General features: G+C 38.1%; 3 long non-coding RNA genes across 3 annotated transcripts; 1 reads left to right on the forward strand and 2 right to left on the reverse strand.

The window, feature by feature from the left end:
• Nucleotides 1–57,157: 57,157 nt before the first annotated feature.
• LOC143657987 (uncharacterized) lies at nt 57,158–72,188 on the reverse strand. The gene is made up of 5 exons (XR_013163049.1): nt 72,118–72,188; nt 62,801–62,849; nt 62,219–62,394; nt 58,663–58,770; nt 57,158–57,413 (listed from the first exon to the last, which is right to left on the reverse strand). It is a non-coding gene; the product is annotated as an uncharacterized LOC143657987 (long non-coding RNA).
• On the reverse strand, nt 65,991–67,429 carry LOC143657986 (uncharacterized). Its single transcript, XR_013163048.1, has 4 exons — nt 67,070–67,429; nt 66,750–66,856; nt 66,245–66,326; nt 65,991–66,137 (listed from the first exon to the last, which is right to left on the reverse strand). It is a non-coding gene; the product is annotated as an uncharacterized LOC143657986 (long non-coding RNA).
• Nucleotides 72,189–92,275: 20,087 nt separating the features above from the next.
• Nucleotides 92,276–92,902, forward strand: LOC143657988 (uncharacterized). The gene is made up of 2 exons (XR_013163050.1): nt 92,276–92,407; nt 92,736–92,902. It is a non-coding gene; the product is annotated as an uncharacterized LOC143657988 (long non-coding RNA).
• The last annotated feature ends 51,277 nt before the right edge of the window (nt 92,903–144,179 follow it).

Genomic DNA, 144,179 nt, shown 5'->3' on the forward strand with positions numbered 1-144,179 from the left:
ATAATCAATTTCCATTAACTGATGAATAATTTAAATTGCAAGAGTATGATCTTTTCAGTTTTTCATTTGTAAAAGGAAGACAATAATGGTCTCTAGCACAGAAAGTGAAATATTCGTTGGCAATTTAACAAGGCAATGCAAAAAAAAACGGACATAGTGTTTCCTCCCCAGAATCAGTTCAGCCTGGTCCACTATGGAACTGCTATGTGATTTAGGTGGGACTGACTCCAGTCCCAGCTCCACTAGTGGTCCAGGATTGGCCTAAGCTAGTCAGATATGGGTAACTACAGAATTGGAAAATATCAATAGTAGACTCAGCTCCACTGTAAGAACAAATACTGACCCTGGCTTGGGCAAATCAAACAAGGTTCACTAATTGAAAAGTACTGAAGGAAGTTAGGGCTGTAAAAACAAATAGCAGAGAGGTCAACAACACTTTCTATATGAGTTACAAGCTTCTAGGTCACAAAAATTTCTTAAGAATAGACCCACATGGGCAGGCCATGGTGGCTCAGCAGACAGAGTTCTCACCTGCCATGCTGGAGACCTGGGTTTGATTCCTGGTGACTGCCCATGCCAAAAAAAAAAAAAAAAGAACAGACCCACAGTTGCAGATAATTAATTTGAGCGAGTAAAAGTCACATCAGACTTTCTAGAACTCAACTACATGCCTCCATAAACAAGAATGGAATTGCTCTGCAGGTAAATTAGCCTGGGTAAGCATTGGGACTACCTCATCTGGATCAATTGCACACCAACACTTTGGGTATTATATAATATATAATACACAATATAGTATATAACTAAATAGCATGGCCCCGCACAATACACTTAGGCACAAAGATAATTCTATTTATTATCCTCAGCCTTCCCAGGATAACACAGCATGATCTAGTGGATCTCTAAAATAGGGCTTAGTTATCCAGGTACCCTAGGAGTCAAGATGCCATTAAACAAGCTTTAGGATCTTTCCTGCAGTGTAATTATAACCATGACCATAGTAATTGATTTCAATACATACGTGTGACCTAACTGGTCTGATCAGAGGAAAGTTCGGGGTTTTGATTTGATGGTTTAGGTAGAGGTATTCTCTCCCAGTGATTGAACAAGCAAGCAGGTAATTATGGTTCCTACTGGTAACCTTCCTGGAGCCTCAAGGAGAACACACCTTAGGACAAAACCAATACTGTGGAAGGGAGAACAGGAAAACAGAAAGAAACTGTATCCTTCTTGATATCATTGAGCTGCTTAATCAATCCTCACCTGACATTAGTAATTCTGGAATTTTAGTTACACACACTAATAAATTCTCTTTTTTGTTTAAGCCATGTTGACTTGGGTTTTTTTTATACAGTGGAGAGCACCTTATTGATATACAAACAAGATAGTTTCCTCAATTCAAGGTGGCCTTAAATGCTTCCAATTTACAAGCAAAATTAATTTGAAGAACACTGTTTGCAGTGTTAGTCCAGTAAGTCCAATCCTAGAGTCATAGATTTAGTTCAATTAGCATGTGGAAATCTATTATGTGACAAAGCCTGTGTTAGGTGGTGGATTAAACAGAATTCCTGCTCTCTAGGCAATAACATCTCACCAAACATTGGCAGTAGCAATGAGGTAAAGGAATCTTCAAATTATTTCAAAAGGACCAAGAGAAAAATTATATATTTAAACAGAATAAGACTGAAATGATTAACTCTGTCTGGAGCTGCGGTTACTTTGAATGTGGTAACACTTGTTATTCCAAGGTCTTGAGAAGCTCTGATTGGAAGTAAAACTAATTAATTGTGTTTAATACCTTTTTTTTATGGTATGCAATCTTCCAATGTAGAGAGATTTTGTTTTTAAAAAAAAGAAGAAAAAACAAGAAATAACTAAATAGAAAGGGGTTGAGAATTCCTATAATTCACTTTCACACTTGCTAAAGTGTCCCAAACTTCGTTCTTCTGAATTACCTCATTTCAATCTCTGGTGACTTCAAGAAAAGCCACCTTTGAAGACACCCAGAAACAAGATGCGTATAAAGATAAATGAATAGCTTCATTTCCCTCTACTTGAAAACTTATCAACAACATCATTCAAAAAAATATATTCGGAGTTTTCAAATGAGCTACAGATAGGTACCAAGTTAGTATGATATTGACACCAATATTTCTGACTTCCTAAGGAAATCACCACCGAGACCAAGACCAGCATCTTAAAAACAGCATAATTGAAACTAAACTCATCCTCATTCTCCCAAACATGTTTCATTTCCTAAGTCTCATTTTATAATTACCCCACATCAAATCAGTTGCTGTGCTGTATTTTACATATAAAATTTTTCTTGCATCCATCTCCTTCTCCATTCTACCACCACTATTTCAAGTGCTTGTACCCCTCCCAAACACCTGCCTCATAGTTAGTCTTCCTCCCCTTGACGTCATCATTCCTACCTCTAACCCATCCTCCTCACTGCTAAGTGTTTGATTTTCCTACAAAAATAATCTGCTTAAAAGACAATAATGACTTTCACCATTTACCTCTTGCCAAACCTCACTTCTATTTCAGAGGCTATATAAGCCAATCAGATGGCAAGAAACTTTCTCTAGTTTCCTCAAGGAGAAGTTTTCTCTTCTCTGGATCCCCATAGTTCCTCTTCTCCACATGATATTATTTTAGCAATTGACAGTTTTTGACAGTAATTGACAGTTCTCTCCATCAAAGTCAGACTCGTCTTTGTATGTCTAGCAATGGTCAGATGATGAGTGACTTAAGAGTCACTTCTTAAATTTTCTCTTCAGCCCTCTTTCTCTGAGAACTAATACTCACTCTTAAGTTGGGGCCTTAGCATGATTCTGCCTTCTCTATTTTCCCCTGCCATAGCCAACTGAACCAGGTGTAGTTCCCTGACAAAGATATGGACAATCAGTTGCTCTTCCACAGACATGAAAACTGAGTCTGAAAGGTTACAGGTCCTTCAGGGACTATTTATTTGAAAAGAAAAGTAATTTCTTTTCATTAATGTTCACACCAGTTTGTTCAATGAAGTGTTTGTTACTGGTCCACCACAAGATAAATATAGAAATTGACAGTAAACATTTAGATATTTTATAGAAATTTGAAAGTAATTTTATGTCTACTGACTCTAATTTAAAATGAAGTGTATTTTGTATGTATTTTATATCAATTTTCAAATAACTTACTTCTTTTGAAATAATTTAAGGTTCACAAAAATTTGCAAGAACACTGAAGAGAGCTCCTGTGTGCCATTCGCTTAGTTTACCCCAACGATAATATCCTGCATAATTATATCGTTCAAACCCAGCAATTGACATAGATTCAATTCTAATAATTCATTTTTATTGTATTTTACAAAAGTATTCATCTGTGACAGTGAAATTTTTAAAAATAGTTCTTCACCACAAATAATTTAGAAAGAGCAAGTTTATATCATCTTATTTCAAAAATAATTGAAAGTAGAAATACAAACTATTAACAGAGTAGAAATGTAGGCCTTCAAGCTTGGCTCACTTGATGGAGCCCCTGCCCACCCCCCAATGTAGTTATGGGCAAATCCCATAACCTAGAAATGGGATTAATAATTATTAACTGGAAAATGGGAACAACAGTTATTCTTTGTCACATAAGTATAAGATGATATGATGTTTGCAAAAGCATTGTGAAAAACGTTTTCAAATATAAACCAGTATTCTTTCTATACCTAATAAAAAGATATTTATGCCCAATTTACATGTGCATCATATTAGTACACACAGTGTCCCAGTGCAGCAAATGTTAAGAACTTATTTTAGATAGCCCTTAATTTACAAGGCTCTTCCACACACAATAATCTATTTAGTGTCATGGTGATGAATACACAAATATATGATGAAATTGTGAGCCACTGATCATATGCCACGTATGGACCATATGTGTGTGAAGATTTGTCAATAAAAATATTTTAAAAAATAAAATAAAATCATCTATTTAGTCTTCACAAGGGTGATTTTCCCAATTTTTTTTTTTTTGGGGGGGTGCCTGGTCCAGGAATCGAACCTGGGTCTCCTGCATGGAAGGCAAGCATTCTACCACTGAACCACCTGTGCACTCCAACTTTCTCAATTTTATCCATAAACTCAGGAAGGTTAAATGGCCTACACAGAGGTAAACAGGATGAGTCAGAGTCAAGATAGGAAGAAAGGTCTTCTTTCTCTGAATACAGCTACATTTCACTTCTCTATAACTGTGCATTTTGCAGAAACCTAATGTTTTCTCAACACTTCAGTAATCCAACAAACTAACGGAAAAAAATATAATTTGTACAGATTCTTTAAGTTACATTAGTAATTTAAGGACCGAGTTGAAAAAAAACTACTTAGTGTTTTATGATGTCATATATGCTTTCCTTTAATTTGTATGTAATTCTGTCCTTCTCTTCCTCCTTTCTCAAAAGTAGAGGTTGCTAAGCAATTGTCCCTGACAAGGTCTCATTGCCTGTCAATAAAATACTGTATTCTCTCATTCTCTGCTCCTTTTTAGGACTGAGGAGGTGTCAAAGTACATCAGTAAACATTGGCTTCTAAGAGAAGGCAGAAAGGTCCTGACAGGCAGGCAATAAAAGATGACTATTTTTAAAGTAACAAGTCCTTTCTTAAAGTAAGGCAAGTTGGGTAAAAGAGAAACAAGTTTTACTACTCTGCTTTTCCAGGAGGGGAAAGGGCTTGTGGTGATTTGAGAGTGTATGAACACCAGAAAAAGCATGTTCCTAAATGTAATTCATTATTGTGGATGTGAACCCATTGTAAGTAGTATGTTTTGATGAGATTAAGGTGTAGCCCACCTCAATCAGGATAGGTCTTAATCCTATTACTGGAGTCCTTTATAAGCAGAATGAAATTCAGACAGAAAAGTGAAAGCCACAGGAAGCAAGAAGCTGAAATTCAATGGAACCCAAAAGACTAGGAGAGGTCTCCCTTTGCACTGCCATGTGAGGAAGGAACATAGGACCAAGGATTGTAGGCAACCCAGCCTCAGAAAGCCACAGTTTTCAGGGAGAAAGCAACAGTTTGTCTTTGTCTTGGCCTCAAAACTGTGAGCCATTACATTCCCATTGTTTAAGCCATCCTTTTGCATGGTATTTGTTTGCGCAAAGTAGGACACTAAAACAGGGACCCTTCCTGTAAAGCCATCATCTTAATTTGAGAGGGATGTCATGTTTGTCCAGAGAGCAGTTTTCAATAGTGCATTACTGCTTTTTGTAAATCAAAGAGAAAAAGTCTAAACAAATCGATATAAGAAAATAACATTTTTCTGATATAGTTTGGGGTTTAAAAGACTCAAATATTTGGTCATCATATTTAACTAAAGCAAAACCTTCAGAGAACAGAGAGTTGATATGCCAGCTGAGTGTGATTAAATGGCATCAGCCTTATCAACCTCTATTTATATTTAATTGTATTGTATTTAAATATGATTCAAATCATTGTGTGTTGACCTCCAGAATGGCTGCCAGTGCTATGGGTGACAGTGGACTATGGAAGGGCAACTACACAGAAATTAAGATAAAGGGACATTTACTTCTTATAATATATACAACTAGCTTAACATAGAACTAACATCTGGAGTAGATACCTCACCACATCTACCAAATGAGGTACTTCATCAAGCCAGAGAAAATCTGTCTTATGTTTAAATTTGAAATAAATAGACGAACCACTATTTCACTCTAACACCTCATAAGAAGTAAATTTTCAAATTGTCTTGACCAAAACTGACCTAGTTCTTCTAAGAATATACTGCCCTATTACGTTAGAATGTTTCAAATTGCTCTTGAGCCAATACCTGAACCATTTTTCTGAATCAACTCATTAACCTTTGCTCAAACATATGCATATGTTCCTAGCAGGTGGCAGCGTTCTTCAATCCCTGGTAATATCAAGATAATTCTAGCACAAACAGAAATGTCAGTGTTGCTAAACTCTTTAATTACACAGCCATATGACTTTCATGTGACATAGGAAATGGCACACTGCAAAGTTCTACATTAAATAGAAAGGAAATGCATGCAAGGAAGATAATATAACACAATGTACTCAATGTAAAAGACCATGAGGATAAAGTGGAAAGACTACTTTGATTTGGGGAGGCCATGAGGATGGAGGTAGTAGAGAAGAGCCATCACAGTGACAAATGAAGACTTTTCCATCAGTGACACATGAGAAGAGCATCTTGTTCCCCACATCTACGCCAAACCAAAAAAAAAGTGTGAGACCAGCCACTGGAGAGAAAAAGGATGAAATATTTCCTACAATCTTTCCCTTAAAAATAGGTGAGAGATCTGCTTGTTTACATAATTTTTTTAGTGAGGAACAATGCTTTTTTTATCACATGAATATTTGGTCATTCGTTTTTAATCTTCCTGGAATCAAGCACCCCAAGGATCTTTGGAGCCATTCCTCAATCCCTATTTCCCATCCAACCCACCTCCGGTCTCCAGACCGAATTTCAAATATTATCAATAATCTTAGAACCTGTGTTTAGATAGCACCTTAACACAGGTACTTCAGTTGGGAACCCTGATGTTGTCTGGTTTCATTTCCAATTTCAGTTTATCACCTGCATACCAAGGAACTGTATTCATGTCTGTTTCCTGAAGTGGTGTGGTAGAGTAAAAGGAATGAGGTCATTGATCCAACTCTGGACTCTAACCCTTCAGTCTAAGCTCAGATATCTCCTCTGTGAAATGGTCTTGATAATGCCCATGGAATCGAGTTGTTAAAAGGAATAAATGAAATGCCTAGCACAAGATTTTCCAAAAAGCAGGTGTTTGATAAATGCTAGTTTACTGCCCTCCAGGTAAATGTTAGATGGGTGATTTATTCATCTTTGTATCTCCAGTAGTAAAGAACTTAATACATTGTAAAGTGCTGTCTATTTTTTAAAAATCTGTTCCCTTTTATTCCCTCCACTACTCAACCCATCCCCCCCACTCTGTCATTTCTGCTTTCAACATGATACACTAAAACTTAGAAAATGCAGTGGAGTGTTGCTAAGCAGCTAAGTGACTTCTGGAAGATAATAATAAAAGAAATACATAGAAACCTTATCCTTGACATTCAAAGATGGTGATAGTGATGGTACAATGACATGTAAGAGAAATATTAAATCTCATGGAATGCTTACACTTTCCAGATTACCCAAACAAAAACTGTTCTAAGATTGTAACTTAGCCATTCTCTGCAATGCTTACTGACCCTATATGAGGATTTATGGCTTTTGAAAAGCTAGTCCATTATCCAGAGTTATTCTTCAAAATTCTACAACTACACTTACAGTGTAGGGGGTAAGGCCATTGAGATGGTATAAAACTGTAGAGTACATAGCCATGCACAAATAACACGTTACTGACCATGTAGAATGTCAAAAGACCTGCCTTGTTTCCCCTAATGTGACTGCATAATTTGAACAATGTAGCTGTCTTAAAGAAAACTAATAACTGTCCTCAGTTGTCTGACAGACACACCTGGACACTGGATATGGGAGAAGGAAGTCAGAATTAGAAACATTAAACTAAAGATCAAGATTAATTCAGGTTAACCATAACTTCTCTCTATTTTTACAATTGCTTATAAATATTTAGATGAAAAAAATGTCTAAAAAATGCACATGCTTCACTTTGCTCCCAAATTATATTTGTGAAAGAGTAGTATTCCCCTCACATTTTTGAGTTGCATAAGACTTATAACCTGAATGCTTACAAAAGTAAAATTTAGAATAAATCAAATTTCACAAATTCCATTTTCAGTGAAACCAGAAGACAACCTGTAGACTCCAAAATTCATATAAATTGACTGCTATTAAACAAACAGGAAACTACAAGGGTTGGAGAGAATATGGAGAAACTGGGGCACTTATTCAGTGCTGGTGGGAATGTAAAATGGTATAACCATTGTGCAGGACAGTTTGGCTGTTCCTCATGAAGTTAAGTATAGCACTGCTTTACAGCCTGGCAATTCCACTATTGGAGATACACCGAGAAGATCTGAAAGTAGCAACACAGACATTTGCACACTGATGTTTACAGCAGCATTATTCACAATTTTCAAAAGATGGAAGCAACCTAAGTGTCCATTAACAGATGAATGGATAAACAAAATGTGGTATGTACATACAATGGAATATTATTCAGCACTAAGAAGGAATGAAGTACTGAAACACATGACAATGTGAATTAACCTTGAGGACATTATGTTAAGTGAATAAGTCAGCCACAAAAGGACAAATATTATATGATCTCACTGATATGAACTAATTATAACATGTAAACTCATAAACATAAAATATAGAATATAGGTTACTAGGATATAGAATAAGGCTAAAGAATGGGATTGCTTAATATATGTAGAATTTTTAACTAGGTTGAACTTAAACTTTTGGCAATGAATAGAGGTTATGGTAGCACATTATTGTGAGAATATTTAATATGGTATGTGATTGTAGTGGAAAGTTTAGAGTCACATATGTCACCAGGAGGAAAGTTAGAGGTTAAAACATGGAAATGTTTAATACAGTGAATCTTGTGGTGGACAATGTATGTGATTAACTGTACAAATATTTTAAAAGTTCTTTCATAAAGTAGGATAAATGTACAACACTATTACAAAGAGTTAATAATAGAGGGGTATATGGGAAAAATGAACTATAGTTAACAGTAAAATTTAAAAATTTTTAATATTCTTTCATTAGTATTAACAAATGTATCACAATATGTATGGGAGTCTCTGATTTTTCTTTTCTATTTTTATTTCTTTTCTGGAGTAATGAAAATGTTCTAAAATTGATCACGGGGTTGTATACACAACTATGTGATGAGACTGTGAGCCAGTTATATGCTTCAGACGGTTTGAATGGCGTGTGAATATATCTCAATAAAATTGCATTTAAATTCACACAAGGGACCACCCAGAGACCAGGTTGAAGCTCTGTAAGAAGTGAAGAGAAACAACATGGAGAATGGTAAAAAAAAAAAAAGCCCAGCAATGGCAGAAGTTACCAGTAAACATATATTTCCTGAAATAAGAAACTCTTCCTAAAGTAAGCTATATTCCAATGAGTGCAGGAACTGGGATAAACCGGGATGGTGGCAAAATCTCTCCAGGTCCAAGTTTGGTTGAAAAAGGCAGAACAAATGGGAATACACAAACAAAAAGATGCATAGATGAGCCATATTTTCAGGAAGCAGTCTATCTCTGTGGCAGCAGAGAAGAAACTTCTGGACTATGGAATCTGGAAGACTAGTCTAAGCATTCTACACCCCCACCAAGGATCAACTTATAAATAGCTCAATTAGGAAGATAAAATTGATTAAATATGAATTAGGAAAAGCTACAGATAAATATTGATATAAATTTACTCTAAAAAACAAATAAAAATAGGAAAAAGTAGCAGAACTCAGCAACAAAGAACCCTTACTAGAAAAAGGTAAAAACAGAAATTGTGGCCAAGTATTTAACCAGGATTTTCATTAACTATTAATAAAATAAATATCTTCTGAATGAGGACCACAACTCAGAAATGTAGAAACTCAAGAGGAAAAAATGGTAAGACAACAGGAATACTGTTCCCATGAATTCATCTTCAGAAAATTGCTAAGATACAAACAAATTATGTAACAGAAGTAAAGACACATTTATCAGTACAAAGGAAACACTTACTTAATTTTATTGACTAATATCAGGTGATATAGGAAAGAAAGAAGAGCTTTTGTTTTGTTTTTAGGAAAAGAGATCATACTATTTCAATTTTGGGGGGAACAAATAGATGACTTTCAAGGATAAAACCATAGAAAATGATAATGATGGAAGCAACCACTAAAACATAAAGTCAAACCTTTCTAAATTTCACAATGACAAACAAGCAAGCAAAAGAAACAAGAAGAAATCGAACAACCAACCATATAATGAAAGACTTCAAAGAAAATTTTAAAAGAAAAAACATAAAATAATAAAACAATAACTCAGACCAAATGTATCTGCCAAATCAAAAATTTGAATATGTTTCACTTATGCATTAAAATAAAAAGATTTTCAGATCGACTCATAAAGTAAATTCCAATACAATGCCAATGTAATAGAGGCACATCTATAAAAAGTGACAGAAAGAAATAGAAAAGAAGACTAAGTAAGGTTATACCATAGGAATGCAAAGAAATAAAACAGGGATCACAGTTAATACAAATGAAGTAGAATTAAGACTCCAAAGCATTAAATGATACAAAGATGGGCATTTAATAATACCAGATTTCCTATTCAAACGGAAAAATTTAGAATTAAGAAGACCTATGCATCAAATAAGTTAGCAGCAATCGTCATAAAGCAATTATCTCAAGAGCTACAAGGAGAAATAAATGGAGATGCCCTAGTAGTAGCAACTAAGTCATTTCTCTCAGTCCTTAACATCAGTCAGGTAGATAAAAAAAAAAAAAAGAGAAGACAACCATGCTGATAACATGGTGCTAGCTGATAAGATGGTGCTAGCAGATATAGGTCAAATTCAGTAGCCTAGAAAGTAAAAAATACATTTTATTTCTGCATCCATGAGACAGTCATGAAAATTATCATGTATTAGGTCACAAATAAAATCTCAGTAGATTCTCAAAAAATAGAACAGACAGCTTTTTCTGATCACAATGCAATAAAACTAGAATTTGATTATAAAATGAGAAGGCAAAAGGACCCTTCTACCTTTAAATACTAAAAAATTTTCTCTCAAACAATCTTGGTCAAAGAGGAGATAAACTGACATTACAGAATTTCTAGAAAGCAAAGATAAGTGAAACTGGTTATCAGAAAATGTGAAAATCTCCTAAAACAGTATTCAAGGAGTAACTAATAACCTTAACCATGAACATCAACTAAAACAAAATGAAATAATTAATTATACATTCCATTAAAAAAAAGAATAGTAAAATAAACCAAAGGAAAGAAAATTAATAAATAAGGTAGCAAAATTTAATGACTTAAAACTGGAAAAACAATCAAAGCAATAAATTCATCCAAAAGATGGTAGGGAGGCAGAGGGCAATAGCAAAATTATATAACTCCCTCCACTATATTTTTTTAAAAAGGAAGTACAAATATGAAGGTAAAAAAAATAAAGTTTATAGAAAATTAAAGAACAGTAAGACTGTACTTTGCTCAATTTCCATACAAATAAATTTGAAAACCTAAGTAAAACAGATAATTTTCTAGGGAAATATAATTTACCAAATTATATTTGACCCCAGCAAAAGTAGAAAATTTGAGCATATTGATTTTCATAGGAGAAACAGAAAAGTCCAAAGGGCTACTGTTTAACAAAGCACCAAATTCTAATGGTTTCGTAGAAGAAATCTATGGAACCTTACATAGAAGCAAAAGGAAACACAAATTATGAGGTTAATGTAACACTGATACCAAAAACCATCAAAAACTGCACACAAAAAGGAAAAGAAAACCATCAAAGATTGCATATAAAAAGGAAAATAAAACAAAGTTAGCATAGCATATTGGTGAGAGAAATAAATAAATGGTAATGGTCCAACCAAACAGCCATATGGGGGGAAAAAAGTAAGCTGGAGGCATAACCTACACCATACCAGTTTAATTGCAAAAAGATCAGACATCTAAATTAAAAACTAAAACAAGAAAATTGCTAAAAGAAAACAGAAGAGAAACCCTATATAATTTCAGAGAGGAAAAGACCTTCCTAACTGTGATAAAAATCCATAAAATAAGACAGATAAATTTGCCTATACAATTTTTTTTCAGCCCTTCTAAAAGAAATCATACATCACACAATTCAAAATAAATGAAAACCTGTAGAAAAACTTCTTTCATGGATATGTACCCTTAATATAATAAGGAGCACCTAGAAATAAATGTGGACAGTATCATAACCTCAGAGAAAAAAATGGGCAAAGAATGTGAAAAAGAATTTTACAAAAATTGAAATATAAATTCTAAGCATCTAAATATGAAATGACTATCTATCTAATTGGAAAAAAACAAATTTAATAATTTAATAACACTTTATTAATGGGTATATAGGGAAACAGAACTTCTGCACGTTGTTCATGGGAACATAACCCCTCTGGAGAACAATATCACAACATATATCAAAAATAAAAATAAACATGCACTTTGCCCCCCTGCATTGATCTCAAAAATTGTATCACAGTTATATCTGCACAATCTATGAAATAAACTGTATATAAGGCTAATTACAAAGGTTTGGGAACAAAAATGTACTTCAATGGGCAGCCAGTTAAGTCAACTATGGTTCATCCTAACAATGGAATATTCCATAATGGTAGAAAAAAGAGATAGCAAAAGCTCTATATGTTGTGATATGGAAATATTACAAACATTTGTTGTTAAATGAAGAAGTAAAATGAACACCAGTATAATTAACACCGTGTAAGTATAAAAGGAGCAAGGGGAATAAGAATACATGTTTTTACTTGCTTGGATATGCAATTAAGTGGACTAGAAGAGAAGAAACAAGTAACAATTATCCTCATTGGGGGAAGGGATGAGGAACTGAGAAGATGGGAATGGAGATTACTAAGTAAGTTTCATTTTTAACTTCTTACACATATTTTTAATATACAAAAATATGTTTTAAAGAAATAAAAATAAAACTGGATTATAAATAAAATATGAATAAATAAAATTGCAGAGAATAAAGTCTCAAATCCCTAAAACAAATCATTGCTATACAAAAATGTTCCCCAGTATTGTATAAATCTGTGTTCTTTACAGCATCACATCATAGACCAATATTTGTTCGAAAAAAAGGGCAATTTTTCCACCAACTTACTAAAGTAAATTATACTTGGGATTTTTTACAGACATTTACACATTTGCATCATTTTATTAAAGTTACTTTTTAAAAATCATAGAAAGTTAAGATTTGGTGCCTTACAACCTTGATGCACACTCACTAAAAAACTTTCATTTTTAAAAGTATTTGCCACTGATAAACTTGTCTATCTTTTTAAAACTCAACTTTGAGTTATTTTCTAACAAAATATTCTCTGCAAAAGAAGTATTTTATGAAATCACATAGAACACTGACTGAATTAGACAGTGGAACTACAAAATCACTGGGACTGGAAATCAAGCTGACACTGTCTACCTCCCAAGGATAAGGATTAAATGAAACAATCCATGCAAATATCTAGAGAGTAGAATACCAGTCTAAAATAACTATCGATAGAGGTACCTGCAACTAATCTTACCCTTATTATTTTTATTTATATTTTCTTCTTAAAACTAGCTTAGAAGTGAGACAATAGTATAAATCTCCTTATCAAATGGAATTGCTATTTGAACAATGGAGTTACTGTGTAAGAAAGCAAATCATAAGCAACAGAGGTCAAACAAATTTACACTGTTAATAATGGCCCTTTAATCAATTCACTAGAAAAGCCTACTTAATTACATGAACATTTTATACATTAAGAGAACTTTGCTTACTTTTGAAAAGTTAAAGTTATGATATTCTTGAGAAGGGAAAGGGATATTTCATATGTTATCTAGTGATCCCATCATCTATTTTAGGAGCATTATACAGTACGAATTTTGTCTTAATCTTCACCTTTAAGATTCCATGAAATCACAACAGAAAAATGACAGTGCTTATCTGTGTTCTGTCTCCTGGAACACTGAAACTAAATAAAATGGATTATACTCTAGTTCATAAAAATTATGATTGCCCAGCATCATGTTAGCACATGGCACACCTTATTTCATTGCATACTCACAAGCTCTCATCCAAGCAAGTACCGATATCCCTATTAAACAGATGGAAATGAAGACTAAGTGACATTAACAGACACATAGTCACATGATTAGTAAAAGGTGGGTCAGCAACTGAACCTAGATCAGACATGCATCTTTCTAAGCAAAATTATGGAAAACAAAATGGTGAAGAAATTAAAGGAGAAGTTTCCACCTACAAAAAGGTTTTAATCAGATTTCACATATTTTTAGGAACTTGAAATCTGACTTCTGATAAAATATGGCACAATAAAGACATTTTATTTTTATTCTATCTGGTACCCACTTAAAACAACAAAATAATTTTTAAAATTAGAAAAGAAAACTATATGTTCAGTAGAACAGGAAAACAATTATAACCTCAAACCAAAAACTAAAAACGATATCTGCCAAATGCAGCAGAATTTGCATCAAATTGAGGGCAGACACAAAGAACTTCTCAGAGATCTTGCAAGGTAAGTGGTAAATTCCCAAAAAGTCCAAATATTGATCATTTTCTTGGAACACTGAAGTGAGTATGTGGGAAAGAACCCAGGATGAATAAATTAAATTCTTATTGAAACCATTTTTGATGCCTGAAAATAGCAAAAGATACAAGACCAGACAGGAACCATTGATTCAACTCATTTTTCCCTATGACCTACCTTCCTAACCCAGAGGAATAAGAATCAATAAAAAAATGCAGCTACTGACCAGCTTCACTGAGTGGGAATAAATAAACCCTATATCAGTCTTCTGGTTCTTGCAGCACATAACAGATTTTGTACTCTAAATAACCTTCCTGATTAAAGCAACTAAAATTCTGAAAAAAATATAGAATATACATTTTTAAATGCATCACTGAGCTGGCACAAAAGTTTTCAAAAATAAAAAGAGATCAGGGACCTCAGGAGTGGCAAACTCTAAAGTGCTTGCATCCTGAGCATTTCTACCAAACCCTACAGACATTGAGCTATTCTGACACTGACAGGGGCAGAAGGACTAGATATAAAGCCCAAGGCCTAGGAAGGTATATTTTCTAATCAGAGGCTCTGACATAAAATTGGGGCCCTAATGATTATACCTCAGTGTATGTATCTTATAGCAAAATCACCACAATAAAAGAGAAATAACCCTGCCATGCAGAAGGAGGCAAGAAGAAGCCTGCTTATTTAAAATATGTGCACAGTGGAGAAAAAAGAAAAAGTTGGAATTTGTAAACATAAATTAGCCCTCCCGTTGCTTTGTGCTCAGAATCTCCATTACCTATGTGGTTCAAAAAACACAAAAAGAGGGTGGGCCGCGGTGGCTCAGCGGGCAAAGTGCTTGCCTGCTATGCCGGAGGACCTCGGTTCGATTCCCGGCCCCAGCCCATGTAACAAAAACAAAAAAACAAAATACAATAAAACAAGAAAATGTTTAAAGATGTTTCCCTTTCTTCCTTCCTTCCTTCCTTCTATCCTTCCTTCCTTCTCTCTGTCTTTCCTTTAAAAAAAAAAAAAAAAAAAAAAAAAACACAAAAAGAGAATTTAATTTAAAGAGCTCCAGACTTCCAGAATAGCAGCTCCATGAACCTGCTCCCCAGTCAAACAATCATAGGAGAAGGAAATTGTAAAAACAACTACTTAAAGTCTCTGAAAATTATCCTAAGGGCATACAGCAAATGAAAAAACATTTATTCCAGAAAACCTAATAAATCTCAACAAGAACAGTGAAAGTCGGTGACACTTGAGCCATGATTCACTCACTCCTTCAACATTCCTCCAGTTAGCAAGAGATGGGTGTGGCCAAAAATGAGGATTCCTCTCCCCTCAAGTTCTAAGGTAAGGGTTCCATAATTTCCCTGAGAAGGGTAGGTTGCTGGATTTTATCATCACACCCCACTCCCCAGCTTGCAAAAGATAAATTCCAGGCAGTCTGGCCTAGAGGTCAAGTGTCCCTTCCTATGCTCATAAGATTGGATTAACATGAAAATATGGCTTTTCTGGAGAATATAATACTTTCAAACTGGCATAGAAGGTAATACAGAAGAATCTATTTATAAACTAGGGGTAGGAGAAATTTTCTTAAACAAAATACAGAAAGGAAAAGCATAAAGCATATGCTTGACACATCTGACTTGTATTGCTATAGAAGCCTCAGGCCCTAGGGTGTTACTACCCTTGCTCAGGAGCCCAAAGAATGCCTTGGGAAGACACAGACAAATCATACAAATGTTTAATGAGGGAAGCTTAAATACAGGAGAGTAGTCCAGAGCAGCAGCTGCACCCCAGGTAGCACTCCGCTTTCAAGTGGGGATATTCAACAGTGTATATAAGAAGAGACAAAGAAGGCGCAATGCTAGGGGCATAATTAATCACAGTACTTGGGAGGTAATCAGTGAAATGTTCATAGCCTTTCTTAACTTTCTTTTCCAAGGTCTTTGCTCAGACACCCTTATCTTTGTAGTCACAAGACTGGGTTTCCACATCTAATTCACAAGGCTATCTTTGCCTTGTACTTGTTTCTTTATGAATCAGCCCTGTGTACTGCCAATGCTCTATACACATGGTACTCTTTGTTTGTAGAAGATTAATAATGGGTTAGGCATAACAAGCAAGGGAGTCAAGGTTTGCACAAATTTAAGAATTTTTATTCAGCAAGATAATCAGACAAAAGGGAAAAAAGGCAAGTCACAAATTGGAAAAAGATACCTGCAACAAAAGGCTAGTATCCAGAATATGAACTCTTCCGTATCAACAGGAACAACAAACAGAAAGGGCAACCAACCCAATAGAGAAGTAGATAAAGTTTATGATTAGGCACTACAGAGAACAAGAAAAGCAATGGTTAATTTAGACAAATGAAAAGATGTCCAACCTCATTAAGTCTTCAGGGAAATGCAAACTAAAACCACAATGAGGTAATATTTCACAGTCCTGAGATTGGCAATAAGCACCAAGTATTTATAAGAATGTAGAACAGTAGGAACTCTTACTCATTGCTAGTGAGATTATAGTTTGGCACAATCATTTTGTAAAACCATTTAGCATTATCTAGTAAAGTTGAAGATGGGCATAGTCTATGACCCAGTAACACTCCCTTTAAGTGATACACAGAGAATCTCTTAGCCAGGTCATCTTACTTTTTTTTTGTCATATGGAGACATGCAAAATATTCAAGGGAGCATTGTTTACATTAGCAAAAAAACTAGAAACATTCTAAATGTCCACTAATAGTAGACTGAATAAATAGAAGTTCATCAATGCAATGTGATTTTAAAATGAATAAACTACGGTAATATGTTTTAATATGGGAGAATCTCACAATAGGTCATATTGAGTGAAAGAAGTATGTCATAGAAGCATATTTTCAGTATATTTCTACTTAAATAAAACTCAAAAACAAATACTAAACAACATATTGTTTAGGAAGATACTTATGCATTTCAAAACTATAAAGAAAAAAAACAAGGATATGATAACTACAAAAGCCAGGAAAGTGGGTTCTCAGAGGGAGGGAAGAAGATATGATTAGCAAAGACACCACAGGGAATTTCTAAAGTTCTACAAAAGGTTGCTTCTCAAACTGGGTAATGGGCATTGTGCTGGTTTGAAACTGTTTTGTACCCCAGAAAAGCTATATTCTTTTAATCCTAATCCAGTCTTGTGGGGACAGATCTATTGTTTGGCTGGTACCTTTTGATTAGGTTGTTTCCATGGAGATGCGATCCACCAAATTATGGGCACGACCTTTTGATTAGGTGGAGGTGTGACCCTGCCATTTAAGGTGGGTCTTAATTAGTTTACTGGAGTCCTTAAAAGAGCCAACCCAGAGAGCAGATGCCTAGAAACAGACACTTGAGATGCTCAGAGAGCCATCTGAAACCAGAAGCCCAGAGTGAAGGACAGCAGATGTTGTCATGTACCTTCCCATGTGGCAGAGAAACCATGGACTTGATGAGCCTTTCTTGAGTGAAGGAATCTTTTTGTTGGTGCCTTAATTTGGACCTTTTCACAGCCTTAGAATTGGAACTTATACTTAATAAATTCCCTTTATAAAAGCTAATCCATTTTGGGTATATAGCATCCCATCAGCATTAGCAATCCAAAACAGGTATTTTATTTTCATTTTATTAATCTTTTAACCATATTCACACAGGTTATTCACATTAAATTCACTAGAGAAGTGGTATAGTTTCATTGAGAACCACACTGAACTTCTGCTCATTTTGAACGCCAGAATGCCAAAAAGTAAAAGGAGATGTGCCAAGGGAACAGATTATGCAATACATTTAATAAGAAAGAGTTCAGAGACTCCAATCTGAAGACACTTTTTGCCCATTTCACTTCTCTCACCCCACCCTATGCTTTAAATGAGCAAACCAAAGACCCAAATAAAATCATGCCCATTGAAAGATGGGTAATAAGAAGAAAACAACATACACCATTGCATAAGTATAAAAAAAAAATCAGAAAAATGCTATGAGATTAAAAAGCTGATGAATAATAAAATTAAGAATTACTACAGAAAACAAACTTTCAGACATATTATTTTTTATTTTCAAATAAAGAGAAAAACCCTGAATAAAAAATTCAAAGAAAAGATCTAAAAGATTAATGAAAATATAAGACAAAACAACACCACTTATGAAGAGTTTGTTGCCATTTCTCTGGAAAGTAAGAAAGAATGGCTTAGTACTTAACAGAATGGAAAAGTAATCACCCTGGAGTGAGACAGATTTGCATTTGACTCTCAGCACTATCATCTACCAACTACCAATTAGTTACCATCTAGTTACCTGTTTCCTCAACTGTAATATCAAGATAACAAGTTCTACTTCATTGGGTTATGAAAATTAAGCAAAAGAACAGCCTAATAGAATAACAGGCTCATAGGATGCACTCAAGGAATGTTTCTTCTTATAATCTGTCTGCTCATCTCTATCTGTCCCTTTCTTTTTTTCCTCTTTCTTCAATTGTCTACCAGTCTCTCTGTCTTAATTTTTCTCTTTAGAAAAAAATTATACCCAACTCTTGGTTATCTGAGATAATGGTAAGCAGGTGAATATAAAGAGACTGAATCCAAAAATTATTCAAAAAGACTTCCTAAAACCATTCATTTCAATCATTTTTCCCTGCCAGAGCTCTTTCCACAGTTCATAACACACATGCTGATATACTAAATTCTGGTATTCTACTAGACAAATAAGGGAAAGAAATTTTTAAAAGCAAAATTTATTTCTGTAACTGAATCCATACACTTGGTCAATGGAAAAATACCTCTCAATATAATTGAGTAAATGTGACCCAGTTGTACCAGCTTCAAACAAAACACTAATAAAGTAATGAGATAAATAAAGCAAGAAAAGGTAGAAAATATCCTGTTTGATACATTGCTCTAGAAAAGTGGATAGCTGACTTCACTGCTTGACTTATCTCCTTGTTACTCTCTAGACCCGTACTGTCAAATATAACTTTCTCCAATGAAGGAAATGTTCTATATCTGTACCATCCAAGACGGTAGCCAAATAGCTACATGTGGTGTATTAGCTAGCATTCTCTAGAGAAACAGAATCAGCAGGAGACATCCATAGATACAACATTTATAACAGTGTCTCACGTAACTGGGAATTCAGAGTCCAGGGTCTATAAGGCACCCTGCAAGCTGGCAACTGAAGAAGGTCCTCAATGAAATCTTAGGAGAGGCTGGCAGGGCAACTGTGGGAACTTAAGGGTCCAAGGTCCGTAGGGCAGGCTGTGAAGCTGGTGACTTCAGTGAAGCATCTGGACAAACTACACAGGAGAAGCTCACCAGCTGAAGTAGGAAGAGTGACTGTCTCTTCTGAATTCTCCATAAAAGACTCCCAGTGATTAGATTAAATATCACTCATTGCAGAAGACATTCCCATAGCTGATTACAAATGCAGTCAGTTGTGGATGCAGTCAATGTAATCATGATTTAAGTCCATGAAATGTCCTCATAGCGACAGACAGGCCAGCGCTTGCCCAACCAGACAACCTGGCACCACCACCTGGCCAAGTTGACACATGAACCTGACCATGACATGTAGCTACCAAGCTCTAGAAATGTGACTAGTGTAGCTGAGGAACTGTATTTTTTTTATTTCATTTTAATTAACTTAAATGTAAATAGCCACATGTGGCTAGCAAATACCATATTGGACAGTGAAGCTCTAGGCTAATTGAATCATATCATCCAGTAAGTACAAATCATTTCATTTGAACTTATTTTCTCTCTTTTTAACAAGTCTCTTCTCATTAATGGTGACTATGGCCACTCTCCTGAGAGTAACCAATGCATAACTGTGATAGAGTTCAGTCTTTATTTCCCCTGTGCTCCTGCTTTTATTACCAGAGAGAAGCAATTAACACTGAAATGGCCAAAAATGGAAATAGTATCAGTCAGTAAGACTTGAGAAGTTTTAATGTATATCTAACATGATACTTAGCTCCCAGCAAAGTGTTCCCTAATGCTATTTCTTATAATGTTCCTCAACATGGGCTCATGATGTACTCCAGAGTACAAATATTTGAGGGTTCATTGCTATTCAGACCCAGTTCACTACTCTCTTGGAGAGCTGGAAGGAAATATGTGCATTTCAAAGGTAAGAATTAACTGCACATCCTTCATGCAACACATCCTAAATGTTGTTTCTCTAGGCCATGATTTTAATAACTACTGGGCAACTGTAAATTGCAGAATGTCCTCCTAGCAAGTATATGATCACAGATAGCTATGTTGCTCTGTAAGTACAGAGGCATGATTCTATACAGGCAGTCAAATGAAAATATGAAAAATAATTTCTTGGGAAAATTGAGGACTCTAGTAAAGACTCATGCCTGAATGGAACATCCTGCCTCTTCTAGGAAGTAAACAGCACTGATTAACTTCTCTAACATGAGCTAATGCTACCTTACTTACATAGCTCCTGATCACCAAGAATTTGTTATCCCTTCCCAACTACTGGACATGCCACCTACTGGCCATAATACATTTATGGCTCTTGGTTATAAATCACTCTTTCTTATATGTACATTTTATCATCAAGTTTAAACAAATGCTCTATAAAAAAAAAATCTTATTTTACTTATTCTGTTATGTGCCTAATAGTCATCTTTCACATAGTAAGTGCTCTTCAGATATCTGTCAATTATATAAAGAAAAACAAGCCAAATTGGAAAAAGCAGAACTCCAACCACACCATAAGACCAGTGGGTGATATGAAAGAAACTTTAATATTATGTTTGAAAATGTGAATGCTCATTACATGGGCTGTTCAGATTACCGTAATCCTTAGTGAAAATGACATATCAGAACCACAGCTTCTCTACCAAGAAATATTTCTTCTAATATTTCTGTTCCCAAAATAAATGCATTGTCCATCCCTTCCTATATACTTCATTTCTTCTTTATATAATTTTCATTGTGATGGTTAAGTTCATGTGTCAACTTGGCCAAGTTATGATGTCTAGTTTTTTGGTCAAGTGAGCAGGAACCTGAATGCTAATCTGAGGTCATTTATTGACTTTAATCATCAATAAATCATCAGTAAATTGATTGCATCTATGATTGGCTATATTTACAATCCACTGAGGAGACTGCATTCAACAAGGAAAGAAATCTCATCCAATCAGTTGAAAGCTTTAAAAGAAGTGATTATTTCAGCAGTCAAAAGGGAGATTTTCCATTTCTACTTCATCCAGTCAACTTCTCCTGGGGAATTTGTCCTAAACCTTCATTGGAGTTTCCACCTTGTAGCCTGCCTACAGAATTTGGACATGCCCATTCCTGCAGTCACACAGCCAATTTCTATTTTTATTAAAAAAAAAAATCTTAAAATTTATATCCTAAATAATAGTATATATAGCCTGCTCTGTTTCCCTAGAGAATCCTGACTAATGAAGATTTTGGTACCAGGAGTGTTTCTCAGTCTTAAAAAGACTGAGATTTCTGAGTTGGTTCTGGGTTTTTTTAATTTATTTCTCTAACTGGATTAGATTCAAAGACACTAATAACTATTTCCAATAATCAAGATGGCACTAACAGTCCATGGCATGAACTGGCAATAGAGATATGCAAAATATCACCACTGAACACAGCTACTCTATTGCTTATGAAAGGCAAGGCTCTAGGTGAGTGTTTTTGACACCTTATCAGAATTCTGTGAAGTTTAAAAGTATAATGTGTTGGATGATCGTTCCTAAATACTCTGGATACAGTTGTTAAAAAAGGATCAGCTCAAGACTTCAAATTCCCAACTTAAGTACCACATGAAATACACAAAAGTTTCTATGTGTGCCTTGAAAGAAAATCTTATATTGTGTAGTCACAGACTTGAGATTTCTGAAAACCAAACATTGAAACTAACTTTCCAACCTTGCAGGTATCTGCTATTTAAGTGAGGGAATTGATTGGAAGGGAATGGTATCCTGAAAATTGGAGTGGGGACATAAGGGTTGATAATAATAATGGTGGGGACACTGAAACCTTAGATTCTGTTGAGTCCACCAGACAAACCTGAAAGTGTCTGACCTGAGGAATCAGCCACCCAATCTCCAATCTTCTCTGAGGAATCAGAAATCTAACCTACACTGAAAGGATTAACTTTACTGTTCCTGATAAGCCTGTAACCACTTTGCCTGAGGATAGAGCCCTCACACCTCCATCTGAAAAGACTAATCCTGTTTCACCAGATGAAACTACAATGCAATGCTCAGAGGTTGATGGCTTGCAAGACACTTCTAATTCTTCTAACGACCCATCCCCATCACCCCTCTTTTTTCCAGACCCATCACTAGACCAAAGTTCCAACAGGCCCCAGAAGGCAAATTAAAAAGTATGATCTATAAGGAGGTAACACTCTCCGAAAGAGCTGCATGATTTTTCCAATTCAGGTAGACAGAAATCAGGAGAATATGTATGGGAATGGATATGAAGGGGTAGGATAATGGTGGAAGGAACATAAAGTTAGATGTCTGAATTTATTGATATGGACCCACTAAGCAGAGATTCTGAATCTAGTATTGTAGCTCAAAGGATTAGGAAGGGCTCTAACACTTCGTTAGGGGGATTGGCCAAAGCATGGACCAAAAGGTGGCCTACACTGCCTGAAATAGAAAGGCCAGAACTGCTCTGTTCCTTCATAACATTCATGAAGGAACCCAAAAGCTTAGAAAGATTAGAATATTAGAGTGGATTTATTATGTAAGATTTGCTCACCTGCCCCAGGAGTGTTCAGAGGACATAGCTTTTTAAACTAGGACTGTGAGGAATAATTTGTGAGACTAATTCCTTCATCTCTGAAGAATTCTGTTGTTGCTTTTCTCTGTAAATCAGATATTACTGTGGGAGCTGCTATCACTGAACTTGGATTCTTAAACACAAAGAGTATGATTAGATCCTGGGATGGCAGATGCCAAGTGGTAGCAATTAATCAACAAAGTAGGCCTGGCTACCATAATGGACAGCAAACTTGGAGCAATAATCAAAACAGTCTGACATGCAGAGACCTATGGCACTGGCTAGTAGATCATGGGGTAACAGAAGTAAAACAGATGGACAGTCTACTATATTTTTACCTAATCTGTATATGCAGAAGAATTCTAAGTCAAGTGAACAAAAGTCTAACTTGAATTACAAAAACTGAGAATCAAAGCCCCTTAATCAATTTCCAGACTTAAAAAAGTTTACAGACCCAGAACCCCTGAATGAAGGGAATATGAGGTCCCCTTGGGGAAGGACCCTGTTACTGTCACAAACTTATACTTTTAATCTTTCTCCAAGCCTTCTCCAAAAGAGACCTTTAGCCTTTTACCAGGGTAACTGTGCATTGGGGAAAAAGAAATGATCAGACATTTAAGAGATTATTAGATTCCGGGCAGAAGTGACATAAATTCCAGAAGACCCAAAATGTCACTGTGGTTCACCATTCAGAGTAGGAGCTTATAAATGTCAGATGATCAGTGGAGTTTTAGCTCAGATAAGTCTCACTGTGGGTCCAGAGTCTCACCACTGTGAAACAGACCTGTGCCAAATAACAACCCATTCTGTTGTTATTTTCCCAGTTCCAGAATGCATAATTCAAATAGACATATTCAGCAACGGACAGAATCCCCACATTGGTTTCCTGACTTGTGAGGATAGGCCAAGTGGAAGTCACTGGAACTGCCTCTACTAACAAAATAATTAATCAAAATCAATTCCATTTTGTTGGAGGGATTGCAGAGATTAGTACAACCATCAAGGACATGAAGGTTATTCCCACCATATCCCCATTCAACTCTTCTATTTGGTCTATGCAGAAAACAGAGGTCTTGGAAGATGACAGTGGATTTTCATAAGTTTAACCAGGTAGTGACTCCAATTGCAGCTGCTGTTCCAGATATGGTATTGTTGCTTGAGCAAATCAACTCAACGCCTGTATCTGGTATGCAACTACTAATCTAGCAAATTCTTTTTTCTCAATTGCTATTGGTAAAGTCGACCAGAAACTGCTTTCACCTCAGGGATATATCAACTTTTCAGCTCTATACCATAATCTAGTCTGCAGGGAACCTGATCATCTCTCATTTCTCCCTCCCACAAGACATCACATTGCTCCATTATACTGATGATATTATGTTGATTGGACCTAGTGAGCAAGAAGTAGCAACTACTCTAGACTTATTGGTACAGCATTTACATGGCAGAGGGTGGGAGATAAAATGTACAAAAACGGTACACTTTATCCAGTGGTATGGGGCATCTCAAGATATCTGTTCAAAGATGAAGGATAAATTGTTGCATTGGGACCTTCCACAGCCAAAAAAATGGACTTAATACCTAGTCAGCTTCTTCGGATTTTAGAGACAACATATTCCACATTTGAGTGTGCTTCTACAGCCCATTTACCAAGTGACCCAAAAAGCTGCTAGTTTTGAGTGGGGACTAGAAAAAGAGGAGGCCCTCCAACAGGTCCAGACTGCTGTGCAAGCTGTTCTGCCACTTGAGCCATATGATCCAGTAGTTTTCATGGTGCTGGAAGTGGCAGGCACAAATAGAGATGCCATCTGGAGCCTTTGGCAGGCCCCAATAGAAGAGGTATAGCTCAGACCCTTAGGGTTTTGACGAAACAACTGGACACCATAAGTGGGCCAAGCTGACACATGAATTTAACCATCACAGTCCACCCCTTGTCAGTAGCAGACATGCACATCTCCTTAAACCACATTCATAATGAAAACCTTTTTCTACAATCCTTTAAGGGGGCACTTGGACTTATTACATGCAATAGTTTATGTTTAGCCAACTAATGCAGAGTCAAGCACAAAGCTTGCTCTCTTTCTTTCCAATAATTACCTTAGTAAAATTGTTAACATTAGAATAGGTTGCAGGTTGTTGAACGAGTTTATATTTAGAATGGATATATATAGTAATGCTTAAAATTCAATACATTTTTAATAGTTCCAAGAGAAGGCTGAAAAATTGTACATCTAGCTGACCTAGGAAACAAAGGATTTAACTACCCATCTATATTTATTACAATATTTCCCCTGTTGGTTGACATTATCTGAAGTGTATTTTCTATCCCTAATTCTAGATGGTCAGTGCCCCCAAGCTTTAGAATTCAACTCTAGTCCTTGATTTACAGACTGTGTCCTTGAATAAAAAAGATTGTAGAGTGTAGAATGCATAATAGAATGCAGACATGCAGATAACTCAAGACCAAGATCTCACAATAAAATGGGTCAGAAAGGAAAGAAATTATATTCTGGACAAGGAAGTACTATTCTTGCATTAATTTTAGATTTCACCAAGCTCTTTCCTATCCCTGCTGCCACTCTTTGTTATTGTTGAGAAAGGCACCAAGATTTGTGGGCAAAGCCATTAAACATTTTACAAGGTAATAAAAATGTTAGTAGGCCAAAGAACTCTTTAACCTATGTGGAAGGCAGAAAAGTGAGACTCAAAGGTTTTATTTTCCAGTCATTCTGCTAAATCAACCTTATTTCAGTATCCAAAAGAGTATACATAGAAACATTAATCACAAACGATGCACAGTCTTAAAGAAACAAGTTAACCCAGAGGTCAATCTGCCTTTCAGAAACTCAGTTAAATCTGTCCTGACCCGCAATTCCATTGTCTGTAAAGTCAAAAGTGTTCCCACAACTTCTGCAAACTCAAAAGTTCATTTCCTCTTGCTTTTCCCTGACTCTGAACTTTCTTTAATTTCATAGTACCCACAGTCTTTTCACAGTTTCCAAAAGAAAGTCATCAATCACATCAAGCATTTCATGATTTGGGGAGGCTTCCTTGAAGGTCTAAGGTAGCATATGGAGAGAGATTACATCACAGAACTCATATTCTTCCAGAATCTCTTGGTTTAACTCTCAGTGTCTCTGGAGCAACGAACAGTATCTCTTCCATTACCACACAAAACAGATTCACACATACCCAGGCCCCTTGGGGATTCATAAGTGCTACCTAAACCCTTATAAAAGTGCTTTCCCTAAAGACATCATTCACTTTCTTAGGAGAATTCCAGTGAATATCATTTTCTCCAATGCCTTACCCTGTGGCATTGAAAATGCTGATCTTAGCTAAATATGGAAATCAACACTTTGAGAGTTTTTAATGTGTCAATCACTTTAGGTCTACCTCCAACACCTCTGACAAAGTAGACCTGTATAATCTGCATCATATGGAATAGGAAATTGAGGTTCAAAGAGATTGAATAACTCACTAGGTCTCAAAGCTAGTAAATGATGACCCTGGGATTCTAACACAACTCAGATTGACAGTAAAACCTTAGTTTAACCCCCAACCTCCAACAGCCTCCTCTGTAACCCTCTTATCAGAGACCAGACACCAGACCAGTTCAGGGTTAATGCCTCAGGCTAAGCAACACACTGAAGAACTAGAAAGGACAGTGGAAGTCTAAGCCATAGAAAGAAGAGAGGTTCTTTCAGTTCTCTTTTATTTCTCCACTGAAAATCCCAAATTCTAAGTGCTTCCTATAAACAATATTGCTACCGTTCTGTGAAAAGTTTTCAGATCGTTCAGGTAAAAACGTCAGAAGAAGCTTATGCTAATTTTGCGGTTTGAAAAAAGCAAGGGACTCCTTTCAGAACTTCTGTTTAGAGGGGAAAAAGTAGGAAGAACTTCATTAATGTAGCTAGTATTTTAAATCTCCATTTTATTTCCTCCATTTTAGAGAACCTACACCAATGACCTAGGCAGGCTATTTTTATCCCACATGTATGGCAACATTTCCCATTTGTACAAACTATAGGAGACATATTTACAAATCCAAGAGAGAAGAAGGAAAAACTTTTCATGTTTGGCCGACCTACTTCCCAGAGTACCTTTAAATACTTCTTTCTTTAGGAGAAGCAGATGTTTCTTGCAACCTGCACAAAGTTGGAGAAGGCAAATGCCTACTGACTTTTGAAAGTATCTAATCTGAAGATTCCATGACTGCCTTCTCTGTAATTGCCATGGTATGTGTGTATGTATGTAAGTGTGTGTATTTGTGTGAGTTGAGAGATTGTAGAGAGGAAGACAGGGAGAAGGGAAAACTTTACCTATTAGAGAAAATGGGTTTCCTTGTGGCAGTGATGTCAAAAGACTTAAGAAATAGCATCTGCCAGAAGCCAGCCAAATCATTTAAGCACTACTTGGAGAGATAATACAGCATGGCTTGTCTAATAAAAATATATGGAAAAGAATAAATATCCATCAACATGGAAAACAATAAAAGTCTGTGAAAGCATGCAATGAATCCTATTTTCAAATAAATAAATTAGGGCTCTATACTCTAGGCACAGAACAATAAAAATAATATTTTGGTTAAAAAATAGTTATAAAAAATTATGGATGGGGGCACCGCAGTGGTGGCTCAGTGGCAGAGTTCTCGCCTGCCATGCTGGAGACCCAGGTTCGATTCCCAGAGCCTGCTCATGCCAAAATATATATATATATACATATATATATATGTGGATGGCATGATTCCATTATGGTAAAATACACATATGATATATATATTTATAAATGTTATAATAATGTTCACACTTTAAATTGCATTATATTATATGCAAATTGATCATGTGATTGATGCTCAATAAAGGAGGTCTGGAAGATGTTAACAGTGCTTGATTCTGTTAAGTGGGTGAAATGATAGATGTGTTCATTTTTCTTTCCTTTTTTCAGCTTGTCTATATTTCCTGTTCAAACTATAATGACTATGCATTGCTCCTTTTTTTTCTTTTTTAAAAAAAGACATTTTAAAGCTATTTTTAAGTTAAAAGAAATGTACATATGCAGGATCCTATGGCTTTCCAGAAGCATCCTGAAACCAAATGAGAGGGTCTTCTTCAAAGGATTTCTGATAAAGTTAAGTGTCTTCAGGCTATAAGTCCCACTCTAGAAAGAAGAATTGTCAGTTTATACAGTCAATTAGGGGCAGTGTTCCCTTGATACCCACAGTTTATGTTCTTGCACAGTCAACAGCAAGCATGTGCTTCCATGTGCAAGAAGCAGTGGGCTGGAATTCAAATAACTTTGGAAAGTCAATCTCAGTTTTGTAACTATTTTTTTCTGAAGCCTTAGGAAAGGATTTTTCAATCTCTGTACCCCTGTGAATGCAGGGGCTGGGTAGTATGGAAACATGAAGAGAAGAAGCCAGGCATACTGAGAATGAAGGCTGTATTAGCTAGGGTTCTCTAGCGAAAGAGAACCTACAGGAGATATTTGTAAATATGAGATTTATAATAGTGTCTCACACAATCGTGGGGATGTAAGAATCCAAGATCTACAGGGCAGGCCACGAGCTGGCAGCTCCAATGAAGGTCCTCAATGAACTCTCAGGAGAGGCTAACTGGCTGAAGCAGAAAGAAGGATTGTCTCTTCTGAATCCTCCTTAAAAGCCTTCCAGTGATTAGATTAAGTATCACTCACTGTGGAAGTCATTTCCCTTAGCTGATTGCAGATGTAATCAGACAGGGATGCAGCCAACATGTTCATGATTTAAGTCCATGAAATGCCCTCACAGCAACAGATAGGCCAGTGATTGCTTGACCAGACAATTGGGCACTATAACTTGGCCAAGTGGACACATGAACTTGACCATCACAAAGCCCAACCTTCTACACAAGGAGTACACATTCCTTCCACATTGTTCCATTTACCTATTGCTGTATAACAAACCACTTCAAATTTAGTGACTTCAAATAGCAACCATTTTATCATGTTCATAAACGCTGTGGGTCAAGAATCTGAATGTAGCTTGTCGTAGTGCTATGAAATTAGACTTTCAGCTGGGAAGACAAAAACAGCTGGGGGCTGACATGATCTGGAAGCTCCTTTGTTCACATGTCTGGTGCCAGGCTAGGATGATTAGAAAGCTGGACTACAATGGAACTGTCAACTGAAGTACCTACATGTGGCCTTTCCATGAGGGATGGGCTCCTCACAGCATGACTAACTGGATTTCAGGAAGGCAGGTCCCAAGAATGAAAGAGAATCAGGCAAAAACTGCATGGCCTCTTATGACATATCCTTAGGACTCTTAGAGTGTCACTTCCACCATAATCTATTGACCTATGGTCAACATAGTCACAAACCTGTCTATATCCAAGGGAAAAGGACATAGATTCTACCTCTCAATGGGAAGAGTGTCAACTAATACATAGATATTTTTCAAAACCACCATACACATTTATGAAGTTTCTGCTGGTGACAGACACTGGAGCTGAAGCTACAAAGAAATAAAAACAGAGCACTGTACCAGGGATCAGAAGACTAGATAGACCTCTGCCCTATTTCTCCAATAATTTACTGTCTTAGTTAGGAATTTCATTTCTGTCTCTGCAAGAAGGAAATAGCAATATTAGGTTGAACCATAATATCCTAATAAAACTGTCCATACTTGACTATTTCTGACCTAAAAAAAATTGCCATTTGTTCAACCCAATACTTACCTTGTATGCCTCAGAAATATAAGGCTAAAAAGTAAAAGAAAAAAATAAAAGATAAATGTTCTTAGTTTGGGGGAGGGGGGTATTTAATGCTTCTTATATTTTTAGTTTTCTTATAGGCTTTTATAATATTTCTACTAAATTTAAAGAAAAGTCATAGTCCCTGACAGCTTTTTTTAATTAAATAATCATTAACTTCTAATCTATTGGCAGGATATATGGACTATCATTATGGTTTTATTCCAGTACATCCTGAAAGATTTCTTTTCTAAAACTTGTCACATTTATGGTACTGTAACAATGCTTATTTTTTATTTACCAAATTCTGAATCCTTGCCAATGTTACATTATATTGGATTCATGTTCTATCAAATGTTATACTACTAGTATGTAGCAACCTTGGTATTTACTGGGTTATTTCCTCTAATTACTAATTAAACCATACTGAGGGTCATTAAACACCATCTGCACTTTCAGTCAACCAACTTTTATATATATATATAGAAAGAGAGAGAGAGAAACAGACAGACAGACATATCACCATTGAAACAAGCTTGTGGTGTAAAAATGCACTAATGCTATACCCTAATTGAGAGAGGTAGAGGTAGATAGAGTTTGGAAGGTTCCATCAATGTTAGAAATTCTTTTCTGGCCAAAAGTAGAAGAGCAAGAGAGATTAAACAAGACACAACTGCAAAAAGGTAATTTTGCCACAAAATAGTAAGACTCTGTCTCTGGAATGTTCCTAAAAGCTGGGTCTGACAAAAAATCCAAGATGTGGAATTTCCAAACATATTTTGAGCAATGATTAAGTATGCAACCACTCAAATGCAATTTTTCAAAATGTGCAAACTGGTATTGTTAATATTTGGTTTGCTTATTCTGGTGTGTAGCTCAAAATCAGCAGCATTGCCCCCTTCGGGGAATGGTGAGAGTGGGGAGAAATTCAACCTCCCCAAGTTGAATTCTTGATATTCTCACAAGCAGTGTGGACAACCAAAGCTATAGGTTGAGCCCCCAGTCTTGGGGTTTGTTCACATGAAACTTAAACCCACAAAAGATAGGTCAAGTCTACTTAAAATTTAGGCCTAAGAGTCACCCCCAAGAGAGCCTCTTTTGTTGCTCAAATGTGGCCTCTCTCTCCAGCCAATATGATGAGCAGTCTTACCACCCTCCCCCTCTCTGCATGGGACATGACTCCCAGGGGTGTGGACCTTCCTGGCAATGTGGGACAAAGATCCTGGAATGAGCTGAGACTCAGCATCAAAGGACTGAGAAAAACCCTAGAATGAGCTGAGAATTAATATCAAGAGACTGAGAGAACCTTCTCCACCAAAAGGGGGAAGAGTAAAATAAGGCAAAGTGTCAATGGCTGAGAGATTCCAAACAGAATCGAGAGGTTATCCTGGAGGTTATTCTTACGCATTAAGTAGATATCACCTTGTTGTTCAAGATATAGTGGAGGGAATTGCCTGAAAATGTAGTGCTGTGTTCCAGTAGCCATGTTCCTTGATGATGATTGAACAATGATATAGCTTTCACAATGAGACTCTGTGAATGTGAAAACCTTATGTCTGGTGCTCCTTTTAGCTACTATATCAACAGAAGAGTAGAACATATGGAATAAAAATAAATAACAGGGGGAACAGATGTTAAAATAAATTCAGTTTGAAATAGGGGTAGGTGAAGGCGAGGGGTAAGGGGTATGGTACGTATAGTTTTTTTTTTCTCTCTATTATCGTTTTATTTCTTTTTCTGTTGTCTTTTTATTTCTTTTTCTAAATCGATGCAAATGTACTAAGAAATGATGAATATGCAACTATGTGACGATATTAAGAATTACTGATTGTATATGTAGAATGGAATGATTTCTAAATGTTTTGTTAGTTAATTTTTTTTAATTAATAAAAAAATCAGCAGCATTACTTCACTGACAAGATAGTATACATATGAAAAATAATAAAAGACTAAATAAAGTCAACATAGAATTTGAAACAATGCACGTTCAATGGGCAGCTGTGAGAAACAAGAAAGAATCTTGCCTTTGGATCTGAAGAGCCAGAACTGAACTCATTAATAAGGATGAACAATTTGACCCATTTTGCTTGTAGCTATCCTGATTTTAAAACAGAAAGTTCTACATCCCAGAGACTCAATCAGTCCCACAAAATTAAAAATAGTTTGTCAGCTTACATGCTAGGCAACCTTGGGTGAATCATTTTTCCTTTAGAAAATTTGTTTTCTCCAACTATAAAATGACCTTTTAAAAAACCTGAATTGTAGGCTTCCTATGAAAACAATGGAAATAACGTTCCAAAGGACATATTCAATGTCTATAAGCCTTCGTTAGTGATTGTGTGGGCTTCCTTATTAACCTTTTGTTATAAAAATTCCACCATAAGTAAGAGAAAGCTGTTGCTGCCCTTCTTTCTTTCAGAAGGTCTTTGAATGCTATCCAAAGTCAGAGGATCCCATAGGACCCAGATCCCAGAAAAGACAACTTGAAAGAGCCCCACATTTTAAGCAGCTTCTCCTCATTTCCAATTAGGACTTGTTCTACACTTCTTCTACCAAATGAGTCTTGTTAACCATCCTTCATTTTAGAACTGAGTTCCCCTTCTCTCCTGCCCACACAAAAAGCAAGAGGAATAGAGGCACCAAGAAAAGGCCTAAAAACTGTTTCCAACAAATTTTGAAAATATTTACATTCTAAGACACATTTCTTTTTCCTAATGCAAATTAGTAATCAGAGAAGGAAAAAAATGCTATCAGACTGTTACACTAATAAAGAAGACATTAAGCCACTACAGTCAGAGAGCTGAGCAATAATAATAATGGAATTTTTCCAGTCTATCATTTAATTAAAAGTTGCCAAAATTAGCATATGCACACTTCTCTGAACTCAATAATAGTTGAGCCCCTCCCTCATTCTTCCCTCTACCTCACATCCTACTCCTACCCTACCCTCCCAATGTGCCCCCTTCCATTTCTTCACTCCAGATACTCTTTCATCCTCTCTCCCTTTGCCTTTCTCACACCTGGAGACAATAATGATATGCAGCTCCAAATGAGCTGAGAAAATGAAAATTACCTTCCTAAAGGAAGAAAAGTACATTTGACATCCCTCTTGTTCTAGGACTTAAGAGACTCTGATATAATTACCTCAGAGAGGCTGCAGGCAGATGGCAAGCTCGGCAGCCCCATGTCCTCAGTCAGCAGGACACTGCAGAGATGCTCTCTGTGACATTTTGTTCAAGATGTTTCCAGCACACAAATCTGAGAGCTGGCAACCAATAAAGAAGTCCACAAATCATTCATTAGCCTGAAATTATGGGCATCTCACACTTCTTCTGCTCTGCATGTCTGTGTTTCCTAACTCTACCCAGCCCCAAAGTCAGAAATTAGAGATATAATCAGTGGTGAAATACCTTATGGGGAGGCTGAATGTGGAAATGGAAATGGGAGGGGAAGAGCATATGGGTGGGATGGAGGCCCAGCAGAAAAATTGGTGGAATGTCCTGTGCCTGACCCTGTCCCTCCTGGAACACCATTCTCCTCCACTGTTCATGTGTGGATGTCCTGTGAGGAAGTCAATGTAAGCTGTTAACCTCTAGCCAGATGCTTGGGATTACCATTAAAAAGAATAATGGAGGACTGAAGACAAAGAGTGCAGAGTGTAGCCAAAAAAAAATCTGGAATTCCTCTGAATCCCCACCTCATCAATATTCCATTTTGATGACTGTCTATAGCAGTCAGGATAATTAACACTAGCAACTGTAACAAACAACCCCCAAATCTCAGTGGCCTAACTTAACAGAGGTTTATTTCTCACTCATGGCACAGTCTTAAGTGATGGTCAATCCTCCTTTGTGCTTCTCCTACAAGAGGATTCAGGATCCTACTATCTTCAATACATGCCCACTGAGGTAACTACTGAAAGGGAAGAGAGAACATAGCCAATTGCCCAGTAGGACAAATAGCCAAGACTGAACGTGTCCTCTGGAAATGACAATATTAGGATGTTGCTAGCTTTAACTGGAGTACCTTCAAAGTGATCAGGGACAGGAGAAGCCAGAATGTAGGATGTTAAGTCTTCATGATTAGTATTTTTAAAGGAGAATTAAGTGTTCGCTAATTTGCTCTCTATTAATGAGTAATTTCCAATAAGTAAGCATAGTTGAGCTTACCTTTTTCATCAACTCTCCTCCCAGACACAAATTAGAGTGAAAACACTGCAGAATAAGGGAACATTAGAATACCTAAGAGGTTCCGCCATTTTTAGCCAACTGCAGGATTCCTCAAACAGGATACCATCAGAGCACAGGTCCAAGTCACAGTCTGTGATGTTAAATCTAGGAAGAATTAAGTTCAAGTATAGGTCTGGGCTCAGGGACAGCCTTGAAGGGGTCAGAAAGTCCCTAAAGGGGAGCAGCAGTTGCAGTAGAGGGAAGGTAGGTCAAACAGCAGAGGCACAGCCCCTCAGGCTGACAGTTGTGATGATGAGCATTCATGGCCCAGCTTCACAAATGTATCCATTTTTTTTTTTGATGCCAGAGCTCAGAGACCTCCTTTTCCTCCACCAAAGCTGCCTCCCTTGGTCCCTGCCCAGTACTGGAGGGAGTTAAGGGAAGTAGAGGAGTAGAGCCCAAGGCAGCAGTTAACTAGGGCAATTAACTAGGGCAAAAGCCCCATCTTCACACATCTCAGAAGCATATATGTATGCAATGGAAAATTAATAAATCAATTTAAAATCTCCTCTACTTATAAATTAAGCAATCTCCCTTAATATCTGTATTCATTCAATCAGCATTCACTAAGCAAAGCCAACCATGTGTCAAGCTCTGTGCCAAGTGCCGGGATGAGTATTCACTAGGTTTCCTCCAAAAACTCATTGCCTAGGACCTTCTTATAAGCAGAACTGAGCTATTTGATTAAATTCAAGGAGAAGTAAAGTGGGAAAAGTTGTGATGCCTCTAATTACGATAGATATATAAAACAGTTTAGTCACTGTGTTCAGAAAGGTGAAGCAAATTCCCCAAGGTCACACAGGTGGGAAAAGGCAAAAGCAAAATTCAAACTGATGAAGAAATGAGCTTTTTAAAATCTATTTCATTTTAAAGTTTGCACTACACCAGACACCTCCCCATAATGTGTCTACCCTTGAGATTTTTCACTGTTTAAAATGCTGAGTTTCATTTTTGGTTTCTGGAGTTTTTTGTTACAGCCCCTTCAGTCCATACTTTTTCCAATACACAGGGCCAAAGTTTGAAACCTTCATTCTGTTTGCCAGAATGTCATGAAAGCTAATCATGTCTTTAAATGCTTTGATCACATAAGAGACAAAACTCAAGCAGCAGTTTATATTGTTATAGTGATTATGATTGTAATTAATATCAGACAACATAATGATGAGAACATGCTGTATTCATAATGCCTAATTAGAGCCATTTTATCATTATTTTCTTCCTAGGCCCAATGATCATGATCATCATTATTAATAATGATCATAACCATAGGAAGACAATGACAACAATGATGACAAATGGCACAGTGCCAGTTTGGTGTTATATAGGGAAGAATGTTCCTCCAATAATCTCTCACTGGTCAGAATGACTTTGCTAGCTGTGGAGTGGCAGTTTAATTATAAATGACACGTGGAAGAGAAAAAAAGGCAGCCAGGCCACCAACACATTCCTGGGATAGCACACTTGAGATGCATATGTGTATACAGTCATCATCACTAGCCCTACCTCCAAGCAGGTACCATCCCTTCATCAAAAAGCTCTGTGGGTAAGAGGGACTGGGTATGAGATGTTTGTTCACCCAATAAGACTGAATCCTAGGGCCACAAATATGCTGTTCTATTTTCATCCATATTTGAAACAAGAGACAGCATATCTGAGATGCCCAAGGGGAGACATGCTTTAAGTTTCAAGCCACATATGGATGAGATGTGTTAAATATGTTATGGTGAGAAAAATACTGGCTAAAGCTTGGATCTCCTGGGGGACAGGAGAATGGTATTATTTTGCTGGCAAATGCTACATAAATTGTCCAATCTGAGCAATATAAGGCCATAATGTTCCAGCTAAAGGACTCCCTAACTCTCATCCCTTATAAAAGAATCAAAAGTGGGCATCCCCTCTACAGCCTCCCCACCCCACAGCTGCCCACTTTGGCTGCTTAGAGTCCTTCCCTCCCCCTTTGCTGAAGAGCCTTGTACCTTCCACCAAAGAGGCAAAGCAAGTGTGAACAATAAAGGAAGTCATTACCAGCCTCTAATTCACCCCAATGACACAGCTACCCAAAGAAGCATGCCACAGAAAAGAACCTGCAAACTATTATTGAGGAGCAAAGGGTGAAGAGAAAGAAAGAAAAAAAAATCAGCATCCCTGCCCCAGTGAGAAGAGGAGCATCAACACAAACACACAGAAGCCCTATTACTATGGACTGGAACATAATGACTATAAACCAGGAATTCTGCAAATACTGGACATACTCAAACACTAAACAATACATACTCATGTACTCCAAGAAGTGTCACTGAAATTCATTCACTTATTCCACAAATATGCATTATCACAGTACCAGGCTCTGTGCTAGATTATGAAGATAAAGCAGTACAGTCCCAGTAACTCACCCAGTCACTGAGAAACAGCCTAGAGAAGACTAGAGGAGAAGAAAATAAATAAACATGTTATAGATTGTAATGAGTTCTTCAAGGAAAGAAATTTGAACCCAGCGCTGGAGAAAAACAAGCAATCTGAGTGGTAGGAATATAACTAGTCCAGGTCCATTGTACATCAGTGACAGACACCTGACCTCAATATCAACACCACCACCCCAAAATTAATCCCAGAGCTTTGTCAGAAATGCATACTGTCACAATCATGGAATCTGGGAGACAGACAAAACATTGTTGCACTTTTCCATCAAATTGAACTTCAACCCATGCATAGTCCACTTTATGTAAGCATCTAAGAGACCCTCCTCTCTCTAATCTCCTTCCCCCTTCCTACTACTATTTCTACCCTTTGGATTTCTGCCCTGCCCCCAGGGTCTTGGGTCCACTCTATCAGGCCACAGGAAAGCACCTCCTGCCATTTGTAAGACAAGGTTCAAAGCTTCCAGAGCATTCGAAGTGAAGCATCCTCAAGCTTTTTCTCATGATAATGTTAACCTCCTTTTTGGTATAAATTAGATACATTACTGTGAGCCTTTGCCTCTTTGTCTTGTTTTCCAAAAGTAAGGCAGAAAAGGAAAGAAGGAGAGGATATAGAAAGAAATCCATACTGCCACATTTGAATTTGCAGAGCTACACAAGATTTTTTTTAAAACTGAATCTAATTAAATCCACAACAAGGAAGTCACAAATGGGTCCTTCCATACCTGAGACCTTGCACTTTATCTATTCCCTGAAGGCTGAGGAAGCTGAAGCCCCATCTACTCTAATTTGCTATTGAAACAGGCCCTGCCTGAGCTAAACTGTGCCACTCTGAAAAGTGTGGACCAGACACATACCATTCTTACTCCCCTGAATGTCAGGGTACAAATTCCAAGAGACTGATGGAGGCTTACAGACTAACACCTATACCCTTCTAAAATCCTAGGAAGTTCTGCCACACTTTAGTATGAAAGAAATAATGCAGTTCCTCAGAGGATAAAAAGGCATATATAATAAAGAAGCAAGTAGGAAGTCATTGTCCTCCATCTCTGGGTCTTTGATCACCAACAGTTCTGCTTGGCATCTTCTCAAGTTTTCCCCTTCAAATACCTAGCATGATAGTTTTAGACTAAATTGAAAGGTTGTTTCCTAAAGGAAGCCTCTCTAATTTATTCCCCTAATAAACAACTGATCTATTCAATAACAATAGCTAACATACATTGACAGTTTACTATATGCCAGGTATTTTGTTAAGTTCTTTGCATATATTTTTACTCATTTAATTCTGAAAATTATCAATAATATTGTTATGATTCTTATTAACCCAATTGTCCATATGAAGAAACTGGAGCTCAGTTAAGTAATTTTCCAAGGTCACACCAATAGAAAATGATAAGCTACCACCCTTTGCTATCTGTTTTAATACTTGGTAATCTTCCCTGTTTAATAGCTACTAGAATAGAAGCCTATTTATCATACAAACTTGTGAGTTTCTCAAAGACAAGAGTTCTATGCCCTTGACTTTGATTCTGCCCTCCACTATACTACCAACAACATCACCAATTCCTGTGCTTACCGGATTGGGAAAGCTGTAATATTGTAAAAGCTGTAAAATTTCATTTCTAATTGAAATGAACTACAGTGGAATAACAAAGGAGCACGAACCAGATGCAGCTCTAATATGAGCTTAGTCACTCTTTTGAGAGTGTGATCTTGGGTGAGCTGCATTGTTTCAGTTGTTCTATTGCAAAACAAGGAAGCTTCCCTATACACACGGTAATTTGGGGATCAGAGAAATCAGCCATCCAGACCTAGGAAAGCATCCTCAAACAGATCAAAAGAGCTCAGACTGGCATCTGACTAGCTACAGAAATGTGACGTGACACCAACACTGTTGATCCTCATTGCCCTGTCCCTGCCACCAGAAAGGATAATGCATATAGCATTGTTCCAATTGTACTTATTTAAGAATAAATGTCTATATTAGTTTTCTACTGCTGTGTAATAAATCACCATACTTAGTGGCTTTAAAGAACACCCATTTATTATATCACAGTTTCTGTGGGCCAGGAGTCTAGGCATGGCTCACCTTGGTTCTCTGCTTAGGGTCTCAGAAGACTGAAATCAAGTTACTGGCCAAGATCCACTTTCAAGTTCTCTTGGTTTGTGGGGAGAAGTGAATTCCTAGTGGCTACAAAACTCATGACAGCTTGCTTCTTCAAAGCCAGCAAGGACAAAGAGAGTCTTTGCTGCTTGGAGCCTCTGACATCAGAGAAGGCCTAGGCCCATTTTTTAAGGGCTTACCTAAGTGAGTCAGGCCCATTCATAATAATCTCCTTTTGATTAACTCAAAGTCAACTGATAAGGAGCCTTAATTATATTTTCTAAATTCCCTCACCTTTGTCATACAATGCAACATAATTATGGGAGAGGCTCTGTTGGTTAGAACAAATCACAGATTCTGCCCATACTCAAAGGGAAATGGTTATATAAGGCAAAACAACAAGGAGATCAAGAGGGTCATCTTAGGATTCTGCTGCCACAACTGCCCTCCGTCTTTCCTCAGAAGAGATTCTATTGCGTCAAAATACGAGAATTCAAACTCAAGTCTGGGTCCGGCTAGCATGACCTTGTCTCCCTCAGGGAACTCAAATTCTGAGTTAAGGTCTCTTCGAAATTATTGACTCTATCACTAAGATACTAATTCATCCCAAACTTAACCATAAAGACACAAAATGTTTATTTAGAGTGTTTATTTTCTTTTCCTTCCTTTGTAGATGTTCACATTATTCTTGATAATCATCAGGGTCATAGCCAGGCTTTCCTTTTCCTCCTGCCTGTTGTTTCTAACACAGTAACAATAACGGCAATGACAGCACTAGTGATGACAGTGTCAGGCAGTTCTGACAGAAGGGAAACCATTCTCCTCCACCCCTTTTAAAGACTTCCACATTTGCAAATCTGGCAGGGACCGATGAGAATGCAAACCAAATTAAGTTTAATGTCAAGTTGTATCACTTCTTATTTGTGAACCCTCTCCATTTCTTTGTCTCAGAATCTGTTTTACGTGATGGACAGCAGCAAACCTCTGATTAGCATATTTCCCACTGCCATTTCAGGTAAATGAATCTTCCCGCACCCGGATTTGAGATTCCAGTTAGATTCTCAATTCCATCTGGCTAGTCATTCTCATTATTATGCAAATGTCAGCTTTACCTGAAGGCAAGAGCTTTCTTCTTAATATTTAAATTTCATCTCATTTTCATTGATCTCTAAACAACAGCCCATCTTTGAACTTTTCTTGGGAAACTTTTTTAGGAATGAGATGTTTCCTAGGATTATTTGCTTCCCTCTTTAAAAATAGATTGGGATGATTTAGAAAGGAACAGTGGAGGCAGCAGGGAGGTCTGTTGCCCCTTCTCTTCTTCCAACATAAGAATTTTGGGTGACTCTGGCTAAAGTGTGATACTGGTTGCTCTGCTGCTAGGAAACTATACTAGGGGGACAAATCAATTGGTAGAGCTAGGACACAGTCAACATGCCAAGTAGGTCTCTGTTTTGGAAAGGGCACAGGAACCAAAAGAAAGTAGCCCAGGAAAAACACCCATATTAGGCAACTGATAGGAACTAAATGGCTAGCAACAAATGGCGTTCAACAGTGAAAAATCTCAATAAGGAAACACACAGACATGCCACCTTCGCAAGAAGCTGTCTGATATGATACATATGGAAGAAAGAGAGATCGAGATTCTCAATTGAAAACATCTCTGCACTGACAATTTGTCTACAGAGAACCAAAATTAAAAAAAAACAAAACATTTACTCTCAGTTGCACACAACAAGGCCCTTCTTCACCCACACCTCCAGGAAAAAAAAAACTAGTCCAGGAAGACCTTGCTTCAAAGATGACCTAATAAAAAGAATCCAGATTTATATAAAGAAACTACATGAAAATAAAAGGAAGACAGAAACAGGAAAACAAATGTAAAGTGAGAACATTCACCAGAAAAAAAAAGAAAAACTTGACAAAGAGCAGAGGAAAAAGATGACTAACATCACCATCTTAGTTTTGCCTGAGCTGCTAACACAAAAAGGACACAATGGGTTGGCTTACACAACAGGAGTTTACTAGTTTACAATTTTGAAGGCTGGAAGACTTATTTCTTCCAGGACTGGTAGGGTTCTGACTGTCCGCTCTTTGGGTTCTCTGACATTCCTATCACATGGTAATGTCCTCTCCTTTCTCTTCCAGGTTCCATGGACTTTCAGCTTTCAGCTCCTCCCCATGGCTTTATCTTTGAATCTCTTCTGTTTATAAAGGCCTCTAGTAATCCAGATTAAGGCCCACCCTCATTCAGTTGGGATACATTGTAACTAAAATAACATCTTTAAGAGGTCCTGTTCAATGGATTTACATCCACAGGGATATGGATTAAGATTTAGAACATGTCTAAATTGGGGTACATAATTCAACCTTCCAGCATCACCAAGCATTTACAAATTAAAAATAAAAAATTGTGAGGAAATAGCAAGGTAAAAGGTGGGAAGAAATGTAAGGATACTATTTTTGCCAGCTAGGATCAAAATATCTTTCTTAAATCTGATCAGTCAACTAGGATTAGAGTAAATATATCTCAAGGAATAAGTTAATACCCTATAAAACTGAAGTAATAGAAAAACAACTAAAATTTGGTGCAGGAGGGGAAAAAGGAAGAGCAAAAAAGGTGGAAAAAAGCTAAAATGATTATAGTACAGCCAATAGGCAGAATCTAAATGAAGAGAATAATAAGTGAAATTATTAAGGTAAACATTAGATTAATTATAACAGGTTACAAACTTTCAAATTATCAGAAACTACACATGCAAGCTATCCTCCCCTACCTCCCCACCCCCCCCCACACACACACACAAAAACACACAAACAAGCAAAGGGACATAATAAAATATCATACAATCAAAAGAAAACAAGAAGGCATAACAAAATATGATGACAGAACTAATATTTAATTTGTTTAACAATAAATGTGAAGTATCTAAACATTTATTAAAAGACCATATATTGAGTCAAGAAACAAAACCAAACTGTTTGCATGTAACAGAAAAATATAACTCAAAAAGGCTGAAAATGAAAGGATGCATGAAAGTATGCTGGAAACACAAGTTGAAATAGAGTGAAGTTTTCATTCTTACCTTCAGGTAGAGTTGAATTCAAGGCAAGATGCACTAAGAATACAGAAAGACACTTTCTAATAACAGGGTGAAGCATTAAAAACTAGGAAAAATAAACAGGAGCACAGTAATAGGAGTCTTTAATATACTTATTTCAACACATGACTTAAAGTTAATGTGGGTAGGGCATAGAAAACCTAAATAAACATGTTAATTAGTTAGGACTAATTGATAAATGAAATATTTTGCAGGCGGGTGTGGTTCAAACTGAAAACTTTGAGAACTGATCTTTGCAGACTTAGATTAGACAAAGGAGTTGGGTCTTCGAAAGATGGTTCAGAGCAGGCATCAGAATCCTACCCCTTCTACATCTCCGGGCAAGATAGAACAAGTGGGGAGATGCAGTTAAAGAGTCACCAGCAGGAGGCATGTACCTGCCGGCATTTAGCCTGCTGCTAGTCTGTCTGGCAGTAGTAATTCTGGTCTTATACTCCATGGACATTACCAGTTCACCTGTAGCCAGGTACTGCCCAATTCTAGTGGGTGCATCTAAAACCCCTGCCTCCCAGAATAGCTCATTCTGCTGCTGACTAACCCCCTCTAGTGCCAATATGGATTCAGGCCAGACAGCATCCGATAGTCCATCTATTATTGTTTTTTGGGGGAGGAAGTTAGGGGAAATAGAACATAGATTTTGGATTCAGACCACAAGTGTTCAAGTTTTGTGAGGTTGAATAAGTTAATAAGTGAGGTTCAATAAGTCTAACCTCTCTGAGCCTTGGTTTCATCAGTATAAGATGAGGATAGCTCACAGAGTTGCTGTCGGAGTTAAAGATAATGAAGTGTCTAGCACAGGGCCTGATAAGTAGCACCTAATCAGTAAACTGTGACTGCCTGCTTAAGGCTCTTACCCCCAAAGCCTCCCCAGGTTGCTCTCTGCTAAATGGAAGATTATAATAACATCAGTTGAACATCAGAGAAGGGAGTAAGGCAATGGGACAGCAGCAAATCTGTTCTTCTATGGGTTATTCCACAGCCCAGACAATACATGTTATTATCAGAGAGGCATCACACACACACACACACACACACACACACACACACACACACACACAAACTTCCCCAGGGCACTTTGCTACAGGATCACCTGGGCCTTTGTTCACCCAATACATATGGCAAGGGGCTTTAACCGACTGTATGGATTCATCTATGCAAAGGCATAAAATGCAGGTAGCTCTCTTCTGGGTCATTCTCATCACTAATCCCTCCCCTTCTGTCTATTCTCACGTTAGCAGCCCACCTCTACCAGTTATCATTATCTCCATCTACATCTTATTTCAAGATACCTCTCTGGTGGTTACTCATGCGGCTTGGATGATGGCCTTGCAATAAACAAGAACGGAAAAAAAATCATCCACAAAAGGGGAGTTTATTCAAATGCTTTCTATCTGAGAAACTCAATTATCTTCTCTGAACTCAGTTTCTTGGTCTGTCTGAAAATGAATCAATACATGGATGAACAATAGCATTGTAATTGGGACTTGGATAATAAAAATAACATTTGATGATCACTTACTCTGAGTTAAGTATTTTATATAATTTACCCCTGTGACTCTTCCCAATAGCCTACAGGAGCATAGGAAATCTCATCCCAACAAATACAGATGGGAAAACTGAGGCTTGGAGAGGCTAAGTACCATGCCCAAGGAATACTCAGACTGCGGGTGGCAGAACATGAATTCTACTGACCACAGAATTCAATCCTTCAATGTTAGACTGCTAATAAACTGATAATTGTCCTGAGCCATTGTCTTTAACCCCCTCCACCTCCCCGCACCAAGGCACAGATGCCTTCTTAAGAGTTTGTCTGAAGATTCTCAGCAACAACAGGAACAGAATACAAGCTGTGTCCCTGGCCAAAGACAAAATTTGGGACAGGTTGTAAACAAATTCTAGGACTAAGGTGGGCATGCTCCTAACTTGCAAGGGTTATTCCAAAACACAGGAAGGTCAAACAAGGCAATTTCCAAGAAAAGAGGAAGTCATCTGTGAAATATCAGAAAAAATTAAAGCAAATGCCAGAGTGAATTGGTGATGTAAGGTACCTACTCCCAACTTCCTTCTGCAGGGGCACTGCTTTTCCTCTTACCTCCACTTACACAAAACCGTATTTTCACATGTAGATCTTTTGATCCTCAATTCCACCACCACCATCTTCTTTTTTAAAAATATGCTTCTCGGGGGGTGAGGGGGTGTTATGTGCAAAGGTAGTTCAGTGTACAATTCTCGCCTGCCATGCAGGAGACCCGGGTTCAATTCCCGGCCCACGCACTTTCCAAACAAACAAATGAACAAGCAAACAAATGAAAAACTAAACAAACAAAAAAATTCAACAAATTGTGCTGTAATAAGGGGGGATACTCACATGGAAAAAGAATGAAATGTGACCCCCGCCATACAGCATACAAAAAAAAATATGCTTTTAGGAGAATCATACTCTCATATTTCTACATTCAGTTCAATGCAGCTATGTAAGGAAGCTGAAAGCTTGACTCCCACCTATGTTCACAGCTTGGGAGGAAGGCAGGCAGCCTGCTGGCACAGCCATCTGCTACATCTGGTCCCTCTGAATTCCCACCTGGACTGTCAGCTGAGGTTTTGGCTCAGTCCAGCCTGGACCACTCCCTCTGACCCTCAAGTCCTTAGATCAAGGTCTCTTCTTGATCCGATGTGCTATGATGTAGACTCTTTTCAAAAACCAAGGTTGTCCAATAGCCTTGATTTTTCCTTTTCTTCTCTACAGGGCTCTCTGGGGATTTCCTCATCTGAAGTGCAGTTCTGAGTACTTCTTACTCTCTCAAGTCTTCATTGCACTTGTAGCTGCAACCCAGGGCATTCTGCCAGCCTATGGTCTGAGGCTCTAAATTCTCCTTCTGAAGTTGAGGTTTCCCCTGTGACCATACCAGCTTATGTTTTCCTGACTTTCTGGAACACCAGGACAACTTTCTATTGTGCTTTCCATTATTTGCATCCCACTGAATAGCCCAACTAGGTTGATCAGACTTGGAATCAAATATCAGTTCCCTAATATTTCAGGGGATAATAATAATAAAAAGAAAAGCAATGGTAGTGAATATTTATTCATTAAGTGCCATACAAGTAGCTAAAACATTACACACATTAACTCGAATCTTCACAGAAAAAATGAGGTTCAGAGAGATTGAGAAACTTAACACAGACCGCAAAACCAGTAAATGAGGGAGCTGGAAACCTAAACCAAGTCTGACTTCAAATTTTCAAATACAAATAATATAGTTATAGAATGTTAAGAAAAAAAAAAACTTTCGGCCCTTCTCTCCACTCTATCCCTCAAAAGAGAATATCACCTACCACCTAAGTTTTGTTTTACTAGTCTTAGAGGGTTCTCTTCACACTAAGCTAATCAGCTTCCCAGAATTTAATTCAACCCAGGAAGCCAACAACAAAACATGTTTCTTACTGTTATCATTTGTGTCAGGCCATACTAAAAGTAACTGCTTCTATATCAGGATTCCAAACAAGATCATACACTACTCAAGAAAAGCCTGCAGGGTGGGCCACGGTGGCTCAGCAGGCAGGAATGCTTGCCTGCGATGCCAGAGGACCCGGATTTGATTCCCGGTGCCTGCCCATGTTTAAAAAGAAAAGCCTTCATACTCACAAGGACTAGCTTAAAAAGGCTCAATAATGGTTTGTTGACCTTGCTACAACTGCAAGCCCAATGCTATGTCATGCTTCTTGGGACTTCAGATACATGGTTCACTTCCTTCTTGAAACCAGGAAAGGGTTAAGGATGTCTTGGATGCCTCTGACAACTGTAAATTATGCCCTTCATCAGAAAAGTCAACTTTACCCTCACCTATAGCCTGGATTCTTCCTATGAGAGACCAATGATCTCCAATTTGAGGGTAGAGGGAAGACTCACATTTGCAGAAGGTCTATCTGATGCCAGGGGTTTTGCTCATCTAGTAATTCACATGGGATTACACCTGAACCACCTGGCTCTATGCAAGAACTCCTGATGTCAAGTAGAAAATGGCCCATGAGTGGAAAAACCATAAAAAGTATTGTAATCTGATGAGTTTGGGAATGAAGTCATTGTTACTGTGAGCCATTCTTGATCCCATTGGCTATTCCCTTCTAGTTAGACATCAGATCCCTGATCAGTAGGGCAGGGGAACAGTAGGTAAGGAAGCCATGTCAATGCACAAACAGGATAGGAGGGGAAAATTTCAACAAGGTCCATAAGAATAGATTGCCTTGGTGAGCCAACTCTACTCAAACTTTATTTGGGTCCTGAAGAGAGGCTTGCAATTTCTCCTCTTGGCCTATGTAGCAAAGGCCCCCTATGGAGTACAGGCTTGAGGGTTCAGTGTAAGGACACCAACATGTTTTTTTTTGCATGGGTAGGCACCGGAAATTGAACCTGTGTCTCCAGCATGGCAGGTGAGATCTCTGCCTGCTGAGCCACTGTAGCTCACCCAACACCAACAGGTTTTAATCCTATATTGCACCATTTAGAAGGGAAGTCAAGTTCCCCATCACTCCTAAAATGGTAATTCTGGGACTTCTCAAGGGCTTACAGGCCGAGATAAAGGTTCACTCACAAGATCAGAGATATCTCTAGGGTAAAAGGATAAAAAGCAGATTCTGCTTCTTGTGAGTCTAGAATCAATGTAAAGGAGGAAAAAAAGGTGGTCATTGAAATGATTGGCATCTTGTTTCTTCTTCAAATATATTTTCCCCTCTTTGAAATCTCCAACCGCTTTATATTGATCAAATCTAACTGTCTTATATTACAAATAAGAGGACTGAATATCTAAGGGATTGAGCCTGCCTATCACATGGCTCAATCACATTCTCAGCGGAGGCTGGAACCAGGCCTTCTGATTCCCAATCCCAAGCTCCTTCCTCTGTGTCATGAGCCTGCTTTCAACATGAATATCAAACTGTTTGGAAGGAAGCAGATAGCAAACTGCAATCTGCTGAAGTAGAAATTAATCAATCATTTGGAGAGAGGGGCTGTGCAGGGTCCCTAAGCAAGGCTTTGCCTCTCAACCCCAGGCCCATATGCCACTTCCCTTAGCCAGGGCAGCTCCTGGACTGCTGGGTATCCTTCTGCTCGAGACATTGAGCAAACTAGGTCAAATACAACCTTTCTTAAGCTTTTGAAGGTCATCTCAATGCTCAGCATTTTTGTATCTTTTCAAACAAATAATGAAAATGGAGATTTCTCAATATGGCCTAGCTGGGCTGATTCCCTGGAAACTACATTCACACCGAGCCACGTATTGCCAGCATATGTTTCTCCTTGTAGAGTAGATGCCAAATTGAGATTACATTAGAGAATAAATTTTCATAAAGAATTAAGGACAACAAGCAATAAGTAATTAGAAAAAAACATGCTAGGGAGAATTTCTGTTCACAACAGCCACACATAATATAGAAGTTTAAGGAGCATAGTGAAATGCTATAGGGTCCTTAAAACTACTAAAGAAAACCAGGCACTCACCCTGAAGATAGAATTACTCATTATTGATGGATAAAAGTAAAATAATGTACAAACATCAATTCTTCCAAGATCATTTAATATATATTTAACAGAATCAAAACCAAAAAATTCTGATTTTATTTGTAGTAGGCAAAATAGTAGTCTCCCCTAAAGATGTCCATGTCTAAATCCCCAGAACCTATGAATATGAAGCCATACATGACAAAGGGACTTTGCAGATATAGTTAAGAGCTCAGATAGAATATAAATAGGGAGATTCTCTTGGATTATTTGGGTGTGCCCAATTTAATAAAATCAGGAACCTTTCCTGCCTGTATGTAGTCAGAGGGAGATGTGACAATGGAAGAATGGTCAGAAAGATTAAACATTACTGGCTTTGAAGATGAAGGAAAGGAGCACAGGCCAAGGAATGCAGGCAGCCTCTAGAAGCTAGAAAAGGCAAAGAAATAGATTCTGTCCTTAGAACTTCCAGAAAGGAGGCAGTAATATTTTCAAACATTACAAAATGTGTCCACAAAAAGCTAAATATGGTTAAATATGTGCAGGAATTAAAACTTTCCAAGCTTTAATTGATGGGGAAAAAATCTCAGATTTAATATTATTAAATATTTATATGTATCTTTTAAAACAACACAAAATTAAGAGGAAAACAAGGGACCAAAATGCTTGTAAAAGAAAGATGAAGTGTTAATATCTACATGATATAAAATGCACAATTTACATATAAAAATATGGTGCTTAATAAATGAATGAACAAGGAATATGATCTGCTCATCTATGCAGGAGGACCTGAAGTTAGTAAACAAGCATGCAAAAACACTCTACCTTGCTGTGATCAAAAAAAAAAAAAAATTAAAATATTCATTAAGTACCATTTTACACAGATTACATTAGCAAAAATAATGATAATACTCAAGGCTAACCAGGTTCTGATAAAGTTGATATATTTATACACTGTTAACTGCAAATTAAATAGATTCCAAATGTAAAGTAATTTAACTATACATATCAAAAGCCATGAAATATTAACTTAACCACTCTCTGTTGGCTAGATATTTAAGTTGTCCTTAGCTTTTTGCTATTATAAATGAGTATCTTTATTCAAAGAATTCTCTCTCTCTTTTGGGTTATTTCCTTAGGATAAATTCCCAATAATGGAATCACTAGATCCAAGAATATTGATATTTTATGGGAAGAATATTAATATTTGTAGCTAATAAAATGCTAAGGAAATAATCCAGAGGACAGGAAAAATTCTTTGTATGAAGATATTCACTTATAATAGTAAAAACTAAGGACAACTTAAATATCCAACAGAGAACGTGCACACTAAAAATTCATTGAAATGACAAATATGAAGGCTACATAACAACATGGAAAATGTTTTACAAAGTGTTGAATTAAAGCTGAGAAATATTACATTGAACCATAAAAAAAATGGTCAAACATTGAAAATGTCATATCGTTGAACCAAATAACTCTGTCAGATACAGGTGGATAAAAATAAAATCTTCCTGTGTACCAGACAGAAAGAGTAAAACAGTTGATGGATGGTAGTATTAAGGATTAATTTTTAACCACTGTTATTTTTCTTGCTGTCATAATTTTATTTGTAAAATAAATTCTAATGTTAAAAAATTAAAGACACGGTTGCTATATGGAAAAAGATATGAAATACACTGAAGGATATAATTACATTATCTCTTCATCCAATTTAAAATTCTCCCTGCAATTCTCCAACTGGAGTAAGAATTTGTTTAGCACAGAACCATTCAAAATGTGAACTACTTAGTAATAAGATAACAAAGCAGAATGGTTAAGAACCAAGTTCTGAAGTCAAACCCCATTTATTACACGTGAGACATCGGGAAAATTACCTAATTCATTTAACCTCGGTTCTCTTATCTGTAAAATGGGGACATTAATGATATTTATGTCAAAACTATCACAAAGACTGATTGAACAATGAATATTAGATACTTAGAGTGTTTGGCAAGATAAATTAGTATTCAATAAATATGAACAAGTATATCATTATCAACGAAACATAAAAAGTACAGATCTCGAAATGGACAATGAACAGTTAGAAAACAATGTTTACAGAAGAGTACTTCCACATAATTCAGGTTGGAAATGGTTCTAATTTATGTAGAAATTTCTTTGATCTTGTCTAAAAAAATACTCTTCATCAAAGCATAACAGTTCACCTGTGGTATGTGTAGTCACATACTTTATGTTTTATGTTGTAGAATATGGATCTTTAGTGACAAGTGTAAATGTAAATTAGAAACAAGGCCTTTTTCCTTATATAATGTATAAAACAAGAAGATCAAGTAGCCTCAGATGTAAAGTACAAAGGAGTGTGAACTTGCATGCAGGGCACAGCCCCCGAACAATCCTTCCATGACCGTGATGAGGTCAGTTTCTTCACAGCTAATATTTACTTCTCTTCCTAGCCTTTCCCAAAGCTCACCAAATAGATTCATCATATATGAAGAGTGAAGACAAGATTTGATCATTAACATCATGGCAATGTATCAGCAACATGGAATTCCCAGAACTAGAAAAGAGTTAAGAGGTCCAGTGATACCTGCCATAGAAATGCCCCTTATGCTTCGATGTTGTGGGGAAAGAATGAAGCAAGTTCTACCCCTCAGAAAAGGGGGATGGTATTTTTGATCCCTGTATGAATACAGCTTTTCAGATCTCAGTATTATATCACAAACAGTTGCAAGCTCTATTGTAAGTACTTTTTACTAACAGTAGTATCATATCTAAATTTGCAAATAATTTACTTTTTCCATAAATATGCATAATCTCCATTCTGATCTCAATATCACTCCCACACATTATAATGCGTCCTACTTCAAAGAACAAGATAACTGATGGAGCAGAAATTGCAGTAGAGGCCTATCTTACACATAATAATGGTCATCATGGGTACCTAAGTGAAGGGAAAATGTGGAGAATGCACCAAAAGTGAGGGAGAAAGAAACCCAAACTCTGAAGTGTCACTATACTTACAGATAATTCTATAATAGCAGATGAAGTCAACCTTGCCTGGATTACAACTTGTATTAGGTACGCTCTATGTACTGAGTACTTCCCCTTTATTTTAAACCTCTACTACACTGTGAGGTAGGCCTTATTATCTTCATGTTTTCAGATGACTAAACTTGGCTTTAGAGTATTGAGTGACTTAACTAAGGCCAGAGAACAAGTAGCAGAAATGGGACCAGAATGAAGTCCATGAGCAAGTAGTAGAAATCAGACCAGAATGAAGTCTATGCCCGCTGTCCTCTCAACTAGCTAATTTATCTCATCAATACCTACTGTAAGTTAAAACCTAGTTATGTCAAAACCCTCATGGCCCATCACATCCTCCAGAGTCCTAAATAAGTTCTGTGTTGCACGTAGGAATTTTACTAACAAAACAGACAGCCCATCTTTTACTCATGGATGTCAATTCAAACTGCCAATTAATGAAGTCTGTGGTATGGAGAAAGCTTAGTTTGTCTTCTATTTTCTGAGGACACTGGCACATCTTCCAGATCTACTATATACATTGATTTACAGCCAAGAAATATCACTGGTAATTTCCATTTCTGCTACTTGTTCTGTGGCCTTAGTCAAGTCACTCAATACTCTAAAGCCAAGTTTGGTCATCTGAAAACATGAAGATAACAAGGCCTATTATTGGTGATTCTAACACAATGTTTTCCATAAGATCAAGGAAACCAAAGTATCAAGGGTGACAAACAGGTAACCCAATATTATGGCAGTACTCCTTCCTTATATTGATTCATCTTGATTTTGCTTCCTATTTACAATGGTTCAGCCCATGTCCCTCCCTCACAAACAGTGCCATGGATGAAAATAAATTTTGTCCTTTCCTTTGGTGAACAACTTTTCTGGCAAAACGAGGCTGGAGCCCATGTGGGTATCCTTCTTCAAACCAAACTAGGAAGAGTAGGGAAGGCATGTTCACCACGCTATTACCACATACTCCTGGAAGGTTAGCTAGCTGCCTAACTGAACAGGGCCTGTGAGCTGCTGCTGGAGCTTGGGCCTGATCAGGATTGGCTCATGGACTATTGTAGACCTGAATAAATGTAGTCAAGATCACTATCTTGCTGAAACACTTCTGAGATATCCCCCTCATACTGACCAAGACAACCTCTAGAAATCAGTAACATTGCCACTAGAGAAGCCAATGCTACCCTGGCCAAGCCTGCCTGCCTGCCTGTCTACTTTCCTATCATTCCTACCTTCTTTCCTATCATTCCTTCCTTTTTTCCATCATTCTTTATAAGCCCAAACTGGGCCTAGAAAACTCAAATCTATAAATGTATTCTCTAGGAAGTCACTTTGCATAATCAGAGAAGAAAAAAGAAAAGTATGACAAGATAGTAGATAAAAATGAAACATAAGCCCATCTGACTCCACATTTGTGTTCTTTCCACTCTACTGCACTGCTTCGGAATTTCAAACCCATGAAAATGATTCCCTGGGGAAATCTTTATAAAAATATCTTGACAAAGAGTTGGAAAATGGAAGGCCTAGCCAGAAACTGAAGACCCATCTCTCTTGCACCTGAAATTAGAGCTACTCCTCCAGAAATGCCAGGTTCAGGACAAACTTGTTTACCCAGATCACTTTGTGCAAGTGAACCTGCTTCATGCAAATACCTGAAAGCTGAACAATGTCCTTGCTGAGTCACCAATTGGTTTCTCTTTGATTTCTTGTGGGTAGGGCAAAGTGGTCATAAGATTCTCTGAGCTACTGAAAGTTTGGAGAGCAGACTGTCCATGACTTCAGTTATTCACATCATTTCCACTGCAATACTCCTAATCAGTAAATTACCAAACTATGGTATTTTTTCCTGTGTGACAGTCGATCAATTTGCCTGCCCTTCCTACATCCCTGTTCAGACTCCACTCCAACAGCTTCAGGCCATGTGAGTTCTCTTAGCAATAGAAGATGTAGCCAAGAACAGAGAATAGAACCACTTCAAAGCTAGCCAACCTATTGGCTAGATGGAACTGATGCATTTTCTAGATAACTTGAACTGAGATATATGTACTCTTAAAAGACAGATAATCTGAGGGCACTGCAGCTTGAAAGGCAGACACATACCCAAAGCTGTGTACAAGCCAAAGTTATGGAGATTTGGAAACTGAAAGGCTTGCAGAGAAAGCTGATATACAAGAGAGTATAGCAGACATGCACAGGGAAACAGAAAGAATGCAGCTCCAGAGAAAGAGAAATGGAGAAAGCAGCTGCCTGACAACTCTCTAATACCCTGTAAAGCCCAGCTGCACTGCCTACAAGTGGGTTTCATGAGATTTCCAGGGATCCTGTTTACATAAATTAGCCTAAGTGGGTGTGTTCCTGTGCCTTACAACCAATTGCCTCATCTGATGTAAACATAACATATTTAAAAATAATCTGTTGAGTGCCAGTGAGGCACTATTGTGCTAAGCATTGTAGATACCCAAACGAAGCACTGGTTGACTTTTATTGGAAAACCTAAACTCAGAAATCGGTACATACTTTAGAGCAGGTATATAAAAAGTACTTTGGGAACCTAAAAGAATCAATATGCAATCTGCTTAAGGGAGGAAAGAAATACTTCCCAGAAGAAGTGAGTGGTGTCAGACAGCTAAACTGAAACAATAAGGAAACATTTCCTAGGTAGGCAAAGAGAGCATCCCAGGAAGAGGGAAAAGTATATGATAACAACACATCGGCATAAGCAAGCCTGGCGCCATTTTAGGATAATGTGTCAGGAACGGAAAGGGGAAGGAGAATAGAAAAAGAGGAAGAGGGAAAGTCAGACTTGTCAGGAACAATCGGCATGAGGAGCTTGTTAAGGAGTTGAGATTTATGTTTCACCCAAGTAGGAGAGCACTGCAGAATTTTGAAAAGGAAATAGTATTTTAGAAAGATGACTCTGACCAAAATAAAAGGAAAACTGGAAGGAGACAAGATTGGAATAAGGAACACAAATCAGAGGCTGTTGTATACTTCAAGCAAAAGAATTTCATGACTAAAGCAGGCAAAGTGGGGTTCAAGAGAAGGGTACACATCGAGTTGAAATTAAGGCAGTAGAATCTATAGGACTTAGTGACTAATGTGGTGGGAGATGGAAGAATCAGGACGATACATAGATCTCTAGTGGGGTGACTCGGGAGATGACTGAACCATTACTTAAATGAATAATTCAGGAGGGAGGGGTAAAGGGCATAGTTTAAGTGCGGGGAAGAATGAGTTCAGCTTAAGATATGTCTTCAAGATAGCCATGTGAAGATGATCAGTATCCAGTTGTATATATTTAGTACTCTCAACAAATATTTGATAGGTGCCTATTATATACCAGGCACTCTGCTAGGTCCTCAGATACAATCTAAGTAAAAACAATCACCATTCCCTACCCTCATGAAGCATACAGTCAAATAGGGAAACTATTTTTAATCAAACAATCACATAAATATAGAATTGCAAACTACAACAAGGTCTGGGTAAAGTCGAAACTATGAAAGCATATGAATAGGGAACCACAAATGGTAGGTGAGGGAAACGTCTCTGCAAAAGTAATCTCTGAGCTAGATGTGGAAGGATAAAATGAGGGACTGGGGAAGCAGTCTATGCAAAGGGGAAAGTATAAAGAAGATCTGAGGGCGGGCCACGGTGGCTCAGCAGGTAGGAATGTTTGCCTGCGATGCCAGAGGACCTGGGTTCGTTTCCCGGTGCCTGCCCATGTTAAAAAAAAAAAAAAAGAAGATCTGAGCAGAGAAAGAGATATAGTAGAAAGAATCAGAACAGAGTAAGATGAAGTTGCAGAAGTAGACAAGAGAGGAATTACGTGATAAGGGGTGGGGGCAACTTCTTTGTAAACCAAGTAAAGGACTTTAATTTAGTCAAAGAGTAATATGAGATATTAAAAGGCTTTAAGCAGAGAATAAGATGATAAAAGATCACTTTGCTCTAACATAAAAATGAACTGAAGAGGACAAAGTGCACCAAAAGAAACCAACTAAGAGCCTTTTGCCATAGTAAGGCAAGCGACTATGTTTCAATAGTTGTGTGGAAATAGCGTAAAGTATATGGATTCAAGAGTTACTTGGAAGGTAATGATGAAGGTTAGTAAGGGATATGGCATATGAAACAGAGGGATTTGTCAGGAAAGACAGCTAGATGTTCTGACTTGCATTTGTTGGAGGCCATTCCTGGGATAGGGAACAGAAGAGAAGCACCATGTTAGAAATGAAAATTATGAATTAAGTTTTGGACCTGCTATGTGTGAGAAACCTTAAAGAGAAGTTAGTTAAGAAGTAGGTTATGTGGATCTGGGGATCAGAAGAGACATCTAGGCTGATCTGTAAATGTAAGATCTGTCTCCATATGGGTGGTCACTGAAGCCTTGGGTAAAGGTAAAGTTGCTTGGTGATCAAGTAGAGAGTTATAAATAAAGGCATGGAATGGAGACATTTAATTACATGTTATTGATAAAGATGTGCAAAGGAAACAAAGAAAGAGCCTCTAGAAACACAGAAGGAAAACCAGGAGAGTGGTGTATCACAGAAACCAACTTAAGAGTGTTCCAAAACTAATGGAGTGGTTCACCATGTTGATTTCTGGTGAGAAGTTTCAAGGTTAGGACAGGAAATGTCACTGGATTTAGTGATACAGAGGTCACTGGTGATCTTATGATGAAGTGATGGAGGCAAAGGCTATATTGCAGATAGGAGTGAAAAACAGAGACAGAAAGTAAGAAAATACTCTAGAAAAGGATGTATGTGAAGGAGAGAAGAGAAATAGCACTATAGGTACAGAGAGCAAAGAAGATTTAGGAAAGTTGTTTTTGTTTGTTTTTAATGGGAGAAATTTGTTCTTGTTAAAGTATTACTAAGAAGGATACACAGGAGAGGAAGGATTTAGGATTCAGGAGAGGTAAGGAACAAAAGATAATATATGATTCCTAAAACAAAGGTAGAAGATAGAATCTGGTAAGCCAAGAAATTATCCTTAAATGAATCTTGATCTCGGGAGACTGGTGAATTTAGGATTGGTGTTAAAAGTCATAGTACAAAATTCAAGCATGGGGAATGAGAAAAGAAGAGAGCCAAGGGTAAATACCTGGAGATGTCAATGCTTAAGGAGTGGGAGCTACCTGGGAATCTATACATCCTACATGGAAATACTACCCAGAGGGATCACAGGAGGGACCACACGATGCCTGGAATAATAAAGTCCCTCCTTATCTCGTGTCTGGTTTATCAAAACAGCCTCCTAACCAGTTTCCCAAGTGTTTAATCTCTAGCCCAATGTACTCCAATATCCTACCAGACCTGGAATGAGAGGAACAGATGAGAAGAGAGGTAACAGAGAACAGATGTTTTGATGGGTGAAAGTAATAAATAACCTGGATTTCCATTTACTGCCACTATTTACTTACTATATCTTTGGACAAGCCCTCTTTTTTTTCCATTTCGGCTCTCTTTTCTGTAAAATAAAGGTAACAACATTTCCTTTAACAACTTCATAGAGTTGTCACAAGAAGTACATGAGTTACTGGCTGTTAGAGACTGTTAGAGTATTCTGAACACTTGTAAATCACAACACAAGCATAAGTAATTAATACTAATCTTGAATTACTATTTGCTTTATGATTCATCCTTTCTCAAATAGCTCCACTGGCTCCCTTTCTTGGCTCCCAGCAAGGTAATGGATGGTGCTGTCACCACCAAAAAAACACTGCCCTTCCCTTTTTTAGGTCATTCCAAATCAGAGTCACAATTAAACAAACGCAATGCACTTTACAGGTAGAGCTGGCAAGATGTGCTCTACTTGCTTTTTGGCCCAGTCCTTTAATTGGACTTGGAAGTAAACAGCACCCTATAGGGTGAAAATGAAAGTGTGATTTGGAAAACTAGAGAAAAAAAGGAAACTGCAATGGATTCAGAAAAAAATATATAGCACATTATACAAACTTAAAATAAATGGGTATATATGCAATTTCCCAAGGACATTTAAAGCTTGAGCCTACTTGCTAAGCGGACCCATCAAAGACTATACTCTTATCCTGGACTTTAAGAGTCTTCATGATGTTACCCCAACACTAGCCTCCATTTGCTTCATGCAAATCACTTAAGTCTCCCCAATGCCCACCAATGGGTCCATTTCTGCCTCCACATCTTCCCTCATATGATCTCTTCAATAACCAGCCTTTCAGTATGCTCTGCCTGCCCCCTTGCTATGCCCAGCTCAAGCCTCCCCTTATTCAGAAAGACTGTCTTAACCACTCTTGCTCCCACTGACTTTCTTCACCTCTGATCTTCTCCAGAACTTGTATCTAAACCACAGTTTAGCAGAACACTCTATTATCTACCTGATTCTGCTATTATTTCATGTGCATTGGCCTTTTCTCTGCCTTTTCACTGACAACTGACAATATCAGTAAGCAACTGTTATGTTCTAGATACTTTATTAAATAATCTTAAATAAGATTATTTAAGATGCATACTCCTCCCATTTTACATGTGAGGAAATTAAGTCTCACAGAGCTAAATGGTTTGTCCAAAGTTTGCAGGTGTTTAGGCCTATGTGACTCTTAAATCCACTCCTGTATTTCTCCTTAAGTGGAGCATCTGTCTCTTCGTTTTCCCTGTGATTCCTATCACAGTGCCAGTTACAAAGGTGTTTGTGTATCTGGGAGGGAGATAGGAAGCCCCCAAAGAATGATACTCTATTTCAAAATTCTTTTGCATGCAGAGCATACCAACAATATTCTAGTCCCAGGAGTCATAGTACTAAATCATATTCCTAAAAAGCTTTGAGGGAAATGAGTATTTTTTTTTCCTATTCGCCATTAAACAATACTTTCTTTGCTGATATTTCTAATGATATTTTAATCAGAGCAGACTGCGATTTTCACAACATTTTAAGCAGAACAATACTTTCTGTATCTTAGCACTTTAGCCTACCAGAGTGTTATTTGTGTTACTGTGAACTAATATATGCATATTCACCGCAATTAGCCATCACCATGGTAATTTGATGCCTTTTGTTTTCATCTTTTGTTGCACATGCTCATCAAGAAGATTGAAGCTTTACTGATGAAGCAAAATTCATTACCTACCATTGGATTCAAATGTATCAAATTTAAAGCAATGTTTTCAAACCCTGATGGCATTCCCTTTCAGTCTTCTCAGGGATAAATAAAATACATTATCCAGTGTTCAGAAAGCAGCTTTCACTTCCTTTTCTTTGATCTGGAACTGACAGATTCTCTGGTAAAAAAAAATCATAGTTTTCAGCATGAAAATGGGGCCCTGAGAGCTGATAGAGTATGCAAACCCTCCAGGAGAATCCTTCCATTAGCATGAATGACCTCAACTGCTATATGGCTAAAATAACTTTCTACCCTATGCACAAGGCTGTGTGCAGCTATAGTAGGTTGACTGCAAAGGTGGCTATTATAATCCCAAAACTCCCAGGTCACTGCTCCCATTAAGAGATAAAGTGTATTTTCCTTTCCCTTGAAATGAGCTGGCCCTGTGACTTGGTCTGATCAACAGAATATAGCAAACGTGAAATTGTACGAATTCTGGAGTCTAGGCCTTAAGAATCCATTTTCACTCTTTTAGGATACAGCTGCCATATAGAAAAAAATGTATCAGGGACCCTGTGGAGAGAGAATGAAGCCTAATCAGCAGCCAGTCACTCTAGCTACCCTAGATGACCCTCCAGATATGTAAGTGAAACCATATGGAACATTTTAGCCCCAAACAAGCTGTCAACTGAATGAAGACATGTGGGTGACTCCAGCCAGCACCATGTAAGTCAGAAGAACTTCACAGCTAAGCCCAGCCAACCACAAATCATGAAAAAATAAATTGCTATTGTTTAAAGCCACTAAATTGGAGGTGGGTGGGGAAGTGTTATTACACAGGGATAGCTAAGAGAAGGGAAGACACAACAAGATCCCTGATTGTCATTGTTACTTAAAACAGCAGGTACAGCCCCAGCTTCTTTCTTGTGCATACCTTTCTCCTCCAACCAGACTTCACGCACTGCCTCCACAACCTGCCTTTTTTATAACCCTCAAAACACCTCTTAAATTCTGTGTGATTTTTTTCTTTTTTTACCCCTTTCCCTCCTCCTTCTGGTGGAATTAACCCCTCATTCTTCTAGGCTACCTCTGAACTCTGCACCTACAATAAGTATTTATCTGGTCATCATATACTTAAGCTATTTGTTTACCCATCTGTCTCCTCCATTTATCCACACTGTCATTATTAACGTCACATCTCAAAGATAAGGACTAGTATATATTATGTTTGTTAAATAAATAAATGCATTCCTATCTCTATACCCTTTCCCTCACCTGGACTCCCTCTTCTTATCAGTATCTGATATCTTATTTTTTTCTACGAAGTCTTTCTTGTCCTCTCTGATCACAGTAACCTCTTATCCTACAACCCATTTTGTCTGTAAAAATCATTTAAAAATTAAACATTAAAATCATGTCTAATATACCTGGTCCTGGCATATAAACTCTCTCATTTAAACTTCACAGTCACCATGCAATAGGGCTCAGCTTCCTGAGCTTCATTGTAACTTTTGTCCCTCCCATTGCTGGCAAACCTGTAATGGTAGAGGAGTCGCTAATGTAATTAACTGGTCAGAGCCCACAACATTCATTTGGCTCATTACTCTGCCACAGAAGAGAAATCCCAGACCCCACCCTTTCTTCCTGCCTCCTGTCTTAAATCTGGGTTTTTGGGATAGATCTACCATTTTCTCCCCCTTTTTCCAACACATGAACCTGAGATGGATAAGTACACCACTGGGAAGTTAACATCCCCTTATTTATTAACTCTTCAGTGAGTCTCAAAATTTAGATTTTGTGTAGTGGGGAAGGGATAAGTGGGAGTTCCCACTACAGACCACTCCCTGACACATGCTGTATTCAGCTTCTATCAAAAGGCCCTATTGTGGTAGGCAGCTTCTAAGATGGTCTCTAAAGATCCCCACCTCCTGGTATTCACACCCAGGTGTGATCCCCTCCCCTTGAGGATGGAACATCTTAATGATTTGCTTTTAACTGGTAGAATATGACAAACGTGATGGGATATTACTTCAGTGATTAGGCTACATAAAATTGTAACTTCATCTCGCTGACATATCTTCCTCACTGTTTGATGAAGCAAGCTTCCACATGAGGTCCACATGACAAGCAACTGAAGGTGGCCTCTGACCAACAGCCATCAAGGAACAGAGCCTAAAAGGAACTGAATCCTTCCAACAACCATATAGGAAAATTTGGAAGCAGATCCTTCCCTAGCTGAGCCTTCAAATGAGATCCCAGGCCTGTTAACCTTTATATTGTAGCTTTATGAGAGATCATAAAACAGAGAACTCAGCTAAGCCATGCATGAATTTCTGACCCACAGAAAATGTAAGATGATAAATATGTACTGTTTTAAACTGCTAAATTTTAGGGTTATGCAACAAAAGTCAACTAATACAACTATATTGGAGAGCTAGGGCATTTGCTTAGATATCAATAATGTATTACTTGGAATCAGACTGTTATTATGGGTATAACTTTTTGAGAAAACTGTGGAGATAAAAGGCCATAGGAAAAGTAGGATTTGGCCATCTATGGATCCTAATATGTCCAAAACCACATCCTAACCTATGAGTGAGGTTATTATCCCCATTTCAGAGTTGAGAAAATGGAAGCTCAGAAAGGTTGTTATTTGCTCATTTTTTCACCCATATACCAGTCATCTAATTCCAAATACAGTGCCCCTTTCTCTTCAGTATGGCTGCCAGCAAAATATGGAAGGCTCAGAAACTTTAAGTAAAGCTTCTGTGCTTTTGTTAAATGGTAAGCAGTCTGAGTGCAAGGACTGCTCAAACATTTTTTTATTCCTTGTGGCACCAGCGGGGTGGTGCTGGAGGGGTTCAAGGTAGAGCCTGCCATTGCCTTCCTAGTACCCCACAAACTCTGCCTTTCAGGGAAACCTCTCTGATACCACCCAACAACATCACTAACTAGAATACCACTAACACTATCCAAATAAAGCAGTTCAGATTGGGGGAAGTTTTCTGAATATGAAATGATCCTGCTATTTAACATAGATTGTTTTACGGCATTAACAGAATTGAGTGTTCTGGGAAATGTCTTTTAAGTGAATGGGTCTAAGTTCAAAGTTTTAGAAAGCTTTTAGTTTAAATGCAAATCCAGTGGACATATGAGACATGCCAGCAATTAAAGAGATGGCCAGCAGAATGCATAGGATCCGGAGGGCCTAGTTCCCTGAGTCCACACATCTCTTCGGTCCAATTTATCTAGTAAAGCTAGATGAAGTTCAAAAACTTGGGGGCAGAGGGTAGGGAACAGGATGGGAAGCACCAAAGAAAATGAAAACTCCTGCTTGCCTGCAACTGAGTTTAATTTAAAAAAGGCTGCAAGGGAAAAAAGAGGTAGAATTGGAGTAAAAAAAGTGTTTTAAATTCAGCAATCTGTGACTAGATATGTGACTTTGGATAAGTCATTTTGCCTCTCTGAATTTAGTTAACTGGAGATAACAGTACTTACCTCACAGAACTGTTGTGAAAACAAATGAGAAAAGGCAGTCAACCCTGTTTTGTGAAGCATGAGATGCTATACATACGTGAGGTATTGTTATCAACAGGGCAGCAGCTGCTGCTCTAGCAGTATTGATCAAAATAGCAGTAATAAAACAAGGTAATACTCTTTAATGGAACACTTCAGATTTTGTCCACAAGTAATGGATGCTCCTTGATTTGAGTTAACATCACTTCCTAAGAATGAGATATGTGAGGATGCACCAAGGTCCAATCAGGAGACAGAAATCGCATCAGTTGTTTCACCAAAGAACTTGCATTATAAGGAATTTTTATCTTGGTATAGAATTGTTAATTAGGTAATTGATGTTTCCTGAAGGTAGCAAACATAGAAAATATCACCCTATGGTGACCAGCCTTCTTGATTTACCTAGAACTGAGGAGGCTTCTGGGATATAGGTCTTTCTGTACTATAAAACCCAAATGTCCTGGGAGGCCCAGAGGAGTTGGTCACCTTACAGCAGCATTAGGGTTGAGAAAACACAGAGAAGAGGTAAGATTGTTAAAACTTAGAAGGTTGGAGGAGGAGCACCACAGAAATAAGGCCCAATCGTCTGAGGAAGGGTACCAGTTGGCTGATGCTGGTGTCCCTGGGAATCACAATGAGGCTGGTTTTGTAAGTGCTGGGAAAACTACAGATGTGATTGAGCTGCTGCTAAGGAAGGTTTGAACTGGAACTGCAAGGGCAAAGAAGCGTTGCTGGGGTGCCACTCACAGGAAGAGGAAAGTCATAGAAAGGAGTGAATCCTTTCTCCCTCTTATACTTCCTACTGGCAAAACTGGATTCCAGATGGCAAAGAAGAAATGTGGTTTGTAGACTCCCAGCCTCAGCATCACAGAGCAGAGTATAGAATGGTGAGTTGAAGCTCGGAGACAAACAGCTTAATAATTTGAACAAAGGAATTAAACATAAGTAGAGATGAAAAATTTTGTAGAAAAGGATTTAATCAAAGATGTTTCATCTTTTTCAAAATTCTTTCCAAGACTTTGTATCCAGTCTGTCTGGGAACTGAGGAAGAAGGGAAGTCCTACAAAGTACTATTCTCTCAGCTCCTGCCCTCTGGCCCATTTGATGGGTCTAATCATCTCTCCCCTTTTAGCACTGTAATGCTTACCAAGAAACAGTTAAGGGAACTAGCAGTTGTAGGAGCAGAACTGACACTCATGCCCAGCATTCTCCCAGTGTTGTGGCCTTCTCCCAGGGAGCCGTGCAGCCTGCTTTGCAAACTTTTAGACAGCTGGGTTGGGAAGAGCATTATGCAGCTTTAAAAATTGATGTGAGTTATTACTCTTTCATGAGGCAAAGCAAACCCAATAGCACAAGGCCAAAGGCAGACACATGGGAAACACCATTTCATTCTGCTCCATTCTTTACAGGTTTGAACTTCTAAAAGATGACTCACAGAGGGCCCAGCAGAAACTACACAACACTCACCACCAAAAGAGGTGTGTGGCAACAAATGTGTGCCCTGCTTAAATGGCTCAAGAGAGCCAGCAGTAGCCTCCTCACCCTCTTCATCTTCTGACACACACACACCTCTGCCTATGGGCCAGTAATGAGAGGATACAAAACAGCTCATAGCTGCAGCTCCAATCTCTGTCTCTGTTGCCCTGAGAGAAGGAAAGATTTTTTTTTCAGGGATTTCTACTTATATCTTTCCATTAGCCTATTACGTGGCCTTATTTTCTCCTTTCCCCGCTCCGTCCTTCTATTCTTCCTTTTTTGCATCTTATTTTTTTTTTTACGTCCTCTCCATTCATTCCTCTGTATATCGGTCTATTTTTCCCTTTTTCTGTAGGTCAGGTCCCTATCACTCTGTCTGTTGAGTGCCCTCTCTCATTTCCCTCCCTCCTTGTGGATCTATTTGTTCACATTTCTCTGTATGTGTGTGTTTGGTGTGCGTGTGTGTGTGTGTGTCTTCCCTGATGCTTTCACTCTGTCTTCTATGATTTCTACACTCCCCCTTGACTACCATTTCCTGCTCTTATCTCTCTGGGTAGAATAAGAATGCTGTACCTCTGTCTCTTAGAGAAGGTGAAGACTCAGTTTCATTTCCTTTCTGCTTCTGTCAATGAAAAGAGGGAATTGGAACAGAGATTAGTTCGGTTCATGATGCAAATATGGAAACCCAATCACATGCTAAACAATTAACCACAAACACACAGTCAGTCCCAAAACATGTTTATTAAGTGCCTACTAAGCACCAGGCTATATGCTCATCACTAGGAATGTAAAGAGGTATTAGATGGAGTACATGTACCATCCGCCTGATGGTCTGGTAAGGGAGGCAGATCCATGAAAGAAGCTGTGTGAAGGGCATCTAAATCAGGCTGGGAAGAGATCAGTCAAGGAAAGCTTCCTGGAGGAAGTAATGGTGAATCTTGAAGAATGTGTAGATGTTAACCAGGAGGAGAAATGAAGAAGGGCATCCAAAGCAGAAGGTATATCATGAACAACAACATGGAGGCAAAAAAATAAGCAGCTTTTTTTTGGGATACTGAGGGACATGCAAGAAGTACAGAGATATTAGAGCACAGGCTGTGAAGTAGGAAGCAAAGGGAGAGAGAGCTAGAGTGTTAAGAAAGGTTTGGGTCATTTAAGGTGTCATAAGCCAGCCTATAATGGGCTGTCAGTGCCCCTCCTGTTTCACCTATGTCAGTATTCCACTGACAGTTCCTTCCTGCATGCCCCAGGTCCTCACTGTTTAAAAGCAGCTTCTGGCCATTGGAGCATGTTGGCCACTATGCAGCGTAGACCAGAAGGGCCATATAGTTAAGACTCCAGAAATGCCCTCAGCTAATGACCAATGGGAGTTTCTGGAAAAAACCTAAGTTTATAACCCTGAAGCACATTCTATGTTGTATCCCAGGAGCACCTACAGAATTGAGTTCCAATTGCCCACAGGGGTAATTTCCTCCCTAGCATACCCTGTATTGGCTGCCTTCCCTTCCCTCACTTCCCCATCCCCCTCTAGTGGTCCCTTCTAGTGAAACCCAAACTAAGACTCAGGCTAATTAGGTTTCCTGGAGGCATGCCGAAACCCATGAAGGCCTTCTAAGGAGAGGAAAAGCCCACTCAGATTTATATTTTAGACACTCTAGTGGTTGGTTTGGAGAATGTATTTTGAAGCGCAAGACAGAGAACCATTTAAGAGGCTACTGCAATGATCTAGGCTACAGACAACCATAGCAGGGATAAAGAGGAAAGGTTAGGCTCAGAAACAAAGAATAAGAGGAACTTAGGATTAACAAGTTTCTATTCATCCTTTTATAGAGCCAACAGTCGCCCATAATTCAGTGATGAAAACCAGAAAGGAGGGAAGGTCTGGTACCAAGAAGACCCAGAATGTTTCAGCAGTTTAAGCTGAATCTAAATAGGTCTTTCACTCTTTCCAGCCTAAATGAGCAGAACCATATAGGTAGGCTGATGGTAAATTAAAAATCTAAGGCTATCTGTAAATTAAACTAACCTCAAAGTTGTTTCCTATAATCTCCTATAGTAAGCCCCTCCTCATATGGCATCTCTTATATGAATATCTTGGGATGTCAAGCTTAGCCCTTAACCACCTTCTACATTATTTCAAAGGTACCTAAGAAAAGTCTATATCAAGGGGCCAGAAAAATGCCACTTTGGGAACCAGGGATACCTGGGTTCAAATCTCAGCCCTGGCACTTCCTAGCTTGTAATCTTATGCAAGTCACTTAACCTAGGGTATCCAACTGTCCTTGTTTACCTAGGACTGAGTGGGCATAGTCCAGGATGCAGGACTTTCAGGGCTAAAACTAGAAAAGACTTGGAGAAATGAGGACAACTTAGTCACCTTACTTAACCCCTCAAAGCTTCCATTTCTTCCTCTACAAAAGTATAACGAAGAAACCTAGCATACATGGTGGTTTTAAAGACCAGAGGCTGTGTTTTGTGCCAGAAAAACTCTGTAAATCCTTAGTATTCCATTCTAGACATTCTTCCTTACTTAAAAATATATATATCAACACTAATGGAAGAAAGGAAAAATAAACAGAAAAGAAACATCAGAGATAGTGGAGGAAAGGGGTCTGGATGGGGAAAAGGAAATTAGCAGAACCAGCAACCACAGCCAGTGGAGCCCATGATTGTTGGGCTCTTTCAAACCCTGCAGGAATCCAGCGTGGACATTACAATGATTTGTGAGGCATGTGGAAGAGTGACAGAATGGAAAACAGCTCCTTCTCTGGACACTGAGATCAGAAATCACCAGAAGCAACGCCTGGGATACTGTCTGTCTCTGGCTTTCTTTTCATCCTTCTCCCTAAATACTAACATATTTCTCCCTATCCTACTATACTCTCCACCACCTGTCCCTGAGAGATTTTACTCAACCTTCTGGTACAGGATCATGACAGTAACAACATCTAAGTTCAGGTGTCTTTGCAGGTGATATCTGCACAGCAAGTTCTTGCTCCCTGCACATGCCAAAAAGGCAAAAGCTTGTGATATAATTGCTTAGTTGTCAGGCACTATTGAGTGAGGGTTTCAGCTGCTTCCTTTTGATACAGACTTAACTGTCATTGCCACCTAAGTCTCAAGTACATCTCCCCGTGCTGAAGGGCTATTGGAGAAACCGCAGTTTGTTCAACCTTGAAATGAGTTCTAGTCAAATGAGATACCTTGGTAGGGTCTGAGCTGTCAGGAAGGGAGATTTTACAATCCCCCTGAGAAGTGAAGAGGTCCCTTAATTCAGGCTCTGGGTGCCAAGAATTTCATGGGCAATGCTATCAAGAGTCTGGTAAAGGTCATTGGACCACAAGTCAAGAGACCTGGGTTCTTGTCCCAGCTCTGCCCCTATGTGGCCATGTGACCTTGGATAAGTCATTGGATACTCAATGAAGGCTCCCCATCTATAAAATGAAGATAAAGGTAGAAAGCCCCATCGTGGCTATTATTCAGGTCTCTTTGGGGTTGGGGAGTGGGGTAGTAAATCAGTTTATGGACACTACAGTCATACTGAAAATAGTAATGTGACCAGAAACTGGATGCAATCCAATAATAGTAGAATGGATAAATAAATTGTGGTATATTCATATAATGGACTATCATACAGATATTTTAAAAGAACAAACTACCATGACGCACAACTACATGGATAAATCTTACAGATCTAATGAAAACTGAAAGAAGCCAGCTACAAAAGACTATATATTATACGATTCCATTTATATGAACCTCAAGCACAGGAAAAGCAATATAGGTGATAGAAATCAAAATAGTAGTTAACTTGAGTTGGGATTAGGATTGACTGGAAAGGTGTTTAACAGAACTTTCTAGGTAGTAGAAATGTTCTATATCTTCATCTGGGCAGCAGTTCCATGGATGCCTGAAAATGTAAAAATATGTACAGTTGTATACTTAATATCTGATCACTTTAGTGTACACATATAATACCTCAATTTAAGAGAAAAGTATAAAATGCTTGACAGATACCTGGATCACTGTACTTGGCAGAATTCATAGCTAGGAAGTTTTTATCTGGGCTAATTTGTCCTTCTATATGACCTTAACAATTCTTGAAAATTAAAGTACAAAATATACAGCATTTCAAAATGGGAGACAGTATCATCTACAATTTAAAAGCAAAATGCACATGTATATTCACTCACAAATACAAAAGACACTGCCAACCCTTGGCTACTAACACAGACAAAAACCTCTAAATGATCTACTGACAAGCTTGATCATGCTGATTTGTTTCTCATCTGAGCAGAAGGAGAGCAGTCTCTGCAGTAAGACTGAACATGCTGCTTGGTTTGACATAGGGAAATATGATTAGAATGCACCAAAGCAGAAATAATGACTTGCCTCCCCCCAGAACCAGCCTGCCCTCCCACCTGTACACACAACAAGCCTTGTATTGCTAACGACAGGGTATCTGTGGGCAGTGACATCTCAAATTCATCCTGACTCATCATGAAATCAAATAATATACAACCTGAAAGGCTCAAACACTTCCAAGAATGGTACATGGGCATGTAGCACCCCATGCCTCCAGGACTAGATGGGATTATCTCCTTATGTTGGTTTCCCTAGAAGAAGAGCCTGGGAGAGAACAGTTTATTGAGGGGGGTCTTGGGAGAAATCTGTAAGAGAGGGAGGGGAACAGAAGAGGTCAGGGGAAGGAAGGATGTTTGTGGTCTCAGCTTGAGGCAAGCTTCATCCTGATTCCACAAAAAGCTTATAGGAATTGCATCACAGTCATTTGCTGTGGACTATTTCCCAGTAGAACAGGGGGAAGGTGGGTTGTTTACCTACCGCAAGGTGGCTACTATTTGACCAAGGGCAGTTTTCTGGAAGAGGGGGCAGCTCTGAACCGTTAACAGTCAACCCTCACAGCAGTTAAGGGAGGAGTGTACTGCCCAGTAAAGAGATCTGGAAGGGCACCAACAGCCCTTAAATACTACCTGTATGCTGACAACCAAAGTTTCTATCTCCTATCCAGACCTCTCCCCAGAACTCCAGACCCATATATCCAACTGGTAGTTTGCCCCACCTTGAGCTCCTGATATGCACTCCAGAGCTAGCATCCTCTGCAGTCCTCCCCTTGTCCTTAAATTCCCGTCTTCCTGATGCTTAGCTTTGATTTCTCTCAATTGCTCACTCTGCAGTCCATCAGCAAATCCCATGGGCTTCATCTTCAAACTATAATCTAGAATTGGATCTCTTCTCATTATTCTCACGATAACCATCTTGGTCCAAGCGACCATCTTGGGCCATATCTTGCATGGAATACAACAGTATCCTCCTCACTGGTCTCCCTGATTTAACCCTTGCCCCCTGGGGTCTATCTTCAACACAGCTTTCAGTGATCCTATTAAGGAAATTAAACCATATCACTCCTCAGCTCAAAACTTCTAGTAGTCCCATCTCATGCAAAAAAAAGCCAAAATCCTTACTATGGCCCACAAGGGTCATATCATTGATCTGGTGCTATATCCCCTCCAACCTCCTGCCTTATTAGGCTCCACTTCCTTCACCCAATCCAACCATCCTGGCCTCCTTCGTGCTCCTCAGATACTCCAGGCATAGTCCCATCTCAAGGTATTTGCACTTGCTGTTTCCCCTGCCTGGAATGCTCCTTCTCCAGATAGCCTCATCACTATCCCTCACTTCCTTCAGGTCTCAAGTTAGAAATCATCTTCTCAGTGACAATTTCCCTTGTCACCCAAACTTACTTCCGGGCATTTCATGTTATCCTTTCCTGATTTAACATTTTTGTCCTTACTATATATTATTACCTAAAGTATTAAATATTTTACTTGTGTCTCTTTGGCTATGGTCTGTTTCTCTCATTAGCTCCATGACAGTAGGGATCTTTGTATGTTTTTTCCCCATTACTATAACCTCAGTGCCTAGAACAGTGCCAGGGGTACACAGAAAGCGCTTGATAAATGTTGGGGTGAGTGACTGCATAAATGAAAGGATAAAACATAAATAAAAATACACACAAATACCTATAAAAATATTTGGAGGAAATATAACAGTAGAATTATGAGTAACTTTTATCTTCTTAGTTTAACTGTCTCAAAGATTTTTCTAAATTTCCCATCATCAGTTTTTATTATATATATATATTTTTTTAAGGTTTTAAAAAATACCACTTCCCAGAAGGCTTTGATACTTCCACTGACTGACCAGGAAATCCTATTCCCAAAATAGCCCCTGTGGCCGGCCAGAGAGCAGATGAGTCTGTTTTACCCTCTGGATTAGAAAATTCAGAGTGATAAACATAAAGTTCACATACAGGAGATGGGCATTAGGGTAGCGGGAACAATTCCTCTAGCAGTTGCCTTGTGGCAATCCTACCATCTAAGGCAGGGCTTCTCACCATTGGCCCTACCTGAGACATGTCAGAAAGCAAACTCTTCCATCCCACCCTAGACCTACTGAAACTCTGGGGGAAGCACCCTCCAGGTGATTCTTATACCCCCTGAACTTTGAGATCAATAGAGCTAAGCCATTCATAACAAGATTTCAGACAGGAATAGGGCAGTGGGAAACAATTTGGGGCCACTAAGAATGAGGGAGGATAAGAAGAGAGGAAGAAAGTACCTCCTTGGTTCAGGCACAGGTAATGTGGCAACTGATGGAAAAGTAATAGATTTATCTAAAGTTCATGAACACAGCTCAAGAATGGGCCTCGAGTCTGTTTTTGCTCACATGATCGCCTGCACAGAGCCTAAAACATATTAAATATTTTTGATGGAATTAGAAGTGAATACATGAATGAATTAGCCAAATAATTTGTAAAGACGCAATGGATTCATTTGGGCTACAGTAGTAAATACTGCAAAATTTTACTTAAGATAGGAAAAAAGAACCCAGAAAATCTCTGAGTATCATCTTACTAAGAGGCCCACCACTACAATACCCAAACTGTCAGTGTGCACTCAACCTCTTTAGTCCCGAGATGTCCGTAGACTACAGTCACCTGATAATATACAGGACACCTAGTTATTCAATAGGATATACTTACACTAAAATATTATTTATTTTTCATCTGAAATTCAAATTAATAAGGCATCCTGTATTTTTATTTGGCAAATCTGGAACAAGAACAGAAAAGTCTTCAGTACTCAAGCCAAGAGTAAGCAGTTACAGGCTCCTGCTGTCCTCTCCTTTTGGAAGGCTCCAGGCTTTGCTTACTTGGATATGTGCTTATTTTCTCCCATGCCTATGAGCTTTATTCTCTTTGTTCAGTATCTTTCCATTCCTGCCTCCCCATCTGCCTTTAAATTCCAACTTGTTTCAAGACTCAATGCCTCCCCATAGTAACCTTCCCTAGAATACATATGCACACAACCATGAATCTGAGTTAAACAATTACCTTTGTATGTACAAACATCCATACTAGCAGTAACACCCTTAAGTGGGAGGCACCTATAAATATAACTGTCCCTACCTCCAAATCATTAGGGTATCAATCATCATTCTGTTCCTAGCACTCTAACAACTGTATGGTGATTTGAAGCTATATGTACCCCAGAAAGCATGTTCTTAAATTTAATCCCTTCCTGTGAGTGTGAACCCATTGTAAGTAGGACATTTTCATGAAGCTACTTCAGTTAATGTGTGACACACCTCAATTAGGCTGGGTCTCAATCCTATCACTAAGTCCTTTATAAACACAATGAATTCATACATAAGAGAGAGAAAATCAGGAAAGCAAAAAGCTGAAAGCAAAATCTGGAAGAGAAAGAAAAGACCAGCAGACACTGTTATATGCCTTGCCATGTGACAAGAATAGCCAAGTATCTCTGGCAGCTAGCCCCAGAAGGCCACATCCTTCAGTGAGAAAGCATCACCTTAATGATGCCCTGATGTGGACTTTTTCCAAGTTTCAAAACCATGAACCAATAAATTCCATTGGTTTAACCCAACAAATTTCATGGTACTTACTCTGAGCAGTCTAGGAAACTAAAGCAACTAAAGCTTTCAGAAAGTGTTTGGAATGAACGAATACACAATAACTTCTCAGAAAAAAAGTCCTTAATTCCTTGGGAAGCAAGCAACGTTAGATTTGAACTGCAGAGGAGAGAAGGAAATCCTCATAAGTGTCTGGCTTTAGAAAACTCTCTCTTTCAGGACATGTCAACAGCTTCTCAGCCGGGGAAGACACAGCCTGCAAGGAAGGCATAAGTTTCTTACAATGCAATTCATAGTCTAGCAAAGCACATACCAGACTCTAAGACTTAAAGATTAATTCCCCACAGACTAGACTGTGGGCCTGAGACCCAGTAACCAATCCTGGCCATACCTACTGCCTGTGGCTTTGCCAGGGACTTCTCAGAACTGTTCTTGAACTGTATGTCATAGGTTCTACAATTCATTCTACTAAATTTTGTCTAACTTGTGCCCATTAAATTAGAAGCCAAGTTCTGCTCTTCATTCTACTAAATTTTGTCTTAGTGCCTATTAAACTAGGAGCCAGTTCTGCTCTGCACTCAGCTTCCTCTCACCTCCCAGCCCTGGAGGACGTCTCTTTGTTGGATGGTAACCTGGATTTCCCTTCTAATAGCTGCACAGCTCCTAAACACCTGTTCTTTATGCCAGTCTATGAAATATTTCCCAATTAAAGCCTAAGAGAACAATGAAAAACCAAGTGCATCTGCAAATAGAGAATTACACATTCAACAGCAATAACAATACTAGGTCATGGGATGGGTCATTAAATCACTGAATATATACATCTACCTCAGAAAAAAAGCACTGTTCTGAAACATTTATGGCTGAGATTAAGAACTACTGAAGTTGAGACATTTAGAGGTAAGTGTCCCAGGACAGCTCTCAGTCTGGCTGTGAGGCCTCAGCTTAGAGCCAGGGAAGGCAGTCTTCATCATTCTATTGGTAAGTGCCCAAGAAAGAAATCTGTCTCAAGAGATGATGAGCAAATTGCATGGTTTCAAGATGAGGCTACAATATGCAGAGAAAATTCCAATGAGTTCTTTTGCTTTCTCTTCTAAACTGTTGTTATTAACTACAGTCTATACAGAAGAAGGGCCTAGCTACCAGCAACATAAAACCTGGGCTTATTTTTTGTGTGTGTCTGCATGGTGTCTGGAATGCAGTGTTATAAGATGGCCTTTGCTGCTGAGGATGGCTTCCATTAGAATTGAGGAAGATAGTCTTAATTTCATTTAGGTGAAAAGGTGGTCCCTGGATTAAGAATCATTACTGCCACTTCCTAATCAACATTCTTTCATCACTGGAACCACCTGGTAAGTTTTCACCCATCTCTTCCAGAATTTTCTGCCTTTATGTTTTTATTGACTGGCATATGCAACTATGTAAATCCAAACTTTGCCTGCTCTGAGATGCAGGACAGAAGACATGAATCCAAACAATATCACCGATGGCAAGAAGTCTAGCAAAGCCCTTCAGGGCTACAGTGTGCCAAAGTTAAATGAGCTCAGGGAAGGGGAAACCAAAGGAACATCACCCTCAGAATGTGAGTCCAAAGCTTCTGCCCAGAGCACAGGTGAAAGGTAGTATACAGATCACTCCCTCCACTAGAAAATTGAATGAGCTGAAAAAGAGATTGGCATTAACTAGGTGGCCATCCTGGAACAGGTACGGACCTCTAGAACAACCGCAGGAGTGCCAGCGAAAGTGAAAGGCTCGAAGGTTCCATTTTTGTAAGTGAAAGCCAGAAGTAGTGACCAGCCCCCATTCTTTGTTTTTTATGATAGAAAAACATATTTTATAATTATGACATTTATCCAAGGAGAATAAAAATGGAAAATGCCACGATGAATTTTTTGACGGACAGGGTCTCATCTACTGTTGAGAAAGAATTTCATTACCTCGACAGCCCCCATTCTTGAGCCTCTCGGCGGCCTTGGAAACGCTGCCGGATTCCGGGAGTAGCCAGCCGGGGCTGGGGGGGGGGGGGGGGGGGGGGGCGGGGCAGAGGAAACCTCCTCCTCCAAAAGTGGAATTCGAGGGTTGAGGTTGGCCTGGGAGACCCTCAAGGGACCAGGGCCGAAGGTCCTGTGAAATCCCTGACTGCACAGCGGCTTCCGGTCTCCGACGAGAATCCACCGGAAGTGAAGAGCCAGTGCCTCTTCTTTGGCGGGTGTTCCTCCCGTCCAGGCGAATGTGCGCGTTTTCTGGTCTGGCAGATCCCTGAGGGCCCAGACCAGGTGCTATCCCTTTCAGCAGCAGCGTCTTCTGGCCTATACACTTCCAGGTCATAAGAAATCAACCCATCTTTTTTTTAGGGGGGGCGGGGGGATTGGTGCGGGGGGGGGGGGGGGGGGGAGGACGGGGAACGACGAGGTTGTTTTTCTTTTCTCTTTTATTTTCTTAAATTAGTGCAGTTGTAGGTATACAGAAAATCCATGAAGAAGGTACAGAGTTCCCATATATTATAAACTCACACAGTTTTCACTATTGTTAACATTTTCCATTGTATGGTAGCTTTATTGCATTTGATGGACAAATACTATAATTATATTTTAACTATATCACTGAGACTTCAAACTTGTGTTGTCCAGTTCTGTTTTTGTATTTTTTCTTACTCTGCTAACATGTACCCTAAAACTTCCCATTTTATCCACTTTTTTTTTTATTAATTAAAAAAAGAATTAACAAAACAATTAGAAATCATTCCAATCTACATGTACAATCAGTAATTCTTAATAACATCACATAGTTGCATATTCATCATTTCTTAGTACATTTGCATCAATTTAGAAAAAGAAATAAAAAGACAACAGAATAAGAATTAAAACAATAATAGAAAGAAAAAAAAACAAAAAAAACAAAAACAAAAAACCTATACCTCACATGCAGCTTCATTCAGTGTTTTAACATAATTGCATTACAATTGGGTAGTATTGTGCTGTCCATTTCTGAGTTTTTATATCCAGTCCCGTTGTACAGTCTGTATCCCTTCATCTCCAATTATCCCTTCTCTTTTTTTTTTTTTTTTTAATTAACGGAAAAAAAGAAATTAACCCAACATTTAGAGATCATACCATTCTACACATGCAATCATTAATTCTTAACATCATCACATAGATGCATGATCATCATTTCTTAGTACATTTGCATTGGTTTAGAAGAACTAGCAACATAACCGAAAAAGATATAGAATGTTAATATAGAGAAAAAAATAAAAGTAATAATAGTAAAATCAAAACAAAACAAAACAAAACAAAACAAAAACCTATAGCTCAGATGCAGCTTCATTCAGTGTTTTAACATGATTACTTTACAATTAGGTATTATTGTGCTGTCCATTTTTGAGTTTTTGTATCTAGTCCTGTTGCACAGTCTGTATCCCTTCAGCTTCAATTACCCATTGTCTTACCCTGTTTCTAACTCCTGCTGAACTCTGTTACCAATGACATATTTCAAGTTTATTCTCGAATGTCCGTTCACATCAGTGGGACCATACAGTATTTGTCCTTTAGTTTTTGGCTGGATTCACTCAGCATAATATTCTCTAGGTCCATCCATGTTATTACATGGTTCATAAGTTTATCTTGTCTTAAAGCTGCATAATATTCCATCGTATGTATATACCACAGTTTGTTTAGCCACTCTTTTGTTGATGGAGATTTTGGCTGTTTCCATCTCTTTGCAATTGTAAATAATGCTGCTATAAACATTGGTGTGCAAATGTCCGTTTGTGTCTTTGCCCTTAAGTCCTTTGAGTAGATACCTAGCAATGGTATTGCTGGGTCGTATGGCAATTCTATATTCAGCTTTTTGAGGAACCGCCAAACTGCCTTCCACAGTGGTTGCACCCTTTGACATTCCCACCAACAGTGGATAAGTGTGCCTCTTTCTCCGCATCCTCCCCAGCACTTGTCATTTTCTGTTTTGTTGATAATGGCCATTCTGGTGGGTGTGAGATGATATCTCATTGTGGTTTTGATTTGCATTTCTCTAATGGCCAGGGACATTGAGCATCTCTTCATGTGCCTCTTGGCCATCCGTATTTCCTCTTCTGAGAGGTGTCTGTTCAAGTCTTTTTCCCATTTTGTAATTGGGTTGGCTGTCTTTTTGTTGTTGAGATGAACAATCTCTTTATAAATTCTGGATACTAGACCTTTATCTGATATATCATTTCCAAATATTGTCTCCCATTGTGAAGGCTGTCTTTCTACTTTCTTGATGAAGTTCTTTGATGCACAAAAGTGTTTAATTTTGAGGAGTTCCCATTTATTTATTTCCTTCTTCAGTGCTCTTGCTTTAGGTTTAAGGTCCATAAAACCGCCTCCAGTTGTAAGATCCATAAGATATCTCCCAACATTTTCCTCTAACTGTTTTATGGTCTTAGACCTAATGTTTAGATCTTTGATCCATTTTGAGTTAACTTTTGTATAGGGTGTGAGAGATGGGTCTTCTTTCATTCTTTTGCATATGGATATCCAGTTCTCTAGGCACCATTTATTGAAGAGACTGCTCTGTCCCAGGTGAGTTGGCTTGACTGCCTTATCAAAGATCAAATGTCCATAGATGAGAGGGTCTATATCTGAGCACTCTATTCGATTCCATTGGTCGATATATCTATCTTTATGCCAATACCATGCTGTTTTGACCACTGTGGCTTCATAATATGCCTTAAAGTCAGGCAGCGCGAGACCTCCAGCTTCGTTTTTTTCCCTCAAGATGTTTTTAGCAATTCGGGGCGCCCTGCCCTTCCAGATAAATTTGCTTATTGGTTTTTCTATTTCTGAAAAATAAGTTGTTGGGATTTTGATTGGTATTGCATTGAATCTGTAAATCAATTTAGGTAGGATTGACATCTTAACTATATTTAGTCTTCCAATCCATGAACACGGTATGCCCTTCCATCTATTTAGGTCTTCTGTGATTTCTTTTAGCAGTTTTTTGTAGTTTTCTTTATATAGGTTTTTTGTCTCTTTAGTTAAATTTATTCCTAGGTATTTTATTCTTTTAGTTGCAATTGTAAATGGGATTCGTTTCTTGATTTCCCCCTCAGCTTGTTCATTACTAGTGTATAGAAATGCTACAGATTTTTGAATGTTGATCTTGTAACCTGCTACTTTGCTGTACTCATTTATTAGCTCTAATAGTTTTGTTGTGGATTTTTCCGGGTTTTCGACGTATAGTATCATATCGTCTGCAAACAGTGATAGTTTTACTTCTTCCTTTCCAATTTTGATGCCTTGTATTTCTTTTTCTTGTCTAATTGCTCTGGCTAGAACCTCCAACACAATGTTGAATAATAGTGGTGATAGTGGACATCCTTGTCTTGTTCCTGATCTTAGGGGGAAAGTTTTCAATTTTTCCCCATTGAGGATGATATTAGCTGTGGGTTTTTCATATATTCCCTCTATCATTTTAAGGAAGTTCCCTTGTATTCCTATCTTTTGAAGTGTTTTCAACAGGAAAGGATGTTGAATCTTGTCGAATGCCTTCTCTGCATCAATTGAGATGATCATGTGATTTTTCTGCTTTGATGTGTTGATATGGTGTATTACATTAATTGATTTTCTTATGTTGAACCATCCTTGCATACCTGGGATGAATCCTACTTGGTCATGATGTATAATTCTTTTAATGTGTTGTTGGATACGATTTGCTAGAATTTTATTGAGGATTTTTGCATCTGTATTCATTAGAGAGATTGGTCTGTAGTTTTCTTTTTTTGTAATATCTTTGCTTGGTTTTGGTATGAGGGTGATGTTGGCTTCATAGAATGAATTAGGTAGTTTTCCCTCCACTTCGATTTTTTTGAAGAGTTTGAAGAGAATTGGTACTAATTCTTTCTGGAATGTTTGGTAGAATTCACATGTGAAGCCATCTGGTCCTGGACTTTTCTTTTTAGGAAGCTTTTGAATGACTAATTCAATTTCTTTACTTGTGATTGGTTTGTTGAGGTCATCTATGTCTTCTTGAGTCAAAGTTGGTTGTTCATGTCTTTCCAGGAACCCGTCCATTTCCTCTAAATTGTTGTATTTATTAGCGTAAAGTTGTTCATAGTATCCTGTTATTACCTCCTTTATTTCTGTGAGGTCAGTAGTTATGTCTCCTCTTCCATTTCTGATCTTATTTATTTGCATCCTCTCTCTTCTTCTTTTTGTCAATCTTGCTAAGGGCCCATCAATCTTATTGATTTTCTCATAGAACCAACTTCTGGTCTTATTGATTTTCTCTATTGTTTTCATGTTTTCAATTTCATTTATTTGTGCTCTAATCTTTGTTATTTCTTTCCTTTTGCTTGCTTTGGGGTTAGCTTGCTGTTCTTTCTCCAGTTCTTCCAAATGGATAGTTAATTCCTGAATTTTTGCCTTTTCTTCTTTTCTGATATAGGCATTTAGAGCAATAAATTTCCCTCTTAGCACTGCCTTTGCTGCGTCCCATAAGTTTTGATATGTTGTGTTTTCATTTTCATTCGCCTCGAGGTATTTGCTAATTTCTCTTGCAATTTCTTCTTTGACCCAGTCGTTGTTTAGGAGTGTGTTGTTGAGCCTCCACGTATTTGTGAATTTTCTGGCACTCTGCCTATTATTGATTTCCAACATCATTCCTTTATGGTCCGAGAAAGTGTTGTGTAAGATTTCAATCTTTTTAAATTTGTTAAGACTTGCTTTGTGACCCAGCATATGGTCTATCTTTGAGAATGATCCATGAGCACTTGAGAAAAAGGTGTATCCTGCTGTTGTGGGATGTAATGTCCTATAAATGTCTATTAAGTCTAGTTCATTTATAGTAATATTCAGATTCTCTATTTCTTTGTTGATCCTCTGTCTAGATGTTCTGTCCCTTGATGAGAGTGGTGAGTTGAAGTCTCCAACTATTATGGTATATGAGTCTATTTCCCTTTTCAGTGTTTGCAGTATATTCCTCACGTATTTTGGGGCATTCTGATTCGGTGCGTAAATATTTATGATTGTTATGTCTTCTTGTTTAATTGTTCCTTTTATTAGTATATAGTGTCCTTCTTTGTCTCTTTTAACTGTTTTACATTTGAAGTCTAATTTGTTGGATATTAGTATAGCCACTCCTGCTCTTTTCTGGTTGTTATTTGCATGAAATATCTTTTCCCAACCTTTCACTTTCAACCTATGTTTATCTTTGGGTCTAAGATGTGTTTCCTGTAGACAGCATATAGAAGGATCCTGTTTTTTAATCCATTCTGCCAATCTATGTCTTTTGATTGGGGAATTCAGTCCATTGACATTTAGTGTTATTACTGTTTGGATAATATTTTCCTCTAACATTTTGCCATTTGTATTATATATATCATATCTGATTTTCCTTCTTTCTACACTCTTTTCCATATCTCTCTCTTCTGCCTTTTTGTATCTGACTCTAGTGCTCCCTTTAGTATTTCTTGCAGAGCTGGTCTCTTGGTCACAAATTCTCTCAGTGACTTTTTGTCTGAGAATGTTTTAATTTCTCCCTCATTTTTGAAGGATAATTTTGCTGGATATAGGAGTCTTGGTTGGCAGTTTTTCTCTTTTAGTATTTTAAATATATCATCCCACTGTCTTCTAGCTTCCATGGTTTCTGCTGAGAAATCTACACAAAGTCTTATTGGGTTTCCCTTGTATGTAATGGATTGTTTTTCTCTTGCTGCTTTCAAGATCTTCTCTTTCTCTTTGACCTCTGACATTCTAACTAGTAAGTGTCTTGGAGAACGCCTATTTGGGTCTAATCTCTTTGGGGTGCGCTGCACTTCTTGGATCTGTAATTTTAGGTCTTTCATAAGAGTTGGGAAATTTTCAGTGATAATTTCTTCCATTAGTTTTTCTCCCCCTTTTCCCTTCTCTTCTCCTTCTGGGACACCCACAACACGTATATTTGTGCGGTTCATATTGTCCTTGAGTTCCCTGATACCCTGTTCAAATTTTTCCATTCTTTTCCCTATAGTTTCTGTTTCTTTTTGGAATTCAGATGTTCCATCCTCCAAATCACTAATTCTATCTTCTGTCTCTTTAAATCTATCATTGTAGCTATCCATTATTTTTTCTATGTTTGCTACTTTATCCTTCACTTCCATAAGTTCTGCGATTTGTTTTTTCAGTTTTTCTATTTCTTCTTTATGTTCAGCCCATGTCCTCTTCATGTCCTCCCTCAATTTATCGATTTCATTTTTGAAGAGGTTTTCCATTTCTGTTCGTATATTCAGCATTAGTTGTCTCAGCTCTTGTGTCTCCTTTGAGCTATTGGTTTGTTCCTTTGACTGAGCCATATTCTCAATCTTTTGAGCGTGGACAGTTATCTTCTGCTGCTGGCATCTGGGCATTTATTCAGATTTCTCTTGGTGTTGGACCCAGCAAGGTTGTAATATTTTTCTGTGAAATCTCTGGGTTCTGTTTTTCTTATCCTGCCCAGTAGGTGGCGCTCGTGGCACACGTTTGTCTGCGGGTCCCACCAGTAAAAGGTGCTGTGGGACCTTAAACTTTGGAAAACTCTCGCCGTCCTGGGGGTTCGCTAGCCGAAACGGCTTGAGCCGGCCCGGGGTCCGAACGCAGGGAGGGTTGCTGGTCGCCGCAGCCAGGGAAAGAGCCCGTCCGAATTTCCTAGTCGGCCCTGGGCAACACGCGTGGCGGGAGGGCGCCAGCGGCAGCGGCCCGCCCAAGAGAGTGCACGTTCCCCGGGAGTCACGGGGTCACCGTTCTCCGCGGCCTGGGGGTTTCCGATCCAATTCTCTCAGTTGGTCCGGGGGCTGCGCGTGTTGTGGGCGCCAGTCGCCTTGGTTTCAGGGGACCACCTCTCCAATTCTCCCAGTCGGCCCGGGAAGGGGGAAGGGAGTAACTCCGGCCGCTTGCCACCCCGCCCGGTAAGGCCCGCGCGCCTCGGCGATCTCACCCGAGCTGCTTCTCTCAGCCAGCCAGCCGTTCCAGGATGGGGTACGCTGTCTTTTTTTATCTCTGTTGTGGCTTTGGGCGCTTTCTGTATCGTTTCTACTCCCCTAGTAGGTGTCCTGGAGAAGAAACTAAGATCCGCGCGTCTTACTAAGCCGCCATCTTCCAGGAAGTCCCCTTATATAATCTTTATCCACTTTTAATTATACAATTCAGTGGTATTAATTCTTTTCACAATGTTACACTACCCTTGCCACCATCCATTACCAAAACTGTTTCATCCTCTCAAATAGAAACTCTGCACCAATTAGCCATTATCTCCCCATTCGCTACCTTGATCCAGCCCATGGCGACCTGTATTTGAATTTCTAGCCCTATGAATTGGGGTAGTCTAATTATTGCATATAAATTGATTGTACAATATCTACCCAGTTGTATCTGGCTTATTGCATCATGCATCAGAATTCATCCGTTCTTACAGGTGAATAATATTCCATTATATATACAGACCACATTTTTGTTTAACTATTTATCTACTGATGGATACTTAAGTTGCTCTGTTCAAGTCTCTGCTTTCAGTTCTTTGGAGTACATACCTAGAAGTGGGATTGCTATGTCCTATGGTAATTCTTTACCTAATATTTAATTTACTGAGAAACCAACAAATTTTCAATGGAGCTTCACCATTTTATATTCCCAGCAAGGTAATAACATTCCTGTTTCTCCACATGAAAATAATATATTATTTTTCATTTTTTTTAAATAGTAGCCACTCTATTGGGTGTAAAATGCTATCTCGTTGTGGTTTTTATTTGCATTTCCCAAAAGGCTAATGAGGTGAACTTCTTTTCACATGCTTTTTAATCATTTATATATCTTCTTTGGAGAAATGTCTATTCAAGTCTTTGACCATTTATTCACTGGACTGTTTAGATTTTGTTATTGAGTTGAAGGAGTTCTTCAAATATTCTGGATATTAAACCTTTATCAGTTTCCAAGTATTTTCTTCCATTCTGTAGGTTGTCTTTTTCCTTTCTTTATAAACTCTTTTTCACATAAGTTTTTAATTTTAATGAAGTTCCATATATATATATATATGGACATTGTAGCTATATATATATATAGTTACTCATGCCTGTGGTGCAAAATCTAAGAAACTGTTGCCTAACACAAGGTCTTGAAGATGTTTCCCCTTGTATTCTTTTAGGAGTTTTATAGTTTGGGCTCTTACATTTAGGTCTTTGATCCATTTTGAGTTAATTTTTGTATATGGTATGAATTAAAGTTCTTACCGTCATTCTTTTGCATGTGGCTATCCACTTTTCCCAGCACTGTTTGTTAAAGAGACTATTCTTTCCCCCCATTGAGTGGATTTGGCACACTTGTCAAAAGTCAGATGCTAAAATCATCACTTACTGCTTCTTTTGTGCTTAAGCATTTCTCACATTATCCCTTTACTCTTGCATGCTACTTTGGATGGCAAGGAGAAGCCAGGCTGTACTTCTACACTTAGCTTAGAAATCTCCTTAGCTCAATGTCCATGTCCATTGCTTACAAGTTCCAGATACAATCCAATATCAGAACACAACTTTGCCAATTATTCTGCCATCACCTTTCTTCCAGTTTTCAATAACAGATGCATCATTTCCTTCTAAGACCTCACTGAAGAAACCCTTAGTGTCCATATTTCTACAAATATTCCTATTCAAATAAATCTAGGCTTTTTCTATCAAGCTCCACACAAATTCTCCAGCCTCTACTCAAATGTGGAAAAAGCCGTTTCCATATTTTTAGGTTTTTGTAATAGCAGCAACCTACTTACTTATACCAAAAACTCTTAGTTTTCTAGCTGAAAAACAATGTGAATTTATTGGATCACAGTTTTGAGGCTAGGACAAGTCCAAAATCAAGGTGTCAGCAAGGCAATCCTATCTCCCTGAAGACTGATTGTGGCATTCTGGGGCTGGGTTCCAGCAATGATTCCTCTGTGGCTTTTCTGACATGTGGCAATGAATAGGGCAGAATCTTCTCCTTTCTCCTTTGGGTTCCACTGACCTCCAGCTTCTGACTGCCCCCTGTGGCTTCTCCTTCTGTGTCCAATTGCCTTTACTTATAAGGACCTCAGCCAGAGTGGATTAAGTCCACCCTCACTCAGTTTATGCACTTTTTAACAAGTTACATCTTCAAATGTCCCATTTACAAATGTCCCATTTACACAGGACCAGCAGGGCCTGGGAGTGTAATTGGCCGTTTTGGAGGGACATGATTCAATCCTCAACAGACTTGGTTTGCTAGTATTCCACTGAAGATTTCTACATGTATATTTATAAGGGACATTGGTCTGTAATTTACTTTTGATATATTTACCTGTCCTTGGTACTGGGGTGATGCTGGCATCATAGAATGAATCAGGAAGTGTTCCCCCATCTTCAGTTAATTGGAAAAATTTGAGCAGCATTGATGTTAACTCTTCTTTGAATATTTGGTAAGACTCACCAATGAAACCACCTGATCCTGGGCTTTACTTTGTTCAGAGGTCTTTATTACTGATTTAGTCTCTTCACTTGGTCTGTTGAGGTATTTCTTCTCAAGTCAGTATTAAATAGTTTGTATTTCTAGGAATTTGACTACTAAATCTAGGTTATCTAATTTGTTGGTGTATAGCTGTTCATACTGTTCTCTAATAATTTTTATTTCTATTGGGTCAGTAGTAATATCCCTCCTTTCATTTCTGACTTAACTTGTATCGTCTTTTTTTTTTTTTCAGTCTAGGTAAAGGTTTGTTGAGTCTATTGATCTTTTCAGAAAACCAACATTTAGTTTTGTAGATTCTCTCTAGTGTTTATTATAACCTATTTTATTTATTTATCTCCACTCTAATCTTTGTTATTTCCTTTCTTCTGCTCACTTTGGGATTAGTTTGCTCTTCTTTTTCTAGTTACTACAGGAGTGGGGTTAGAGTTCCAATTTGAGATCTTCTTTTCTAATGTAATCATGTAGAGCTATAAATTTGCCTCTCAGCACTGCCTTTACTTCATCCTGTAAGTTTTAATGTTCTGTGTTTTCATTTTACTTTGCCTCAAGATATTTTCAGATTTCCTTTGTGATGTCTTCTTTTTTTTTTTTTTTTCTTTTTGTATGCTGTATGGTGTGGGTCACATTTCATTCTTTTTCCATGTGAGTATCACTTTATTGCAGCACCATTTGTTGAATTTTTTTCTTTTTTTTTTGTGATTTCTTCTTTGGCTCATTGATTGTTTAATTTCTATCTATATATGAACTTTCTAGTTTTCCCTCTGTTATTTTGAGCTGTATTCCATTGTGGTGGTCAGAGAAAATGCATTGTATGATTTCAATATTTTTAAATTTATGAGACTTATTTTGAACCTAACAATGTCTATCCTGGAGAATGATCCCTGTGCACTAGAGAAGGGTATTCTGTATAGTCTGCTGTTATTGGATGAAGTGTTCTATATGTGTCTGTTAGGTCTAGTTGGTTCAGAATATCATTTAAGTCATTTATTGCCTTATTTATCTTCTGTCTAAATGTTCTATCCATTATTGAAAGTGGTATATTGAAGTCTCCTACCATTAGTGTAGACCCATCTATTTCTCCCTTCAAATATATCTATACTGGCTTCATATATTTTGGCACTCTGCTGTTAGGTGCACATATGTTTATAATTGTTATGTCTTCTTGTTGAATTGACTCTTTTATGAGTATTTAATGTCCTACTTTGTCCCTTGTAACAGTTTCTGAGTTAAAGTCTATTTTACCAGTTATTAGTAAAGCTACTTCAGCTCTCTTGTGGTTACTATTTGCATGGCATATTTTTCCATCTTTTCTCTTTCAACCTGCTTGTGTCTTTGAATTTAAGGAGAGTGTCAGGTAAGCAGCAAATACTTAGTCCTTTTTTTTTTTTTTAATCTATGCTGCCAACCTCTTCCTTTTGACTGGAGAATTTAAACCATTTATATTTACAGTTAATTACTGATAATGCAGGACTCTCTTCTGCCATATTGCTATCTGATTTTTGTAAGTCCTATACCTTTTTAGTCCCTCAATTTTTTATTGCTGGCAGTTTTCATATTTGATTTTTTGTAGCAAACCATTTTGAGTACTATATAATTTCCTTCTGTATATATTTTTTCAGTTATTTTCTTTGCAGTTACCATAGGGCTTAAACTTACTACCCTAAATCTATAACAGTCATATTTGATTTGACACCAACTTAACTAGCATACACAACTCTGTTGCTATACCTCTCCATCCCAGCACCTTTTGATGTACTTGTTACAAATTATATCTTAATACATTGTGTGTCCAAAACCATAGGTTTATCATTATTTTTATGCATTTGTACTTTAGGACTTGTAAGAAGTAAAAAGTGAGTTACAGGGGCGGGCCGCGGTGGCTCAGCGGGCAAGAGTGCTTGCCTGCCGTGCCGGAGGACCCCGGTTCGATTCCCGGCCCCAGCCCATGTAACAAACAAACAAACAAACAAAATATAATAAAACAAGAAAATGTTTAAAAATGTTTCCCTTTCTTCCTCCCTTCCTTCCTTCTCTGTCTTTCCTTCCTTTCCTCCCTCTCTCTTTAAAAAAAAAAAAAAAAAAAAAAGTGAGTTACATAGCAAAAGTACAGCACAATAGTACTGGCATTTATAAATACCCATGTGGTTTCTTTTACTGGAGATATTTATTTCCTCATGCTACTTCAATCTCCTATCTAGTGTCCTTTCCTTTCTGTCTAAAGAACTCCTGTTAACATTGCTTGTAGGGCAGGACTTGTGATAACATACTTCTTCAGGCATTGTTTCTCTGATAAGTCTTAATCTGTCCCTCATTTTTAAGAAACAATATTTTCTTTCAACACTAAATATTTCATCTCTCTACCTTCTTGCCTCCATGGTTTCTAATGAAATATTGACACTTAATCTTACTGGCACTCCCTTGTACATGGAATGTTGCTTTTTGCTTATAGCTTTTAGAATTCTCTTGTCTTTGGCATTTGACCATTTGACTACAATGTACCTGGGTGTGAATTTCTTCAATTTTATCCTGTTTAGTTTTCACTGGAATTTTTGAATGGATCTATACATGTCTATAATTAAATTTTGGAAATTTTCTTCCATTATTTATTTGAATAGCCATCTGTCCTTTTCTCTCTTTCCTCTCCTTCTGGAACTCCCATAATGCATATATTGATGCATTTGATGGTGTCCCACAGATCTCTTCAGCTTTATTCACTTTTCCTCATTCTTTTTTATTCTTCAACCTGATTAATTTCATTTGTCCATAATTTCATGCCTCCTTGTACATTTTGTAATTTTTTGTTCAGAACTATACATTCTGAGTTTTAGTTTTTTTGTCACACTGGAAATCTCATACTTCCACTCTTCAGTCCACCATACCAAGAAAAACAATCACAAAAGACAAAAAGGAAGATGAAAGAAAGAAAAGAAGTAGTAGCAGCAGCAGCAGCAATAGCAGGAAATTTAAAAGATTTAATAAGTCTAAACATATGTACCTAACAACAGGGTGCCAAAATATATGAAGCAAACATTGACATAATTGAAGGGAGAATTAGACAGTTCTACAATAATTGTTAGATATTTTAGTACACCAACTTCAATACTAGACAAAACATTTTGACAGAAGAACAATAAGGAAGTAGAAGACCTAAACAACATTATAAACCAACTAGATCAAACAAAATACATAGAATACTTCACCCAATAACAGCAGAAAACACCTTCTTTTCAAGTATACAAAGATCATTCTTGAGGATGGATCAGATTTTAGGACATAAGAAAAGTTTTAATAAATTTTAAAATATTAATATCATACAAAGTAACTTTTCCAACTACAATGGAATGAAGCTAGAAATTAATAACAGAAGGAAACTGGAAAATTTATAAACATGTGAAAATTAAACAGCACCTGTTAAACCAATATGTTAAAGAGAAATTACAAGCAAAATTAGAAAATACTTAGAGGCAATTGAAAACAAAGTCACAATGTGCCAAAAGTTATGTGATGCCACAAGGGAGAAAATCTATAGCAATGAACATTTATATTTACAAAGAAGAAAAATCTCATAACTTAACTTTACATCTTGAGGAACTAGAAAATGAAGAGCAAACTGAACCCCAAGTTAACAGAAGAAAGGGAATAATTAAGATCGGAGCAGAGATAAATGAAATAGAGGGTAGAAAAACAGTTGAGAGAATAAACAAAACAAAAAGTTGGTTCTTTAAAAAAAGTCAATAAAATTGTCAACACTTTGGCCAGACTAAGAGAAAAGATGCTGGGCGGGCCGCGGTGGCTCAGCGGGCAAGAGTGCTTGCCTGCCATGCCGGAGGACCCCGGTTCGATTCCCGGCCCCAGCCCATGTAAAAAACAAACAAACAAACAAAATATAATAAAACAAGAAAATGTTTAAGATGTTTCCCTTTCTTCCTCCCTTCCTTCCTTCCATCCTTCCTTCCTTCTCTCTGTCTTTCCTTCCCTTCCTCCCTCTCTCTTAAAAAAAAAAAAAAAAAAAAAAAAAAAAAAAAAAAAAAAAAGAGAGAAAAGATGCTAATAACTAAAATAAAAAATGAAAATGGTGATATCACTACTGACCTTACAGAAATAAAAGTGATTATAAGAAAATACTATCAGCAGTTGTTCACCTTTTAAAATTAGATAATCTACAGATAAGTACTGAAATGCAGAGGGGCCAGCCTCTCCAGAACATCAACTGTCCCATTATCCCATATTATTGGCAGCCCTTCCAACATGAAAAGTCAGAATGTGTATAGTCCAAATACCTCTAAAGAGTGGGAGAAAGATCAAAGGTGATGGTGGAATTATACAGAGGAAGTAGGGTTTAAAAAATGAGTATGATTGCTGAATCATTATATTGATATTTCTTTGTCTCCTGTACCTTAGAGCAGCTAGAAGTAAAAAACTAACATTGTGGAATTGTAACCCATACTATACTCTGAAATCTGCTGTACAACTAATTGTTTCGCTGTGCTTTGAAATTTATTACTTTTTTGTGTATATGTTATTTTTCACAAAACAATAAAGTCAATTGTGATGATAAATGTGCAGCTATATGATGAGAAAAATCAATGTACTCATGCATTGCATTAAAGAATTTAACAGGAGGGCCACGGTGGCTCAGCAGGCAAAGACGCTTGCCTGCCATGCTAGAGGACCCGGGTTCGATTCCCGGTGCCTGCCCATGTTAAAAAAAAAAAAAAAAAAACAAATAAAAAATTTAACAACTTAAAAAATTAAATAATCTAGAAGAAATGGAAAAATTCCTAGAAATATACCAATTACCTAAATTGACTTAAGAAAAAATAACAAACCTATGACAAGTACAAAGATTCAATCAATAATCAAAAACCTACCACCCAAGAAATGTCCAAGACCGGATGGCTTCACTGGTGAATTCTACCAAACATTTCAAGAATAATTACAACCAACCCTTCTCAAGCTCTTTCAAAGAATTCAAGAGGAGGGAACACTTCCGAACTCATTCTCTGAAACCATCATTATTCTGATAGCAAAGCTTGGTAAAATCATCATGAGAAAAGAAAATTACAGATCAGTTTCCCTTAAGTATATGGATACAAAAGTCCTTAACACAATACTAGCAAATCAAATCCTATTGCATATTTAAAAATTATACACTTAGGATTAAGTGGGATATATCCCAGAATGCGAGGGTGGTTCAACATAACAAAATCAATCAGTTTAATACATTATATAAATTAAATGCAAGAAAAAAGTCATGGTTATCTCAATCGATGCAGAAAAGGCATTTGACAAAAAATTCAGCAACCTTTCTTGATAAAAACATTCAGAAAAGTAAGAATAGAAGGAATTTAATCAACATGATAAAGGTCATTTATGAAAAGCATACAGCTAGCATCATATTCAATGGTGAAAGAATTAAATTTTTCTCACTAAGATTAAGAATAAGACAAGGATGTCTGCTTTCACCACTGCTGTTGAATAGTGTACTAGATATTCTAACCAGAGCAGTTAAGGAAGAAAAATAAATAAAAGGCATCTAAATTGGAAAGGAAGAAATAAAACTTTATCTATCTGCATATGAAGTGACCTTATATATAGAAAATCCAAAAAAAATACACAAAAAACTATTGGAGCTAATAATGGATGGACAGGGGCTAAAAGTGGTAGAGAACCAATGACAAAAGTGTCCTTCTCTTTCTTTCCCAAGTCTTGTTCAGAATATACAATGTGGGAAAATAAGTGGAAATGGTCCATGCCCTGGCTCACCCCATTGGCCAGTCATGAGAACACTAGCAAAGTGCCTGAGGATCTCCTGGCTATGTAAGTGCTTCCTTTTCTCTTCTCCATATGTCTTTAGGACCCTAAAAGGCCACAGGGTACTAAAGAGGATTGCTATCCTTATTTGTGGGACTTGGGAGAAAATTTCTCTAGGCATGCCCTGCTTTAAAATTGGACTTCTAAATCAAACACAGGCCAATTGCTTTTTCATGGAGAATTCCTCTTCCAGTGGGAGCAAAATGGAAAATTGGTAGAACTAGCAGAGAAATGTAAACTTCCACTAAGGGCCCAACTCCCCAAAACCAAAAACAATTCAAAAAGAAGCATGTTTTCCACCCCCAATTAACTATAAAGTTGCTTCAGATCTTCATTTCCTCTCACAAAAGAAGACTGTACTTCTTAGATGTCAGAGTTTCCAGAGAAGAGACTGTACTTCTTAGACGTCAGAGTTTCCATAGAAGAGAAATGATTGCTGTTCCTTCATCCCCAAACAATGGACTGCATTCCTACTCCTCTTCTTCATACTCAGCAGAGTAAAAGACATGCAGTTTACTCCTCCAGTCACTAGAAAAATATCCTGGAGCTTCATGGAGAAGGTGGGAGAGAAAGGTAATATTCACCGAACACCAACATTGTCTCAAACATTGTACCACATTACGAGATTAAATACCACAACAACCCCAAGAAATAGGTCTTATTTACTCATTTTACAGATGAGTAACCAAGCCAGAATAGTCAGCTACCTCCAGCTCACAAGTGGTCGAGCCTGTGGTCAGAGATTGTCAGTGCTGGGGAATAAACAGACCTCTTCCAGGATGACTCACAATTTGTTCTGTGATTTCCTAAAACTCACTTAAACTCCCTATTAGAGTTATTAATATTATCACTTCTCCTAAATTTGAATAATCTTGTCTGTTCATTCTTTCTGCCGTTCCTGTTTCCTTGTCCTGTGGTGCTGCTGAATTAGATAATGTCTACAAAGCTTTCTGAGTTCCTTGAAGGGAAGTTTTGAATAAACACGAGTTATTAACCTTCAAAGCACCCAGAGTTTTGAATGCAGAAGTTATAAAAATTATCATAAAGTCCTGCTGGGGTTTGATAATGAACAGAAGCTTTATTGAATTTCAAATACTTCCTTTTCTTTCTGAGAGCAAAGGTGAGCCCCTCTAGCTAGAATGGATGTTAATCCAATGCCAGTCCCTAGCTGTTCCCTCTTCTGAGGTAAGGAAAGGTCAAGTGCCTCTTTCCAGAACCTTCCTCAGTGGCTTCATGGAGATTCAGAGCAGCAAATGCCTGAGGCTTCTGAACAATACAGCTCCATCATTCTCTGGCTCCAGCTCCCCAGGTGCAGCTGAAATGACAATGTGAAAGTGCCTGGCAGAGTCAAAGATGCTATCACTGAGAAGTCAAGACCCAGAAATTCAGCATTCAAAAGGGGTCTCATTCCTCACAGCTATGGCTCTCCTCACACTGACTACAATGATCGTATATCAGAAAAAGGCCTTCCGTTGTCCACCTATATTAAGTGCTCACAGAGGAAGGCAGGAATCAAACTGTGCCTCTCCTCCTGAGATTTGGATTTAGTGGAAGAGGAGGAGAAGAAGGGGAAGCGGAGGAAGCTAATAGAAACACCCCATCTTTTCTTGATTGTTCAAATGCTAAATCAGGAGAAGGGATCAAGAGAAGGGAGTGAGGTCTCAATGGCCAAGTTATCTCATCATCAAAGAACTCCTTCCACATTTTTTACGATAGCCTTTAACTTTGGTTTGGGTTCACAGTGCACCAACATAAACAGTTGTTACTTCCCAGGAGAATAGTGGCTACAGAATAGGCTGCTCCCTCCCCTGTCTTCAAAGGTCTACCAAGCCAGCTAAGAAAATAATCCTGAGGTATGGCTGTGGAGGAAGGCACCGGATCATCACACCAGACTCAACAGGACCTACCAGCACTGGCTGCCAAAAATGTTATTTGCATCGAACCTATTAGCCCTCCTGAAAAGAATGGCAAAGTGGAGTTAAGACACATGAGTGAATCCTGGAGCTCCAGAATGGAGACTCTTGAAAAAAATAAATAAATAAAGCACAAAGATACCTCCTGACTGGAAAAAATACCTATGGGAGAGAAAATCTCTCTGGAGGGAAGACTGAAATTGAGGGGCCTGAACTCTTCCGTAAAACAATAGTTTGATATTGGTAGAGATACCCAGTTTTGAGGGCAGTGATTGTGAATGTCCTCTGAACCCACACTAGGCAAACTGGACTTAGTTCCTTGAGAAAGAGAAACCTATAAGAATGCCTAAAGATCTAAGCCTTTCCCTCTAGAAACAACTCATAGGGATCAAATTCTTTGCCTTCATAGCCCATCTAGACCAACCAGGGTCCCTACCAAATTGGTCCTGAGGCCCTGACACAGAGATTTGCACCTACAGTAGCTATAGGAAAGTTTAACTGGTCTGCAATAAAAGTGCTGAAGCTTTAGAGACAGAAGGAACTGGGGCACCAGTTATTCTACCCGGAAAGGCCTCAGAGAATAGATCATTGTCGCTAAGCCTCACATTGTGCTCACATGGATTGTGCTATGTGGCTTTAAAAGAAAATTATTTCTTTTCATTACCACTGTGATATTCATTCATCCTTGACCATGCATATTAAACCCAGAATGTTTGGAATCAAGCAAATACGAATTTGAATACTTACATGATCTTGGGTGAAATGTTTAAATTCTCTTAGTCTCTTTCCTTTATTTACCCCATCTTTAAAATGGAGATAGTATTAGCACCTACCACATTATAAAATTGCAAGGTTTGATTTTGTTCATTTCAGGAAAGCCACCTATCTCAGTGCCTGGCATATAGTGAGCACTCAATAAAACATAGTAGCTCTAATTAGTGTCAAAGCAATAAGCAAGAAAATACTAACCATGTGAAAGGAATATTGAGGAGGGAGAGATATGGTAGCTGAGAAATGCTTCCCTTTCTCAGATAAGGAGGACAACCCTCTTAGGTAAGAAGAAAAACAATGATCAAAAGTCAGAAAATGTGGTGTCCTGACTATGTAGAAGATGCACCAGGCCAGAACAGAGAAGATTAAGAAGCAGGTATATAAGGCTGCCTTGCATAAAAGGACCTTGAACTTCTGGCAGATGGGTTGGACCTGCTGCAATGGATGACGGGAAGTGTCTGCTAGTGCCCAGGCTTTGGGCCATCTATATTCTCCAGTGGACAATGCCCCAAATCCTGGGATGGAAGACTCACCTCACAATGCTACCCCTCCATCCTGTCTTTGGCCCTGCTGGCAGTGGGCAGTGGCCTCAGAGCACTGTGCTACCCAAACTGACTAATCCAGGAAGGAAATGGGTGCCCTCAGTCATTTGCTGGGGGGGGGGGGGGGGGGGGGATGGGAAAAGGAAGGGAAGGGAGTTCAAGACCAGACTCAGGGATTTGAAAATCCTTGAGTCATTGCTTGACCCAAATGCTTGCCACGCTGGCTTTTCTAAAACACCAGCTCAAAGAGTGAGCCAATGCACCTTCTCCATTAACTGCATGTTTCACCTTGAAACCCCCAGCTCCTGGAAAAGCAGCCCATTTTTCTCAACCTCCAATAAAAAAGCCCAAGAAATTAAGAGAAATGTCCTGCAGATGAGGGTGCTCAGGAGGGGGCTGCCTTGATTAAAGTAGGTTGTTCTGCCAAGAAGACTTGAATATGCTCTCTTGGTTTGGGGCTGTTAGTGTGGTGCAGAGGCAGCAGGCAACATGAATTGCCTTTTATCTAATTGGAAAACTCCCACCGAGTTTAGAAGCACTCATTTAGACAGGCAGATCAATAAAAGAAATGGGGAGCGGATGGCTGTGGAGATGTTATAGAGATGAGCTGGTCCTCTATACATCTGCTTAATAAAGATTAACTCATCTTGGTTGCAATAGAAACCCAGAATACCCTCTTGGCTCCAGGCTGAGTTCTGTTTGTTTTCAGTGTGCAGACAGTTCTCAGAAGGGATGGGACAGAGACCCCATCTCTTGTCTTCCCTTTCTCTGAATTCAAGTGCCCTGGTGGAATGGAGGGACCTTAGAATTTAGGATGTTTCTAACATTTTCCTAAAATTGCATCCCCTGGACCCACAGAAAAGTGGAAGGGAACCAAAAAGCAGAGATCCACAGAAAAAGAATGGCAAAAAAAAAGGAAAGAGAAGTGGTGAGAGATGTCTGCCTCCCTTACCATTCCATAACATTTTATTGCAAAAGAGTCACATTACACAATAATGAACACTTTATGAGCATCTGTTTTAAGAACTCCCCTGTCTCCCCTGACTCTTCTACTCATTATTGAGTTAGGGGCCCTAAATTTTCTTTCTTCTTACCACATCACCACCCTCATAAGCTTTTGTCCACCCTGTCTTTGCCACCTTCTCCACTCTCTCCCCACCCCTATCCTATGCAGAGAGTCTTAAACTGCAGACCCCACCTGTCATTTCAAACAGAAGCTATTATTCCAGACCAGAGCATTGAAGCTATAGGATTTCAAAGGAAAAAAATGATCTGTGGCTGAAGATCCAGAAATAGAAGTGGTGTGTGTGTGTGTGTGCCCTGCAAGCACATACCCACATACATAATCATGCGCTGAGGTGGCAGTATTTCTTATCTATTTGGGAAATTTTTAGAAAGAAAGGAAGCCTGCTTTCAATTCATGTGTCCCTCCTTTGACTCCTGCAGAAGTTCCTCCCTGGGCAAGAGCTGCAGGAGGGAACCCACTGACACTCAGCTTTAATAAAGGCCTTTTTCTCTTGCACAGTCCTAAGGCAAAGGCACAGGCTGGTACCTGGGCCATGGGTCGGTTGCCATGGAAATCATTGCAGAGTCACAAATAAGGCAGTTTATGTTCTCTCAGCAGGACCAAACCAGAGCTAGAAGCTAGAGAGAGAAAAAGGAAAAGTGAGAGAGGAAGACAGAACCAGAAATATTAGAAATACCATCTGTCAGAAGCAAGCCAGAGAGGTAAAAGAAATAAAATGATGGGGTGCTGTTTGGGAGAAAGGAAATTTCAGAGGAAGTCTGAAGAGAAGGGGAAATGACATTGTTTTATTATTATTAATGTTTTGAGAGAGAGAGAAAGGTCTTATTTTCAGAGAGGAAGGGAAGGAGATCCCTTCCAAAAGGGCCCCCATACACCTCCCTCCCTTCCACTGGCTTTTTTCTTTCTTCTCCATTTGGTCAATGGTGCAAAAATCCTGCAAACGAAGGGGTAGGGGGTGTGGGAATACAGAGTGGAGGAGGAGGCAAGAGTAGTAGGAAGTAAGCCAGGCCATTCCTCTTTTCTTCTCAGTAACAAGATGAAGAAAGGCCCTGCCCTGGTTCCCACCAGGAAAGCTGTAGCCTGTTGGTCTCTCCTCTTTCACAAGTTCCACACCAAACTTCCACCTGTAAAACGCCATAAACTCTCCAGGATCACTGGAGCTGCTCTAAACACCCTTATTAAAATTTATCTCACAAGTCCAGTGAGAGTGGCCATACTATATTCCCAAGGTCATCTTTCATTCAAAGTGTCATTGGTTTCCTCACTATAGAAATAAGTTTGAGAATTAAGGCCTAGATTTAGACTCTTAAAGCAAATAAAAAACACCAAACTTATTTCAGCTAAGTATGAGCCATTATAAAAGACAAGGAGCCCTAAAGTATTGCCTTTTCCATGCCTGTTATTTTTTTTTATAGATGTGTATGCATTGATTTCAGTGCACATATGCTTTTGAGCAGCACACAAAAGGTGTCCCAGGATTTTCCAATTCATTATCAAGATAACCCGATTTTCAAAACTATTACCACCTCAGTTGCTTTCTCTGAGACTCATTCCTTTAATGGTGATCACTCCAGCTAATTCTGCCTTAGTCTAGAGTTTAAACAAACTGAGCATCTTCCTCTGTATTAATGGTTTGAGTAGTCCTAAAAGTCTTACCAATCTAAAATTTTCTTCCCCATTGTACAAAAGGTTAAATAGAGTTCTCCCAAATTTGTGTCTACCCAAAACCTCTGAATGTGACCTTATTTGGAAATAGGGTCTTTGCAGATGTAATCAAGCTAATATAAAGTCATCCTGGATAGGGTAGGTCCTAAATCCAATATGACCGTCCTTATAAGAAGAAAATTTAGACACAGAAATAGATTGAAGTATTCCATATGAGAAAGGAGACAGAGATTAGAGTGATGCAATACAAGCCAAGGAGCATCAAGGATTGCCCAGGACCACCAGAAGCTAGGAGACAGACTACAACAATTCCTCCCTAGAGACTTCAGAGGGAAGATGGCCCTGCCTACACCCTGATTTCAGACCTTTAGCCTCCAGAATTGTGAGAGAATAAATTTCTATTGTTTTAAGCCACACAGTTTGTGTTAATCTGTTACAGCAGCCCTAGTAAACTAACATCAACTAACATATGTGCCTAAATCCCCACCTTCATGTTACCCCATTCTGTCTTCAAAAGACCACTATTTAAAAAGAAAGGTGTTAGGGAAAGCGCCCCTACTCTTTTTTAGCATGAATATGAATATGAAGATTCCCTGCCATAACACAGTGATTCCAGACCACATGTGATCTTGACCCCAATCTGTATTTCTCTTCCTCCACCATGGAGTGGTGGGGAGCATCCCAGGCAGCAGCCAACAGCCACCCTAACTCAGGTTCCTAAAATAATGAGAGTATTAAAGCTTCTTTTTAAATTGGGTCTGGTAATAAAGGGATTGAACTAAAAAGCTGGCTAAAGCAGTAAATCATAAAAAATGAAAGTGATGAAGAATACCCTAAATCATTGACTATAACTTGAAACATAGATGTACATTTTTCTACTAACTTTTTATATAGGGTTAAGGTGTGTTTTCTTTTAATATTAGAACATTGATAGAAAATTTCCATCATCTCTCTTCAAAAGTCAACATCTATAATGCCTCATGTAAAATTTCCTGTTTCTGTTTCTTTAAAGCAAAGTGAAAATATAAGGACACTTATAAAGTGATCTGATTGTAAATGTCTTCTCTATTTTTATATTTTTCTGCAATCATTTATAGTTCTCACCTACACCTAATTCAACAGCAATTTTTTAGCAACTCACATTTATTGAAGTCTTTTCAAAGCATACAATTTTGTTTTCATAGAAACAGCTCTCTTTTCATATTCAGTGTTCATTGGTTTACATAATATTTAAATTATACAATTACATCAGTTAATCTAATGAATTGGTTCAGTAGAGCTTGGTTTAGAAAAGTTGAACTGCTGTTTTTTCTCTGAAGGCAAACTCTCAACCTAAAAGTTTGTCTAGAATTGATCTTTAAGGCACAACACATTTTAAATGTCAAAGTGAATTGTCACAGATTGAGAATTGCCCATTAAACAAATACAGAAATAACTTCTAGGGGAAAAAAAAACAAATGAAAGAGGGCAAGACTTCCAGCATGAATGAATAAGGAGGTGGTCAAATCCTGTCAACAAAAGCAAGTATAAAACTGGACAATATTACCAAATAGCCATTTCAGCATCTGGAAAATTGATCAAAGGCAAACTGAGATGCATTTATTCATGAAAACCTATTGACTTTATGTGAAAACAGTAGGAATCTATTATAAAATACTTGCCTGGGGTTACTCTCATCAAACTCTTTTGGACCCTGATTTGTTAGCACAGTAATTCTAACAGGGGGGGTCCGGTTGTGAATAGCCAAGACTCACCTGCCAGAAAGAAATGCTTTGGTTTGGAGCAAAACATGTAAAATTCATACCACATGTAATTGTCAGTAATAGGCAATGTTGGAGAAGCCATAAAATATCGCTCACCTGGCTGCTGTGGCTGATGCAAGGCAACACAAAATGGCTAACCTGAAATCTGCCCTCCACCCTAGCAACAACGGTGACCAATCCCAGAAATCTGCCCTCTGCCCTAGCAACAAGGGCCACCAATCTCCATCCGACACATGTCCCTGCATGCTCCCAGCCTATATAAGCCTGTGCACTTCCTCAATAAAGCTGACACCTTCCACTCATCCCTGAGGGTTGTCCCCTGTGTCATATGCTGTGTGCTCTGTGTCTGTGTGACTGACTCAGTACGGCCGCTTACCCCCAGCCATCAGCTACCCAAAACAGAGAAGGCCATCAATTACAGTAGCCTGAGGTTTGGGACCTCATTGAAGCAAGCTAGGACTAGCCAGAAATTTAACAAGGAAATGCAGAAAATGACACTCAAGACAAGAGCTTGGTAATCTCTCCACATCTCTGTCTGCCTTGGAGGTGGCGTGCATATTCAGGGAAGATTAGAGCGGGCCTTAAGAAAAGTAAAAGCCGTGGCAGACTTTAAAACTGCATGAACTTTGTGCTTTTGAACTAATAGATGAGCTGTCAGCATTGAGCAGAAGTTTTACTGACTAAAGAGTATGAACATATTCTCTAAAGAATTATTGGCTGCCCACTCAGCTATGCTGATAGAAGAACAAATCTTAGTAGGTCAGGTTTAAAAATAAAAGCAAAAATATACTTTAAAAAGAAAAAATCCTGAGCAAAGACATGACTGGCCACAAACCACAAGAGAGAAAGATATCATAGGAAAGTTACTAAACAGAGAAATATAAACATTCAGGAGGGGAAAATCAGGATCAGAATTGCTACAGTATATTACCTAAAATTTCCAGTTTTCAACAAAAAGTTATAAGGCAAATAAATAGGAAAATGTTCCCCATACACGGTGAACAAAAATCAGCCAATAGAAACTGTCCTGAATGTCTCCAGATGGTGGATTCAGTAGACAAAAACTGCAAAAATGTTATTATAAATACGTTCAAAGAACAAAAGGAAATTACTTTTAATGAATTAATGGAAAATACAAGAACAATCACTCAATAATATAGTACCTCAATAAATAGATTGAAATAAAAGGAACCAAATAAAATAAACAAAAATTCTGGAGGTGAAAAGTACAAATAAAAAATCCACTAGCATAGTGAACACCAGCTTTGAGATGGAAGAAAACCTTGAAGAGAGAACAACAGAAATTACTCAAGCTGAGAAAAAAGTGAAGAAAAATTAACTACTGACTTCAAAAAACAACAGTGGGTATCTGTAACTTATTACTACATGAATAATGGCCTCAAAGGTCTGTGAAACAACAGACAACATCAAACACACAAACATGAGTATGACTGAAGTCCCATAGGAAGAAAAGAGAGAAAAGGGCAGGAAAAAAAGATGAAATAATGGCTCAAAACTTCCCAAATTCAATTTAAAACCTACAGATTCAAGAAGTCCAATGAACCCAAGTAAAATAAACAAAACGAGATTCACATTTAGACACTGTGGGGGTACACTGTGTTGAATAGGTACCCCGGAAGCAAAAGTTCTTAATCCATTCCTGTGTGTGTGAACCCATTGTAAATAGGACCTTTTCAAGGTGTTATTTTTAGTTAATGTGGCCCAACTGAATGAGGTTAGGCTTTAATCCTGTTTATGGTAACTTTATGAAAAGAAAGTCACATGTGAGAGTTGAAGCTGGAAGTCAGTGGAACTCAGAAGAGAAAGGAGAGGATATTTCCATGTGCATTTTCATGTGACAGAAATGTCAAGAACCAAGGATTTCTAGCAGTGAGCCCCAGAAAGCCACAGTATTTTGGAAGAAAGAATCACCTTGTTGATACTACTCCTATCCTCAAAACCATGAGCCAATAAATCCCCATTCTTATTTAAAAAAAAAAAAAGAAGAAGAAGAAAGAACAGAAAATTACAAGTATTGGTGAGAACATGGGGAAATAGGAATACTCATTTATTGCTGGTAGGAATGTAAAATGGTGCAGTCACTGTGGAAAACAGTTTGGCAGCTCCTCAGAAAGCTAAGCATACAACTATCATGTGACCCAGCAATCCCACGTATAGGTATATATTCAAAAGAATTGAAAGCAGGAAATCAAACAGATATTTGCACACCAATGTTCATAGTGGCATTATTCACAATTGTTAAAAGATGGAAGCAAATTGTTCTAGTTTGCAAGCTGCCAGAATGCAATATACCACAAATGGCTTTATTGTTTTTAAAAAGGGGAAATTATTAAGTTGCAAGTTTATAGTTCTAAGGCTGTGAAAATGTCCAAATTAAGGCAAGTCTATGAAAATGTCCAAGTAAGGTATCCAGGGAAAGATACTTTGGTTCAAGAAGGCCAGTGGTGTTCAGGGTTTCTCTCTCAACTGCTAGCTTTCTCTCCAGGCTCTTCCAATGGCTTCCCTGGGGCTGTTGGCTCTGAAGGTTCTGGTGGCTCTCAAGCCTTTTCCAAAATGGTTCCTTCTTAAAGGGCTCCAGTAAGCAACCCCACCTTGAATGAGTGGAGATACATCTCCATGGAAATCATCTCATCAAAAGTTACCACTCACAGTCAGGTGGATCACATCTCCATAAAAACAATTAAAAAGCTCCCACCAGTGAAACTGAATTAGGATTAAAGAACTTGGCTTTTCTGGGGTACACAAAAGATTCAAATCAATACACAACCCAAGTGCCCATCAACAAAATGTGGTGTATACATACAATGGAATACTACTGTCTTAAAAAGGAAAGAAGGTGCAACCTGGATGTACCTTGAAGACATCATATTGAGTGAATTAAGCCAGACACAAAAGAACAAATACTGTATGATCTCACTGTTGTGAAAAAATAAGAAAAAACAAACTCGTGGAGTAAGAATCTAGAATACAGTTTTCTGATGGGGTCAGGGTAGAGAATGGGGAGTTAAGGCTTAAAATATAAAGAAATTCTGTTTAGGAAGATGGAAAGATCTTAGTAATGGACGTTAGTGATGGTAGGACAACATTGTGAATATGATTGCTAGCACTGAATTACAGATTTCAATGTGTTTAAAAGGGTAAATTTTAGGTTGTATGTGTCTGACTAGAACACTTCTTTTTTTAAATCCGTGGAACTGCACAATATGAACAGTGAACCTTAAGTTAAATCATGGGCTTTAGTTAATAGTATAATTATAAAAATGTGCTTTCATCAATTGTAACAAATGCAACACACCAGTGCAAAGTGTGAATATCAGGGTGGTATATGGGAAGCCTGTATTCTATGGATGATACTTCTGTAATGACACAACTTTACTAATGAAAAAAAAAAATTCCCATTGTTAAACCAACCCATTGTGTGGTATTTGTGATTACAACCAAGAAACTAAGACAGACACATCAAAGTCAAACTGTAAGAGAAAATCTTGAAAGCAGCAAGTTAAAAAATAATAACACAATGGACAATTTTTCATTAGCACTAATGGAAACTAGAAAGCAGTGGAGTGACATATCCAAAATGCTGAAAGAATGAAACCATTAACCAAGTACTCTATATTCAGCAAAACTACCCTTCAAAATACAAAGATAAAATAAAGACATTAATATTTTTTTAAAAGGCTGTGATAATTCATTGCTACCAGGTGTGCCCTACAAGAAATACTACTGGGAGTCTCAGGCTTAAGGGAAATTACACTACACTATAACTTTGACTCTATGGGAGGAAATAAAAACATCAGAATTGGTAAATATGTGGGTAAATATAAAAGACTATAAATATATTATTTTCTCTTCTTTAAGAGACATACATTATATGATGCAACAAGCATAATATTATATTTATGTAATATGTATGACAATAATTACACAAAGAATAGAAGAGGAGATGGAGCTATAGAGAGACAAAGTTTCCAAAAACTACCAGAATTAAGTTATTTTTAATCAAAGCAGACTGTAATTAAGATGAATATGATTCCTAAAGCAGTCACGAAGAAAAAAACTAAAAAATTCTAGAAAAGGAAACAGAAGAATTAAATTGGTACTCTAAAAAATAGTTATCTAACTCGAAAGAAGTCTGTAAGAGAGGAAAGAGGGAGACATGATATATGTAGAAAACAAATACCAAAATGGCACTCATAAATCCAGCCACATCAATAATGACATTAAATGTGAATACACTAAACATCACTCTGAAAAGGCAAGATGATCAGACTGGGTTAAAAAACCAAGATATAATCATGTGCTATCTATAGGAGACAGGCTTTAGATTCAAGGACACAAACAGATTGAAAGGATGGAAAAAGATATGCCTTGCAAACAGTAACCATAAGAGAGTTAGGGTGGCTGTCTTAAGAAAAGACAAAATAGAAAATAAGTACTATTGGAGACAAATATTTATATTTTATAATGTAAAAGGGTTAATACATCAAGAAGATACAACAGTTATGTGTGTACCCATCCCTAACAAAAGATCCCTTAAATACATAAAGTAAAAACTAACACAGTTAAAACAGAAATAGTAGTTCAAAAATAATAGTTCAAGATTTCAATACTTATTCTTAATAAATGTTAAAATGATTAGATAATTAACAAAGATATAGAAAACTTGAACAATAATATCAATAAATTTGACCCATGATATTTACAGAATGCTCTACCCAATGCCTGCAGAATACACATTCTTTAAAAATGTACATAGTTTTTGTTGCTTAGATGTGGCCTCTCTCTCTCTCTAAGCCAACTTAGCAGATGAACTCACTGCCTTCCCTCCTACATAGGACATGACTCCCAGGGGCGTAAATCTTCCTGGCAACGTGGGACAGAAAGCCCAGGATAAGCCAGGACCCAGCATCAAGAGATTGAGAAAGTCTTCTTGACCAAAAGGAGGAAGAGAGAAATGAGACAAAATAAAGTTTCAGTAGCAGAGAGATTTCAAACAAAGTTGAGAGTTTATCCTGGAGGTTATTCTTATGCCTTATATAGATATCCTTTTTTCGTTTATGGATTATTGGAGTGGCTGGAGTGAAGTACCTGAAACTGTTGAGATGTGTTCCAGTAGCCTAGATTCTTGTAGATGATTGTATAAAGATGTAATATTTACAGTGTGACTGTGTGATTGTAAAAAACTTGTGTCTGATGCTCCTTATATCCAGGGTATAAAATAAGGATAAAAGTAAATAAATAATAAGGGGGACAAAGGGTAAAATAAATTGGGTAGATGGACACACTGGTGGTCAATGAAAGGGAGGGGTGAGGTGTATGGTGTGTATGGCTTTTTTCTTATTTCTTTTTATTTTTTTTCTGGAGTGATATAAATGTTCTAAAAAACAATCATGGTAATGAATATACAACCATGTGATGATATTGTGAGCCATCAGTTGTACAACATGCATGGAATGTATGTGTGTGAAAATATCTCAAAAAAAAATTAAAAAGGTACATGGTAACTTATCCAATTCAGACCATATGCTAGACCACAGAACATGTCTCAATAAAAGTAAAATTGAAAATTGAAATCATACAGAGTATAATTCTGAACTCAATAGAATTAAACTATAAATAAAACAAAAATTAAAAATCTGGGAAATCTCCCCAATATCTGGAAATCAACATACTTTTAAAGTAAACATACTTTTAAATAAAATGAATCAGAAATCAAACAGTAAATTAGGAAATATTTTGAGCTGAAAGAAAATTAAAATATAACCTGCCACAGGTTATATTCCCGTGGATATTGGTCAATATTCCCGTGGATATTGAGGATTGGAAGTTTCAAGCTATATCGTACAAAAAGCAGAAGTGGCAAGGACCAATTGGAGAAACTGAGCAGCTTCTTAACATCCAAGCCATATGGAAGTACCTGTCTGGCTAGTAAATTATGCAGTGAAAAGGGACAGAAGCAGCAAGGGCTATTTGAAAAGAAGCATGGGGACTGTTTATAGAAACTTGGGGCAGCTCTTATCATCCCAAACCATATAGAGGTATATGCCTTGCTAATTGCAGGTATGCCCAGGGTAGGGCTAACTGAGGTGGTTGGTCAAAAGGGAAACACATAAGACTAGGCCACGAAGGATGAAGACACACCAAGGATAGTTTCTTTTATGCCATTACAACTATAATTATAAAATACAGTTTAATTTTGCAGCAAAAGGAGACAAATAGAAACCCAATAGAGTATCTCAGGGACAAACCTATAAATAAAGGAACTCAGCATTTAATAAAGGTGGCCCCATAAATCAGTGGGAAAAGATAGAATGTCTTTAAGGTGGTTTTGGAAAACTTAACCCATCATATTTAGAAAACAAAAACTGGAACCCTAACCCCACATGCAAAAGTGGATTCTATATGGATAAATACCTAAATATAAAGGTAAAATTATAAAATTGGTAGATTAAAATGTCATAGAATATTTTTGTCACCTAAAGGTTGATAGGGTCTTCTTGAATAAAACTCAGAGTTTACAAACTACAAGGCAAAATTTAAAAATCATGAGTTTGATTACTCAAAAATTAAAGCTCTAGGTAAACAAAGAATACCATGGACAAAGTTGACAGATAACCAGTTAGAAGAAGAAAGTTGCACTGTCCAAAACGGATCAGACTAATATTAAAAAGATATGTGCAGGAACGTTTGCAAAGAAAAAGATAGTAAAGCCAATAGAAGAATGGACAAACATATGAATATGCAATATATACAAAAGGAAACTGAAAATACTACCATTGAAGTGCTCTTGAATTCAATCATCAGAAAACAGATTTAAGCAATAATGAAATGTCATTTCACTTCAGTTAAAACTGGCAAAAATGAGAAATCTGGATAAATCCCAACAAATATCCATACAATACAAATTGTTTGCAGTGGAAAGGAGTTGGAGGCAGTTTGGGTGTCCATCAATGCAAGAGTGGTTAGGTAAAATAAAGGGAAGTGCCATGCCTTAGCATGGCAATGTAGGTAGATCTTTAAAAAACAGGCTGACTAAAACCCAGAGGTACCAAGCTCTCCAAGAACAACCACCAGTTTCATTCCTCCATAATGTCAACACCCCTTTTCATCATGAAGTTAGAAAGACCATTGCCCAGATATCCCTCAAATTGAGAAATGACCAAAAATAAAAAGGAGGAATTGTAAATGAGAAATTAAGAATTAACAAATGATTAAGATTACTGAATCATTATGTTTTTCGTCTATATTGTACAATAGGCAGAAGTTAATACCTGAAATTACTGAAACTCAATTAGTCTCACCCCTGTTAACAGTTACCTCTCCCTTCTTTATATTTACAATTATAATGGTTATTCTTGCCTGGTCTCAGACTTATGTATACTTACTATTGTAATGGTAACAATTCTATCCCCCACTCCTTGTTTGAAACCATAAAAATACTGAACTCCATAGACTTGAAGAGACAGATTTTGGGGCCTTTAGGCCATCTGATCTGCTTTGTGAGCATTCAACTCTAAAAAAAAATTTTAAAAACCACCTGAGTGAAAGCACAGCATGAGATTTATTTCAAAATATCATTTACATAAACTTAAAATACAAGCATATAAAACACAAAATGAAGAATAGAGGGCTCAGCAACAGACAAAAAAATATACTTTAAAATCTTGTATGTTTTCTTTTGGGGGGAATTAGAAGTAGGAAATTGAGATAAAAGTGAATAAACAAATAAATGCCACAAAATAAATAACTCATTGAATGAATGAGAGAGGGGGTGTCCTCAAAGAATTTGGTAGTTCCCTACCTTCCCTTCTCATAAGTGACTCCATAATTCATTAAATCTTTATTTCGATTTAGTAAGCCATGTGTCTGTGATGTGCTAGGTGTCACTAATGTAAGAAGAAAATTAAGTTTAGCTTTCTCACAAGCTTGTACAGGCAGGGAAAGGGGAGAGCCTCTGAAGCCTAGAATTGGTGCCAAATCCTTATATAGGTAGAAACAAATTTAAGTAAGTAACAACCAGGGTCATTGAAATGTAAGTATAATCAATAGCAAGAACCTTCAGCAGGAAATTTGAATTAGTTAGACTATAAGGATAGGCTGTAACCTCTGGAGTATCCAATCAATGGAGAAACCGAGGAGGGACCTGCATGCTAGGCTTAGGGTATAAAGCATGTGACATTCTACTGCTTGGCCCACCAGCCATCATTTTTTCAGTTGAGTGCCCATTCTTGCAAGATCGTGAATAAATTATTTTCTTCTCCACATCAGATGAGTATTTGTTCTCCTTCAGGTACAACTTTCTTTCTAATACTAATATAACAAAACATTTGTGTTTCATGTGAAATAGGACAACATAGGGCCCTATGGTCTTAACGTAGCATGGACAATACTTTGACCTAGTTCATAAGAATTCCACAAATCTTTCATGAACATTAAAATGAAACCAAAATTTATTTCCTTGTAAATCTGATATCCTGGGTTTTTTTAATATTTTTATTCCTATACTTTCAAACTCTAGACCTAGATAGTTTTTTTTAATTAATGGCAAGTCAGAGATTCACACAAACTCCTACAATAAGCCTCCCTTAGAATATGCAAAATGATTAAACAAATGTGCAATTCCAACCCCATGTGTGTCAGACATGTGTCTTAAAATTTTAAGACAATTTTAGTGTGGGAAAATTACAAATGAGAACTTCAAAGATACTCAAATCCTCCTCTGTTTTCTAATAGTTTTTCTAGTGCTTTCTGTTGCCTGGAATAGGAAAGAAGCTACTTTCTTTATAGCGTGTGTGTTGGTAAAAAAAAAAAAAAAAAGAAAAGAAAAAGCATTATTCTAACCATAGGTATTAGAGACTCTGACCAGAAGTAGAAATCTAGACAGTGCTGTGAAGTCCAAGGCCCAGTTCAGGCCAACCTACCCTCAGAGTCCCCACAGCAATGATGGGAGACCTACACCTCAGATCAGCTCCTCTTTACTAAGAACCTTTACACTGAGCCCCACCTTGGTCTGGCACCTTCTCTGTCTACTTCCTTGAGCACACCTACAGAGAAATACTCCCACCAGGAACCCACATATCCACATGGGTCCCCAAACTTTGGGCAGCTCTCTGCTGATTTCCTCATAAGCCTGCCAACATGGTAGCATTAACCTGTAATGTTGATGATTCAACTATGGTAGAGAAAAAGTTTACTCTTCTGTGATTTGTGATAATTCATGAAGAGTTTTCTAAAACACAAAATTGCTAGGCAAATATTTAAGAAATATTCATAAGCAGTGTAAGAACATCCACTTGAATTCAAAAAAGTAAAATGTACTTGTGTCAAATGTACATGCAATCAAAAAGGGAAGCCTGACAGCTCTTTATTAGCTATTACATATGCTTGTGAGTTAGAAAATTGAACTTTTTAAAAATGTCTCATGGTTCAGAATGTACACACAGCCATCTGAACTAGGTTATTCCTTTCTTGCATGGCAACTAAAGGTTGGTGAAGTGACCAACCCAATAAATAGAGAGCCTTCCCCAGTCCCCCTGGAGGATGTTTATCCAGTCTTACATTTGCCAACATATATGATAAAAATCATATATGAAAAACCCACAGCTAGCATCATACTTAATGGTGAAAGCCTGAAACCTTTCCCTCTAAGAGCAGTAAAAAAACAAGGATACCCACTGTCACCACTGCTATTCAACAGTGTATTGGAAGTTCCTACCAGAGCATTTAGGCAAGAAAAAGAAATAAAAGTTATCCAAATTGGAAAGGAAGAAGTAAAATGTTCCCTATTTGCATGTTACATGATCCTACATAAAGAAAATCCTGAAAAATCCAAAGAAATTTCTAGAGCTAATGAATGAATTCAGCAAAGTTGAAGTGCAATATCAACATCTGAAATTCAGTAGTATTTCCATACACTAGTAACAAACAATCAGTAGAAGAAATCAAGAAAAAAACTCCATTTACAATAGCAATGAAAATAATCAAATATGAAGAATAAATCTAACCAAGGATGTAAAGGACTAGTATGCAGAAAAATGCAAAATGTTGCTAAAAGAAATAAAAGGAGGCCTAAATAAATGGGAAGACTTTGTGTGTTCATGAATTGGAAGACTAAATATTGTTAATTCTGTCCAAAATGAATTACAAATTCAATGCAATCCCAATCAAAATTCCAATGACTTTCTTTGCAGAAATGAAGAAACCAATCATCAAATTTATATGGAAGGGTAAGGGGTCCTGAATAGCTGAAGCCATCTTGAAAAAGAAGAACAAAATGGGAGGGCTCACATTCCCTGATTTTTAAACTTATTACAAAGCTGTAATAATAACAACAGCATGGTACTAGTTCAAGGTTAGACTTATAGACAAATGAAATCAAATTGAGAGCTCAGAAATCAACCCTCACATTTATGGCCAACTGATTTTTGACAAGGTGGCAAAGGCCACTCACTTGAGACAGAACAGTCTCTTCAAAAAGTACTACTGGGAAAACTGGATCTTCATATGCAAAAGAAGGAAAGAGGATCCCTACCTCACACCATATATAATAATCAACTCAACGTGGATTAAAGACCTAAACACAAGAGCCAGAACTATAAAACTCCAAGAAAACATAGAGAAGCATCTTTAGGACATCATGTTAGGCAATGGTTTCTTAGACTTTATAATCAAAGCACAAGCAACAACAACAAAAAAGTGGTAACTGGAATCTCATCAAAATTTAAAAATTTTTTGAATCAAAAGACTATTATGAGGGCAGGAGATGGTGGAGCAGAGGTAGAGTTCTCACCTGCCATGCTGGAGACCAGGGTTCAATTCCCAGTGCCTGCTCATGCAAAAAAAAAAAAAAAAAAAAAGAAAGAAAAAGCCATCATGAAAGTAAAAAGACAACCTACATGATGGAGAAAATATTTGGGAACCACATATCTAATAAGGGATTAAAACCCAGAATATAAAAAGAAATCCTACAATACAAAGAAAAAAAGCAATTCAAAAGGTGGCAAAAGACTTGAATAGACATTTCTCCAAAGAAGGTATACAAATGACCAAAAAGAGCATGAAGAAAATGCTCAACATTATTAGCCATTAGGGAAATGCAAATAAAAACCACAAAGAGATATCATTTCACACCCAATAGAATGGCTACTATTAAAAAAAAAAACAGAAAATTACAAAGGTTGGAGAGGATGTGGAGAAATAAGAACACTCTTTCATTGATGGCGGCAATGTAAAATAGTGCAGCCACTGTGGAAGACAGTTTAACAGTTACTCAGAAACTTAAATATAGAATTATCATATGAGCCAGCAACCCCACTTCTAGGTATATATCCAAATATATGCAACTCAAATAGATATTTAATGCTGATATTTATAGCAGCATTATTCACAGTTGCCAAAAGATGGAAGCAGCCCAAGTGTCTATCAACTGATGAATATATAAAGAAAATGTGGTATATTTGCACAATGGACTATTATTCAGACATAAAAAGTAATGAGGTTCTAGGTAGGCCACAGTGGCTCAGCAGGCAGAGTTCTTGCCTGCCATGCCGGATACCTGGGTTCAATTCCTGGTGCCAGCCCATGCAGAAAAAAAGAGTAATGAAGTTCTAATATATGTGACTACATGGATGAACTTAGAAGACATCATGTTGAGTGAAATAAGCCAGATAAAAAAGGTAAAAACTTGTATGACCTCATTGATATGAAATAATTAGAATAAACAGACTCATAGAGTTACAAACTGGACTATAGGTTGCTGTTGTATCAATAAAAAATTTTTTTTGAAAATTAAAAAAAAGAAAAAAGAAAGCTTCTGCCTCTCTCCCGTTCATTCCTGCATTGGATAAAGGTGATTCATTGATATACTCTTTCCTTATTTATGGATTAGAAATTTATGCAAAGTAGTCGCTCTTTCCCATGCTCTGCTCTTCCAAGAGGCTCGCTTGTTCCATTGGTAGAAGGGAGGAGATTTGCGCGCGAAACCAGACAACATCAAAGAGAAATCTCTGTGCATGTCATTAGGCAGACTGAAAGCCACTTGGGACGATCACCCTGGGAATCCAGTCCCTTGGCCCTGGAGAGCCTCCTTTAGACTGACCTGTAGAGAAGGGCACAGAGATATTTCTACTTGGCAGAGCTTTTTGTGTCATTCTGAGACTGAATTCTGTTATGAGTTCTCCTCTTGGATGTCTTCCTTAAACCATGAGTATTTATATGGACTAGAATTTGTAAGATGTATGGTAAATATTGGGTTTGAAGAGGACCATATAGAATAAACAAACTTGTAGTAAAACATCTTGATTTTTCAGTTAAATAATGTTAAGAGCTTTTACAGGTGGGGGAGATGTTGCCCTTGGCTCCTGGGAGAATCTAGATAACATGACACCATGAAAAGGAGTTCAGAGGGCCTGAGGCACAGTTAGAAGGCAGCCCTTGTTTTAATAAATCATTCATTCATCATCCCTTTTATTAGCACCCTCTCTGTGCCAGATTGTGCTGTTGCCAGGAATAGAAAATAAAGGCATATTTTCTGTTCTTACAAATGTAGAGTGTGTTGAGGATACAAGCCATGTGATCTGTCTCCCCCAGTGCAGGAGAGGCACATAGAAATACAGGGGAGTGGGAGGGAGAAGCTACTGAAAATGTTTGACCTGGGGTGTGAATAAATGTACATTAGACATTTATTCTGACAATTGTGAGGAGAAAGATTGGAGACATGAGAATCTAAACTTAGGGAAATCGTAGTAGAGGTGTTGTAATGGTCCAGCTGGGAGGGAATGATGGCCTGAACCTGGGCAATGGCTGTGATGCTGGAGAGGAGATGATGCCTGGATACTAGAGATGGATATGAAATGGAAAGGACAAGGCTTGGTCAGGGCCACCACATATGGTTGTGCAGGTTGTACACTGCAAAACTTACAGCATCTAAGGGATACTGATTTGTATACTTATTACAAGAGTTTCCCAGCAAATGACGCAGTGGACTGTCTTGAAGAATGTTTTTTTCTAATTTGTACAAAGGAGCCTTATGGGCAGCTGCCCAGAGCTTAGCAAATGATTGGGAGTGGGAAGGCTGCAGGGTCCAGGTAAAGAAAGAACACTAAGTGACAACCAGCTTTCTGACCTGGGCAATTGGGAAACGGGCTGACATTCATCAAGGTGTAGAATATAGAAGAAGGAGCAGATATTAATTTAGGAAAAACTATATTTATGGGAGCCCCTGGGCAGGAAGGTCCAGAACACAGTTAGCTGTCTGGGTCTATAGCTCAGGAGAGAGGTGTAGTGTCTTTGGAGGGCCACCTGCACACTGATGGGAGGTGAAGCCAAGGGGCAGGGGTTGGGGATGCAAAAAAAAAACATAGAACTGACAGCACAGACAGTGAACCCTGAGTTAAACCATGGACGATAGTTAGTATAATTATAAAAATGTGCTTTCATCAATTGTAACTAATGTACCATACCAATCGGAATGTATTAATAATAGGGTGAGATATGGGAATCCTATATATGAATGATTTTTCTTCATTAATAAAAAAGATTTTCATTCATGGATACACTTTAATATTGAATATCATTTAGTTATATAAATAGTACACAAGATACAAATTAAAAAACACCTACACTGCCAACATCAACTTAACATGTTATTGTTTTCCTGTCTTGATTTTTTCAGAACATATAAAGAAATAAAAGTGAATTTGGATTCTATTTTTCAACTGATTTTTAATTAACAATATATACTAATAATATTTTAATTCTAATAAATATTTTTTGTTATTTTAATTATTATATTTCATTTTATGATATACCATGATTTCCTTATTTAGACATTTAATCTTTTTTTTAATACTAGCCATTAACAATGCTCTAGCTTTATACATGAATCTTTCTATACTTGCCTAATTAGTTCAATAGTAAAAATTCCTAAAGGTGTGGTTATCAACTAATATTTCACAATTGTTATGGCTTTTAATTCATATTGCCAAATTTTCCTCCCCCAAAATTACCCTAATAACCACCACCAACAGTGTATAAGTGTGCTCCTATTCCCACACCTTAAACCACTTTGGACATTATCATTGTTTTTAACTTTTTCCAAGTTGATAGTCAAAATAAAGTATTTCATTATTTTAATTTTCATTTATTTGATCACTATAAAAGCTTAACTTTTCATACATTTCTTATTATTAAAATTGTCCAATTTGTTATTAGGTATTCATCTTTTCTTACTGATTTCTAAAGTGTCTCTTTTTAGTAATGGTATTAACATTTGTATCAAATAAAGTATAAATACTTTCTCTAATCTGTCATTTATCCTTTAATTTGTTTATGGTTACTCTTTTTTTAATGTCTCCACAATAAAAAATATGGACTATTGGTTATGGAAACCTAACAGACTGAGTTAGCACAGATACTCCCCTACCTCCCACACTCAACACAACCAAATACAAAAGTTAGGTTAAATAGAAAAAAAAAGAAAAGAAAAAGAAAAATCCCTTGGTACCAAAAACAAAGAGGATAGGTAATGTGCTGATGTCTTGACACTCCAGGAGCATGTCATACAGAACACAGACACTAAGATCCACAATCTTGGGTTTTAACATTACCACGGGGAGGGAAGCTGTGGCTTTGGATCCAGAGGAGGTAAAGTGAAAAAATATAAATCATGGCTTAAAGCCACAAGTACATGGAATCTTGAATAGGTTGTGAGATTTTGTTGGTTTGTCCAGGTTAGTAACTGTGATGCTCCAATAAATCACAGGGTAATTTGGGCAGTGAATAAAGAAGTATTTGCAAAGTACCCTTGGGGGGGGGGGGGATGAGAAGAAAGGAGGAAATATTCAACTTCCCCATTTGGAGAACTTCTGATATTCTTGTAAGCAGTAGGAATAAGCAAATCAATAGACCAAGCCCTAGATCTTGGGGTTCACCCCTATGAAACTAATTCCTGTAAAGGATAGGCTAAGCCTGCTTAAAATTAGTCCGAAGAATCACCCCCCTCTTTTGTTGCTCAAATGTGGCCTCTCTCTCTCTCTCTCTCTCTCTATGCTGTTTGAAAGGATGTATGTACCCTAGAAAAGCCACGTTTTAATCCTAATCCCATTTTGTAAAGGCAGCTGTTTCTTTTAATACCTATTCAATACTGTATGTTTGAAACTTTAATTAAATCACCCCCCTGGAGATGTGACTCAATCAAGAGTGGGTATTAAGCTTGATTAGATAGGGATGTGACTCCATCCATTTGGGTGGGTCTTGATTAGTTTACTGGAATCCTATAATTTTGGAGAAGGTGAGAGATTTCTGAAAGAGCAGAGAATGACATAGCCATGAGAAGCAGAGAATCTACCAGCCAGCAACCTTTGGAGATAGAGAAGGAAAAAGCCTCCCACGGAGCTTCATGAAACAGGAAGCCAGGAAAGAAAGCTAGCAGATGATGCCATGTTCACCACATGCCTTTCCAGATGAGCAAGAAACCCTGACCATTTGCCATGGGCCTTCTCACTTGATAGAGAAACCCTGAACTTCATCAGCCTTCTTGAACCAAGGTATCTTTACCTGGATGCCTTAGATTGGACATTTCTATAGACTTGTTTCAATTGGGACATTTTCTTGGCCTTAGAACTGTAAACTAGCAACTTACTAAATTCCCCTTTTTAAAAGCCATTCTGTTTCTGGTATGTTGCATTCCATAGCTAGCAAACTAGAACACTCTCTGAGCCAACTCAGCTGGTGAATTCACTGTCCTCTTTCCTATGTGGGACATACTCCCAGGGGTGTAAATCTCCCTGGAAACATGGGACAGAAATCCCAGGATGAGTCAGGACCTGGGCATCAAGGGATTGAGAAGGCTTCTTGACCAAAAAGGGAAAGAAAGAATGAGATAAAATAAAGTTTCAGAGACAGAAAGATTTCGAACAGAGGTTGTCTGTCGAGAGGTTGTCCCTGAGGTTATTCCTATGCATTATAGATATCCTTTTTAGTTTATGGTATATTCGAGTGGCTGAAGGAAAGTACCTGAAACTGTTGGGCTGTGTTCCAGTAGCCTTGATTCTTGAAGATGATTGTAAAATGATACAACATTTACAATGTGACTGTGTGATTGTGAAAACCTTGTGTCTGATTGCTCCTTATATCCTAAACAGTGAGAGAAATATTAAAGCTGATGGTGGAACTATACAGAGCAAGTCGGGTCTAACAAATGAGTATGAGTGCTGAATCAGTGTATTGATATTTCTTTTAGTATCCAGTACCTTAGAGCAGCTGGAAATAAAAACCTAAAAGTGTGGAATTGTAACCTACACCAAACTCTACAACTAATTATTGCAAGGTACTTTGAAATTGAAAAGGCTTTTTTGTATATATGCCATTTTTCACAAAAAAAGGAGAGAGAGAGAGAAGGAAAAGTATAATAGAGTAGACAGAATTTAACAAATGAATATGATTGCTGAATTAATATATTGCTATTTCATTTGGTCTCCAGTGTCTTGAGGTAGCTAGAAGAAAAATTGAAAAATCCTGGAACTGTAACCCATACCAAACTTTAAAATCTGTTATATAACTACTTATTAAAATGTACTTGAAAAGTGATTGCTTTCTTGTATATATGTTATATTCCACAATTTAAAAAAAAAGTTAAAAAAAGAGACAGACCACAGAAAAGCTATTATCTTGGTAAAAGCAAGACTAGGAACAACAACAAAAATACACACAGAACCTTAGGAAAACAAGAAAGTTCATCTCTGCCTAGGACACTAGGTAGGACAAAATGTCTCCCACAGGGAAACAAAGTCCAAGGTCCACATCACACAGAGCTAGTGTGGTAGGTTGAATTATATACCCCAACAAACCATGGCCTTAATCTTAATCCATGTACCAGCTGTAAATAGGACCTTTTGAAGATGTTATTTTCAGTTAAGGTGTAGCCAGTTGAACCAGAGTGGGCCTTAATCTGGATTACTGAGGGTCGTAAAAAGAGAATCAAGAAGTCACAGAAGCCAGGAAAGAGAGAACATGTAAGGACAGGAGGCAGATATATAAACCAAGGAATCCCAAAGATTGCCAGCAGTCTAAACCAGAATGTACAGACTCCAGGAGAAAGCAAGTCTTGCTAATATCTTAATTTTGGACTTCTTCTAACTTCAAAACTGTAAACCAGGAAACTCCTGTTGTTTAAGCCAAAAGCAATTTGTGGCATTTGTGTCAGCAGCTCAGGCAAATTAAAATAGCTTAGAGGTCTAAATTTATACCTTTTAGTTTGAGGTGGAAAGAAGTAACAATAAAACTTGAAAAGATCCTAAGAAAAAAATCTTCAGGACATCTGACTAATGCAAATGAAAATCCACTCTGTTGCACCTCTTTCACAACTCGGTAGCCATGAGATTCCCACAGGGGAAAAAATAAGAAAAAACCCTGCTGAAGATGAGCTCACAATCAAAAGTACAAACTACCCTGACTATGACAATGATAAAATGATCGGAGGTGAAGAGCAATCCTAAAAGACTCATGGATAATTATTTTTAAATGATTAAATATATAAAAGAAGAAATAAAATCATAAGGAAAGATCAGAAGACAATGAAAAGATAATTGGTAAATGAAACTTCTAGAATTTAAATAATTTTAATGTCATTAAAATTAAAATTTCATTGTATAAGATAAAAACCAGATTAAACATAACTGAAAAGTTAGTGAACTAGAAGAGAGAGTTGAGGAAATTAACAACACAAAAGATGTGGAAAATATCAAAAAGGGAATTTTAGAAAAGAGAGAAGAAAATATATCAAGAGATAATAGATTAGACTTCTAGAATTAATGAAAGACATGAATCCTCAATTGAAGAATAGTAAGTCTGAAAATAATACATTTTAAAAATTCTACTCCTAGGTGCATCTAGCAAAAAATGTAGAACATCAAAGTAAAAATTAAATACCCTAAAAGAGACCTTAGAAAAATTATCTACAAAAATTAAAATTAAACTGACAGCTGACTTCTCAGCAGTGACAACAGAAGCCAGAATGCAATTGGCTAATAACTTTAAAGAACTAATTGCAAATAAATATTATCCACATATTTAATATTCAGCTAATACATGACTCAGAAAGGAGGTGGAATAGTCATTTTCAAACCAAAGTTGAAAGGTGAGGAGCTGAGGGGGTGAAAATTTACATGTCATAAGAGAAATGTCTACGAAAATAAATAATGTAGGAAAAAGACAACTGAATTCTAAAGGCAGGAGCGGAATGCAATAAGGAAAGAAATTAGTAAATACATGGCTAAAGATATGTAAGCATTGAATAAAAATAAAATTAATAATAATAATGACTTATTTGGAGCACTTAAAATAGGTAGAACTAAAATGCTATAGAAAAAAGACATGGGTATGGGAAAAGAAAAGATCAAAATTAAAATATTCTAAAGATCTTGAATTGTTCGGGATAAGATTGTTATTTTTTTTTCCATCAACTATGCATGTTGAAAATTAAAGTATAACAAATAAAACAATAGCAAGAAAAGGAATGAATTTGAAAAACAGTTGAAACTAAAAAGTGCAATAAAGATGTTTTTCATTAATCTAAGAGAAAGAAGGGAAGAAAAAAGCAGAAAAAGATCTTGGTAAATAAGAAACATAAAATAAGATGGTTGGGCAGGCCACGGTGGCTCAGTAGGCAGAGTTCTTGCCTTCCATGTGGAGACCCAGGTTCGATTCCCAGGGCCTGTCCATGCAAAAATAATAATAATAAGATGGTAGACATAAATTCAAATATATTCAAAATCATAAATATTAACTAGATTTAATATATTAGTTTAAAAAAAAAAAAGAATTTTCCAGTTTGGATTTTTATAAATCTGGCCATTTGCTCTCACAAAACACCGTCAGAAACATGACATGTAAACATTAGAAGTACATAGATGGAAAAAAATATGCTGGACATATTCAATCAAGGAAAACAAAGACTAGTATTGCAACATTAATACCAGAAAAGGAAGTCTTTAACCCAAAAATACAGATATGCTGATAAAGAAAAATATCTATATAGATAAATAAATATATTCTATGTATGTGGGTATATATAAAATTATATATAAATAAAAGGGCAATTCACCAATAATAATAACTTACACTTATGGAGCACTTACTAAGTGCTAGCCACTAGCCTAAGTGGTTTTTATATGTACTAATTCATTTAATCCTCAAAATGATCCCCAGGGCATAGCCTATTTTACTGATGAGGAAACTGAGTTATAAGAAAGTCTTCCCAACGTCCATAACTAGTAAAGGGCAGAGCCATAATTCCAACCCAGACAGAATGACTCCTCATCTAAGTCCTGATTTTTTTTGTCTAACAACATGGCTTCATAACATGTGAAGCACCCATTTATAGAATTGCAAAAGAGAAATTGGCAAGCTCACAATCATAAGAGGAAATTTTAATATGCACATCTCAATATCTAATTAAGCAAATAAAAAATTAGTGAAGATATAGAACACGAGTTAACGACTTGATCTAATGGCTTTATATAAAACCTCATTCCCAACAATTAGACTACACACTCTTTCCAAACAGCATGAAAAGATTTACAAAAATAGAACACATAAAAGGTTGCAAAGTAATTCTCTACAAATCTCAGAGAATGAATGCATAGAGGTCATGATCTCTGACTACAGTGTAATTAAATTAGAAATCAATAACAAAAGATAACCCCAAATGACTCATATATTTGAAAATTTTAAAACACTTTTAAAATTGGGGTCAAAGAACATATCCTAATGTACATAATAAAATGTTAATAAATGACAATAAAAACACTACATATCAAATTTTATATAAAATAGTTAATATAAAAATTTATATAAGATAATTAAAGTAGCATATAAAGGGAATTTTATGGTCTTAAATGTGTATATTAAAAAAGAAAGAAGATTAAAAATTAATGAGCTCATTGTGCAAGTCAAGATAGAAAAAGAACAACTCTAGAAGACAGAAAGGAAAAAAATCATAAAGTAAAAGCAACTAACAAAGTCAAAAAACTCCATTACTACCATTATTGCTTCCAGAGGATATAAAAACTTTCATAAAATTACTTCTGAGGAAGAGGAGATCATAGGTCTCCATCCAGCTCTGTTTGATCTCGGACAGGGTACTTAACCTCTCTGCACAGCAGTTTGCTCATCTATAAAATTAGGTAAATCAACTCTTAGAAACTTTGTAGTTCCAAGACTCTGTCAGAAACAGAGACCATTTCTAAGAAGAATATGTATGGAATTGTAAAGTGACTGGCAACTATAGCATTGTTTGACAGGAGAAATGTCTTTTGGTCTTTATGCAATATTTACTTTATGAGTAACTAGAAAAGCAAAAAAGAAATATCCTGAGACACTCCTGTGCCAACTGAAATTGGGGTAAAAAAAAGTGCTAGAAAATTCCCAACTGAGCCCACCTTCATTCAAACCTTCTCCCTGGGGAACTCATAACCAGCAACCAGAAGAGTTCTAAGTCTACTGGATGCCATTTGAGTCTGAAGCCCCAAATGTATAGTAAATTCAAGACGTACACAGTTTCCAGAAAAGAGTAAACACTCAAAAATATTTTTTAATAAATGAACTAAGATGAAAATATAGGGAGATGTATAAAAAGAAATGCTAATCCGGATTTTAAGATAAAGCCAGTATTAATTAATCACTCAGTGTATGAAAAATAATGGTTGGACTAGACTAAGAGCCTAAATCTTTAAATTAGATTAAATTTGATTGGCGATGGCAGATACTGACTAAGTAGAATAACAGAAATCAGTCTTTCACACATACCAGTGAAAATTAAGGCAGGAAGGGATCACAATAATCATAGGTAGCATAAATGCAGTCCAAAGATTTCATATGACCTTTCTACCTAGAAAATGAGAGACTGAATGCAGTCAAGAATTTGAGAAAAATGTATTCAGATTATAGACTGATTCCTTGAGAAGTGTGCTTTCTTTAAAATTAGCACACAATTTTAATTTTATTTGTTTTAATCAGGTTTATGATGTTTCCTATTTTTAAAAGGATTAGGGGGTAGGATGTACTAATACCACTCAAGTCATGAGTCTATATAACAAGATATCCAGTGCCAACAGTTACACATATGGCTGTACAGGAGTGTAAAGGCCCTGAAAAGGCAAATCTATAATTGAAAACTCATAAAGTAATAATAATAAGCATCAAAAATGCATCTACGCAGATCCAAAATTGGGCTTGCCTCCCCTTTCACGTCAGGAAGTTCAAGTCAACCCCAAATCTTCAGCTAGTGCGACTCTTCCTGTGCATGACTTAAATGCATGTATCTTTTCAGAGTGGACTGTTCTCCAGCTATAAATATTAACCATGGAGGGTTAGAAAAGCCAAGTTCCTTGGACCCTTAATGCTACTTTTCTAATGTATGTCAATGTATCCTTCATTATGAGTGAACCAATATTGTAATGGACCACGAGGGATAGATCTAGAAAAACAAATCTGACACACAGTTTTCAGTTTCCTGTCTCAGAACAGAATGGAGAATTAGAAAAATCCTCTCAGGAGCTGTATAATTGCTTCTGAGATAGTGTGGCAGCCTCCCAAGATTTAACTGTTTAAAAGAATGGCTCCAACAGGCCTTGCCCATGCTGAGCATTTTTGAGCAAACAATCTGCACAAGTCAACTCACTTGGAATATTAACCAGGGGCCAAAACCTTCAGCTGTTGTCTCCTTTAATGCCTGCCAGCTCTAGCTTCCTAAGAAAAAGTCTTCATATATCCGATATTTAACCATGAACTATAACTCTGTCTAGCCAGCTCACAGAAAGCACGTAATTTCCTCAGTCTAGGGAAGGAGAAGAGGACAGGAGAATACTTAAATTTTCTTCTTCAATAAAAGCCTGCAGGTCCCCCTTGCACTCATTTCTCTCAATATCCCTTCAAAATGCCTGGAAACTAACTTGAAATCGTTTTTACAAGGCTCATGTTCTTACTCCAAACAAAAATTAAGTCGTGAAAACATAAAAAAAAATCAGAATGCTTCTTTGTGTCTGTTACCTCATTTGAGACTCTCACCCTGTCTCCTGCTCTCTCCACCACCCCTTTTATTTCCAGCTGTGTTGGGCAGCCAGAACAGCTTCAAATTCCACAGAGTCATGTATTTTTTTAAATGTCAGTCTTCAAAGGGCACAACTGTCAGTAGTTCACTCACTTTACAGGGATTTAATTACCTAAATGAAGTACACTCAAAGAAATGCGTGTTGGGCTTTTTTCTTTCCACAACTCCACTTCAATTTGTATTTTTCCCCTTCTAATTGAAATTAATTTCCCTTGCTGTTTTGTGTTACAAAACACCTGGATGGGGTTATTATTCTGGAAAGGTAATTATAAAATTAGAAGGCTAACCACAATGCACATTTCCTAAATTGCAGGTGGCAATGGTGCTGTGTGCCGACAAAAGGGAAAATGCCCACAAATGTAGTCTAAATTCTCTTGCAAAGAAACATCCACAAACCTTGCAATGCCCTAAATCAGATAACGCCTAAAGGCTTCCATAGTCAAAGACTGTGGTAGACTTTGTGATGCATTGACCAGATCCCCATCGAGATTAAAGGATTTATTTCTCCAGCTGCTGGGAGTGTTGCTGGCAGTCAACTCTCAACTGTCAACACTATGGAAATCAAAACATGTATCCTGTGACTGTCCCTTTTTTGTATATTGGCACCAGATACCTTGTTTTGAGATTCATAGGTCCACAATCTCTTGGGTTGAAGAGATTCTGCCCAAGGTCTCTGTGGCAGTTTGGTTAAGGTGTCAACTTGGCCAGGTGATGATGCCTAGTTTTGTTGCTGTGGACATGAGCCAATGACATGTTCAGCTTATCTGTTGTTACTTACATCTGCAGTGGCTAGGAGGCATGCCTGCTGCAATGAATGATGTTTGATTTAAATGGCTGGAAGCTTAAATGAGAGAGCTCAATGTAGCACATCCCAAGCAGCTTAGCATACCTCATCTCAGCACTCCCAGGTCAGCCCAGACCTTTGGACATACAGAAAGAAATCACCCCGGGGAAAGTTGTTGGAACCCAAAGGCCTGGAAAGAAGGCCAGCAGATATCACCCTGTACCTTCCCACATATGAAAGAACCTCAGTTGAAAGTTAGTTCCCTTTGCTCTGAAGAACTATACATTTTTAGCTTAATAAATCCCCTTTTATTAAAAGCCAATCCATCTCTGGTATGTTGCATTCTGGCAGCTAGCAAACTAGAGCAGATTTGGTACCAGCGAAGAGGGCTACTGCTGCAGTTTGGAAATATCAGACAGAACAGTTTTTTGGATGGACAAGGGGAAGATTTTGGAGGAACTGTGAAGAGAATGATGAAGAAGTCCTGGAGTGCTTGAAGAGACTGTTGGTGCAAATGGATCCATTGTCAATCTGGGCAAAGGGGGACACAAAAGGGACAAATAGGAGTTTTCAGAGTGAGAACCATAGAAGCTCAGGTCTGAAGCCAAGAAACCTCAGGCCAGGAGAGTGGACCCCCACCCCCCTTATACATGGAGAGGGTGAATTTGCCCTGAAGACAGAGAATGAGTCTCCTACCTCATTGCAGTGGAAGAGTTGTGCCGCCTCAGTCCTTGGAGAATGTACAGCACGTTCCTTGGGAACTTGGTAGAGCTTTGATGCCACCACATGTAGGGGTGGAGCATGAGCTCCACAAATGGCAGAGAGCCCAGGTGTGGCCCCAATGCTTGGAGAGGGTGGAGCTGAGAAAAAGGTGGTCTCCTCAATGTCCCCTGAGATTGATTAGAAAGAAGCAGGACACTGCATAGGCCCTTGGAAAGGGTGGGACTGCCACTTTCTAAAGCCAAAGAATAGATGACTTTCAGACTTTGAAATCCAATGGAGGTTGCCCTGCAGGTTTTCAGAACTGTTTGGGTCTTGTGACATCTGTGTTCCTTCCAAATTCTCCCTATGGAAATCAAAACATGTATCCTGTGACTGTCCCTTCTTTGTATATTGGCACCAGATACCTTGTTTTGAGATTCATAGGTCCACAGCCAGAAGAGAATTTTTTGCCACTTGAATATCATTTAAGGTAATGCCTATAGTTGCCAAGTTGATAAGGGGTGGACATGTGGTAGTTAGGTTTAGGTGTCAACTTGGCCAGGTGACGATGCCTAGTTTTGCTGCTATGGACATGAGCCAATGGCATGTTAAGCTCATTTGTTGCTGATTACATCTGCAGTGGCTAGGAGGCATGACTGCTGCAATGAATGATGTTTGATTTAAATGGCTAGAAGCTTAAATGAGAGAGCTCAAGGTAGCACAGACCAAGCAGCTCAGTATACCTCATCTCAGCACTTGCAGCTTATCCCAGGCCTTTGGAGAGATGCAGAAAGAAATCACCCCGGGGAAAGTTGTTGGAACCCAGAGGTCTGGAAAGAAGGCCAGCAGATATTGCCTGTGCCTTTCTGTGTAAGAAAGAACCTCAGTTGAAAGTTAGCTGCCTTTCCTCTGAAGAACTGTACATTTTTAACTAAATAAATCCCCTTTTATTAAAATCCAATCCTTCTCTGGTGTGTTGCATTCTGGCAGCTAGCAAACTAGAATAGTCTCTCAGAGCAGCCTGCTCTATTCATTGACTGTTTCACCTAGGACCTTCTCACCCCAACTTGGGATAACTCTGAAGGGCCATCACAGCTTCAGAGCTTGTTGTGGGTCATCCTGAAGGTTTCATTGACAATGTGTCATTCTCATCTGCTCTATCCTGTCTCATTCCTTTCTATTCCACAAATCTGGATCCCAAGAATACTTCCTAATAAACCAACTACACCTTGAGTCAGCTTCCCAGAAATCCAAACTGCAATAGAAGGGGAGGGAGGGTATAGGATAAAATTTTTAAAAAAATTTGAGTAAATGCTAACCCTCTTATTTCATTGCTAAGAGTTTTTTTAGACCCATTAGCCCAGCCCAATGGCCTAAAATCTAAGAAAAGCCAGATAACATCCCCGGAGGGTAATCAAGGAAAGTTAGTTGGCAGCATGAATAAATAGCCTCAAAAATGTTCATAATTTTTTCACCCAATGAATTACTTTTTCATTCATGTTTACATCCCATCTCATTCCAAAAACTAATGGTGGTGGCTTTCAAAAGTGCTTATGGTTCAGCAAATCAAATCACATGGTACAGCTAGAACCAAGAATAAAGTGGAGAAGACTTCCATGAAGATTATTTCCCACACCAGACCTTTGACAAGAGTTAGGCAGGAAAATTTCTGGTTATAGTCTCTGCCAAAGAGCTGGAGAGCAGATGCTGTCTGTTTAGGTAGAGCCACGTACATTGACAATGAGCTGACAAAAAGAGGGCTTGGAGATTTAGAGAAGTACCGTCCAGCCAAGGCAGGGCCCCACCTCTGCTTTGCACTGGGTCAAGCAAACAATTGCAGGCAGGGCCCAGATCCTCCTCAGAAAGAAATTCTCCTAGACAAGAACCAATGGGTAGCCAAGGTCTTGATATATTCAGCCACAGATTTCTATGCCACAGTGATTTTCAGTCTAAAATACTTTTTTTTTAAGCAGGCATTCTAAATTGTTAAACATACACATTAAAAATTTAAGGACTCAGTAAAACACCCGCGATCTATAGATTATATAATTTTTAACACTAGGAATATTTGATTTTAAAAATCATCCTATGTGTCAAAAGCTGATATGCACAAAAATGTTCACTCTAGGTTGTTTATAATGATGAATACCTGGAAACAACTTGAATGACCCTCACTAGAGGAAGTAAATAAGTAAAGCACTTCCACATAGTAACTAATGCTCTAGTTTCCTATGCCTGCTGTAACAAAGTACCACAAACTGGTAGCTAAAAACAATAGGCACTTATTGTCTCACAGTTCTGGAGGCCATAAGCCCAGAATCAAGATATCAGCAAGGTCACGCTACCTCTGAAATCTCTAACAAAGAATGTTCAATGCTTCTCTCCTTAGGTTTCTGGTGGCCCAGGCATTCCTTGGTTTGTGGCAGCATAACTCCATTCCCTGCCTCCATAGTTGCATGACATTCTTACTTGTATGTGTGTGTCTGTTCTCCCCTTCTTATAAGGACAGTCATAACAGATTAGGCACCAATCCTCCTCCAGGATGACTGCTTTTTAACTTAACCAATTCCATCTGCAATAGCTCTATTCTCAAATAAGGTCACAGTCACAGGTACTGGGGGTTACGACTTCAACATATCTTTTTGGAGGGTACAATTTATCCCATAACAACTAGTGATCCAGAAAAGTCAATAACAAACATGAATACTAATTATGTTTCAATGTTTAGTAAAAAAGGGAAGATAAAAAGTGTATTTATGATATGGCTATAATTGCTTTAAACACTAACTAAAAAATACACACCCAGAAAAAAATGACTAGAAGTATAAAGACATAAATGATGACAATATTTGGTAACAGTTATTGTATTACTGGTGTTTTTATTTCTTTTATCTATTTTTAATTATACTTCCTTTAGCTTGTAAGGTAAAAATGTCTACACAAAAAATTTTAGAATTTTAAATTTTAAAAAATATAAGATTTGGAGAATATTCAAAGATCTGACAAATCCATAGAACTTCCGAAATGGCATCCAGCTAGAGCACAACATAGAGTAAAGGAATAGGATCTACTGATTTGTGCTCTGATCCCTTCCATCCACCGCCACCACAATGAATGAACCCACTGACAAACATGATCTGACATACTGACCAAGTAAGGAAACTTCCTTCTCAATGAAACAAGCCCTGAGCTTGATTCAAACTCAACTCGTACCTGAGTCACCTTTCATTTCCTAAGTCAGTGTCTGAATTCAACCCACTGCCATCTTTCAGTCTTTAGTGAGAAAAAAAAAATGCAGGAACTGTAGAAGAAAAAACAGTAAATGAAAAGGGCCGGTCACACTTTCCCTGTGTGAAATCTCACAGTAATTTCTGGAAACAAATGGTCTTGCTTTCTAATTTCCCCTGGGGAGCCTGGAACAAGAAAAGCATCCTTGTCTCTACAAAAAAAGTAATTGCCTCTTGGCTATGGAGATGTATTTTCAAAACCAAAAATTGGAACCTAGGGTTTGACTATTGGGAAAGAATTTTTGAAGTTAGAAATGTTCCGAATGACCAAGACTTTTCACTGACAGTGAGTGGCCCCTCCTTGTCTGATGGTCTGGTTTCTGCCCACACAGCCCTGGATTTTGAGAAATACAATGGCTGCATTTCTCCAAAGTCTTTAGAACATAAATGGGCAAAATGTGTTTTTAATTACTTCTAGGTGTGAGACAATGAGTAAAGCACAGTTTAGATGCCAAAATGGTAGAACTTCCGAAATATTTTAATGGTTTGGGTGGATGATGAAACAAAGTTTGAAACTAGAGCTTTTTAAGGAAATCCTAGCTGAAGAGTTGTCACGGTCTCAGCTGTAGCTACAGTGCTGTGTACTGTGAAGGGAGTTAGAAATTCAGGAGATTCTTCAAATGCCTCTTTAGGGCTGAATTCTGAAGTGATGTGTATATCACTGTTGTATAATTATAAGACATTAAATGTGATTATAGTTTCCTTGGATGGCGGGGCATAACACACACTCAGGTAGGTGAGAAGCAGAAGTCTTTATTACCTACAGCTTCAAATGAGAGAAGGCTACCACACAGGGCCACCCACAGTTATGTACCCAGGGAAAGGGTACCAGCAAGCTGGAGTCCTAGGAGGTGAGGCGAATTAAGTATGGTCAGCAAGGTGGGATTAACTAGGCTTCCTGGTCTCCCAGGAGAGTGGCTGATATAAATAATTGAAAGGGCTCCAGGGGATAAGTTTGTCCTTAGTTGTCCTGTACTAGCCCAACAACTACTACTGCATAGTAGCCCCCGAGTGTGAGACCTCAGAGAGGGGTAGGATGTGAAGTTAAACAGATGCTCAAGAAAGGAAACTCTAACCAGCACCTCAGACTGTGACAAGATAGAATTTCAACAACCTTGCAACAGTTGTGAACAGCTGTTGTCCCACAGGCCTCCATATTTCACATCCAGCAGTTTCCCACAAATAGCCATCCCTCCACCCGCTCCCAAATCCTCTCCCACCCACTAGGATGTCATTGACACTTGTTCCTTTAACTGAAGGCTTGGCTTTTTATTGGATGTAAATGGCACAGGATAGGGCACCCTTTTGTGTAAGTTCTGAAGCTTCCTAATTCAAGCTTTGTGAGAAGAGGAGACAATTGAGGACACTGCTGTGGAGAAAATTGCCCAGGAGATTCAAAGGCTCCCCTGGTAGGAAGGCCCAGGGTACTGCCCAGAACCTCACCTGTCATGATATCCAGTCCAGTTTTCCTCCCTCATTGTTAGCAGGAGAGGATGGCTGACCTGTACCACTCACTTGTGCCTGTGGAGAAATGCTGCCGCCTTCAAATCTCAGAAAATCTACTCTAGGGCAAAATTGGGGGTGATTATGAAAAACTTCAAGACAATGATTCTGGAGTGAGACAGCAAGGGCAAAGAGGAGCCCACCTTAGGAGAGAAATGCTGGGTATGACTAGAGGGTGAGGCCACAGCCCACAGTCCTTTCGTCATAGGCCCATATTTCCTCAGCACCAGGATCCTTGTAAACTTAACCACAGGCTCTGCAAGGGCAGGCATTGTGTCCCTCACCACTGTATCCCCAGCACCGGGCCTCCTAACTAGTAGGAACCTTCCAGTGAACTGCTGAATGAAAGAATAAACCCTCCTATGGTCCTTCCATACCCTTCAAAAGCTGCTGATGTTGGAGGAAATAGATGTGCTTTCCAGAATACCAGTCTGCTTTTACTTCTCCCATGGAGAGAACAAGTCTCTTCTGTATTACAGAAACTCCACCGCCATATCGTGGAGCTACAAGAGACAGACTGACAGCACAACCATGCCCAAGCCTCAGGTGAAGAACATAACTCTTTCATTCCATGCTAGTCACCACACACTTCTGAAGGGTGGAGTCTGCAGCCTTCAGAAGAAGGGGTAGGGGTGGCTCCATCACAAACCACCTCTCAAGGCTGCCTCAGCAATGTCCCACGAGGCACAGATCTGTTCTCTCTAGGCTGTAACTCTGCAGCCATCAACCAGCATCCTTCCTATGCTCTGAAAAGTTTACTGGTCAAAACTTTGTCTTTTTTTGTGTTTTCCAGATTTTCTATAATAAGGCTACACTGGTTTTATAATGGGAAAAGCCCACTCTATTTTAACTCGTTTAAAATAAATTCAAGTTTTCTAGGGTGAAAGAGAAACTTTGCTCCAACCCTACTTCTCGTGGCTGCAAATCCAGGGAGGTTTATTTTGGCACCATGAACACCCACTCAAGAAGGCCATATGGCCTGTGCATAAGTAAAGCATTCTATTTTTTTAAAGGACCATACACAGTTTCACTTTGCATAAGAATGTAAACTAGTCAGTTGTTATGAGAACAAAGAGAGGGGAAAAAAGTAAGTTCCTGGATCTATGGAACTAACCTTGCTTTTTCCCCATGTATTATCCTGGGACATGGAAATCAGTACTTAAGAAATTGATCATTGATTCATTCTTCCCCACAGAGTCACCCTGGATAAATCTGTAAAATGCTCAAGATTTTCTTTCAGTGCTCAGCTGTGTTATCCTCCTGTACCTTTCTCCCTTTTGTGACACCCCCCTTTATTCTTACTCTCACCCAATGAATAATAGAGTTCCCACTATTTGTCAAGCATTAGGCTAGGCTCTGGGGATACAACAGGAGCAAGTCAAACACTTCTGTTCTAGTTTGCTAGCTGCCTGAATGCAACACACCAGAGATGGATTGACTTTTAATAAAAGGGGATTTATTTTGTTAGTTCTTCAGAGGAAAGGCAGCTAACTTTCATCTGAGGTTCTTTCTTACGTGGGAAAGCTCAGGGCAATCTCTGCTGGCCTTCTCTCCAGGCCTCTAGGTTCCAACATCTTTCCCCTGGGTGATTTCTTTCTGCATCTCCAAAGGCCTGGGCTGAGCTGGGAGTGCTGAGATGAGGTATGCTACTTTACGCTCTCTCATTTAAGCACCAGCCAATTAAGTCAAACGTCATTCATTGCAGCAGACACGCCTCCTAGCTGACTGCAGATATAATCAGCAACAGATGAGGTTCACATACCATTGGCTCATGACCACAGCAACAAAACTATGTGCCTTCACCTGGCCAAGTTGACAACTGTATCTAACTACCACAACTTCTATGTGCTGATCAAGCCCAGGTCAAAAACAAAAGAAGTTCCCTGGAAAATCTAATCATGAATAGCCAGACTTGGGTCTGGCCAAGGAGGTAGAACCCCCATCCCAGAGTTGATGCTGTAGGTAAGGATTGCCAAGCCTGGAAGCTACCCCCAGAGCTTGTGCTGGGGAGATAAGGGCCTTGCATATAGCTCTAGACTGTTCCCCAGACCAGCTAAGCCTACCTAGGCTTAAGGCTCCAGCAAACCAGATACACCAAAACTTCATTTTTTAAAAATTCACAATTTATGTTTCAAAAGAAGTTTTTATTATGGTTATCATGGGAAAAAATCAGAATCTTTCACTGACTTTATACTTTTGTTTTTTACTTTTTAATAAATTACATTGGCATGGGAGAAAACCATAAAGTTTCAAGTCTTAGGGCCTCTAAAACTAAATGTAGGCTTGCCTTCATTTTAGGTAGGTGTCACACACTGGTTGGGTACCACCCACTGCTCTTCAAGCTTCAGCTGACTGATGTCACTAAGCACTAACACCAAAACTTTAAAATTTCCCTTTCTACTTCCCAGGCCCTCTCCCAGCATAAGCTTTGCCCTCAGCCTGGCACAGGACGGTATGTGTCTATTGGCCTAAAAAGAGGCCTGCAAACCCTTCTCCCTTTCAAACAACCTTCTTCGGTTGTTTTCCTTTGCATGCAAACCTTAAACAAATAAGTCTCCTAGAATAAACATGGTCTTTAAAATATACACATACCCATACACTCTCTCTGTCTCATCTCACCTTCTCTTCTTCCTCTAAACACCATTCTCTCCTTCTCCCTGACCTTCAGACATGCACATCTCCCCACTCAGTGTCACTCCCACTCCTGAGCCATCTCACTAGGAAAACAATCTTCTGAATGAGCCCTCTGTTCCCCATCCCACCTATCTGCAGCTACTCTCCAATTTCTCTCCTTTCTTCCCACTGCTGAGCTTCTCAAGCCCATGGACAGTCTTCTTGGAGTCACCAATGACCAGCTTTTTACATTATGCATACTGGCTGCTCTGACTCTACTACAGCCATAAAAACAAGGCCATCATTTTCTCTGGAAGATCACCAAGTCCCTCTTGGTCATTGATTCACAGAATCTTTACTCAATCCCTAATATCTCTCTCTGATAATTCTGATACTACCTCAAATAATGACTGTAGCTACCTTTTATTGAGCTCTAATGATGTTCCAGGCACTATGCTAAGCTCTGTGTGTTCATTATCTTATTTAATTTTCAACAATCCTATTAAATGGCAATTAAAGAGGGCTGCAAATTCTTGGACACTTAATGGAGAAGTATAATCTGTTTCCTCCTCTTGAATCAGGGTTGGAGGAAAGGTACTCTATAACTGTTTTGAACAGTAAAATACAGGAAAAGTGTGCTGTGCCAGCTTCCAAGCCCCAGCCTTAAAAGACTGTCAGCCTCCACTTTCTGTCTCATAGAAACTAGCTCTTGGAACCCTGAGATGTCATGTTAGAGAGACTATGTGGAGAGACACATAGAAAGGCCCTAAGACTTCATGAAGGGAAACTTTTGGTTATCCCAGATGAAGGAGAGGCAAGTTGTTCCTACTTGGTCCTACCTAAGTTGCAGAGTCACAAGTATAATAAATAAGTGTTGGTCTTTTTAAGCCACTGAATTGTGGTGTAGTGTGTTATGCAGCAATATATAACAAAGCATAGAGATTTGTATTGTAATCTTTGTTTTATAGCTCAGAAAATAGAGCCTCCAAGAGGTTACATTGCCCAAGTTCAGACTGCTAATACTTTCGACCCCATGTCCTCACAAGGACAATCCAGTTTGGTTCTTCCTCCCTCTTCAGCCATTCTTCCTTCTTTGCTGCTGGATTTCAGTGGTGGATATGGTGAGAATTAAGCAAAATAATGGAGGTAAAAAGCAATGAACAAAATGTTTTCAGATAAAGGTTGTCTTTACAATTTTTAATTGCATACTGTCCCTTGACTATCTGACTCTAATTCACAATGCCAGCTCACATGCCTCTGCTGACCACTGTCAGGTAGTTACCTCCAACTCCAGCCTCTCACCTGATATCCAACTGCCCATAAATGTATCTCCCATGGATGGTTAACTCTCAGCACACCAAGAGACTCCAAGCTGAAGGCATCACCCCCCATCCCAAGTCAAACTGGAGCCCTCCAAGTGGCAGCACCATGTCCATGGGTAAAAAGAAGTCACATTGGCCTCTTCCCTCTTATTCAGCCCTGACATCCTGCCACCGTGACCTTTTTGTACTTTCCTTTTTGTCTTTCCATCTCGTAGATGCTGTACTGCTCAGGCCATTTTCATCTCCAACCTGGAAAGTGCCTAGGTTTCCATATGCCATGTGCCTAGCCCTAATTCAGCCCCTGCATATTGCCACCCAACCAGTGTTTCTAAAATACAAGACTTCTTATAACCAAATCCCTAAGGTTATGGTCATTCTCTATAAGTTCAAGTTCAAAGTCCTCCACTTAGCCCCTAAAGGGACCCATCTTCCCTTCCCTTCTACCTTAGTTTTCACTACTCTTCAACATATTCCCTCATTCAAGTCCCTCACTCCTTGGCAGGATGCCCTCTCCCACCAATACAAGACTTGCAAGGAGAGGGCAAGAGCAGGAGCAGAGCCCAGCATGTAGCAACCTGTCTACCTCATGCATGAAGCCTGCTACCTATTCTGGCCCACCCTGATAACTTTCACTAGGAACTCTGGGAATGATTAGTGCATGAATTCACTGAGTTTTCTTTTAGGTTATTCAGTGCCTTGCATTGCTAATTATTTGGGTAACATGCACATGCCTTCTCTCTCCAGACAGACTGGAAAGCATGGTGTGTCACACCTTACTTTCTCAACATACTATCAGCATCTTGGACAAAAGAATTATACAGATAGCAGATGACCAATGTTGTCAAATGAAATGAAAACCGACTAGCCTATTCCCACTCTTGCCTCACCCCATTTCTTTCTTATTTAGGAGTATGAAATAAGCAAGTGAATGCATATGCATCTAATCCAGACATGGACAACTGTATCTGGAAAATTTATCAAGTGTGTGTTGTTGATGACAATGGGTTAATAATGAAGGATATTTTGGAAAGAAGCAAGAAGCACAATGTGCTTTTTAAACCATCTTATGATCTCTAAGGTAAGGTGGTCATATTCTGAACCAAAATACACAAATAAGGGACAGATTGAAGTATCCAAGGATCCTTTAGTATGATGTGTTGTAGGTAAGAATCCTCAAACACAGCTTTGCCCAAATCTCTCTTTTCCAAAAGTAGAAGCACTTGGCTTCCAGTTGCTGACTGAGAGCACACAGGTGAAATTACTAATGGAGTTTTCACACAGCAGAAAAGAAACGCTTTCCAGCTGGCCTGGCCTCTCAATCAAAAAGGGATATATTCACAGTCAAGTGCAATGAAAAGAAAAGTCAGTAACCCAATTATGAAAATTCTCAGTAACTGAATCTTTTTACCTTTTCAATATCAAGTATATTTAAGACATATTTGCCCTTTTGCAACAGTTCCTCTTTAAATAATTTTAAGTCATTTCATGTTAGGATATTGTGTCTCCCAAAGTAGACTAGGCAAGAATTGTAATTTCTATTTCTTTAGTTTCCGATGATTTATGTTACTGTTAGCACCAGAAAAATGGACCAGGGCATGGATGGTCGAAGGTGAAGCCTGTACTTGGAAAAGAGGACAATGGGCTGGATTTGAGGGGACAAAGCAAGGACATCAAATTTCTTCAAGGATTCGTTGGAGAAGCAAACTGATTGTCCACACCACAAAACTCAAAGTTGGGCTGAGGCAATGAACCAGAAGGTATGTGAGAAACTGGAAGATACAGACATGCAAGAATAAGACAGAGCTAGAAGTCAGGGAAGGCAAGGAGGAAAAGCAAGACTCGAAGGAGCAAAACAACATACCCAAACACTGTCACTATCTCTTCCCCTTCCCTCCCCGGTCCCACCCCCAGATGGAGGATGGAGGTCTGCAGAGTCAAGAAGCAACAGAAACTGCAAGGCTAAGAAGTCAGAATGGTAATGGATATAAATGAATCCTGAAAGATAACAGCAAAGGATGGAGAAAGAAGAGAGTCAGGTTCTAAAATTATCTTAGAAGGTAGGCTCTGATCATTTAATCAACAAATACTGATATTCTAGGCATTGGGAATATAGCAGGGGACAAAACAAATCCCTACCTTCATCTAGTAGGAGCAGAAGGATAACAAACAAATAGATATACATAATAAGAGATATAAGATATAAATCTGAGGAGGAATCTGAGGAGGAACTTGAGCCAAGATTTTTCTGCAATAAGGGAGCGAGCAATATAAATATCTGGGGCAAGAGTATGGAGGGCAGAGGTTAATAGCAAGTGTAAAAACCCCAAGGTGCTTATTCTGGGAGTATTCAAAGCATATTTGGGATGTTAAAAGAAGAAACATAACAAAGCCATAGGGTTGGAGAGCCGTAAGTGAGAAAGTCAGAAAATGAGTCCAGAGAGGTAGCCCAGGGGACCAGCATGTAAGAGTGTGGCTCTCAACCTTGAATGTACATTAGAATCACTTGGAGACCTTTACAAATGGTGCTGAGCATTACACTTAGCCAATTAAATCAGAATCTCTGGGATAGATCCCAGGCATCCTTGATTCCATGCAGCTAGGATCGAGAACCACTGATACAAGGCCTTGCAAGCAGGGATGGAGACCATGAGAGAACGTGATTTATATTTCAAAAATCACTTGTCCTGTCGTGTGTATCACATTCCCTAAAAGAGCAAGGAGAGGCAGGGAAACCAGTCTAGGGGGCTATTGCAGTTATTACAACAAAAATTAACATTTGTTGAGCACATACAAGCTGCCAGGCATTGTTCTAAGCATTTGAAATGTGACAAGAGACTAGTATAGTAATGGTGAGACTGGTGAAAAGGAGTTGAATTCAGGATAACAAATCACCGAGGGCAGCTGACAAAAGGAGTGGTGGTTTGTAGATGCTGACCTAGAGTAGGGGTTGACAAACTATTTCTATAAAGGGCCAGATAGCAAATATTCTAGGTTTTGTGGGCCACATATGGTTTGTTGCTTAGTCTTCTTTGCCCTGTTTTTAAACAATCTTTCAAAAATGTAAAAACCACACTTAGCACACAGGCCATACAAAAACAGGGCACGGGCAGGATCTGCCCCACAGTATGTAGTTTGCAATTCTTGATCTAGAGTACTAGCCCTGGCTCCAGAGGAAAAGAAAAACTAAAAAGATGATGAAGAAGCAGAGTTGGGAAGTGAGAAGGACAAGGTGCTGACATACTCACATGGGGGGAAGTAATACGAGGAAGCCTCTGTAAGCAAAGGCAAGAGATGGTCCCCTAAAGGGACAAGTAAGATTTCATCTAAGGCTATAAGTCAGAAGAAGTGGAAAGTAGTTCTAAGTTGAAGAAAAGGTAACCAAAATAGCATGCCACAGATGCTCAATAAGTGATCAGTGATTGACTGATTGAACAGAATTTAAAAGTCGTGGGTAAGAGGCCACAAAGAATCCTTTCATAGAAAAATGAGGGTGACCATTGCATGCCAGATGATACTGTGGGACCATTCTGTTCTTGGGATATCGACTTTCAGGTATTTGCAAGAAAGCTATTGACCCAAAGGGGAGTGGGCAGGTACTTCAAGGTATAGTCACCTGGGTGTGCAGGAAGACCTTGTCTTTCCAGTCATGTCTCTACACTATGGCTTAATGACATTTGCTTGGCAGCTAGTGTATAATTTCTGAAATACAATCTCTCAAGGGACACAGAACATTTGCTTTACATGGGAGACAGAGTCTCTTTGAGGACAGATCCTAAAAAGCAAAAGAGTAACAAGAACATGGTGTCTAGAGCCAATAAATCCAAGATTGAGGAGCATTAAATGGGCTATTGCACTGGTTCCTAAAATGTGGTTCCCAAAGCAGCAACAGCACAAGACCTGGCCACACCCGAGATCTGCTGAGGGGGACCCAGCAATTTTGTGATTTTTTAACAAGCGCTTTGGGTGATTCTGATGCACTCTAAAGTTTGAGATTCACTAGGAAAGCTAATTCATAACCAGTTGTTCTTTCTAATTACAGGGGATACACAGCAGGTGCTGCTTCCTCAAGCTCTCAGAATCCAGGCAGAAAAAAAATGCTCCTTACCTTCCTCAGTGGGTGACCTTTCTTGCTGCTTAAGCTGCAGCCACAAAGCCCTTGCGCAAGCTATTCTTCTGTCAGAAATTCCTCCCCCATCACCTCCTCACTCCACCACTACCTGTGTCTAGCTAACTTCTACTCTCACATTACATCTTGCCAAAGGTTCTGTTTCTTGGTCATTATTTGTCTGCAGTGCCCAGCACATAGAGTGTCCTAGAGCTGTCCCATATCAGCTCAACAAGCTAGTTGCTAGCATCTCTTCTCAATCCCATTTTTAGTGTCACGATGTTGATAGCTTAGAATCAGTCATAGTGAGAGTATCTGTACCACAGAAATTGGCCTGTGCTCCAAATTAGGGCCATTTTTTCAGAAAGTGGTTGTTGAACAATTACCAGCACACCACTGCCAGCCCAGTATCTGGCACATAACGGATGTTCCATAGTACTGACTGAATGACTATCAAGAAAACAGAATGAATGCATAAAAAATGTATAAGGAATATCCTTATAAAGCAGAGCCAATACCTCTAAGTCACCTTGTTATCATTGGTATTTCACTGCACATGCCCCTTTTGAGGGCAAGCATTTTCATGAAAAACTGTCAGAAATCTAAGTCTTCAGTTCCACAAACAAATACAAGTTAAATCACTTCCCAGTGAAAACAGTTTCTTGGCATCATTGTGGAATAAAAGCTGAGGGTGTATCATTGGGTGAAATCTCAAACACCACAGGGGACCAAGTAAATATTGCAAATATGTGAAGCTCCCTGCTAAAAGCACCCCTGGGGAGCACATGGCCCACTTACAGACATTCAAAGTAAGAATACTATTATTAAATTAATCATTGCATTGGCCAAACAAAAACATCTGTGAGCTTTACTAGATTGGCCAGCATCCTCTGTAGCCTTGGAGACTACAGCAAGCTATTTGCATAGCAGTCTCATTTCTCCCTCTTCAAAGCCCTGCTCTTCCTCAGCCTTCTCAACACTGAGGGCTTGCCACATCCGATATCAGGACTTTGCTTCACTTCTCTTCCCTCCTCTTGTCTCTCTCTCCTTTTCTCTTTTGTCTCCCTTTCAGGAAAGCGAAGGCAGGAAGTCCTGCCAGCCACAGCACTCTGCCCTCCATGGGCACGAAGTCAGTGCCACACTCTCATATTGCAGGTTCACACCTTGATGCACTCAGCTTCTTCCTCTGCAATTGGATATCACCAAGGTTTGATTGTATAACAACTTTACCACATATCTTATTTAGGCTGTAATAGAATTTGGAGTAATTTGCTATAAATTATATTTCAAGTCCTGGTTAGCAGGAGTTGAGGACTTGAAGAAAAAAATTAAACAAAATAATATAAATGGACAGTCACATATACAATATCATCTGTCTAGCCCGTTACTTTTTGTGTATGCTTAAAAGTGATAGATCAGGCGGTGCAACAGTGGCTCACTGGCAGAGTTCTCACCTGCCATGCCAGAATCCCAGGTTCATTTCCCTGTGCCTGCCCATGTAAAAAAAAAAAGAGTGATAGATCAAGCAGTCAAAATGTTGATAAAATATAGAACATATGGATATAGAAATATTATAGCCATGAATAGAGATATAGAAAAGTTGAAAATGATATTTTAAATTGACCAAATGAATATTGAACACTGCTTACAATATCTAGAAAATACATATTTCTTCCAAGCTTAAATGGAAATCTTTTAGAAGAAAACCTAAGTAGCTCTAGAGTTTGCAATATGAAAAGACAACTTAAACATAAAAAGGTCAAACACAAAAGAAAATATTGATATGTACAAAGCTACGTTAGAATTGAAACTTCTGTATCAAAAGACCCCACAAAGTAAGAAAAAAAAAAGTTAAAACATTGGTCATACAAAAATTTAAAACTTTAATAAATTTTATAAATACCCATAACTAAAATATAGACAATAATTGAAACTTGATACATACTAGAAATAGTTTATACTGTTCTAATTTTGTTTGTTATTTTCCATAATAAAATAATTTTAAATACCATAGAAAATTAAAAGGCAAATGACAAATGAAAATAAAATATGAAAAAATGGTATATATGATAAGGGAAATAATTTCTAATATCCAAAGAATTCTTACATTCTAGTTTAAAAGATCTCAATTTAAAAATTGGGCTAAGGACATGGACCAGCAATTTAATGTACAAATGACAAAGTTACATATTACTAATACTCAAAGAAATTAAAATTAAAATGATAAAATCCCATGTTTCATTTATCAAATAAGCAAATGTTTTTAAAAGACAACATCTTTTCTTCTGAGTGTGAGAATAAGGCAAGGATTCTTGCCATCCCCATTTCCATTCAACGTTATACTGAACATTTTAGCTAGCTCAGTAAGGCAAGACAAATAAATAAAAGGCCTAAATATTAGACAGAAAGAAAGAATATTGTCATTGGTCATAGATAATATGATTATGTAAATGAAAAATCCAAAATAACCTACATACTTTAGAATTAACAAATGAGTTTATCAAGGTTACTGAAAAATTAATAGTAATTTTATGGCAGCAACAAATAATGAGAAAATAAAAATGTTTAAATATACCACTTATAATAACACAAAAATCATTAACCACCTGGGAATAGAACTAAAGAAAGATATATAAGATCTCTAATAGAAAACTACAAAATATAATTATGAGAAATTAAAGAAAGTCTATGTAAACAGAGATATATAACATATATCTATCATGTTCCAGGATTGGTAGATTCAATATTTTGAAGATGCCAATTCTCCCCAGCAGTGACAAATCTATTCTAAAATTTATACAAAAATGTAAAGAACAAAAAACCAGTCATGATAGTCTTAAAGACAAACAAAGCTGGAGAACTTACACTCCAGATATCAAGATTTATCATAAAGCCACATTAAAAGAGATGGCGTGGTACTCATGTGAGGACAGACAAACAGACCAGATAGTAGAAACAGATTTACGGCAAAGGTATCACAGGAGAGCAGCAAGAAAAGACGGTCTTTTCAATAAATGATGCTGATTCAAATTGGATATATATATCAGGAAAAAAATAAATCTTGACCCCTACCTCACCATAGATTAAAACAATTCCAGCTGGATTAGAGATATAAATGTAAAAATAAAACAATATATGCATCCATATATACAATGGCCTCCCTGAACCATATGCTGCCTTTCAATTTATTTCCCACACAGAAGACAAAATGATCTTAAATCACAAATTTGATCATACTCATCCAGTTTAACAGTTCCCCAATGCTCTGAAAGACCAAAAATCCATGATGTGGCCTATATGAAATCTAGCCTCTGCCAAGTTCTACATCTTCATCTCTGTCCATTTTCCTTCTTGCTCACTTCCCTTCCAGCCATTCGGAGTTTATTTCAGCCCTCAAATACACAAAGCTCTTTTCTGTCTCAGGGCCTTTGCATCTGTGTTTCCTCTGCCTGGTGTGCTCTGCTCTCCATTCTACTTCAATCTTCACCTAGCTCATTCTTTCTCCTCCTTTAGACATCAACTAAAAACCACTTGCACAAAGAAATTTTCCCTGACTCTCCAATCTAAAACAGGTGGCCCTATTGTATTCCTTTATAACTCCCTAAAATGTTCCCTCGTTGTCTCCAGGTCTGGGTTCTTCAGTAGACTGTTAGGATTCTGAGGTCAGGAGGTGGTTTTTGTTTCAATATGTTTATTGATATATCTTCACACACAATGCAGTCCATCAAAAGTATAAAATCATAATATGGCTCATAATATCATCGCATAGTTGTGTATTCATCACCATGATCATTTTTTTTGAACATTTGCATTTCTCCAGCAAAAGAAAGGAAAAAGAAAAAATTCATACATGCCATACCCCTTACCACTCCCTTTCACTGAATGTTAGCATTTCAATCTACTCAATTTATTTTAACCTTTGTCCCCTTGATTATTTATTTTTTATCCATATTTTTTACTCATCTGTCCATACCAATATAAAAGGAGTATCAGACACAAGGTTTTCACAACACAGTCACATTGTGAAAGCTATCTCATTATACAATCATCTTCAAGAAACATGGCTACTGGAACACAGCTTGACAGTTTCAGGCACTTCCCTCTAGCTACTCTAATACACCATTAACTAAAAGGGGGATATCTATATAATGTGTAAGAATAACCTCCAGGATAACCACTTGACTCTGTTTGAAATCTCTCAGCCACTGACACTATTTTATCTCATTTCTGTCTTCCCCCTTTTGGTCAAGAAGGTTTTCTCAATCTCTTGATGCTGAGTCCCAACTCATTCTAGAATTTCTGTCCCATGTTGCCAGGGAGGTTTATACCCCTGGGAGTCCTGTCCCATGTAGAGAGGGGGAAGGCAGTGAGTTTGCTTGTTGTGTTGACTGAGAGAGAGAGGCCACATCTGAGCAACAAAAGAGGTTCTCTAGGGGTAACTATTAGGCCTAATTTTAAGTAGACTTAGCCTATTCTTTGTGGGGATAAGTTTCATAGGGACAAACCCCAAGATTGAGGGCTTGGCCTATTGATTTAGTTGTCCCCACTGCTTATGAGAATATCAGAAATTCTCCAAATGGGGAAGTTGAATTTTGCCCCTCTCTCCCCTTCCCCCAAGGGGACTTTGCAAATACTTCATTCACTGTTCAAATCACTCTGGGATTTATCAGGGCATCACTCTGGACAAACCTACAAAATCTTATGCCATATTCAAGGTTCCATATACTTATGGTGTTCAATTAAGCTGCCCACATAAGTTATATTAGTGCAGTCAAAATATGAATTTTGTACCAAATAAACATTTCTTGCTTTAGTCTCACAGAAGTTGAAGTTTTAAAATATGAATGACCATCTATTTTCATCACCCTGCAATATTGACATTCCTTTATTCTTCCTCATGCAGAAACATTTTTTAATTTGTACCTTTAGTCACTATCATTTTATACTGTAAGCATTCCTATATTATACCATCTCAGTCTTTATCATCTATCTTTTCTTCTGTTTCATATGTGCCCCCAGCCCTTCTCCCTCTATCATTCTCACATTCAGCTTCATTCAGTGTACTAACATTATTGTGCTACAATCAGGTAGTATTGTGCTATCCATTTCTGAATTTATACAATCAGTCCTGTTGTAATATGTATATTACATATTGTATATTACAGCTGAAAATATGTATACTTTCAGCTCCAATTACCCAATCTCTACCCTATTTCTATCTCCTGATAACCTCTGTTCTTAACTGAAATTCTCTAAGTTCACTCATTAACTTTAGTTCATATCAGTGAGATCATACAGTATTTGTCCTTTTGTTTCAGGCTAATCTCAAGGAGATGGGCTTTTTTGATCACCGTTATATCCCCAGTGCCCATCTTAACCTATCAGTAAACATGTGTCAATGGAATGAATGGTCACATCATTCTTACTCTCAGAGTAAGATAAAAGGCAGGGTTAGTTATAATTCAATATAGTCATAAGTGACAAAATAAATAAATAAATAAAATATCTCAGGAAAGATAACTGTTAATTTCTCTTTCACACAAAGTAAGTCTACAGGCAGAAAAGTATCCAACCTACAAATCTCACAACTGTTAATATTTATTTCTCACTCATGTGGGTGGTAATAGGTTGGTTGCCCTGGCTCTATTCCATGTGCCATCTTATTCCAAGACGCAGGCCAAAAGATTAATCTCTGTATGTGACATGCTGTTCTTATGACACAGGGAATGAGCAAGAAAATTGGAAAATGGGCAGTAGATTTTAAAGCTTCAAATTGGGCGTGACATCACTATTCCTCATATTTCATGAGCCAAAGCAAATCACATGACTAAGCCTAAAAATAGAGTGACGTCTACAGGATGGTACTGCTAATCACATGGCAGTGGGTGAGAATGAATGATTCTTCTCGAGGGAAGAAGGAATGAGTAGTTGATAACATTGACCACTGAAAGTTTCATGAAGATATCAGGGACACAAAATCCTTGAATTTGCTGCTTTGACACCCTCAACACTTGGTTTCTATTCCAATGTCCAAGTGGGCTGCTATAGCCTCAGCCAACGCATCTGCATTTCAGCCAGCAGGAAAGAGGTAGGAGAAAAAAAAGCATTCATTCCCCCTTCCAACTATATCCCATTGGCCAGAACTCAATCATATAGTTATACGTAGCTATGAGAGAGGCTACAAAGTGGGTCTTTATTGTAGAAAGCCATATGTCCAGCTAAAACTATGGCTTTTAAAACTAAGGGAGAAAGTGAAAACAGATATTGTGGTATAATTAACATCTCTGCTCCAGAAGCCATTTCTCAAAGAAACCCCGTGGTTTGTGAGGGAAATGGACACCCTCCAGCAAATGCCACAAGAAAAACCCCCACCCCTTGAAACTAAACAAATCACATTATGTTCATGAATTTTAAAAATCTTTAATAATAAATACATGTTATGGGCTAAAAAACTGGCAATAACTAGAAGAATCAGACATGAAGCTTTCCCTCAAGGAGCTCACTTTCTATGATCCAGTCAGCATCCATTAGCTATTGCTTATGGACAAATTTAGTGGCTTAAAGCAACAACTATTTTTTTATTGCTAATGAGTTTATGGGTAAGCTGAAAGACTCTGCAGTTCTGGAACAGGTTTTGTTGAACTCAGTTGAGCTCAATCATGCCTCCATAGTCAGCTGCAGTCTAAGACATTTGGGCTGTCTTGGTTCTGGCCCCCATTGTCTCACATCGTCCAGCAGCTAGCTTGGACTTGACCCCACAGGTAGGGGAAAGAGTCCCAAGAGAGACAGGTGAATGCACAAGACCACTTGAAGCCTAGGTTCAGAACTGGCATCTATCACTTCTGCTAAATTGTATTGGACAAAGCAAATCCCAAGGCTAGCCAAATTCAGAAGTGGAGAAATACACTTCACCTCTTGACAACAGGAGTTGCAAAGTCACTTTGCAAAGGGCATGGACAATAGGAAAGTTTGGATAATAAGAAGCATGTTTACAATCTACCACAGTAACATATTTCTTCATTTTAAAGGTCCTCTACCGTTATGATACAATAGAATCAAAAGGCTTGTCTGCCCCTGTAGGAACCAGCCCACCAATTTTTTCTTTTTGTTTTTTATTTTGTTCTGCCCTCTACACAGAGATTACTGAATTTTCAGGGGACTTGTAAAACAACAACAACAACAATTGGGAATCACTGTTGTGTATCGTGTGACCTCCTGTGCTGGTACAAAATATATTGGAGTAGAAATAATGATTTCTTTTGGAAGTCACTTAGATATTTCAGCCAAGACTATAATATTCCACAAGGGAACAGTATTCAAATTCATATATTTTATGCATGCTTATTAAACATATTTTATTCATGTACATATATATATAAGAAACCATATTCTGTACAGCACTACAAATACATAATCAATATAAAAGTCAAAGGAGTAAACAGAAAATCTATCTTTTGGGCTAAACCTTGGCCAAAATACTCACTGATGAGATTCTGGAATAAAGAGGAATGTGTGGGTTCAAGACATGTCCTGCTGTTGTAAAAATACCATTAACTTTGGCTTCCATAAGAAAATGCACATTCCTGTTTAAAGGCTGAAGTAATCATTTTTCCAAAGAAATTATACCTAAACAATAAGATCAGCAGTCCAGGCACAACATCAAGAAAAACATTCCAGAGAAAATTCTTCACCCTGCTTCACCCTGAATCACACCATCATGGTCGATAAATGTTTTATTGACTCTAAAAGAAAATGACAATGTATATTAAATTTTAAATCTGGAAAGGATAAATTCTGTTAAATAAGTTGGCTTCTAAACACAAGCAGAAATAGGAGAATGCATTCTAAAAGGAAGAAACTGACCCAGAGGAAATAGAACAGTGTTATGATCCCCAAAGTGTCCACAATAGCAGGTCAGTTAAAATGTGTAAGAATAGTAGTTTTGGAAAAGACTTTAAATTCACCTTTGTCAACCAAAACAGGTACTTGTTTGAATTCCTTCTACTAACCTTCCTGACTCAGGGTAGAGTGTTCACTGCCTCCCAGGTCAACCCTTTGCAACCATGAATTAAAACAGCCACTTGGTTTGTTAACTGAAATAATGGCCCATCTCGTTCACATCTTTCCTATACTGATTCTGAGCTCATATGACTCACTTTAGAAAATCAGACAGAAGCTAATGTGAGACAAGCCAAGACTTGGAAAGATTTTGTGCATTGGAGCTTGACCTCCTGCTGCTCTTGGAGGCTTACCACCATGTGAATTAGCCCAGGCTACCCTAGTAGAGGATGAAAGATACACAACCCAGTCCCCCATTGCCCCAGCCAACAGCCATCCAATAGGCAGATATATGAGTAAAGCCATGCAGAACCAGCTACCCCAAGCTGACCAGAGACTCAAGAGAGACCCCAGCCAAGTCCAGGAGGTTAGGAGAGCCACACACACCCCAAAAAACTGTGCTTTTAAAAAATGGTGGTTGCTTTAAGTTAATATGCTTGGGAAAGAACTTCCAGGAAAGAAGGTGGAGTATGGAGCTCCAGGACTCACTCCTCCTCCCAAACCAGCTAGCAGAAAAGCAAGAAATGTCTGAAACAACTGTTCTGGGGGAGACAACTGTTCTGAGGAGCACAGTACAGCATCCAGGGGAGAGCAGAAGGAAGAGGCTGAGAAACTCTGGTAAAGAGCCATGAATAGCTTGTTCCACAAAGGCTGCCAGCACCCATCCCCCACTCGCAAGGTGGGCCACCTCAGGGTCCAGTCACTGGTGGGCTGCTGCAGATATAGAGGAATGTGGAAGTCCTCTTCCCCAAGAACAGAGGCTGGTGGGGGTCATGGCCAAGTACTGATTGTGGCTTTTTTTTTTTTTTTTTTTTTTTTTTTAAAGGAAAGACAGAGAGAAGGAAGGAAGGATAGAAGGAAGGAAGGGAGGAAGAAAGGGAAACATCTTTTAAACATTTTCTTGTTTTATTGTACTCTGTTTCTCCGTTTTTGTTACATGGGCTGGGGCCGGGAATCGAACCGAGGTCCTCCGGCATAGCAGGCAAGCACTTTGCCCGCTGAGCCACCGCGGCCCACCTGATTGTGGCTTTTGATGAAAAAATTCAGGATGTGGGGTCACAGCTCTGAGCTGCTGTTTCAGCCTGCCCAGTCAGAGATAGCTGCAGCCATTGTTTCAATCCCGCTCCTGACAGGAGTGTAAGTGGTGGAGGTATAAACACACCTAGGACTGTGGTCCTAGGAGGGCAGAATCTGCTGGGCAGGCCAGGAAAATGCAGCTTTGGGGACTCATTAAAAAGGCTTTTGGAGTCATTCTTGACTCTTTCCCCAAGGTTCTAAGGGCTAATCTGCACCCTCTTTGTTGGTCCCTGGCTCAGTTTTGGCTGGAAAATACTAACTTAGGAAACTTCTATCTGGGGTGACCCTGCTCCCAGAATTTTCCCTCCAGGCTAAAGCAGGAGTGCAAAAAAAAAAAAAAAAAAAACACTATAGAAGCAAAACAAAAACAAACATAATAGGGTGGGCCATGATAGTTGAGCAGGCAGAGTTCTCGCCTGCCATGCTGGAGACCCAGATTTGATTCCCAGTGCCTGCCCATGCAACAAAATAAAAAACAAAACAAAAACAGAATACATCAAGGTTCTTGGAGAAAAAACAGAGGAAAGGAAGCTTTCTAGTGAGGATAAAACAACTGCACAAATATTTCAATCTTAAAATTGTACCACATATCCAGAGCAAGAATCAGAGGAAAAAGAGCTGAAAAAATCTGATCAGTTAAACATGAGCAATCCTAAATTCTAGGATAAGTTGAACCAAGTATCAAATAAGAGGCTTAAAACAAATCTAATCAACAATAAAACCTTAGGTAAGACAGAGAAACTGACCCTCAGAGTAAAGACATCAAGATAATCACGTACCATGACATAAGCAAAAAATTACAAGCCATGCTAAGAAACAGGAAGATATCACCCAGTAAAAAAAAAAAACAAATGAAAACTTCAGAGGAGACACAGAATTTGGAACAACTTATCAAAGATGTGCAAATGTATGTCCTAAATCAATTCAAGGAGATGAAGGAAAATATGCATAAAGAGATAAAGGATATTAAGAAGACAATATGTGAGCCTAAAGAAAAAACTGAAAGTATAAAAAGAAACATAACAAAAATTATGGAGAGAGGCAGGGCAAGATAGTGGTGTAAGGAGGTGTGGAATTTAGTCAGTCCTCTAGAGTAGCTAGTAAATAACCAGGAACTGTCTGGAACAATCATTTGGGAGACATCTGTGACTGGACACATATTGTACAGCATTTGGAACAGGTGGAATGGCTGAGAACACAGCACAGAACTGTAAGTAAAGCCCCCAAACTGCAGAAGCTGGCATCATCTCCCCCACTGGCAAGGCAGGCTGTGTTGGAGACACCTTACCATGAGAAAAAGAAGCTGTCTCTACTAGGAGCAAGAGAAGGTAGCTCAACCAAGCTTCAATTGCAGTTTTAATTAACACATTTGGACTTCTGAATATATGTTCCAAGTACAGATAAACCCAGAGCAAGCAGGAAAGGAACACTGACGTCTCTCCTGGCAGAGAGGAGACAGGACTGATTTTTTTTAAAAATGGAGGCTTTTGGAATCAGCTGAGCTCAGACTACTGGGAAAGGGCTATACCCCAAGAAAAGGAACACATAGAGCTGAGCACCAACTCTGGCTCTTGAATGGTGTTCTAGTTTGCTAGCTGCCATAATGCAATATATCAGAAACAGAATGGCTTTTAAAAAGGGGAATTTAATAAGTTGCTAGTTTACAGTTCTAAGACTGAGAAAATGTCCCAATTAAAGCAAGTCTATAGAAATGTCCAATCTAAGGTATCCAGGTAAAGATACCTTGGTTCAAGAAGGCCGATGAAGTTCATGGTTTCTCTCTCAAGTGAGAAGGCACATGGCGAATACAGTCAGGGCTTCTCTCTTGGCTGAAGGGCACATGGCGAGCACGGCATCATCTGCTAGCTTTCTCTCCTGGCTTCTGGTTTCATGAAGCTCCCTGGGAGGTGTTTTCCTTCTTCATCTCTAAAGGTCACTGGCTGGTGGACTCTGCTTCTCATGGCTCTGTTGTTCTGCTCTGCTCTCTCTGAATCTCTTATTCTCCAAAATGTTTCCTCTTTATAGGACTTCAGAGACTTATAAAGACCCACCCCAATGGGTGGAGACAAGTTGTCACCTAATCCAGTTTAACAACCACTCTTGAATAAATCACATCTCCAGGGAGATGATCTGATTACAGTTTCAAACATACAGTATTGAATAGGGATTATTCTGCCTTTATGAAATGGGATTTTAATTAAAACATGGCTTTTCTAGGGCCCGTACATCCTTTCAAACCAGCACAAATGGCAAACCTTGGGGGCTGGAGACTGACAATGTAAGGGGATTTCTTTTTTTCTTCTTTTGTTTTTAAACTATTCTAAGTAGCTCATTAGAGAAAGCCTCAGGCATTTTCAATTGTCAGCAGTGACCCAGGCAAGGGTGGACTTAAGATATAATTGAGAGACAAAGGAACTAATCAAATGAAGGTGATAATTCCCTAAAGGGCATATCTTCCCCAAGAAAAAGGGTGGGGAGGGCCTAGTTCAAGTGGTGGCGCTCATTCAGAGAATTCAGACCACAGGAGCTGGAAGACAGAAATAGCTTAAACCCACCTTCTACATCAGCCTCTGTCTCAACCACAACTCTGGCAGGGACAGTTGTGCAATGTCTTTAATTCTGCTGAGAATTAAAGGCATCACACAACTTTATGCTAGTGGGGAGCTGCAGGCTGACAAGCACCACCTGCTGGGCAGGATAGGAAATGCACAGAATCAGGAAGCTTCTCAGGAAAGACTGGCAACTGCTGGGTCTCATCTTCAGGGAAAGGTGATGCTGATTACTCCATCCTCCTGAGACCCGGGCCTGTCTTTTCTGGGAAAATCTGATAATAGCCAATCATACCTGGGAGACACTCATCAAAAAAAGTTCCATATAAACAGGGGAAGAACCAGAAAAACAAGAACTGAAAAATTCTGAGCAGCTAAACAGAAGCTATGCTAGAAGTCTATGGTAACTTGAATGGAATGCCAAAGAACAGATAGAGAACAAAGCCAACCAAAAATAAAACCTTAGGTAAAAGAGAGAAACAACCTCCAGAATAAACTAATACAGTAAGTCAAATGCCTAGACACCAGCAAAAAATCATGAGCCATACTAGGAAGCATGAAGATATGGCCTAGTCAAAGGAAAAAACTAACACTTCAAACAAGATACAGGAGTTGAAACAACTAATTAAAGACGTTCAACAAAACATGCTAAATCACATCAAAAATCAATCAATGAGTTGAGGGAAGATATGGCAAAAGAGATGAATGGTATAAAAAAGATATTGGGCAAACATAAGAAGAACTCAAAAGCTTGAAAAACAAATGGAAGAACTTATAGGAATGAAAGGCACAATAGAAGAGATGAAAAACACAGTGCAGACCTACAACAGCAGATTTGAAGAGGCAGAAGAAAGGATTAGTCAACTAGAGGACAGGACATTTGAAATCCTACTGACAAAGGAACAGATAGGAAAAA

The sequence above is a fragment of the Tamandua tetradactyla genome, chromosome 15 (assembly GCF_023851605.1).
Source record: "Tamandua tetradactyla isolate mTamTet1 chromosome 15, mTamTet1.pri, whole genome shotgun sequence".
Lineage (NCBI taxonomy): Eukaryota > Metazoa > Chordata > Mammalia > Pilosa > Myrmecophagidae > Tamandua > Tamandua tetradactyla.